This window comes from Danio rerio, chromosome 22 (assembly GCF_052040795.2).
Source record: "Danio rerio strain M-AB ecotype USA chromosome 22, GRCz13ab, whole genome shotgun sequence".
NCBI lineage: Eukaryota > Metazoa > Chordata > Actinopteri > Cypriniformes > Danionidae > Danio > Danio rerio.
In genome coordinates this window covers 33,308,472-33,429,577 of record NC_141042.1, presented here as the reverse complement: position 1 = coordinate 33,429,577, position 121,106 = coordinate 33,308,472, and the positions used below count along the sequence as shown (strand labels likewise).

At 36.3% G+C, this 121,106-nt stretch overlaps 9 protein-coding genes, 2 long non-coding RNA genes and 2 other non-coding genes across 27 annotated transcripts; 4 read left to right on the top strand and 9 right to left on the bottom strand.

Annotated features, from left to right (window-relative positions):
* Window positions 1-2,661: 2,661 nt before the first annotated feature.
* Window positions 2,662-4,239, bottom strand: LOC103909634 (uncharacterized). 2 transcript variants are annotated; one of them, XR_015522273.2, is made up of 4 exons: window positions 4,102-4,239; window positions 3,898-3,950; window positions 3,388-3,422; window positions 2,662-2,755 (listed from the first exon to the last, which is right to left on the bottom strand). It is a non-coding gene; the product is annotated as an uncharacterized LOC103909634 (long non-coding RNA). The 2 variants fall into 2 exon arrangements; XR_015522274.1 differs by lacking the exon at window positions 2,662-2,755 and adding an exon at window positions 3,086-3,216.
* A 10,373-nt stretch (window positions 4,240-14,612) lies between these two features.
* On the top strand, window positions 14,613-46,356 carry LOC101883412 (uncharacterized). The gene is made up of 11 exons (XM_087304632.1): window positions 14,613-14,640; window positions 16,451-16,482; window positions 16,669-16,983; window positions 17,074-17,202; window positions 23,442-23,545; window positions 23,719-23,746; window positions 42,407-42,739; window positions 42,866-43,165; window positions 43,282-43,377; window positions 43,518-43,570; window positions 44,861-46,356. Exons 2-11 carry the CDS (start codon window positions 16,458-16,460, stop codon window positions 44,984-44,986), a joined length of 1,509 nt encoding a protein of 502 aa, XP_087160758.1. The 5' UTR covers window positions 14,613-14,640; window positions 16,451-16,457; the 3' UTR covers window positions 44,987-46,356.
* On the bottom strand, window positions 38,584-42,027 carry LOC141380221 (uncharacterized). Its single transcript, XR_015522277.1, has 3 exons — window positions 41,454-42,027; window positions 39,823-41,246; window positions 38,584-39,751 (listed from the first exon to the last, which is right to left on the bottom strand). It is a non-coding gene; the product is annotated as an uncharacterized LOC141380221 (long non-coding RNA).
* Window positions 46,357-53,640: 7,284 nt separating the features above from the next.
* On the bottom strand, window positions 53,641-58,771 carry LOC147831643 (uncharacterized). The gene is made up of 5 exons (XM_087304663.1): window positions 58,670-58,771; window positions 55,074-55,400; window positions 54,848-54,985; window positions 54,572-54,685; window positions 53,641-54,038 (listed from the first exon to the last, which is right to left on the bottom strand). The coding sequence occupies exons 2-5, from the start codon at window positions 55,129-55,131 to the stop codon at window positions 54,031-54,033; spliced, it is 318 nt and encodes a 105-aa protein (XP_087160789.1). The 5' UTR covers window positions 55,132-55,400; window positions 58,670-58,771; the 3' UTR covers window positions 53,641-54,030.
* Window positions 58,772-59,053: 282 nt separating this feature from the next.
* On the bottom strand, window positions 59,054-71,645 carry LOC108181107 (neoverrucotoxin subunit alpha). Of its 6 annotated transcripts, none has more exons than XM_087304646.1 (6): window positions 70,620-71,645; window positions 67,070-67,396; window positions 66,844-66,975; window positions 66,570-66,683; window positions 66,040-66,084; window positions 59,861-60,831 (listed from the first exon to the last, which is right to left on the bottom strand). In XM_087304646.1, the coding sequence occupies exons 2-5, from the start codon at window positions 67,125-67,127 to the stop codon at window positions 66,077-66,079; spliced, it is 312 nt and encodes a 103-aa protein (XP_087160772.1). In that variant the 5' UTR covers window positions 67,128-67,396; window positions 70,620-71,645; the 3' UTR covers window positions 59,861-60,831; window positions 66,040-66,076. The 6 variants fall into 6 exon arrangements, with proteins under 6 accessions (XP_087160768.1, XP_087160767.1, XP_087160772.1 ...); XM_087304644.1 differs by lacking the exons at window positions 59,861-60,831; window positions 70,620-71,645 and adding exons at window positions 69,117-69,209; window positions 69,329-69,355 and having other exon boundaries at window positions 63,853-66,084; window positions 66,844-66,981; XM_087304642.1 differs by lacking the exons at window positions 66,040-66,084; window positions 70,620-71,645 and adding an exon at window positions 69,534-69,604 and having other exon boundaries at window positions 59,054-60,831; window positions 66,844-66,981.
* Window positions 60,787-64,566, top strand: LOC141380222 (uncharacterized). Its single transcript, XM_087304647.1, has 5 exons — window positions 60,787-61,066; window positions 61,143-61,475; window positions 61,590-61,685; window positions 61,826-61,878; window positions 63,180-64,566. The coding sequence occupies exons 1-5, from the start codon at window positions 61,042-61,044 to the stop codon at window positions 63,303-63,305; spliced, it is 633 nt and encodes a 210-aa protein (XP_087160773.1). The 5' UTR covers window positions 60,787-61,041; the 3' UTR covers window positions 63,306-64,566.
* On the bottom strand, window positions 70,983-85,691 carry si:dkey-103k4.2. 5 transcript variants are annotated; one of them, XM_087304636.1, is made up of 7 exons: window positions 85,154-85,691; window positions 84,945-85,037; window positions 82,912-83,238; window positions 82,685-82,822; window positions 82,410-82,523; window positions 81,834-81,884; window positions 72,753-73,522 (listed from the first exon to the last, which is right to left on the bottom strand). In XM_087304636.1, the coding sequence occupies exons 6-7, from the start codon at window positions 81,868-81,870 to the stop codon at window positions 72,876-72,878; spliced, it is 684 nt and encodes a 227-aa protein (XP_087160762.1). In that variant the 5' UTR covers window positions 81,871-81,884; window positions 82,410-82,523; window positions 82,685-82,822; window positions 82,912-83,238; window positions 84,945-85,037; window positions 85,154-85,691; the 3' UTR covers window positions 72,753-72,875. The 5 variants fall into 5 exon arrangements, with proteins under 5 accessions (XP_087160760.1, XP_087160762.1, XP_087160759.1 ...); XM_087304634.1 differs by lacking the exons at window positions 81,834-81,884; window positions 85,154-85,691 and adding an exon at window positions 70,983-72,244 and having other exon boundaries at window positions 73,011-73,522; window positions 84,945-85,125; XM_087304633.1 differs by lacking the exons at window positions 81,834-81,884; window positions 85,154-85,691 and having other exon boundaries at window positions 84,945-85,125.
* LOC141380219 (uncharacterized) lies at window positions 75,977-80,248 on the top strand. Of its 2 annotated transcripts, none has more exons than XM_087304655.1 (5): window positions 75,977-77,045; window positions 77,123-77,455; window positions 77,557-77,670; window positions 77,811-77,863; window positions 79,056-80,248. In XM_087304655.1, exons 1-5 carry the CDS (start codon window positions 77,021-77,023, stop codon window positions 79,179-79,181), a joined length of 651 nt encoding a protein of 216 aa, XP_087160781.1. In that variant the 5' UTR covers window positions 75,977-77,020; the 3' UTR covers window positions 79,182-80,248. The 2 variants fall into 2 exon arrangements, with proteins under 2 accessions (XP_087160781.1, XP_087160782.1); XM_087304656.1 differs by having other exon boundaries at window positions 76,228-77,045; window positions 77,575-77,670.
* Window positions 85,692-88,459: 2,768 nt separating the features above from the next.
* LOC100126114 (uncharacterized) lies at window positions 88,460-99,703 on the bottom strand. The gene is made up of 3 exons (XR_015522251.1): window positions 99,572-99,703; window positions 99,295-99,408; window positions 88,460-89,239 (listed from the first exon to the last, which is right to left on the bottom strand). It is a non-coding gene; the product is annotated as an uncharacterized LOC100126114 (transcript).
* On the top strand, window positions 91,155-97,172 carry LOC141380218 (uncharacterized). Of its 3 annotated transcripts, XM_087304652.1 has the most exons (6): window positions 91,155-91,514; window positions 93,906-93,968; window positions 94,046-94,378; window positions 94,480-94,593; window positions 94,734-94,786; window positions 95,980-97,172. In XM_087304652.1, exons 2-6 carry the CDS (start codon window positions 93,944-93,946, stop codon window positions 96,103-96,105), a joined length of 651 nt encoding a protein of 216 aa, XP_087160778.1. In that variant the 5' UTR covers window positions 91,155-91,514; window positions 93,906-93,943; the 3' UTR covers window positions 96,106-97,172. The 3 variants fall into 3 exon arrangements, with proteins under 3 accessions (XP_087160778.1, XP_087160779.1, XP_087160780.1); XM_087304653.1 differs by lacking the exon at window positions 91,155-91,514 and having other exon boundaries at window positions 92,900-93,968; XM_087304654.1 differs by lacking the exon at window positions 91,155-91,514 and having other exon boundaries at window positions 94,498-94,593; window positions 95,980-96,824.
* On the bottom strand, window positions 99,572-102,435 carry LOC147831642 (uncharacterized). The gene is made up of 3 exons (XM_087304662.1): window positions 102,273-102,435; window positions 99,799-100,125; window positions 99,572-99,703 (listed from the first exon to the last, which is right to left on the bottom strand). The coding sequence occupies exons 1-3, from the start codon at window positions 102,295-102,297 to the stop codon at window positions 99,681-99,683; spliced, it is 375 nt and encodes a 124-aa protein (XP_087160788.1). The 5' UTR covers window positions 102,298-102,435; the 3' UTR covers window positions 99,572-99,680.
* Window positions 102,436-104,142: 1,707 nt separating this feature from the next.
* Window positions 104,143-114,332, bottom strand: zgc:171679. Of its 2 annotated transcripts, XR_015522252.1 has the most exons (5): window positions 114,245-114,332; window positions 113,422-113,477; window positions 109,559-109,612; window positions 104,865-105,900; window positions 104,143-104,669 (listed from the first exon to the last, which is right to left on the bottom strand). XR_015522252.1 is itself a non-coding variant. In XM_087304650.1 (4 exons), exons 1-4 carry the CDS (start codon window positions 114,256-114,258, stop codon window positions 105,338-105,340), a joined length of 687 nt encoding a protein of 228 aa, XP_087160776.1. In that variant the 5' UTR covers window positions 114,259-114,332; the 3' UTR covers window positions 104,143-105,337. The 2 variants fall into 2 exon arrangements, 1 of the variants encoding a protein (XP_087160776.1); XM_087304650.1 differs by having other exon boundaries at window positions 104,143-105,900.
* A 1,584-nt stretch (window positions 114,333-115,916) lies between these two features.
* LOC101886973 (uncharacterized) lies at window positions 115,917-120,685 on the bottom strand. Its single transcript, XR_015522259.1, has 5 exons — window positions 120,558-120,685; window positions 119,849-120,169; window positions 119,584-119,687; window positions 119,398-119,491; window positions 115,917-117,766 (listed from the first exon to the last, which is right to left on the bottom strand). It is a non-coding gene; the product is annotated as an uncharacterized LOC101886973 (transcript).
* Window positions 120,686-121,106: the final 421 nt, after the last annotated feature.

Genomic DNA, 121,106 nt, shown 5'->3' with positions numbered 1-121,106 from the left:
ACCCCTAAACCCAACCATCACAGGAGACTGTGTGCAGCTTTACTCTCTGATTAAACTCATTCTGTAGGATTCATAAGCATTTTGAGAAACGAGGACGTCACCAATGTCCTCATATTTCACCTCCTTTTTGTAATACCTATGTCATACCTATGTCATTATACAGATTTGTGTCCTGATATGTCACAAAAACACGTACACACACACACACACACAGCCCTCCTCCTCGGACGACAACGTGCGCACACATACACCCATTACCCTCCTCCACGGAGGTCCGTAAACAAAGCAGCACGCGTAGCGTTTTTACCGTGGCTTAACACGTGATATGAGAATATATCTAGTTAACCTGATACATTACACGCGGTTATAAGTAACAAATCACAACTAAATATATTTGCAAGCTAGAGTAAACGAGGCAGCAACTTTAATCGCACGTACTTACACATGAGAAATTGCGGAAGAATCCGTTCCAGGTTCTGATCAGTAGTCTTTACTGATCCTTCCTTTAACAAACGGTCGATGAAGTATTCTTTGTAGCATGTAGTTTCCAGAAGCACTCAAACTGCTCAAGTCTGGGCTATAATGCTGAGGTTTCATCTTTGAGTAGAGACTCCATAATAATATCCATCTGCACATTGCGACTTCATTTGACCGGCGTGTACATGTGCGCGTGTGCGTGCGTGTGACTTTTTCTGTTTTAGAGGGCCGGGCTGCATGTTTCATATCTCCCGGGTTTGCGCGTGCAACTACTTGGTTTCGTCATGGTGAAACACCTAATGACTCGTTATCAAGACGAATTGTTTGAAGCACTATGAGTCGACTCTTTTATAGATGAATCAACAGTTTTAAACACTGTACACTTACAGATTTAAGCCTTAGCTGGATATTTCACTTCACTTAGAGCTGTGTTACACACTACATGGAAGGGCATTTTCAAAAACCATAATATGGGCTCTTTAAAGTAAATGATTTAAATTTGTTTATATGTATTTTTATATTTTGGGTAAGGCATAAAACTAAAAAATATTCATCCAATTAAATAGATTCAGACCGACATCTCCCATAATTCCGATTAGTAGCCCAATCTGTCTGTCAGCAAATGCAGATTTGAACAACTGTGCAGCCGACTGCTGTTTGTGCTGCGCGTTCACGAGATGGCCAAAAACCTGCTGAATCAAAACTTTTTAAAAACCTGAATCAATATTGGAGTTACCTTTGTACGCTGGAGAAAGGATGAAACAATGTCTGAAGGACTTCTCTTAGACAGGTAATGTTCTGTTTTAAAACTGTTTTAGCTTCATGGAAAGCCGATGTAACGTTAGATGCTGTTGTTACAAACGGGTTATATCTTCAAGAAGTGTTGTTCAGCCACTAAAATCTTCCAATGATAGATAATTAAGACTATTTTCAGTTGCATTAGGGACCTTTTACAGCATCGATAATGCAGATTTTAACTAGTTTAACAACAAAACACAAGTAAATAGCGCTATTCCGCCTAGTCTCTCCCTATATTGTTTACCATGCAACTCTAAATATTCACTCTGAAATAACCTGTCAGTTTGGCTTGCATTCCACCAGACAAGCACTAGTCGGTTTTAACACATGAGAGAGGGTTCTTTTGCTGTGCTTGTGTTTAAGGAGGCGTGGCTCAAGACGGCAGGGGAGGGACTGTGATCCAAAGATTTATGCTAAGCTGTTAGTGAAGTGGTACGAATTATTAGAAATTAAAAATCAAAGTTAATTTGTCTTTCTAGTCTGTACACTTTCGTTTTACTAAGTAGAAAATAGAAAATAAATATTTCAAATTAATGCAATGTGATGCTATGATTTACATGTTTCCGATTGGCTACTTCTACTTCATACCTAATAAGGGGGAGGGGCTTGCTGCTCAAACAATACACAGACTCTGACTTGAAGCAGCAGCAGCTCCGTGTTTCCTGTGTTTTTATTAACATTATTGTCCCTCATCAGGTATGAAATATTGAAATCGTTATCAAAATGTGTTGAATATACGTTAGAGATATGAAAGCAACAAGTGTCATCTATTAAATTAACCTGATAGTGTATATTAATATATATAAGAGTTTGTATTAACTGTATATATATACGCTCTGCACTGTAATTCCAACGGTAACATGATGATATGATGATTTAAATGCCAACTGTAGAAACGGTCAAGTGAATGTATATTATATGTATCAACATAACAACTAACAAAGGGAATATTGTTACAAAAGTAATTATAAAGTCTCAAAGTGCTATTATTTCCCATAGTTGGTTACAATGTATATATAAAGAGAGATATATGTGTAGGTCGTTTATAAGCCTTTATGTGTGAGTGTTATAGAATAATTAAACTGTGAATAGTTTATTTAGGAAGAATCATATAATTACTTTATAGTAATTTATAGCAGTAATGTGCAGGGAATATGTATGTGATTATTTTGTGATATGTGTATATAAAATCTGTGAAGATGTTTACATATGTTGTTGTACAATGTGAAAGTATACTTTCAAGTGCATTCATTTAAAAAAACAATACACAGACTCTGACGTGAAGCAGCAGCAGCTCCGTGTTTCCTGTGTTTTTATTAACATTATTGTCCCTCATCAGGCAGTGAGGGCGCTACATTTTGGAGGCACCGCTGGGATGGATGCAGTGTGGGTCGGCTTCGAGTGATGACAGTTGTCCTTCAGTGCCATTCATCTTTTTACTCAGCCTAGGAGATCAGTGAAGTGAAGGTGTCCACGGTCCCTGTTGTGTTCGGACAAAAGTGCATTCAATCTGAGATCAACTTACAATATCAGGATTGCAGCAAGATCCCAGCCAGCTACGGACATTGCACACATACATTACACTGCACATTTCCAAAGACTGAGCAACCTATGGATTCCTTAGAGGACTTGAAGCTTGAGGTTATAGGAGCATTATATGCTATCTCAAAAGGAAACCTTCTTGAATTATGTCACTTTCTGGAAGTTAAGTGTGAAAATGCTGTCAACAAAAGTCGTTCAGCACTCATTTCTTTGATTGTAAAACACATTGAGAGAGAGACATTAGAAGAACTTGAAGATGCTGGTATGTCAGAGCTTTTGTGCTTAAAAGATAAAATTTGTGAAATTCAGTTTGGAAACAGTGATCCAGAAAAACAAACAACTCACACATCAAAAAGAGGGGCCTTAGACCAGGTAGCAGAAAACGTAGAGCAAGAAAGACTGCAAAAAGAAATTGACACGTTACAGTTAGCCCTGCAAAAGCTAATTGAACAAAAACAAGGAGCAGGTGATTACACGTACCATAACACTAGCAATCAACAACGCACAACCAAATCACAAAACCCTCTTGCTTCGCACAGTATGAACACACAACAAGAAACAAGTACCTACCTAAATCAAGTGCCCTCTCAACCAGTTATGTTTCCCTGGAATAGAGAATTTAAAATTTCAGGACAGATCGGTGAGCATGGACAGAAAGACAAACTCACTTTTTCAAGTTTGGCTCATCAAATTGAGCATGGACTGAGCAGAGGGGTTTCGGAACTTGAAATAGTGGATGCTGTAATCAGAGCGATAGCACCAGGCATGCAGCTGCGTAGCTATCTGGAAGGAAAACCAAATTTAACCTTGCCCATTTTGAGACGAATTCTCCGAGCACATTATCAGGAAAGAGGTGCAACAGAACTGTACAAGCAGCTAACATCAGAAGTTCAGAGCAGTAAGGAGAATCCACAAAGTTTTATTGTTCGGTGTCTTGATTTGAGACAAAAGATTCTGTTTGCTTCCCAGGAGGCAGAATCTACTTTGAAATATGACCCAAATCTTGTTCAGAGTATGTTTCTCCACACTGTCCTGACCGGCTTACAAAATGATAGTATTAGAAGTGACCTGCAACCTTACCTCACAAGAAATGAGGTGAGCGATGAACTTCTATTGGACAAGGTCAATGTTGCCTGTGCAAATGAAACAGAGCGTCAAAACAAGAAAAAGTATCTATCCCAACATCATCTCACTAAAGTAAATCCTGTACAAGTTAATGAAGTCGCTATTGAAAAAAAAGGAAAGACACAGTGTCACAGAAACACAGAGAAAGTTGAACCTGACCTTTTGAGTGAGTTAAAAGGAATGCGGTCTGACATGGCAATGTTGAAGGATCTCAGTGTAGAGGTGGCTCAAATTAAAGAATCCATACGACAGCCTCAGGTCATGCCCACACAGTCCTCCACCCATTTAAGGGATCCCATATACATGCAACCTCCCCAGTCTACATACCACACTGCACGTTATCTGCAGCCCTATGACAGGTGAAGGGGAGCATATCAGCGACAACATTGGCTCCCTCCACAACAATACCACTCTCCTCCAGTCCATCTAAGGAAATGTGTGGCATGTCAGCAGAGCGGATTAGATGTGCACTGTACTCACTGTTATAGATGTGGGAGTAGCGACCATTTTCTGGCAGGTTGCAGAGTGCGAAATCCAATGATGTACAGAGACCAGTCGTTAAACGAGACCGGGTCACGACCGCGGGACAGGGAGTGACCAGTGAAACATTGGAGTCCCCACAAAGCTGTGCACACTGTGGTGTAGTAAATCCTGACTTAAATTTGCAACAATGTTCTGCCTGTAAGCAAACACTTTATTACTCCAAAGCCTGTCAATGTTATCACTGGACAAAACATAAGAATCAATGCAAACAAGTTTCCAACCGTGATATGAATTCTGCCATGATTGAAAAGAAAACAAATGCAAAAGAATCTATTTGTGCTGATTTTGTTGGAAAGCAGTGTATTGTACCATGTTACATTCAAGGCCAGCTTGTTGATGCATTATGGGATACGGGATCACAAGTGTGCATAGTGGATGAACTGTGGAAAAATGAGTACTTGCCTAACATGAGGTTGAGGGATGTGACAGAGGTAATCGATGCACCTGAAAGTCTCCGTCTTGTGGCAGCAAATGGACAGGATATTCCTTACATGGGATGGGTGGAAGTGACTTTTGGTTTGACAGTAACTGAAACTGAAACAAAAGAACTTGTCATACCTGTGCTAGTGATGGAGGGCAGGCAGCTTTGTCGTCCTATTATTGGATTTAATGTGATTGAGCGAATTCTAAATGACAATAAATTACCTCAGCCAGTCACAAATGAATTTCTGAGAACAGTTCTCCCAAGTGTGGAAAGAGAGAAAGTACATGCTTTTATTAATCAAATCCATGAAGAAACCCCATGTGAATACCTTGTTAAAACAAAGGAAAATATTCAGGTGCCAAAACACACATCTGTACAAATAAAATGCAGGGTACAATCTCGTCGACAAAAAAAAGACACATTGCTTCTCTTTGAGCCTGATGTTAACCCACAATGGACAGAGGGGTTGGAGTTCTGTGAAACAGTAGTGACCCTACAGAAGCACATGTCCCCACACATTATCATCAGTGTACAAATCCCCACAGATCACGATTTAGTGCTAATGGGCAAGACAGTTATAGGAACAGTACAGCCAGTACAGTCTGTGTATCCAACAGCTGCGTTTGACAATAATGACTTACCATCACTGAGAATAAATGAAATAAAAATTGAAGCTGGCCACACCCCTGACAACACATGGGTTCCACCTGTAAACTTAAGTCATCTTAATGAATCTGAAAAACGAATTGTTCAAAAAATGTTAAAAGAGGAAGCGGCATCATTTTCCAAATCCGAAACTGACATAGGCTGCATTGAAAAGCTGCAACTGTCCATCTCTTTGAAAGACACTACTCCAGTAGCACGTACTTACCAGTCAGTGCCTAAACCGCTCTACCAGGAAATGAAAGACTACCTGCACGATCTTATTGCACAAAAATGGATACAGAAATCAAATTCATCATATGCCTCACCTGTAGTGTGTGTCAGGAAAAAGGATGGCACCTTACGCTTGTGTATTGATTATAGAGAGTTGAACAGAAAAACACATCCTGATAGGCAGCCCATTCCCCGGGTACAAGATATAATGGACAGTCTGGGAGGGAACTCCTGGTTTTCACTCCTTGACCAAGGAAAAGCATACCATCAGGGTTTCATGGCCAAGGAAAGCAGACCACTAACTGCTTTTGTTACACCATGGGGTTTATATGAGTGGATTCGGGTCCCTTTCGGCCTGATGAATGCTCCTTCAGTGTTCCAACGCTGCATGGAGGAATGCCTGGAAGAGCTGAGAGACAATATCTGTGTTCCTTATCTGGATGATACCTTGGTTTTTAGCAAAACCTTTGAAAGTCATGTAGAGGATGTGAGAAAGGTCTTGCAAAGATTAAGACTGTATGGGATAAAGTTAAAACCTATCAAATGTGAGTTGTTTAAGCGTGAAGTGCGGTACCTCGGGAGAATTGTGTCTGAGGAAGGAAGTAAGATGGATCCGGCTGACACAGCTGCCGTGGAAAGCCTGAAAGAGAAAAGACTTACCACAGTTGGACAACTGAGATCTGTCATGGGCCTGCTCAGTTACTATAGGCAATATATAAAGAACTTTTCAAAGATCGCAGAACCTTTGTACGACCTACTGAAACAAACAGAAACTAACAGAGAGGATTACAAAGAGAAAAGTCATCAAAAGTGGAAAGAAAAGAGTAGGGGATTGTCCTCCAAAACACAAATCATATGGACAGACAAACATCAAGAGATACTAGAGAGACTGATTGACTGTCTGGTTGAGCCACCTATCCTTGCATTTCCTGATTTCTCACAGCCATTCATACTGCACACTGATGCATCAAATCAGGGACTTGGGGCTGTTTTGTATCAAAAACAAAATGGAAAATTAAGAGTCATCGCTTATGGGTCTCGAACTTTGACAGCCGCAGAAAAGAAGTACCACCTCCACTCAGGCAAGCTGGAGTTTCTGGCCCTAAAGTGGGCTGTCAGCGAAAAGTTTAAAGATTATTTGTACTATGCGCCCACATTTACAGTGTACAGTGACAACAATCCTCTCACTTATGTCTTGACCAGTGCAAAGTTAAATGCAACAGGATGCAGATGGGTTGCAGAGCTTGCAGACTTCCATTTCACAATAAAATACCGTCCTGGAAAAGAAAACATAGATGCAGACAGTTTATCCCGTATGCCACTAGACATTGAAACTATAATGGAGCAGTGTACAGAGGAACTTACATCTGATTGTGTTGAAGCAACTGTGCAGGCAATAGAAATGCAGGATTGTACAACGTCATGGACAGCCATGACCTCACTTAAAAACCCAGCAGAGTCTGTGGAGTCAAGTGAAAGATATTCAACTGATGAAATACGACAAGCACAAAGGGAAGATGCCCATATTGGGCCAGTATTACAATGCAAGTTGATTGGCGAAAAACCTTCTAGACACCAACTGAAAACATTTAGTATACAAAGTAAAAGTTTGCTACGCCAATGGGACAAACTTACTTACGGAGAGGATGAAATCCTTCGCAGAAAGACAGCTACCCGAACTCAGCTTGTGTTGCCAGAAAAATACAAATATTGTGTCTTGCAAGAGTTGCATAGTAAAATGGGTCATCAGAGAGTGGAAAGGACCATGTCCCTCATTACTGACAGGTTCTTCTGGCCAAAAATGCAGAGCGAGATTGAACATTTTGTGACCAAGTGTTGTAATTGTTTGAAACAGAAGAAGCCAAGTAAAGAAACAAGAGCACCACTCATGAATATTGTTACCACTCACCCATTTGAACTCGTTTCCATAGACTTTTTGCACCTTGACAAATGCAAAGGAGGGTATGAATATGTCTTGGTTATAATGGATCACTTCACAAGGTTTGCTCAAGCTTACGCCACTACATCGAAATCTGCAAAAACTGTTGCTAAAAGGATTTTCAATGATTACGCACTGAAATTCGGATTCCCTAAAAGGATTCATCATGACCAGGGAGCTGAGTTTGAAAACCAGTTACTTTCTCAATTAAAGAAAAATTGTGGAATTGCAGGATCACGAACAACACCATACCACCCACAAGGAAATGGGCAAGTGGAACGTTTCAATCGGACATTGCTCCAGATGTTAAAGACTTTAACAGAAACACAAAAGTCCAACTGGAAGGAATCGTTAAACAAACTTACTTTTGCCTACAACAGTACACGATGTGAGGTAACTGGATTTTCACCATTTTATCTTCTGTTTGGGCGTTCGCCAAGATTACCTGTAGACTTGCTTTTTGGATTAATGCCAGAGGGAGGGACTGAGGACCACAAGAAATATGTAACAAAATGGAGTCATAGAATGCAGGAAGCATATGAGATTGCAAAAGAGAACAGCAAAAAGGTTTCAGAGAGAAACAAAAAGAACTATGATGGATCTCTCTGAGTCAGGAGCTCAGTGTTGCACCCAGGAGATCGTGTGTTGGTGAGAAATCTTACACCTAGGGGAGGCACAGGGAAATTACGAAGCCACTGGGAGGATCTGATACACACAGTTGTTCGACGATTAGGGGAAGAATGCCCAATTTATGAAGTGAGACCTGAGCAGGGTAAAGGAAGATCACGTGTTCTTCACCGAAACTTAGTGATGCCCTGTGATTGCTTACCACTAGAGATTGAACCTGGAAAGAAAGCAAAATCAAAAGGACCATCAAAAAATCTAAAACCACTCAAAAGGAATGAACCTGAGCCAGAAGAGGATGAGGATGAAGAGGATGAGGATGAATGTCCTTATTACTATTACTTACCTGAAATCCAGCCTCAGAGCCTTGGGCAAGAGATTGTTGAACTCAGAGAGCAGAATGTATCTGAAGCTCAGTCTGGAGTACCTAAAGGGGCAAACAGAAAGTTAGTAAATGAACACTTACCTTGTGACTTGTCTGGTGAACCTGAAAAAGAAAAAGAGCAAATCAGTGAACGGACAGAACAGGATCAGATAACAAATGTTTCAATGGACCTTGAGGATATGTCTCAACAAGAAGTTGATGTGTTAGAGGAGGAACAACCTGAAGAGGCACCAGAGAACATGCAAGAAGAATATACTACTTTCAGTGAAAGTAGCACAGAGGCAGAACAAGAAACCAGGTGGCCTCAAAGGGAAAGGAGACAACCAAGAACATTTACCTATGACTATTTGGGCACTCCAGCCTGTTATAATGTTGGACATACTAACACCACAGCGTTTCATCCCATGCCATATGAAATGCAGAATGTAACTCCATGGACTTACCTTGTGCAGCAATATGAGCCAGTATATTCATACATATATTGAAAGATAGAGTTTGTGGAGGAAAAGTGGGATTAGAAGAAGAAACAGACTAGGTAGTCTCAACTCATACCCCTATTCATAATATGCAGAGCACACAAGTAATGTGACATACAACCACTAGACATTAATATCACATGATGACAAGAAATTATTCCGTTTTCGTGGGAGATAAACAGGAAAGTAATGTCGGGACGACATTTATTTTGATGGGGAGAGTGAAGTGGTACGAATTATTAGAAATTAAAAATCAAAGTTAATTTGTCTTTCTAGTCTGTACACTTTCGTTTTACTAAGTAGAAAATAGAAAATAAATATTTTAAATTAATGCAATGTGATGCTATGATTTACATGTTTCCGATTGGCTACTTCTACTTCATACCTAATAAGGGGGAGGGGCTTGCTGCTCAAACAATACACAGACTCTGACGTGAAGCAGCAGCAGCAGCTCCGTGTTTCCTGTGTTTTTATTAACATTATTGTCCCTCATCAGGTATGAAATATTGAAATCGTTATCAAAATGTGTTGAATATACGTTAGAGATATGAAAGCAACAAGTGTCATCTATTAAATTAACCTGATAGTGTATATTAATATAAATAAGTTCGTATTAACTGTATATATATACGCTCTGCACTGTAATTCCAACGGTAACATGATGATATGATGATTTAAATGCCAACTGTAGAAACAGTCAAGTGAATGTATATTATATGTATCAACATAACAACTAACAAAGGGAATATTGTTACAAAAGTAATTATAAAGTCACAAAGTGCTATTATTTCCCATAGTTGGTTACAATGTATATATAAAGAATATGAAATATTATATATAATATTATATGAAATAATTAACGCATGAAAAAAAATTAACGCAATTAACGCAGTTTTTGTTTTTTGTTTTTTTTTCCCTGTTGTGGCCAGGGCAGGCGCCGGGCAGTTTCCCGCTGTTTCGATGTACATTTTGGGCTGGGATGATCATCTTCTTATGATCTGATCGGCCCATAAAACACTTAACAGACTGTCATGTTTTTCTGCCTTAGTGATTGACGGTGCTGTGAGCTGTCACGCTCTGAAAGTAAGAGGTGCGTTCGACATGAAGCTCAGCTGCAGCCGGTGATCAACGAGATTAGCCGAGCGCAGGTGGGGGCGGAGTTGATAACGGAGCCGTCAAGACGGACAGCTGGACACTTCGGGACTCAGTTGCTGCAGTCATGATGACCGATCACATGGGGTCATCATATATATATATATATATATATATATATATATATATATATATATATATATATATATATATATATATATATATGTATATATATATATATTTTTTTGTTTTTTGTTATTTTTATTTATAACAACAAAACATTTACAAATAAAACAGAATACAAACTGTAGTTCCTTTTTAAACAATAAGGGAGAATTACGAATAAAATATTACAAATGCATGAGAGAAATAAGAGGAAATAAGAGGTTAATATAAACATAAAAACGAACAGGTCTATTAAATACAAAGCAATAAGCATAAATTCTAGGAGTTAAACATCAATCTTTAGGCTAATACTTTTTGTTTGAATATGCTAAAAAAAAGGTTTACATATATGTACATTTATAGATATAAACATTTCCAATGTAAAAAGCAAAACAAGGTGCTTTGATTAGGTCTTAATAAATTAGATTATTTTGGATAATGAATGAATTTTCAAAAAAGCATTTTAATCCAAAAAGATTGTGTTGAAAAGAACAAAAGGTAAAATAAGTGAGCTATGTAGAAGTTTCCCAGAAAGAGCAGGTAGCCTTTAAACTGCTAGACAGGAAATAAAATATATATTTATATTATAATAATAAAACCATTTTATAATTATTTAATAAAAAAGTTATTTAGCTTAATTTGTTAAGAGAGCTTTAGGGTGGCAGGATCAATGATGATGATTATTTTATTTCAAGTCTGTAAGACCTATTTGAGTTCATATTTAGGTTATTCACTAAAATATACACTAAAATATATCATTTAAATCGTTCATGGAGATGAATGCAGTAAATAGTCTGTATAAAAAGGTTGAAAATAAACCTGTGCAAACAAGCTAACCTTTATAACCGGATTATTTAACAAAAGATGATACTGCAGTAAAATATTTGTAGTCTTTTAATAAGCAAGATGTGTACAGGATAGAAAGGGTGTGAAAAGTGAATTGTTTGTTTTGAAACTTTTGAATCGGAATTTGTCCAATTAAACCCGAAATACACGTGTTTGTTGTCATGTGGTGAACTCGGCCAATCGTGTAATATCAGTGTCGTCATCAGAGCTCCTGCAGTCGATCTTCAGAAGCTGCACGGTCTGAGTCTGCCGTCTGATCTCGGAGCGCTGTCGCGGTACTTTGATGCCACATGTGACAGTCACATGGCGTCGGCGCAGCATCAATCCGGACAAGATTTCTAACCAGCATGCACCGCTTTAAGACAGATTTCGATCGATCTGCGCAGCGCTGCATGAAGTCGAACGCACCTAAGATGTTTCTTTTCCGGACAGAGCGGCTGTGTGACATAATCTGCAGCCCATTGGTCCTTTTCTTTATTGACATTGGGCTGACCCAATCACAATCTTCCATGTTGGGCTCTATGTAACGTAGGTGTGTATTCGTCAAAATAGCCGAGAGTCACGCCTGTTTCTTTCGCGCGGGTTCGCACCGCGGGAGAGCAGGCTTTTGCGTCTGCACTCTGCAGTGGGGCACAGATCAACATATTCCTGTCTATTCTATCTAGTTACCTATCTGTCCATATACTTATACTTTTTTTAACTTTTAATCTGCACCACTGCCGCGGCATCTTCCTCCTATAATGCTGTTTCCTCAACCTGCAAGTCTTTATTTTACAATTGATAAAGAATGTCCGCTTCTAAAGCTCTGAGGGGTGTCAGTCATGTATTTTAAGATGCACTCGGTCAGAAGACAAGCGCATGAGATATCATGACATTGTGTTTTTGATCGTCAGCATGATGTAGGCTTATAGTGACATTTATATTTATAAAATATAGTTAATATAATGATATTTATACATGACCAAACTAGTGTGAAACTTTTTTACATTTATTTTTGTAGTTCTGCCCAAACAAATATTTGTTGCATTTTTTAATTGTTTAAGTTCATTTGATTGACAATGTAAAAGCTGTTAGCTACGTTTGATGTTTCATTGTTGAGTTAAACATTTTTTTAGGGTCTCTGATACATTGCTTTTATAATTTATCTATATTTTATTAATCAACATTAACTGTGTGCGTCAGCAGGCAGTTTTTATGTTCATTATTTATTAGGCTCCCTCAAAACACACAGGCACCCACATTTCCAGTGTAGATTATAATTTTATTTTAATAATAAATAAAAAAAAATGTAGTTTTTTTTTATTTGTCAACTCTCGTTATTTCCTACAGAATATATGGCTTTTGTGCTTTTATAGAATGGGAGTTAGTAAACCTATCCAAGGGCATGCACAGATTTTCAATACTTTTATTATTATTTTAACTTTTCATATCTGCAATGCCTGTATTTTGCCATTTTTTTGCAGTCCACTTAGAATCCAATATGGAAATCAGTGTTTTCTTTATTGGCATTGATTGTTTTGAAATTCAAATGGCTCTAACATGCCTGTGTTTTTATTTCTGTAATGAATATGGCTGTCACGCCAGGATCTTGATGGTTTATTGTGGGTATGTTGTTTACATGAAGAAATCTGTGTTACAAGTTAAACAAAAATTATAATAATTAATTATATTTTGAATTTAAATAGTATTTGTCTTGCGTTTACATTAATTTTACACTCGAATAGCCAAAATCATAAGTTTCAGTCTTTTAAATGCGATTAATCACGATTAATTTTTTTTAGAAGTGCGATTAATTAGTTAAATTTTTAATCAATTGACAGCACTAATTATTATTAATAGTACCATTAATGGTCATAATAATAAAAGCAAAAATGACTGGAGTAATAATTTAATTTGAAACTACAAAAAGTAAGAAAGCAGATATTTAAAATTGTAATAAATATTAAAACATTTAACTTTTTTCTTTTTACATTTAATAAATGTTGCCTTGATGATCAGAATAATTTTCTTTAAAGAAAAAAACATGAAAAAAACTGACCCCAAACTTTGTTATTTGGGTTTTTTTTTGTGCACACCTTTAAATATTGTATATACTTTTTGCCACTGGACAGTTTATGGTGCACTTTGAATAGAATTTCCCTCTTTTTTACATCTTCAGGTTAAGCAATATTTATTTTATTTTTTTGTGAACCTGGGTGTAACATCCCCCAGTAGATCCGCAAGGATCTATTGCACTACAAGGTTAATATATACTAGTGCAACGCTTTTTAAAAAGTAAAATAATCTGATTTTAGCAAAGATTGTAAATATTTTTCTTTAGGATTTATTTAACCATAAGCATACACTCATGAGCTCAGGATCAGAAAGTCAAAGAAGTCTGAGAAAAGTTGATGATCAGACCAGCAAAGACTGATTGAAGGACTTGGTTTTATCAACTCAATAGCCGCGTTTCCACTGTCACTTCCGGGGCCTAAAGAAGGCCTAAACCAAAGAGGGCCACCCGGGGCTTCGGGACGGAGTGAAAGGAGAGACGGGGACAGTTTTTCTTTTTGCGTATGATCGCTCTTATGTTTCTCTTTTAAATGTAAGGCTGTTGCATAAAACAATAAAGTAGTTTTAATTTCTAAGTGACTTTTCTTTGCTGAAAAGATATCCTTTGGAGGATTAATGAGGTGAGAATAATCATCACTTCCTGTTCTTGTCTTGGTTGAACTTTTGCTCACTACTGAAGTGTAGTGCTGTCTAGAACATTTCATTTCGATGTGCTTTAATTGCAGCTACAACATGATGAGTTTGCTCTTTCATCTCTGTGAGTATTTTATCTTTATTATGCTTTCTGAACTTTTACTTCTTGCACAAATCAAATCAGTCAAAAGTTGGATGCATAAACTTTTTTTTTTTTTTTTGGCTCATTTGTTTGTTTGGTTGTTCGAACCTTTTATTGTACCTTATTGTATTACTGTACATTGTACTACAATAGTACTGACAAAGAATCTTTGATTTTATTTTTTAGATCTGCTTATATGGTGTGAGGCAGCACAGACTTTAACAGATCAACAAACCCATTTGGGGCAAAATGTCAGCATAAACTGTGATCTTGTTGAAACTGAGGTTTATTGGTTTTTACTGAATCTTTCATATTCAGTCCTGATATTACGCTCTTTCCAAACACCATTTTACTACAATGAACGATTCAGACTTAAATATTCAGTGAACTCTAGTCGTCTGTTAATAAATAATGTCACCACTGATGAGTTAGGAGTTTATTACTGCATGAGCACAAATAAACAACCAGAATTCAGCAACGGCACCAGACTGTACATCACCGGTAAGCTCTCTATTGGCACTAAAAACTTTCAGTACACTGATTATGTCAAGACTACTAATGTTCTTTGCTGCATTATCCTAGTTGATTCAATAACGCATAATAATCGTTACACCATATTAAAGACACAGCAGACAGTAAAGGTTTTCGAGAGTTTTTGTCAAGTTTAAAAGGTGTGTTTGTGCGCGTTTAGATGCCTGTATGTGTGTGTGAGACCGAGGAAAAGAGCGCTCCCTTGATAGCTCTGTTGATGCCGTGAGCGACTTTTTTCTTCTATTTTTCATTGTTTTTATTTATTTTGGAGATAATACACTATATGAATACAACAGAAAGACATTAAACTTAACAAATTTCGTGTCCACTTTTGTAGGCTCAAAACAATAGTGTCATATCTAGATAAAATAGCCTAAGGTATATTGAAATCATTTAAAGAATTACAAATATCAGATATAATAAAATCACATTAAATAAATAAACCAATATAAAACTAACAAAAGCTAGCTATAACAATTAGGTACTATATCAAACTGTTTTAAAGCCATATTAAACTTTTATTTGTCAAAAGCCTCTCTGAAAAAAAAAGATTTTAGATATTTTCTAAAAACAATAAACACCGGAGAATGTTTTAAATATTATTTATAAAGTATTTGGATACGATGATATTAATCAAATCATGCAAACAGAGCATTTTCGGGGTGAGTAAAAGCAGAAACTAGGCGACCTTTTTTTCTGTCTTCCAGCTGCGCAGCACTTTACAGACGCATTAGGGAAAACTGCAAGTTCAAATTGTGTTCTGTGTCCTCAAACAAGTGTGTATGTTATTGTATGACGTGATAAAATTAAAAAAGGAAATTTAAATACATAAAGAACTTTATAGTGCATAGCTGATGAGTGCAACAAAATATAGCCTATATTTTATTATGTGCTGCTCTTATGTGCTGAAACACTGAACACTTTCCTTTACTTAAGATATAATAGGCAACATCTTTAAATAAAGGGAATCACCTATTAAGTGTCATGAAGTCTATAGGGAAAAATTCATGTTTCAGTTCACTCCGGAGCATTTGGGATAAATGTTGGATAGCGTCTGTCTGAGGATGTTATAAAATACATTTTATATCGAGTTATTAACAGAGAATTTTATGTATGTGGTTTTATATTATGGATGTGTGTGCTCCCTGCGCTGGGTTCCTCTGTTAGTGGCAAGACCACTGGATTTCGATGCCAACAGTCGGTCGGCGAGTACATGAATATGATGAATGAGAACACACAGGCATGTTCGTATAGACATGCATTGTACTGCAGTACAGTAACATGTCATTTGTTTGTTTTGGTTGTCCTTATTTTAATAGTTTCGTGATGATGTGGTGTGCTTTATCTGCCTGATTCCCACTGAAGTGGGCGGGTTGTGTGACGTTCGATTTGGGGGATGTTCTAGGGGCTGGGTTTGCGTGACGCGCCGCGAGCTACTAGCCTGACAGTGGAAACGCGACATGATTTCGGCCTCACTGCTCAACCTCCCGGGCGATTGGCCCGGCCTGGCCTGATAAAAGCCCTGGCTCGCACTGGCCCGATAGTGGAAATGTGGCTAGTGTGTTCAGCCACCATCATGGTACAAGCCCCCTATCTGTGAAACCAGACCTTAGAATTGTAATCTCAATTGAGTTCTCATAAAATGCAAATGGTGGAGGATAAATGAGGTGAGAATAATCGTCACTTCCTGTTCTTGTCTTGGTTGAACTTTTGCTCACTACTGAAGTGTAGTGCTGTCTAGAACATACACCACTTTCATTTCGATGTGCTTTACTTGCAGCTACAACATGATGAGTTTGCTCTTTCATCTCTGTGAGTATTTTATCTTTATTATGCTCTCTGAACTTTTACTTCTTGCACAAATCAAATCAGTCAATCAGTCAGTTTTTTTGGCTCATTTGTTTGTTTGGTTGTTTGAACCTTTTATTGAACCTTATTGTATTACTGTACATTGTACTACAATAGTACTGACAAAGAATCTTTGATTTTGTTTTTTAGATCTGCTTATATGGTGTGAGGCAGCACAGACTTTAACAGATCAACAAACACAATTGGGGCAAAATGTCAGCATAAACTGTGATCTTGTTGAAACTGAGGTTTATTGGTTTTTACTGAATCTTTCATATTCAGTCCTGATATTACGCTCTTTCCAAACACCATTTTACTACAATGAACGATTCAGACTTAAATATTCAGTGAACTCTAGTCGTCTGTTAATAAATAATGTCACCACAGATGAGTTAGGAGTTTATTACTGCATGAGCACAAATAAACAACCAGAATTCAGCAACGGCACCAGACTGTACATCACCGGTAAGCTCTCTATTGGCACTAAAAACTTTCAGAACACTGATTATGTCAAGACTACTAATGTACTGTGACTTTTTTTATTTTATTTTACAGAAGAAACTCCGCAAACCGAGTGCCAGAATAATACAGTAGTGCAGTTCATCCAGCAGAATCAGACATCATGGCTGACTCTCGCCCTCATGACTGGTCTGTGGATTCTTGTTTTGGTCGTTGTGATCATAGGTGGGTTTTGTTAATTTAAATAAAATGACATGTAAATACACACTGATACTGATTAGCCAATAATTATTTTCATATTATGGTTGATAACTAATGGCATGGTAAAGTGCAGTACAGTACACTTTTATTTCCATTTCCACAGCCAGAAGTACCAAAATAGTAAACATGTATACCACTTTTAGGGACTCTATTGTAAGGCTACCTGGAACAAGATTACGGTACCCAGTGGTGGTAAGAGTACAAAAATATTGTACTCACTTACAAGTACTGTTACATTGCTGAAATTGTACTCAATTACAAGTAAAAGTACTGGTGTTAAAAAGTACTCATGTAAAAGTACAAATTACTCCTCGTAAAAACTACTCAAATTACAAAATTACAAATTACTTTTTAGCTGGCGGAATTGGTGGAATTATCCATGAATGCGGAGTCAGACAAGATCCAGGCAGTAAAACACATTTTACATAACACATTTAAAGATACTATAAACATTTTTAAAACTGTGTAAACAGCATTAATTATAGATTATAATTATGAAGCATCTATAGAGGAAACCCACACCAACATGGGGAGAACATGCAAACTACACACAGAAACACCAACTGACTCAGCCAGGGCTTGAACCAACAAACTTCTTGCTTTGAGGCGATAGCGATACCCACTGCGCACCATGATTATTTTACAAAAACAATGTTTTGCTATTTTGAGTATAAAGACAACAGAAATATGCAAAAATAAAAATCAACTTTTTATCATTTCAAATGATGCCTCTCATCTGTTCGATCAATAGATGATTTAATTAGAAAAAACACTTGCAAATTATGAAGAAACTTTGCTAATTACCTAATTCGCGAACTGAAACATCAGAAACCACAGAACAACACTGCCTAGTGTCTAAACATATAATTAATAAATTAAACATCACACAAATTAAGTTATATGTCTTCTTACCATAATGTGCTTTTTTTTCAGATTATAGACTGAAGTCTTGTAACAGGGTTTCTGCAGATATCATAATGTCAAATTTAAGACTTCTTAAGACCTCTTTAAGACCATAAATTATTACATTTAAGACCTATATCGCAATATCAAAAACACGCAAGAGAAAATGCAAAAACACAAAAGTGTTGGTAAAATAAAATTATTTAAATTGAACAGTACTGAAGACAGGTTAGATGCAACATTGAAGTACAGGAAAAAACAAAGAAACAAACATTTTGAGGCTGATTTTTACTTTCACCTGGCTCCGCATTGTACAGCTCCGCTGACTGTGCGCACTTTACGAAATGCACGAGGCTTTAATACTTGGTGCGTTCATCGTTGTGATATTCTTTAAAACATCAGGAACCAGTCAAAAGAAATCCACCGTAAAAGTCAGACGGATAAACAAAGAAGTACAAAATTTCCGGAATTTTTTATTATTTTTATCATTTATTATGATTACAAAGTTGGGTGACGGGGTGGGGCAGTGGGTAGCACTCTCGACTCAAAACAAAAAGGTCGCTGGTTCGAGCCTTGGCTGGGTCAGTTGGCATTTCTGTGTGGAGTTTGCATGTTCTCCCCGCATTTGCGTGGGTTTGCTCAAGATTCTCCGGTTTTTCCCACAGTCCAAACACATGCATTTTAAGTGAATTAGGTAAGCTAAATTGTCTGTTGTTGTAAATAAGAATGGGTTGCAGCTGGAAAGGCATCTGCTGTGTAAAACATATGCTGGATAAATTGGTGGTTCATTCCACTGTGGCGACCCCAGATTAATAAAGGAACTAAGCCAAAAAGAAAATGAATGAATTATAAAGTTTTATAACTATTGAAGATTTTTTAAATCAAACTTTAATGCATCACTCACTTTTGTTTATATCTCGGACAGTTCTACCTATTAAAGTTAAATATCACTGACAACAGAACATGGGTTGCTCTACAATTATATTTTTTATTCTGGCAAGAATAATAGCAAAAAAAACGTTTAATTATTTTGCCCACTCAACAATTGACACATTATTTTCTGGCTAGTTTCTGTCCTCTACTTATGAGCTGAAAAGGCAATAATGGCCCAACAATCCGGTCCATTATCACCAATAAAGCCTAGAAATTGGGCATCACTATACTGTAAGCCGATATATTCTTTTCCAGTTATCAAAAACATAATTTGTTTCTTAATTTTTGATACATTGTTTTAACTTAAAAAATATACATCTGTGAAAAACCTATAAATGGTGGGAAAACATATTCTGTAATATTAAAACCACCTGGGTCTCCACTTTTGCAATGGCTTCTTTTTTATTGTAACAAACTTATCCCCCAGGTTTTTGCACACTTTTAAACAAAACACTACCTTTCCATGGCTGTTGCAATTTCTAGCCAAGAATTATTGGTCATTTGGTTATCTCTATGGTGATCACGCATGGTCGGATCGTTAAGATGTCTGTACAGCTGTATTGTTTCAGACAAAATCTCTTCAGTGTTTCATATTCAACTCAAATCAAACGCAGCGCAGCGCGAACTGTTCACCCGAAATCATGTCGCGCGAATCCAAAGTGAACCTCCGCAAACACTGCGATGACGTCACATTCGCCGCGCGCACTGAGCTATACATGCTGGTCTTGTTTGTAGTTTTAATACCGCAAATTACATTAGGACTAGTGAAATAAAGAACTACACCACCACGAAACCAAGCAACAACAAAAAATAATTTAGGTGAGCATTAGGAGTAGCGTTACATGGACATCGGAAAAGACCTGTGCAAACATTAAGGACCTAGAACAGCGAATTTAAGACCTTTTAAGGCCTAAAATTTAGATGTTTATATTTTAGACCTTTTAAGACCCCACGGAAACCCTGTGTAAGCCAGATGGCACAGCAGAGGGCAGGTTTCATCCACTTGTTTTATGCGCTTTTTGGATATGCACATAAAAACGGTTGATGGAAACGCTCTAATGCGCAAATGTTTTGAAAACGTTTGTGAATGGAAAAACCAGCAGGCTAAGCACATTGTAAAACATCTAAAGCGTTGTTTTGGTGATTCTAAACCGCCTCAACCATGTCAGTATTATATTATTATATTAATAATGACCTCCAGAATTGTCAAGAGTTTCTGCACTCCGTGTCTCGCGCCTTCAAACGCCAGCGCGCGTTCACTGCGTGTCAGAATTGCCTTCTGATGCGCAAGTCATTTATTAAATGAAGATAATCCCGCAGCTGCTCCTACCGATGCAAATTCAGTTTTTACTTTTGATATTTGTTAATCAGTTAATCAGAAGGTGGCAATCTTGTTCTCTTTGATTTGTTGGATGGAAACGCTGCTTTATTTGCATAGTCTTTTATGCGATATTCCAGTTTTGGGCATACATTTAATTAGCATTTTTAGATGATAACATAGCTCACACTGCATCAGCACAGCTGTCCCCTTCCCTATGTACCTGTAGGTGAACAGCTCCTCCGGGCGTGGCCATGGGCATTCATCCTCTGCTATTTCTTCCTCAGTTCTTCTGTCTTAAATCTCCATATGTCAATTGATAACTTTGTGACTGTATGATGATGACGGTCAGTTCACGTAAATCTGCAGTAGCCTGAACTTGTTTTTAGGTTCAAATATTGTACCAGGCTTTTCATTGGTCCGTTAAGATGAGCTTTTTTTATTGGCTACCGAAATGCTGGTCAGTGCGTGGTTGAAATATTAATTTATTTACAGTACTCTGTAACGAATTGTGATTTTAAAAGTAACGAAGTAGATTACTCGGCTTAATTTGTACTCAAGTACAAGAAAAATTACAGGCTTAAAATTCTACTCATGAAAGTACAATTACCAAAAAAATTTACTTAATTACAGTAAGGTGAGTAGTTGTAATTCGTTACTCCCACCACTGACGGTACCAAAGGAGTAGAGTTAGACTCGCTGCTGGTTTGTTTACAGAGAATTGTTACCAGCATATAGAATTCAGGGAAATGACACCCTAATAATACAATGATGGCCTACAGCTATAAATCATGGTCGACCCAAAATGCAAAGATAACTTGCTGTATTTCCTGTAAAGCGGCTTATGATGCCATTCACATGGCAAATCTAAATGTAAGTAAAATGTGCGGGAAAAGTGGGGAGGGGGTGTTAGTGCAGGGTAACACCTAAGTCAGGGGTTCTCAACTAGTTTGGCCATGGGACCCACATTTTTACATGGTCATCAAGCCGCGATTTTTTCAGGAATTATAATATGATTTTAGGAATTATAATTAATTTGTATTTAAATGTTAACATACACAACTAGTGACAGATAAATTATGAGAAAATCACCAAGACTTACAAATAAACAATATTTTATTGCTGTCATTCAACAAAATGTATCAAATTATAGAAATAATACAGAGTAAAAATGTCAAATACTGTAAACAGTGGTTAGTGTAAGGAAAAGTTAAGTTACCATTAACTAAAATGAACTGTTTATAAAACATTAACACTGATCTGGTTGAACTTAACAGAAACCAGCAAACTGAAGTAAAATTTTTAAAATAATCATAACCATTTTATAATAATCAGCAGTTATTTGCTGTTCTGCTTTTGTGTGGGCTTTCTTGGCCTTTGCTACACGGTGAGCACAGTAAGATGTACTTGTTTTGAACATGAATATGTTAGGCACTTTTGTGATGCCCTCAGCTATTAGAGTTGTCTTAGAAAATAGTCCACAGGTTTTTCCTTGCAACTGGGATGTTTGGTTTCTAAATGTCATTTTAATTTAGGTTTCATTTCTCTCGTTAAAGCACCTCACTACATATGACACTGAGGTTTTAAGCCTTTTTGTGGTCAAAATATGTAAATCCACACTTTACATATTCGGGGTCGTACTTGCGCTGGAATTTCACATGTCAAAAGGCCAAACTGATAAACTTCCGATGACCTGTTATTGTGAACTTTTTTTCCCATTTTATATGGTTCCTTTTACAGCATCGATGTTGTAATGTCATTAAAATACATTCATTTAGTTGCGCAAGCGTAAAACGAGAAAAAAAGCTGTTTACTGGCACGCGCCCCTCAGAATCAGCAGGCTAGCGAAGAAGCTCCATTAAATATACTAGGGTAAAATAAATGCTCATATTATAAAGACATGGCGGGGGGAAATGTAATTTAATGCAGTGCTTCTTGCACAATCTGAGGCCCACTTTATATCGGATATCACTCAGCCAGTGGAGATCGCTGATTTTTAAAGAAAACAGACCTTAAAAGCGCCGGTTTTTGCATTACAGTTCGCCAAAAGCGCTTAACCCAGGTTACTGGCAAATTAAAAGTACCACTAGGATGCTTCGGCACGCGCATTTCAAAATAAAGTCTGATATAAGCAAAATAAGTTAAATATTAAACTTTTGTTGTTGTTTTTTTATCACACACTCTGCGACCCACTGAAAATGTTCCCGCGACCCAACCACCAGTTGAGAAACACTGACCTAAGTTATATGTCATTTGAGAGCATCAGGGGGTCTCTTCGCATATATAGGAGACTCCCAGAACTTCTGGGAGACTTGGGATGTCTGCTGTGCCTAGCATGAAGTACATACTTTCTCACTTAAGGCTGATTTATACTCTGCTTCAAGTGCACACGTATGGTCACGCACAGCCATTGGTCGCATGGTCGCATAGCCCTTGCTGTGGCTGATGCGCACCTTTCAAATAATGTAACTACACATCGCAAAAACGCATAGTGCAAGCTCTGTGATTGGTCTGCTTGGTAGTGTTGACACGCATGGGTGGTGCTGAGAGCCACAAGCCCAATAAAGCGAGTGTTTACAAGTTTGGAGTCCCATGAAGGAGCTCCAGATGGAAACTTTTGTTTTGTGTTTACCTTATGATTAAAGTTGTTGCATGTCCATTGGTTCCCGCCTCTGAATGAGCGAGTTTTATCTACTTGTAGCACTTGGAAAAAACGAAACACCCATAAATACACTCGACACAGAGGAACGTAAAAACATATTGGCAGCTAGCATTTCTGAAGTGTTATTGCAGAGCTACACAAACAGCAATACACAATATGCAGAACTAAACGCAAGGCAGGCGTCGTGGGTCATGCTGTTCTCTCGACGCAGATGTATAAAACAGCCTTTAGGGCTGTCTATGCTAATGAGGGACAGATCATAACTAATAGGGGAAGCTTTCCCACTCTGATGTCATGCACAAAGAAAGAATGTCAATCCAAGTGATTCTGCAGACTGTTTTGTAATAAATTAAATGTGCATTTGTCTTATTGTTATTCAATTCGCAGGATACATGAAGGTTTATGGCTGTAGAAATAGGCTAGCAGAACAAAACACTGGTCTACAGATAACACAAGTTACCCAACATGATCCAGAGCAAAGCCAATTACAGGTACTATCTATCTATCTATCTATCTATCTATCTATCTATCTATCTATCTATCTATCTATCTATCTATCTATCTATCTATCTATCTATCTATCTATCTATCTATCTATCTATCTATCTATCTATCTATCTATCTATCTATCTATCTAATCCTCTTTTCTACATTGGTCTTTCAGGATGTTGAGGTGGACACTTCCATGCTGAGTAATAATCCTCCCGCCCCTGTAAACAGCACCTATGTTGCATTAGAGCTGCCGAAACCACAAACACACGCGTAAAACTGACCTACATGGCATTCTTGCAGAAACTTGTGAAACTGTGGTTTTCAAAGCATTCATGTAGCTGATCGTTGTGTGTTTAGACACATCTGTCTGCACCTCAACCCAGTGAAGTTGTGTTTTGCCAGTTCTAGATGTAGATTTGTTTTTTAGAAGTTTTTAACCAAATGATGACCTGCTAATGTTGACTTCATTAATTTATTTTTGTCAAAGAATATGTTAATATCATTAAAGTTTTTTTTTAAACAATGCATCATGACACAATCCCATTTCTGTGTTAGAATTCTGCAAGGTGCCAAAAAAAAAAAAAAAAACAGGTGTGATTATTTACAGGAAGGGGCCTGTAGAGCTGGTTACAGCCACACAAATGTCTAGATCTATATAAAAAATAGTAACACTAGCTATAGTGCATGCGGAAAGTATTCACAGCGCTTCACTTTTTCCACAATTTTTTGTTACAGCCTTATTCCAAAATGGATTAAATTAATTTATTTCCTCAACATTCTACACACAATACCCCATAGTGACAATGTGAAAAAAAAGATTTTTTGAAACTGTTGCAAATTTATTAAAAATATATATATATATAAAAAAAACTAAAAATTCACATGTATATAAGAACTTTGCCGTGAAGATCTAAATTGAGCTCAGGTACATTCTGTTTCCACTGATCATTCTTGAGATGTTTTAGCAGCTCAACTGGAGTTTACCTGTGGTCAATTCAGTTGATTGGGCATGACTTGAAAAGGCATACACTTGTCTACATAAGGTGCCAGTGTTGACAGTGAATGTCAAAGCAAGGCAAGTCTAGTTTATTTATATAGCTTTTCATACACGGTGGCAATTCAAAGTGCTTTAAATAAACAAGAATAAAAGAGACAAGAGTAAGAAAATAAAAACAAATATTAAAAATGATTAAAAAAAAGCTAAAAAAATACAAATGTGTTAAAACAGGTTCTAAAAGAATGAAAAAGAAGAGAAAAACACAATAGAGTGATCTGTCGGATGTGGCACAGTGCTCATTCAGTAAAGACACTTCTGTCTTGATTTGAATGTGCCTAATGTTGGAGCACATCTCATTATTTCTGGTAGCTGATTCTAGCAGCGAGGGGCATAGTTGCTGAAAGCTGATTCACCCTGCTTTGACTGAACTCTTAGAATTTCTAATTTGTTTGATCCTAAAGATCTGAGTGATCTTTTCAGTTTGTATTCAGTGAGCATATCTGTAATGGATTTAGGTCCTAGGCCATTTAGTGATTTATAGACTAGTAATAATACTTTAAAATCTATTCTGAATGTAAACTGGGTGCCAGTGTAGAGACCTGAGGACCGGTGTGATGAGCTCTGATTTCCAGAATCTTGGCCACAGTATTCTGGATGAGCTGCAACTGTCTGACTGTCTTTTTGGGAAGGCCCTTGAGGAGGCCATTACAGAAATCCACCCTGCTGCTGATGAAAGCATAAACAAGTTTCTGTAAATCCTCAATGGAAACAAAGCATCTGACTCTTGCAATGTTTTTGAGATGATAGTATGCTGATTTACTAACTGCTATGACATGACTATTGAAACTCAGATCTGACTCCAGAGTCACACCAAGATTCTTGACCTTATTTTTTGTTGTTTGACCTTTAGTGCCAAGGTACGCATTCACCTTGAGAACCTCATCTCTGTTTCCAAACGTAATGTTTTCTTTGTTTACCTAAAGGAAGTTTTGGCACATCCAACTGTTCATTTCATCAATGCATTAATTGGCAGGGGTGTCAATGGGGCTGTAGTCATTAGGCATTAAGGCTAAGTAGATCTGAGTGTCATCAGCATAGCTGTGGTAGGAGATTTTTTTTTTTTCATTATTTGGCTCAGAGGGAGCATATAAAGGTTGAACAGGAGAAGTGCCAGAATTGAGCCTTGTGGGACTCCACACGTCAAGAGTGTCCACATCGACCTATGGTCACCTATACTGACAAGGTAACCTCTCCCTTCAAGGCTTACCAGCCTATCCAGAAGTATGTTGTGATCGATAGTGTCAAATGCAGCACTGAGATCGAGCAATACCAGCACTGTTAGTCTGCCTGAATCTGTATTTAGGCGAATATCATTCATTAACTTTATAAGAGTTTAATCTTAAGAGTATACGATTAAATCAATTTTTCAATGATTTTGCCAATGAAAGGATTGAAAGATTTGAGATTGGCCTGTAATTGCTCAATATAGGGTGTTATCCAGGTTGCTCTTTTTTAAGAAGGATTTGACAACTGCAGTTTTAAGTGAGTTTGGAAAAATCCCTGACAGAAGTGAGGCATTTACTACTTTTAGAAGATCCATTTCTAAACAGTTAAACACCGTTTTGAAGAAGATGTGGGGAGCGTGTCAAGACTGCAGGTTGATGTTTTCATAATTTGCACAATCTCAAAGATTTTACCATTAGTTGCCATGAACTCAGACATAAGTTGTGGTTGAGCTTGTTTGACTTTGACAAAACTTGGCTGTTTAGATGAGCTGATTGCCTTTCTGATATTATTGATCTTATCAGTAAAGAAATGAGCAATCTCATTACATTCATAGCTCACTGAGAATCCTACTGGGGGGGTTCGAGAATTATTGTTGCTGTTTAAAAGGTTTGAAAAGAAAGTCTGTCTAGCAGCGTTTAGTTCCACATTAAAAGCATGAAGACTGTCTTTATAGATATTATAACGGACTACTAGTTTCGTCTTCCTTCACATACTGTACGCTCGGCTTTTTCATGATTTGAACTGCTGTTGATTTACTTACTTTTCTTTAAGGTCCTTTTTTCACTTCAGTCCTCTTCCTGAGTTTAACAGAAGCAATGTCATCTATGACATTCTTAACTTGTTCAGCTTTACCACATTTTAATATATTAAAAAGACATAAATTGAGAAATGGACTGTTGTTGTTTGTTAAAAAGGATAGAGCGAAACAATAAAAATGTTCATTTTTAGTTCAGACTGATGAGTATTCCAGGATGAGGGGCGGCATGACTAAAGGCTCGCTTTCCTATTTCAGTTCGAACCTGGGGAACAGTCAAATGATAAGATTCACTTGAACGTAAGGCATACTGGCTTTTAGACTAAGAAGGGAACATAGGTATGAAGGCACCATTCCCAGAAGAGCCTTGTAGACCAGAGTCAACCAGTGGGTGTACCTTCTTACATACAGAGAAGGCCACTCAACTTTAGCATACAATTCCCAATGATGAGTATATTAGAATATTTTTTGCTTTTCAATAAGTTTTGCTTTTCACATTATTATTCATTTAACATGAACACAAACAATGAACTTACTCACATAGCAAAATTTCTCTGGCCCAGCTCTGGCCCACACAATCAGGTTTTGCTTGGCCCACATGACGCAGTGAATTATGCTACATGACTGGACCAAGTCTGTCTTCCAGACAAGGGCCAAACATGGACCATATCTGGGCCAAGTCTCAGCCAAGTTAAAAACTCATAACTGGGCCTAAACTGGGCCAGATAGGTTGGTGTGTCACGATTTTAATAAAATTTATAATCCTATGAATCATTACGCTCACTATGGGCATGCTTTTTTCTCAAAGTGACCTGATTGGTTGAATTTTTTTCTTTTCTCAAAAATTATTTTATGTATTTTTAATGTGTGTCAAGACTCGCCAAACTCACGTGGTCCATTTATACATTTTTAAAATCTGGGCCAATTACTACGTTTTACATTTGGCCCTTAATATTGTGTGCTGCCTTAATGACGGTGCCACTTCTGACAAACCCGGGCCACGTTTGGCCCACACGCTGCATGCCAGTGCCGGATGAATGCCTGCTGTGCCAGCTTTATGCCAAATCTGGGTCAGAATTCTTTGTCACTAGGGTATGGCTCTTTTAAGCTTATTCTCACGTCTGAGCTCCAGGCAGTCAGCAGGAGCTCTGAGTACACCTGCCAGGCAGGGAGCAGCTGAATGTCCTTTCTGAATCTGCCGCTGAATCTCTCTGTAGGTTGTTTTTAATTCTGACAAAATTTATATTAGATAAAGATGTCAATTCGGCACGAACATATCATTTGAAGGGCCTTCTGCTTATTTAACCCTTACAGACGTTGGCAAAGTCTTGTAGATTGTCTTGCAGTATTTTGGCTAAAAATATTAGGGGAACGAAAAAATCAATAGACTAATGTTCTTCATAGCTGAAAACATCATACATGCTCAGAGGAGTCTGTGCTCACCTCTTAGAGCATTCTGATCAGTTGAAGAAAAAATATAAATCTAGTGGGAATACATGATCTTTTATTCAAAATAAACCAGGGCTAAGCATAACATGTTTACACATTTTTATAAAATAAGTTGGTCAACTAGTAATAAGTGTTTTAAGTTTAAAATGTCTAGAAAGCAATAAATTACTATTTTGACAGTGTTTTCTTGAATGCATATTGCACAAAATTGAGATTCTGCTGCCAGAGATGCAATCTTTTCAGTCACAAACTGCTCTCGGCACATCAGCATTTTTAAGCTTATTTGACAGATGTGCTCTTGTTTTACATTGTTGCAATTCTTTAAACGTGCTGTTAATAAAAGAAATGCATCATAACTTTGATGCATTTCCCCCCCTTCATTTATAGAATATATCCAATAATATAATAAATAAACAATTAACAATAAACAATTGAACTTTAATAAAGCAAAATTTGGTGTGATCATTTTCTGGCAGCAAACCAGAAAATAAGTTGTACAGACTTCATGCAAGCATGTCAAGGTGCAACTCCACAGAAGACCACTGGGGGACACTAATAGACCATGATGTCTAAATGAAAATGACCTCATCATTTTCACCCCCTTGCGTGGTTTTGAAGCTTTTTGAGTTTCTTTCTGTTTTCATATTTTGAAGAATGCTGGTGAATGCAACCAACTCACATCCATGGTGGGGAAAATACTATGAAAGTCAATTGGTGCCAACAACCTTCTTTGTGTTCAACAAAAGAAATAAACTCAAAATGTGAGTAAAACCCAATCCTAATTCTATTTTTGTACCCCTACCCCTTGTGTGAAGGGCAAGGGCTTCAAAATTACCCCTAAGAAAAGGGACTATACAGCACCTGCACACTTCATCATATGTCATCACAATCTTATGCTTCAGATGAGATCAGATGATTGTGACTGCTGTAGTTATTCTAGTTGTGTTATTTTATGTAATTTATCTTTATGAAGTCACTGAAGGCAACAGTATCATGTCATCATAACCATATAATGTGGCAATAAGCTCTTAACCGTAGTGTGCATTTACACCATGGCCACATTCATCAATGTAAGCGCAAGAAAACAACATTAACAGTAAAGCAGACTCAAAAAAAAGTCATTCCCTGCCGCTAGACTTTTCTGACAGGGTATTCGAGTGTCAGAACGTTGTGTGACTGCTATACAGGAGTTAATTGATTATAGACAGTGAAATTTTGCTGTTTTTATTTTAGAGTTTTTTTAAGCATGACGGAAATTTTGCTGTTTTTATTTTAGAGTTTTTTTAAGCATGACGGTAAAACACAAACGGGGTTGAAATTGTATTCAAACCATACCTGTCAACTCTCCCATTTTTTCCGGGATTCTCCTGTATTTTACAGTTCTATCGCGCTATCATACCGTAAAGGTATTTTTCTTTATTTCTCCCATATTTTCAGTCTTTCTCTGAAGGGTGGCAAATAAACATTTAAAGGGTCGAACCTCCATATACGCAACATATACCGCCGAACCACCAGGGGCCGCCTCTTGCTCTTAAATATGAGTCTGTTCTGTGCTTTCGCTTTGTTTAGACCTGAAAACACCGTGAAATAAAATAAAAAATTAAAAAAAACACTGCGATTCCCTTTCTTTTCACCCCTTTGAGGATATTGTAGCAGGGTGGAATATCCCTTTATAGCTATTGCCTGGTGTAACACTAACTTGTGGAGCCTATAAGAACCTGGTTGACTATCACTGTAGTTTCTATTGGCTGGGTTATGCTAAGTCATCGAACCTATCAGATCCCAGTTAGGAAGTATAAAAGTTAAGCGCGTTTGGTAACTCTGTATGTGACACCTGTGTTGCCGTCATTTTTTCTGATGGGTGAACCCTTCCGGTTGGAAGTAACGGTTAGTGCGGAAGTTGTGAGTTTTTGTACACTTCAGTATATTTGGGTAGTAACTGTAGTATACGTGTTGCCAGGATTGACTGGTTTGGTCCTCAGCTGCTCTGCATCAGACACTGTTCATTTGGTGTGCTTTCTGCCTGCTCTGGTTCTCGGCGCTTTGATGTGCGTTGGAGACTTCCGATTTAGTGTTTACCAATAACTTCCGATGTTTGAAGAGTGATGCCATGTCCTAACATCTGTGTATGGCGGAGCGTTTGTTTGTTTTGATTTTGTTTTCTTTATTGTAATTTGTGGCTTTGTGCCAAAAGGTGACTGTGCACAAGGGTTTCTATAATTAGTGGTGACCAAGTCTGACAACTGCGGTGGCAGCTCTGTTGTTTGCCGGGGCCTTATTCCGTGATTTTGTTTCTTTATATATTATGATTTTTATAGTTTCCTTGTTTGAATTGTTATATTTGTATTGTAATTTGTGTTTTTGTTATGCATTTGAGAGATTTTTGCTAATTTCCTCTTTCTGTTCAGGTCCATTCTAAATTGTTTACTTATTGGTTGTGATTTTTATATTTTTCTTTAATAGTTTCATACTCCATATGGCCATCTTCAATATCTCATTCATCCTCTTGTGGACTACATTACCCAGCATCCCTCACAATTCTCAGCTTCTTCCACAGAGCCATCAAACACTAAAGTCAGGTCTCTAGTCTTTACTGCTGAAATAGGAAAATAAACTGACTTCTCTGTGTTTGGTTTCAGTGTATAAAATAAAGTGAATTAATTGCATTTCAGAAATTAAGTGTTCTTGGATCCTGCAAATAAACATCAAACTAAGAGAAACAAGGTGAGAATGAAACCACTTCCTCTTGAGTCACATTTCAGTGACTCATGACTTCAGTGACTTCCCTTAAATTAAAAACATTAAAAAGTGTTTTGAAAAAAAGAGCTTTAACTTGGTTGTACTGTATGTACTTGAAGCTGAATTTATCACAGCTGGTAGAAAAAGTGGAGCACTTTAAAGTCATTCGGCCCTATCATACACCTGGCGCAGTGTGGCGCAAGGCGCGGCGCAAAAGTCTTTTGGTAGTTTCAGCTTGGCGCAAGAGTCATTTTGAGGCGTTGCGCTACGCTGTTTAAATAGCAAATGCATTAGCGCTCATTTGTGTGCCCATAGGCGTTCTGGTCTAAAAAGGAAGGCGTTCTGAGGCGGACCGCTGGCGCGTTGCTATTTTGAGAAACTAAAATAGATTTTTCATTAGACCAAAACTAACCCGGTCTAAACTCCGGCGCAGAGTTGCGCCTCTCTTACACACTGCTTAATACGCACAAGAGAGCAATAGGCAAATATCTTTATATATAAAAAAAAATAAATATTAAGGATATATATATATATATATATATATATATATATATATATATATATATATATATATATATATATATATAGGATATAATAAGAATAGATATTGGATATAAATATAAAGGATTAAAATTTTACAAAACATATTATTTTCTAGCCTATATAAATATGAAAAATCACTGCTTTTATGTCTTCTTCATCTCGGGAGGCTTTTTCAGTTCATTCATAACAATTTGCTTTTGTATAATGTTATTATTATTAGCAGTATTATTTATTATATCCATATTTATATTTGTTTTATTAAAAACAAGCTTAGATTTGCCCACCTGTCAGGTTTTAGACCAAATGGGGCACAGCATGTGTTTTAGGATATAACTCAGGTTTTGAGCACATTTTATTATTATTTTTTTTTATTAGTTTGCTGGAAATTAGAACTGAATTTAGAAATAGTTTTGAAACGAATATTTGCGCTTAACAAACAAAACTATTTATTTATAGACTTATTGATGTCTGTGCGTAAAGGTATCCCTATCCAAGAACGAATGTGAAAGTAGAACCATTATCTCTCGTTCTCACGCAGTAGATGCTCTGTTTAACAATTTTCTGTTAAAAACAAACTGTTAACTGTTTGCTAGTAAAATGCTAATTTTTTCCACTTAGACTTACTTTGCGTCCTGTAAATAGCGAATGCACTCTTGGCGCGACGCAGCTGACTCTTAAAGGGAATGGGAGATGAGACTCTAATTCAGGGGTCACCAATCTGGAGGGCCGGTGTCCCTGCTGGGTTTAGCTCCTACTTGCCTCAACACACGTGCCTGGATGTTTCAAGTATACCTAGTAAGACCTTGATTAGCTTGTTCAGGTGTGTTTGATTAGAGTTGGAGCTAAAATCTGTAGGGCACCGGCTCTTCAGGAACAAGTTTGGTGATCTCAAATCTCTAATTGGTTTATTCTCAAAACACACCATAACAACATAACTCATTAAAAAAATAAACTCAACCCTTTTAGATCATGCGCAAGGCAGATTTCCCGTCCTTAAAAAAACGCGTCCTGACACGCCCTGAAAGCGTTTGCGCCCTGCGTTTTGCGCTCTGCGCATGGACCGTCAAAATAGAGCCCGTTATGACTAAATTCCTGCTTCATAAAGCAGCGTCAGTATTTACTGATTAGGCAAATAAACTGCACAGCTAAGCTGAGACAATAATAATAGCTTTTTTTTTTTTTTAATAATAGCTTTTTACATTATCAAGGTTACAAGCAAAAGCAAAATCTAAAAAATATTTTGGGGAAGTGTTGAGTCAGTTTGATAAACTTCAGTGATTAAGGCCCCGTTTACACTAGTGCGATTTAGTTTTAAAACGGCATTTTAGATCAAAAATGATCCGCGTCCATTAGCGTTTCACCTCAGAGCATATCTCCGTCCACACTACGCCACCAAAAACGTATATCACGTGACCATTCGCGCACTCTGGGCAAGCGTGTTCTAGTATAAACAGGAAGCATGTGTCTCGCTCAGCATTTGGTTATTGTTAGTCAACAAACGCCGGTTGAACAATGAATGTGATGGCAAAGAAAGCAAGAGAGGTCTTTTTGTGGACAAATGACGAGGTCGAGTTTTTTACTAAACGTAACAAATGAATAACTGAACAATAGCGCCTAAAACAGTCAATAGTGCAAACAACACTCCAATTTATGTGTCCATGTTGTTGTTTACAGTGAAGCCTGGTCTGCTGTTTTCCGGTAGCGTTAAAGCCATGTGTTATAGTCATGTGATAGGGGCTTGACAAATAAGGGAAGGATACACAATGAAACAAAAGCCCCAATCAGGTAGGGAATCTCAGCAGCCCCGCCTCCATTTTCAGATGTCTCCGTTTTTCCCCATTCACACTGAGACAGAGCAGCAGCGTTTCAGAATGAAAACACCTCTCCACCGTTTGGAAAACGCTCCGATATCGGCGCTCGAAAACTCCGGCGTAGTGTGGACGGATGGCGTAACTGTGGCAAAACTTATGCGTTTTCAAACTAAAACGCATTAGTGTAAACGGGGCCTAAATGTTCATGAACGCATGTTGTGCTTTAGGCCCCGTTTACACTAGTGCGTTTTAGTTTTAAAACGGCGTTTTAGAATGAAAACGATCCGCGTCCACACTCGCGTTTTACCCAGCGTTTCTGAACTGCTCTCCGTCCACACCAAAACGCTGAAAACGCACATCACGTGACCACACAGACACTCTCGGGCAAGCGCTGGAGCCCATCTACCCAGATGAGAGCTCTGCTAGTCGGACTTCTCATCAAGCATCTACCGCTGGATCTAATCTCACTATATTTATTTATTAAACGGGATATTTCATTCATCTTGTTGTCTTTATCTAACGACATATTCCCTGACTTTGGGCATTGGAATCTATTACTTGTTCTCAGGTAACGTGTTTTGGCTAAGCGCAAAGATAAGTTAATGATTAATGTAACCACGTAGCCTATTCTGTATATTGACTGATCGCTTGCCTTTATTTCCTATAATGTATAAACTTATTGTATGTTATACTTTTATAATGGCCATTATCGATTATTAAAACTGATATTCAGCAAAAGAGTGTGTGTGTCGTCGTATTTTCACTGAAATTGAAAGGAGGTAGTGGTTATCGGCTCCGTTTTGTTATAAATATCCACACAGTGAAGATGACGCTCATGCAGCACGACGCCTCAACATTTCTGTCTAAGTTGCTAATATTAAAATGAAAATAGGCAGTTCCTTAAATCATGTTCACATTTTATTGTTGAGAAAGTGAAACAACGTAGCCAGGGTGTTGTGAATAAAGTTATAAAGTACACTGTTCCCTTTGAAGATTTACCCGTGTCCTCGGTATAGTCTGTTGTCCATATTAAACTGAGAAGAAGAGACTGCAGCCCTGATCAAACTTGCGAAGTCTGAACTTACACGGAGAGAATGCAGGACTGAACTGTGTGTGGGCTAATTAATATTCAGGAAAAGCCCCAATCAGAGAGGCAAATGTCTGCAGCCCCGCCTCCATTTTCAGATGTCTCCGTTTTCCATAATCCACACTGAGACGGAGCAGCAGCGTTTTAGAATGAAAATGGCCTCTCCAGCGTTTTCGAAACGCTCCGTTTTCGGCGCTCGAGAACTCCGACGTAGTGTGGACGGTTGACGTAACCGTAGCAAAACTTATGCGTTTTCAAACTAAAACGCATTAGTGTAAAGAAGGTGTGAAATGACACCGTTTGCTGATGTTCATGTCTCACGCAACCCTGTCAAAACCATTGCAGTGTAATGAGTTTGCAATGGTGTTTTGAAATGGAATTATTATTAAGAAACATGTATGTGTGTGTTGAAATATAAAATCTAAAGCCTACAGTAATCATACTTTTTGTCAGGGCTCAGTTATTTAGATTTGTGTCTTTATTTTGTGTCCAGTGTTGTGGTATTTTTAATCCTTTGAGCTGGTTGTTCATTTGTTTGAGTTCTGGTGGCCGTGGCTAGGGTTGCTGTTCTCTTTCAAACATTTGTTCGTTATCTTACTATGAGAACCGCCTTGGGCATGACCGATCCTGGAAGGAACAATTACATCACGTCTGTCGGCTGGCAGACCAATCATGGCAGTGACACGGAGGACCCGGCTCCAGCATATAAGCCACTGTCTGCAATCTATACTCTATTCTTGATCTCTTTCCCATGAAGTTACATTTTGGAAGCTATCCTCAGCAGATTGCAACAAAGTGACTCTTTAAACTGTATTTCCTGCAGTGTGAACCAGCACAATAAGGTGGGCTTTCAACATTACTTTCCTGAGCAGTTACAGTTTGTTTTCAACATATAGAGAAGCACTTTGTGAGTCACTCAAGTATCTACAAAAATTTTAAGTTTGTTCCTGTGCATCGAGGCCAAGGGCCAAGGGCGCAGATGAGGGTAAAAATAAATCCCCCAGAAAATGCACTCCAAAATTTAGAGCTACACTCCCCAGTTCCATCTCTGGATGGCGCTGCTAAGCAAATGAGAGGTTCAGCAGCTCAAGTGTATCTGTCTGCGGACTGCAAGATGGGGCCTAACATTCATTCATTCATTCTATTTTCAGCGTAGTCCCTTTATTAATCTGGGGTCGCCACAGTGGAATGAACCGCCAACTTATCCAGCATATGTTTTTTAGCAGTGGATGCCCTTCCAGCTGCAACCCATCACTGGGAAACACTCATATACTCTCATTTACACCCGACACTATGGACAATTTTCGCTTACCCAATACACCTGTACCGCATGTCTTTGGACTTTTGGGTGAAACCGGAGCACCCAGAGAAAATTGCTGAAATTATCAATTGCTGATGTCATGTTGATCACAATATATTATTTTGGCCACTGTTGAATAGTCTGACTCCCCACAACATTTAATTGTTTGGTCAAGGCGTAAGTCTTTACATGCAAAATGGCTGAAGAAATTGTCTTATATTTTGACATAATATATATTTTATACATTTCCATTAGACTTTTTGTTTTAAATCTGTTTACAATTTGTCAACTTCTTCCAGCTAAATCTGGACTTTTTTAAATGAAGGTCTAAAAGGAAATTGTTCTAGTGTCCCATTTTTACTTAAGATTTTTGTTTGTGCTATGCTGTATTTTCCTATCTGTATTGCAATGACGTGATCTGGCAACCAAGTACAGTACAAACAGCCACAAATATATATATATATATATTGCTATAGTTTAAATCAGAACAGCCCTTTAGTATACACTGATATTGACAACATGACTACAAAGTGATTTGACTGTCTTATCCATACACAATGACAGCAGGACTTGTCATTCTAAAGCCACTGACATGTTCATCAACACATACATTTTGTTTTGAGAGATGAACTAAGGATTTTGAGCAGGTGACTGGCTTTTGCAGGTAATCTGTGGTGTTTTGCTAATGATATGGGGTATTGTGTGTGGAATTTTGAATAACTAAGGCAAGGATATGAATTCTTTCCGGATGCACTGTATATACCCTGGCCTCTCCTGATGGGCAGGGATCTTCTCTCACAAGCGCACGGGGAGATTTTTCACCCAGCCTCGGACAAAGTGACTCTTTGGGTCTGGCCTGTGAGAGGTTAAATCTAAGTGTCACAGGTTTACTGGCAAGGGTTATAGAAACTATTCAGAATGCGAAAGCAGCTTTAACACACCTGCATATGACAAGAAATGGAATGTGTTTGAACTGTGGTGCGAGCAGCGACACATCTTTTTGCTCAGTGTGCTGTGGCAGATGTGTTATGCTTCCTGCAAGAACTTGCAGGGCTGCAAATCTGGCTGCGATATCTGCATGCCATGTGGAGATCAATGGAAAAAATATTGGTCAACACCCGCTGGTGAGCCGGTTTATGAGAGGAATGTGACATATGAACAAAGTTTCAAAGCCGGTGATTCCACCATGTGATTTATCAGTGGTCCTGAACGTTATTCCCAGCCAGCATTTGAACTGATGGAAAACATTGATTTAAATACCCCTTCACTAAAGGTTGCTTTATTACTTGCACTTTCAAGCACAAAGTGCATCAGCAAATTTCATGCGCTATTCATTCATAGCTCTTGCATGATATACGCTGCAGATTTAGCAATCTCTTAAAACTAATCCAGTGTTTGTGCCTAAAGTAGAGTGCGTACAACACTGTTACCTTAACAAAAGTATAGGAGTAAAGAGTAAAAGTGAAGTAAAAAGAAAGTAAAGAGGCCGAATGGAGAAGACTCGTTCTTTATTCTCGCACTGCAAATGGTCTGCTCAACTGTTTTCTCACTCGTGAAGCGTTCAGTTTTTCCACTTACAAAGTCTGCCATGTAAATAACAAATGCGCCATGAAGTTACGCAACCAGGGCTTAATTTGTGCTGGAACAAGCTGGATCCGGATACGGCTGATCCAGGACCTCATTTTACCGATCCCCCTCCTCAATCAATCAATCAATTAAGCCTTTATTTGTCACTACACTTTCGTACAGCGAAATTGGACCCCCCAGACCATACACAAAACATCACACTTTTCAGGGGAGACAGATCATAGGAGGCAGCATTTAGAAACGAAGAAAGATACATTTGGACAGTTAGGCAAAAAAAAAACACCCCCTCAGCTTGCCCTTGATTAGGACAAAGTGAGAAAAGGGAGAAAAACAGCCCTATTTTAGCATAAGCACACCGGCAAGACACAACATAGACACAGGGGATGGGAACAGGGGTAATGGAAAACAGTCCATTGAGTGCGGGCAGCCAACTGGTCCAGCAGCCATTTCAAGGCGCAAGTCACAGTCCCGCCCACGCCCCACGTGGGTAAAAGCACACAAAGGCGTTTGGATGGGGATCGGTGGTGTCCTTGACAGGGGCAGGAATTCAGAGCGTCTGCTTATCTTGCTTATCCCAGGAATTCCTTTTTCGTTTGGAAAGCAGGACAAGGAGAGCCTCAGAGATAGAATAAGATGAGACAAGAGGTGCTAGCAAGGAGAGACATGGGATGGAGCGGGAAGAAGAGTGAGAGCCAAAGAAGAATCCTCACACACACCCCAAGCAACTCCCCAACCCTTTCGTCCACAACACCTCTCTCTCCTCTGGTAAAATGCCAGATACGTTACCCTGATTAGTTCCAGGACCTCACAATTTACAAATTAAGCACTGGGCGCAATTGACTCAGGGAATGGGAAATGAGAGTCTGATTGGTTTAATGCACGTTATTCTCAAAACACTCCCATAACTCATTAAGAGAATAAGTACAACCCTGTCAGACCATGCACCTGGGTTCCCAGCATATTTTTCCGTCCTTAAAATAGCAAAAGTGGATTTGGACACACCCTTAATGCTTTTTAATAATAATAATAATAATAATTCCTTACATTTATATAGCGCTTTTCTGGGCACTCAAAGCGCTTTACAAACAATGGGGGGATCTCCTCATCCACCACCAGTGTGTAGCATCCACCTGGATGGCAGCCATTTTGCGCCAGACCGCACACCACACACCAGCTGATTGGTGGAGAGGAGACAGCGATGAAGCCAATTGGAATATGGGGATGGTTAGGAGGCCATGATGGACAAAGGCCAGTAGGCAGATTTGGCCAAGATGCCGGGGTTAAACCCCTACTCTTTTCGAAGGACATCCTGGGATTTTTAACGACCACAGAGAGTTGGGACTCAGTTTAACGTCTCATCCGAAAGACGGAAGTCCCATGTGCTTTAGACTTTACAATTAGACCATTAAAAAGAGCCCAAGACTGACATCCCAAGTTGGGAAAAGTCATTTCCGGGGGATACAGAGTTGATTTGCGGGAGGTTGCAGGAGAGTGAGTGCCTTACGAGCAAGGGGGTGGGTGAGGACTGGAGGGTTTGTAAGTGGGCGACGTACAGTAGGTGAGAGCTTAATGTGATCATCACCGCTGTACGATCTACCGCCGCCGTTTAAAAAAAAAAAAAGATTGTGTTTTAAGGTATGACCACAGTTTGCGACTATGCCGCCAGGTGGCACAAAGGGACGGGATGCGAACGGACAGAAGTGAAGTTTATTCATTCTTATTCGAGTCAAGCTAATGTACGAACCACCAATCAGACTATTTCTAACCCAGTATAAATAACCAAACATCTTACCTTTAGTCATCTTCGTCTTGAAGAATCCCCCCTTCCACCCCTTCTCCTCCTCTTTTCTACAAGGCAGCATGGCGTTCCCAGTGGCTAGCACTGCGGCCTCACAGCAAAAAATGCCTCCGACTCAGGTATTCACCCAATCGGACACCATTTTCGTGTGGAGTTCATGTTCTCCCTGTGCTTGCTTGGGTTTTCCCCTGGGTCCTCCGGTTTCCTCCCACACTCCCAAAAACATGAGACTTAAGTAAATTGACTAAACCAAATTAGCACCAAATTTACTTCTGTCAGCAACACATCACCTTAGCAATCCTTACGTAGCAGGAGGGTGGGTGTTTTAATTACTCCCCTCTCGCCCTGCAACGGTAGGGAGCTCCAGGCACAAGGATCTTTTGAGCTCGGGGCTCTCTCCCGGGACAGCATGCCAAACTAGCTTATTAACAATCATCAGCTAAGTGTGAACTCTTGAAATAGACTATATACATTGAAGAATGTATTATTACATTAGCTGTAAATACTCTGCTACTTGTAAATAAAGATAAACAATGAAACAAAGCATAAGTCCTTTATTAATCATTAAAAAGACAAGTAGGCTACATTATTTAAAGGAATAAAGAATAACCAATAACCTTCCGGGTGAAGTGCTTAAGTCCGCTATATTCAGCACCAAAACACTAGTTGCCATGAGATTGTGTTGGTTTGTTTAATAAAATAATAATAATCTAGCCTAAATAAAATTAAAGCGAAATATTAACCTTTTTATAGAAGCCTCTTAGTAGGAGCGTGCGAGACGTACCTGAAGAGCGGTGGGGGTGAGTTGCACGCAATATACCTGAAGAGCGGTGGGGGTGAATTGTGCCGTGACCTATAAGAGCAGTGGGGGTGAGTTGCGCCGCGACCTACCTGAAGAGCGGTGGGGGTGAGTTCCGCCGCGACCTACCTGAAGAGCGGTGGGGGTGAGTTGGGCGCAACACCTAATGGTGAAGATTGTATGTTATTACATTATAGAAAGCAGACATACTCCAAACAGTCATCTTCAATATCTCATTCATCGTCTCGTGGACTACATTATCTCATGCATAATGAGCGCGTCGTTGTGAACCAGGAATAGTATTCACAGCGGTTTCCACATTTTGTACAGGATTATTCTAAATTTGATTAAATTCATAATTTCCCCTCAAAATTCTACAAATACTCCATTATGACAACATGAAAGATTTTTAATTAAATTCTTCAGCGTACCCTTCTACATCTACATCTTTTTAAAAATACAGTAACCCATGTTTTTCAGCAATTGATATATTTACAGAAGCAAATTTGTGCAATATTTAATTTTAGGTGAACAATGGAAAAGAGGTTCATAAAAAAGCCACAAACCAACTAAGAGAAAGAAGGTGAAAATGAAACCACTTCCTCTCGTGTCACATTTCAGTGCAGCCCCCATAAAACACAATAAAAAATGTTTTGAAAAAAAAGCTTTACCTTGGTTGTATGTACTTATAGCTGAATTTATTACAGTTGGTGGAAAATGTGCAAGTAACACTATAAAGTCTTGGTGATTATGTTCCTACTTCATAAAATAGTGTCAGTATTCACTGATTAGGCAAACAAACCACACAGTTATTTTAAGTGCATTCGGATGGCTCAGATTTGACAGATTTTCAATAATAGTGTTTTTACATTATCAAGGTTACAAGCAGAAGCAAAATATTATTGGGGGAAAGTGTTGAGTTAGTCTGATAGACTTCAGTAATTAAATGTTCATGAACGTATGTTAAGGTAAATGTGTTTAGATGGAAAAAATTACTCACAAGTGGTTGCATTCAAACATAAAGCAAGTGTGAAATGACACCATTTGCTGACGATCACATCTCGCACTCAACCCTGTCTAAACCGTCACAGTGTAAAGTTCACACTACAATGAGCAAAACACTTAAAACGTGCTTTAAATTGTATTTTAAAGTGGGATTATTCAAGGAACATGTATGTTTGTGTTGAAATGTAAAATCTGAAGCAAATAGTGATCAGACATAGGGCCTATTGTCAAGGCTGAGTTATTTGTATATATTTTTTTCTTTTGTCTTTGTGTCGAGTGTTTTATTTAAGCTGTGATCTGGTTAAATGAATGAGTTCTTGTGAGTGTGGCTATGAAGCTATTTTAGTATGTCAATATCCAGAAGAGAAGAAGTTTTGAAAAATGTGGAAATACAAATGAGCAATTTGGATATTTTATAAATAAAAGACAAAAGCACATTTAAAAAAAGATTTGAAGGTTTTAACTTTTTTTAGTAAACATGAAGCCACTGGAGTTAAACAGAAACCTGATGGGGTCTAAGCTTTCAATACAGCTCGAAAGCCAACTAGATGAATGTGGTTTGTTCTGGAGGCAGGACAAAGCCAACCTCATAATGTGTCTATTAATGGATGTGTGTGATTGGTTTGCATGTGAAGGATAATCTATCCAGCATAAAATTCATTCTGGTGTAAACAAAAACAGCTTTACAGTCAAATATAGGCTTGTTTAATAAAGGATGTTTAATAAAGTTCAAAGGTAAATAAATATATGCCCACGCTTTAAAAATGCAGAGTTGGTTTAATCTGTAATTTTGGGTACCGAAACCAACAGACAAACCAACAGTTGGAATAAAAGCTACAAATATTTTAAAAACAAATATGTTATATTTTATGAAATAATTTCCCATATTTGATAAACCCAGCTTTTTTCGAGTGTATTTGCTCAATCAAGACTATCTAATTTCCCTATTTGAAATGTATGCAAAATTACTATTATATACTCCCAATTTAAACATTTAGTTAGTCAAATAATAAAGAGAATAAAGAAAATAAAAGAATAGTATAAAAAAATACATCTTACATTTCTTACAATAATATAAGACATGCAAGCACAGATCTCAGTTATAGTATATCATCTAAATACGAAAGTGAAAATGCGTACAACTTCAGGAGTTAAATTGTGTTTTATTCAAGTAGAAAGAAGGAAAGAAAGAAAGACTAACCATGCAATAGTTATACAAAGAAAGGAGAAAAAACGGATATGCGCTTGTGCGCGTTCACGTAACAGCATCCTGTCAATGAATCAGAAGCGACGTCTGTCTATACAGAGCTGCTGACGAAAATGAGGTTCGTTTTAATTTTATTGCGTTTACGGCTGTGGTATTTGGATGGTAAGTTATTTTGTTTTATATTCAAATGTATTATTGCACTGCGAGTTAATACTTAGCCTATTCAAAACAGGAATTGCGTAAAACACGAAGATGTAAATTAGGAACGTACAGTTTGCGCGTAAGCAATGTTCTGGGGCTGCCTGATAATAATGAGGAGAAATAACAATATACTATAATACTATTAATACTATATTAGATAGTAGGCTATAAGATATTTATTATTTTAACGAGTTTGTTCAGTTTATTCTTTTTTGTCTGCGTTCATGAACTGTTCTCAGATCACTCCAGCATTTAGAAAACAATCAGAATCAACTTTATGAATGACTGTGTTTTAGGTGTGTTTGGTGCTGATGAAGATGAAATGAAGACTCTGTCTGTAACGGAGGGGGATTCTGTCATTCTACACACTGGTGTTGCTGAAATGAGAAATATTACAGTGTTACAGTGGATGTTTGGACCTGAAAACCCAGAGAGTGTTATTGCTGAACTCAACCATGAGGCGATGATTAATAATGTTTCTGATGAGAGATTTAGAGACAGAGTGCAGATGGACGATCAGACAGGATCTCTGACCTTCACAAACATCAGAAGCACAGACACTGGACTTTATAAAGTAGAAATCAGCACAAATCCAGAAGCAGACAAAATGTTCCGAGTTACTGTCAGTGGTGAGCAGTAAAGTTTGGTGTGCTTTATAAAGAGCTGTGTTTTGACGATACATCTGAAAGCTTATTAATCTCCTAACCCTGTCCCTAAGTGAACCTAAAGTTTGACTGATTTGTCTTCACCCTCAGCTTTTCTATCTGCTCCTGTCATCATCAGAAACACTTCTAAATGCTCTTCATCTGAAGGTCCGTCAGTCTCTCACTGTGCGCTGCTGTGTTCAGTGGTGAATGTGAGTGCTGTGAGTCTCTCCTGGTACAAAGGAAACAGTTTAATCTCCAGCATCAGTGTGTTTAATGTCAGCACCCGTCTCTCTTTACCTCTGGAGCTGCAATATGAGGATAACAACACCTACAGCTGTGTGATCAACAACACTATCAGCAACAAGACTGAACACCTGGACATCAGACAACATTGTCAGCCATGTGCAGGTACTTTTGTTTTTAATTACTGAGCTACATTGTTAGTTGTGTTCATACTACGATGTTGTGATTGTTTTGTTTTAGATTTAATATTTAAATATTTACAGACATGTCTTTGACTTCAGAATCAGACGATGCTTCACAAAACCAGAAATCATGGAGAAATTTGATCATCATCACATCTGTCCTGTTTGGCGCTTTAGCCGTCATTGCAGCTATTGGTGTGTATTGGATATTGGATAATAATTAACTTTTTACCTTATTTTTACTGTAAATCTATAAACATTTAATAATCTGTTCCTGTTTAAACTTACATTTGTTTAATAAGTCTTAGTGATTTTTATTTTGATCCTATTTAAAGGTTTGGTCATAAGATGTGCTGATAAAAAATGTAATGAAGTGAAAGAGCAACAGGTGAGAGTTACATTTAATGCATAGAAACCTTTCAAACATCATCTCACAACTTCAGTGCTGTTTTTATTATATTAGAAGTACTTGAGTTGCAGATATTCTGTGATGCATTTCGGGATTTAAAATTATCTGTTGTTTGAAAAAACATCATTTACAGTTGAGGTCAGAATTATTAGCCCCCCTGAACTATTACCTTCGTTTATTTTTTTTTCCACGTTTCTGTTTAATAGAGATAAGATTTTTTCAACACATTTCTAAACATAATACTTTTAATAACTAATTTATTTTGATTTATTTTATCTTTGCCATGGTGACAGTACTCAATATTTGACTAGATATTTTTCAAGACACTTCTTTACAACTTAAAGTGACATTTAAAGGATTAACTTAGGGTAATTAGGCAAGTAATTGTGTAACATTGGTTTGTCCTGTAGATTATCAAGAACAAATATAGCTTATTGGGTCTAATAATTTTGTCTTTAAAAGGGTGTTTTTTAAAAAATTAAAAACTGCTTTTATTCTAGCCAAAATTAAACAAATACGTTTTTTTTTTTTCAGAAGAAAAAATATTATCAGACACACTGTGAAAATGTCCTTGCTCTGATAAACATAATTTGGGAAATATAAAAAAATAAATAAATAAATTCGAAGGGGGCTAATAATTCTGACTTCAACTGTATATATAGCTTAAAGGGGCTTATAATTTTGACTTTAAAATTTTTTTTTTTTTAATTAAAACTGCTTTTCTTCTAGTTGAAATAACAAATCAGACTTTCTCCAGAAGAAAATATATTATCAGACCAACTGTGAAACATTCCTTGCTCTGTTAAACATCATTTGGGAAAAATTTAAAAAAGAAAAAAATTAAAGGGGGGCTAATAATTCTGACTCCAACTGTATATAAAACTGCACATCATTATTTTGCCAAATACGATGCGATCCTGGGTTAACATCTACGTTGATCCTGGAACATAATTTTTGTTCAAAAATGTGATCAATACCTATTCTCTACCCCTAAGCCCAACTATAAATGTAAATTATTTCCAAAATTGGAAGGGAATAATAGTTGGCAAACAATCGTGTATGTAGAAGTGCATAACTGTAAGCCTAAACTAGACAATAAACGTATCCCTCAACTCTGATTGGCTGATTGGAATGTTGTTCCAGGATCAACATAGATGTTATTCTAAGTTCTATGGTGAAATCAGGTTGGTGTGTAAAATTACAGTTGAACATGAACATATGTTGTCTTTTATGGTCATTAAATCTGATCCACATAATTTGTTCTTTCAGTTTGTTGAAACTGTTTTGTTGAAGCATCTCAGTGGAAGCAGATCTTGTCAGAGCGAGTGCATCTTCACTCTTCTGCAGTCAAATACAGATGCGGAAACAGAACACAAGAGAGTCAGAGAAGTTTAAAGACAAGCTCTTGTAAAGAAATAATTTCAGTTGTGCATTTAAAACACGGTGCCTTGTATAAAATGTTTGAATTTGAGTAGAAAAAAATAAAAGAGATGAACTTATACAAATGCCAAAGCTGAATTGTTTAATTTAATGTTTTGGTAATATTTTAAGCTTAAGTAACAATTCTCACTACTACAAGCTTATTATACATATATTATACATATTAAACAATTAATGTAAATACAGGAGTTCCACAAAAAAACATTTTATCACCTTAACTTTTTTTTCTTTACACAAATGAACTTAAGTTATTAAAATATAACTTAAATTATTTAAATATGCAGATGATATGGCACTTGTTGGCCGGTTGACTAAAACAGGAACAAAGGGAGATACCCTGTACTATAGTTATAAAAAAATGCATCAAAACTGGTGTAAAATGAGTTTACTGGAGATACATTTGAATAAAACCAAGGAGATGGTATTTACCAGAAATAAAGTAGTTCTTACGTAAGGTTTGATACCTTTGGTCCTTGAAGGACATGAAATACAGACAGTTCAACAATATTTTAAATATTTAGGAATTTTATTGATGGTAATTTGACATTTGCTGGAAATGTAGAATGTATAAAAAAGCTTGTTAGGAGATTACAACAATTTGACATGAGTCAAGATATTCTGGAGATTAATAAGGTTGAATTTGGTTGAAGGAGTTGTGAGTTTTAACATGATTGCATGGCATAGACTGTTGCCAATTAAAGTAAAGCAAAAACTGTCAAGTAGTAAAAATTCCCAGTGCAATTGTAGGCAAAGCATAAAGAAAACTAAATGAACTGTGAAAAAGTAATGACAATTAAACAGAAAGCACACATCATTATTGAATCATTATTGAATCTTTTGCCTTCAAAAAGACATTTTAGGCAACCTCAATTAATTTTTTTTATGTCATTAGTGCCGACTGCTATTAGAATTTTAAATACTGAGTTTTAAGTATGAATAGGGTTTTAACTGAGTTTTTAATGTGATATTTGTGATGATATTGAATGCATTTGTGTTGCCTGTTTTTCTGTGATATTTGAATAATATGAACGCTGATGTGGTTGCGTGGTGAAGCAAAGATAAATTTCTAATTGTGGACAATAAAGAAAGTATTAAATATTGGCAGTTTATTAGTATTTATAAAGTACAATATTAATCTACATAACTAATCCTACCCAATACCTAAACCCAACTACCTTACTATTAATAAGCAGCAAATTAGCAGTTCCCCTTCGGTTGGGGAACTTCAGTGCCATGAATGGGAGGATTCGGATCAGAAGCCGCTTATCTGGAGAGTATTGAACGGGCCAATGAATGAAATTAATTGGCAGCGTAAGCTTGCGCAGGTGTGCGACATCTGCAATTATCTCAGCATATAAGCACACCTGAGCCAGCAGACGCCATCCTTTTCGCTTCAGATCCTTTCTGAGTGAGTCGATGAGGGTTCCTCTTGCTGATCAGCACTTCAGAGCGAACGAGTGTGTCTCCCGGTCCAGAGTGGGTCTTCGCGGTGGCAGACGGTCGAGCTGGGTTACTCCCTTGCCTGCGGTTCTTTGGGTCCGGTCCTCCAGAGCGGTGCGTATAGTTGCAACTTTCCTAAAAGAGCAACACAGTCGTGCAGCACGTCCTTTTCAGGATGGCGCTCCGACTGTGCGTTTCTGGATGCGGGGGTTTCCTGTCTCCGGATGATGGACACGATCACTGCATTGCATGTTTGGGGGTCCAGCATGTTAATGCGGTGCTCGCGGGCGGTTCATGTCGTCATTGCGATGCCATGACCGTTGCACAGCTAAGATCGCGGCTAACTTTCGCAAGAGAGCGAGCCACCCCAGTTGCCTCCTGTTCTAAAAAAGCAGCGGGCGCTCGGGCAGATCTGAGGGTTTCAGCGGGAGCTAATCCGCCGCCCACAGGCTCGCGGACCTCTCGCTCCTCACGGCGCTCCATCCAAGCTTCGGGTGGTGAGAGTGATCCGTCTAACCAGATGGTAGCTCTCACACTCGCTGACACCGGAGATCAGATGTCCTCCGCGGCATCGGAGGGTGGGCTTTCACTGTCCGACGAAGATCCGGACCCGCTCGCCCCCTCCGGGCAGGTGAGCGCTGTCAAATCGGATCCTGAAGCGGACATGTTAGCCGTGCTTTCCCGGGCTGCTTCGGCCGTGGGGTTGGAGATGGTTTATCCCCCAGCTCCGCGGCCGGACCGACTAGATGGGTGCTACGTAGAGGACCAGAAGGCGAAGCCTTCGAAGCCTCTCGTCCCCTTCTTCCCGGAAGTGCACAGTAGGCTCACGCAGTCCTGGAGGGCACCTTTCTCTGCCCGTGCTGCGAGTGCCTCCGCCCTCACCGCCCTTGACGGCGGAGCTGCCAGGGGGTATGAGGCGATCCCGTCAGTGGAGCGCGCTATCGCGGTCAATCTTTGTCCGCGCGGCGCCTCTACGTGGCGGGGTTTGCCCCGCCTCCCGTCCAAAGCCTGTAGGTTGTCTGCCTCCCTCGGAGCCAGAGCTTATAAGGCTGCGGGCCAGGCTGCTTCTGCTTTGCACGCGATGGCCACCTACCAGCGCTACCAAGTGCAGGCGCTGGCCGAGCTGCACGAGGGCGGGTCCAACCCAAGCTTATTACATGAGCTGCGCACCGCGACCGACTATGCTCTTCGGACTACTAAGTCCGCCGCGTGTGCGCTGGGGAGGACGATGTCCACACTTGTGGTTCAGGAACGCCACCTCTGGCTAAACCTGGCCGATATGCGCGACGTTGACAAAGTTCGCTTTCTTGACTCGCCCATATCCCAGGCTGGCCTGTTCGGCGACACCGTCGGTGAATTCACCCAGGAATTCAAGGCGGTGAAAGAGCAGTCGGATGCGATGGGCAATGTCATCTATCGGCGTGGCCGTAAGCCCGCTCCGCCCGCCGAGCCATCCACCTCCGCTGTTCCTCGCCGAGGGCGCCCGCCAACGAGTGCTGCCCCGCCCCCGCCTGCGCCTCCGGCCAAGCGGGCGCGGCGTTCACCTCGAAAGCAGGCAGCCCCTCCTGCCCAGGGCGCCGTTAAGTCCGGTAAACGGACCGCGAAGCGTCCCTGAGACAGGCCATCCGGAGAAGAGGAAACTTGCTCTTTCCCCGCTGGAGGGCGGGGCCCCGATAACAACGGTACCTTTCAGTGCCACCAAAACATCAGTAAAAGAGCACTTTTTCCCTTCCCCGGATGTGACTGCACGAGTTCTGCCAGTCCGGGACGCGCTGCCTTCCGGCTCGCAGACTCTACGTGCTTCGCCAGTGGCTCACGAGCGCTGGGGGGACGGTCTCCCTTCCCTCAGCCCTCCAGCCCCCTCTCCGGAGTCAGGGTGCGGAGCCAGAGCGAATCGCTCTCCTCCAGCTTTTCCGCGGGACCCTCGTGCTTCCCGGATCAGCACACCCACTCCGCGCTGCCCCACCGCTGGTACGTCAGCGATTGTAGCGATGACTCCATTAGCGAGGGCTCTGCCTGCCTGGTTAGCGCGGGCCAGCCCCTCGCGGTGGCTCATACGCACAATCAGACTCGGTTACGCGATTCAGTTCGCGAAACGGCCCCCCAAGTTTACGGGCGTGTATTTCTCCAGGGTCAACCCCCTGTCCGCCCCTGTCTTGCGAGAGGAGATTGCTGCCCTCCTGGCGAAGGGTGCAATCGAGCCGGTTCCTCCAGCCGAGATGGAGAGTGGGTTTTACAGCCCATACTTCATCGTACCCAAAAAGAGCGGTGGGTCACGGCCAATCCTAGATCTGCGCGTTTTGAACCGTTGTCTGCACAAGCTGCCGTTCAGAATGCTCACGCAGAGGCGCATTCTCCAATGCGTTCGTCCTCGGGATTGGTTTGCAGCCATAGACCTGAAGGACGCGTATTTCCATGTCTCCATTCTTCCACGCCACCGCCAATTTCTGCGGTTTGCGTTCGAGGGTCGAGCGTGGCAGTACAAGGTCCTCCCCTTCGGGCTCTCTCTGTCTCCGCGGGTCTTCACCAAACTCGCGGAGGGTGCCCTAGCGCCCCTTCGGCTCGCGGGCATTCGCATACTCAGTTATCTCGACGACTGGCTGATTTTAGCCCACTCGCGGGAGCAATTGATTATGCACAGGGACGAGGTGCTTCGGCATCTCCGCCTACTGGGGCTTCAGGTCAACCGAGAAAAGAGCAAACTCGCCCCCGTGCAGAGGATTTCTTTTCTCGGGATGGAGCTGGACTCGATCACCATGGTAGCGCACCTCTCCGAGGAACGCGCTCGCCTGTTGCTGAACTGTCTGAGGGAGCTCGACAGCAAACTAGTGGTCCCACTGAAGTTCTTTCAGAGGCTCCTGGGGCTTATGGCATCCGCAGCCGCCGTCACGCCGCTCGGGTTGCTCCATATGAGACCACTTCAGCACTGGCTTCACGATCGGGTCCCCAGACGCGCATGGCACGCGGGCACACACCGGGTCTCGGTTACTGCGCTGTGTCGCCGCGCCCTCAGCCCTTGGAACGACCCCTCGTTCCTACAGGCCGGTGTGCCTCTAGGACAGGCGTCCAGCCATGTCGTTGTTTCAACAGACGCTTCCAACACGGGTTGGGGGGCCGTGTGTCGCGGGCATGCGGCTGCGGGCCTCTGGAAGGGTGCCCAGCTGCATTGGCATATCAATCGCCTAGAGCTGTTGGCAGTGTTCCTCGCTCTCCACCGCTTTTTACCGGTGCTGGAGCGGCAACACGTGCTGGTCAGGACGGACAGTACGGCGGCGGCGGCGTAAATCAACCGCATGGGGGGTATGCGCTCTCGCCGCATGTCTCAGCTCGCCCGCCGTCTGCTCCTCTGGAGTCACCCGCGACTGAAATCGCTGCGCGCCATTCACGTCCCAGGCACGCTCAATCGTGCAGCCGATGCGCTCTCACGACAGCTGTTACGCCCTGGAGAATGGAGACTCCACCCCGAGTCTGTTCAGCTGATATGGGCGCGATTCGGGGAGGCCCAGATCGATCTGTTTGCTTCCCCCGAGAACGCTCACTGCCAGTTGTTTTTTTCCCTGACCGAGGGCTCTCTCGGCACGGATGCACTGGCCTACAGCTGGCCTCGGGGCATGCGCAAGTATGCGTTTCCCCCAGTGAGCCTGCTCGCGCAGTTTCTGTGCAAGGTCAGGGAGGACGAGGAACAGGTTCTGCTAGTTGCGCCCCTTTGGCCCAACCGGACCTGGATATCAGAGCTCTCACTCCTCGCGACGGCCCTCCCCTGGCGGATCCCTTTGAGAGAGGACCTACTCTCTCAGGGACAGGGCACCATCTGGCACCCTCGCCCCGATCTTTGGAACCTCCACGTGTGGTCCCTAGACGCGAGGAAGACTTAGGTAACCTACCGACTGCGGTGGTTAATACCATCACTCAGGCTAGAGCCCCCTCCACGAGGCGCGCCTACGCCCTGAAGTGGAGTCTATTCACTGAATGGTGCGTCTCTCGCAGAGAAGACCCCCGAAATTGCCAGATTAGTGTTGTGCTCTCTTTCCTTCAAGAGAAGTTGGACAGCAGGCTGTCGCCCTCCACTCTCAAGGTTTACGTGGCCGCCATCTCCGCTTATCATAGCGCGGTGGCTGGCGGCACCGTGGGAAAGCATAACCTGGTCATCCAGTTCCTTAGGGGTGCTAGGCAAATTAATCCATCTCGCCCCCCTCTCATGCCCTCTTGGGATCTCGCCCTCGTTCTCACGAGTCTGCGATCCGATCCCTTTGAGCCACTCGAATCAGTATCTCTAAGATTTCTGTCCCTGAAGACAGCTCTGCTGGTTGCGTTGGCCTCCATCAAGAGGGTTGGGGACCTGGAGGCATTTTCGGTCAGTGACTCTTGCCTGGAATTCGGGCCGGATTACTCTCACGTTATCCTGAGACCCCGCCCCGGTTATGTGCCCAAGGTTCCTACCACCCCCTTTAGAGATCAGGTAGTGAACCTGCAAGCGCTGCCCCCGGAGGAGGCAGACCCAGCCCTTTCTTTACTTTGTCCAGTTCGCGCTCTGCGCATTTATGTGGACCGTACTCAGAATTTTAGATCATCTGAGCAGCTCTTTGTCTGTTATGGCGGTCGGCAGCAGGGAAGTGCCGTATCGAAACAAAGATTATCCCACTGGATTGTGGATGCCATTTCACTCGCTTATTCGAGTCGAGGTCAGCCGTGTCCCCCGGGAGTACGTGCACACTCCACTCGGAGCGTTGCATCCTCTTGGGCGCGTGCACGCGGCGCCTCTCTAACAGACATCTGTAGAGCTGCGGGCTGGGCGACACCCAACACATTTGCAAGGTTTTACAATCTGCGAGTGGAGCCGGTTTCCTCAAGGGTATTAGGTAACCCTTTGGTGATTGAGGAGACAACTCGGTAGGGTGTTGAAACACGCTTGCTGCGCCATTCTCCCTAACACGGAGGTACGTGCGCCTTTTTTATCTGTCAGTAAAGTTCCCCGTCAGGTGAGCCCTGCAGATTCCTCCGTGGCCCCCAGCACTGACTCAGCGGAGGAGTCACTTGCTGGCCCACTACGTTGTAGGTCTGCCCGCTGGTCAGCCCGCGTTTTGGGTATAGGTGCCTGCTATGCGTGATCCCCACTAGGCGATCCCATATGCTTATTCCGCCACGGTTAAGTCCCCCCCCTGGGCGGACCCGTGTCTTCCCTCTCCGCTAACCACTCTTTGCTATGCGTACTCCCCCTTTTTAGGGCTAGTCCATAGATAAATTCTGCCATCTATCCCCCCCTTGGGTAACGGATGGCCTCCGCAGCGTCCTCCCTATCGGGATTGCACGCTTCCCAACGTACTGTCGTATTTTCTAGAATTATCTAGATGCTCACGACTTCCAAAAAAAATATATCTAAATCCGTAAAACTTCTGTTGAAGTAGGATAAATTAGGGCCAGGGACACGTTGGAGGACCGCGCCCCCCATGATGTGGGTGCGTCACGCTTGCTTGACTATCTCCTCATCGGGGGTGTTGGTAAGGTGCAGTCATTATGGCGCTTTCCATATTCTCCCATTCATGGCACTGAAGTTCCCCAACCGAAGGGGAACGTTCGAGGTTACAGAAGTAACCCTTCGTTCCCCGAGGAGGGGAACGGAAGTGCCATATTCCGTCGCCATAATGACTGTCCCTTAGCTGTTTGAAAGTCTCTTCAGCTTAAAAGGATGGCGTCTGCTGGCTCAGGTGTGCTTATATGCTGAGATAATTGCAGATGTCGCACACCTGCGCAAGCTTACGCTGCCAATTAATTTCATTCATTGGCCCGTTCAATACTCTCCAGATAAGCGGCTTCTGATCCGAATCCTCCCATTCATGGCACTTCCGTTCCCCTCCTCGGGGAACGAAGGGTTACTTCTGTAACCTCGAACGTTCATTGAACTAATAATCATAAATAATAATTTCATATTGGTTTGTTTATAGTGTGAATTGTACATTTAAGTGACCAAATTTTTCAATTGAATTCAAATAAATAAAACTAAACTCAATTCATGTTTAATCCATTTCTTTTGAAAATGTATCTATCTATACCCGTTTTAGTTTTCAATCCACTTTTATTTTGATTTTATTTATGGATTCAGATTAATTTATTCTATCACTACTTCTATAGGTACAAAATCATTTATTTCTTTGCTTAAAGCCTCTAAACACCCTTCATTGATGTTGCGGTTTATTAACAGACACCCTGCAGTGCTGCTATTTCCATCTGAGGTTTAGACGACGAACTGCAAGACATAACGTATGAAGGGTGCACTGGGTTTATGGTCAAACCTTTACTCTAGACAAAGGTGAACATATTTTTCTTTGCTTTAGTGCTTCAGTTGAGTTTAACCACATGGTCTTGGTGTTTTTTTTCCTTTGTCTTTTATAAGTCAATATTTTTTTATAGTTAATGTATTTACTGACATGAACTAAGAATGATTGATAATTGTGCAACATTTATTAATCATAGTTCAAAATTTTCCAAAGTTGTGCTTGTTAAAGTCAGATATTATGCGGCTGTCTTGAATACTATATATTCTGAAATAACAACTGCTGAAACTGACAACACAGTACTTAGAATAATCTCGACCATCAGTGAATATGTGCACATCCATATTTATATGATCATCATACTGCTGTTTTTTTAATGTTTGTCACCATAATGTGAATTAATAATTCACAGGTTAGTGTATATGCTCCATTCAGCCTTTTTTATTTCTGTCAGCATTGCATTTAATTAAAGAGTTAATTAACTATTATGGCTCATAACAATGTTTTGTGTCTATTTTTTATGTTTTGTGTCAAGTAGCCTTTTAAAAAGTGGTATAAAATACATCCAGGTGATTATGTCCACAGAATAAAATGTTTCATTCTTATTCAACAGCAGCCAATAAGCTTGTATTGCTTTATTCTGCGATAACTATCCACCTGGACATATTTTATCCCTTACCCTTTTGCACTGCAAATTAACACAGACTAAATATGAATGGCTTTATGTGTTGCCTTACATCAACAAATATACTGTGATAATACTGTAAAACATACTGTGATAAATGGATTCTTCATTGTTGGTTCATATTTATAAATCATCATAAGACATTAATGAAATAAATATGAAATCTTAATAAAAACTTAGTTTTCAAGCAAGAAATGTACTTTATCCAATTAATGTTCATTACCATCACATATTTTATGCTGTGTGCAATTACTAACTCAATTAACAACTGCAGCTCAATATGAATAAAATAAAACATATCAGTGTAGTTAGGTTTGAGTAGTCAAAATCTTCCTAACTGTGTCTTTCTTGCAGTTAATAATGATGGAACTGTTTGAGCCATAAAGAGCTAGTAATGAAACCTACTTTCTAATCAATTCATTGGTGTAAAAAGAGACTTTTTTTACTCCAACATTAATTTTACACTGTCAAACAATACATTCTTCCAATAACACACAATTTAAACTGATTGATATCGTGAGAAAGTTCTATATAGCCATACATCAATGCTGTTCACTTACTGTACCAAATATTTTTCAAAAGTTCAAAGCTCAACATGTCTGTCAGCACACTACAAGAAAAGATGAGGAAAACAATTCAAATGTCAGTGCACTTGAACTAAAAGGCACTTAAATTAATCAAAACAATGCTTTAAAAAAATAAAGGATATTCAAGCCAAGAATAATATACAGGTATATAAACATAAAAAAAATAAATACATTTTTACCAATCCACAAAACCTTGTTTATTAAAAGTGCTCTACAATTGTTAAACCAAATTTCAAGCTCTTTAATTCTAGTAATGTTGACATTTTATATTTGTTCAAATATGTTATATTTAATTAGATGCTTTTATCCAAAAGCGACTAACAAATGAGGATAAAAACGCAGCATAATTGACTTAATACTGTAACTTACATGTAAACGCACTATATAAACTATACGTTGTGTTTATAAGAAGATTTCTGGTGCATATGGAGCAGAAAAGAGGGTTTTATTTAATTGTTAATAATTTTATCATAATTTTATCATTATAATTGCCATATGAACAGGCTTTGGTGTATATAAACAGAAATTAAATGAATTGTGATTTCAAATCATTTACCGGATTTGTTTAAATCTTGAGGCTGATATGTAACTTGAGTCAGCAGTATATCAGCAGCATGAATGTGTTTTTCCAGCCCCTCTGTTTTTCCAGCAGCAAAAACTAAAGATGAAACTGTAAATTCATATAAGAATTATTAATATGCATAAAAAAAATCAATGACATATTTAATGACAAAATCTTGCCTTTTGTAAAAGATTATCACATATACTACTACTTGGATATTTCTATGCTGACTCCTAATATCCTAATTAAATATTTATATAAATTACTCACCAATCAGCACAATGAGCAGACTGCCACACATCAGAGCAGATATGAAGCCAATAATCTGCCATTGCGTTTGATTCTGATCCATAAACACCTCTGCTGTATGATTGAGACACTCATCTAATTCAGTTAGTTGACCTGGTTCTGTGAATAAAGTGTTTAAAAAGTGAAATCAGTACCAATTTTAACAGTAAACATTAGCTTTCATCACTGAAGAACTGAATGGACTCACCGGTTTTGATATATATTCTGATGCTGCTGCTGAATTGTGGAGGTGTGCGTGTGCTCATACAGTAATAAAGTCCTAATTCATCAGCAGTAAGGTTATTAATAACCAGACGATGTTTAAACTGCACTGAATATTTGATTCTGAATGATTTATTCAAGTATAAAGACGATGCTGTTGTTGAGAATGATCGCAGAATCACTGTTGGAGGATCTGGAGTTTTCTGTAAGATCCAATAAACGTCATTTTCATCAAGATCACAGTTTATGGTCACATTTGATCCCAGAGCAGTTAGTAGATCTGCCACTCCTGCTTGACAACAGATCAATACATCTATCAAAAAAAAAAAAACAAAGAGAAGCAAAATGAGCATCATAATTAAGATTAGAGATAAGAGTATAGTTTAAACATTTCCACAGATCCCATAAGCAAAACTCAATTTTATTATGTTTTCATACATGTTTGATGATAATTTCCATAATAAATTAGAATTTTGACACAAAATTTTTGAAATATATTGTTTATAATAATACATTTTATTTAAATGCTTCATAATTTCATACATTTAGTGTTTGTTTAAAATGGGACAAATCTGTAATTACTTTAATATTTAGTTTATTTAAGAGTTTAGACAGTTCTTTCATGCTTCGCTGAGAAGAAGATAACAAGTTGTAATTTTCAGTGGTGCGAACTGCAAACATTGTAAAACTGTGACCCGCTACTACATCTATTTTGCAGAGCTGGGCCAATAAACGATATTATATTGAATTGCACTAAAATATATGTCAATAACAATGATGTCAATAACAAAAGCTCTGGACTTTTTTACTCTACTTTTTGGCCACCGAAAATGTATCCGTCAAAAACATTTTATCCTCTAATTTTTGTGGCTTCAGTCACTGTTGGGATACTCTTTGAAATCTGGAAGCATTTCCAACTTATATCGAAATATATTTTTATTGTTAAATATGGAAAATAATTATCAGGATTGCATTTATTGCCAAATCGCCCATGTGACATTCGATATTTTCTTCTGTGTGCCTATATGTAATTTCGGTCACACTTTACAATAACAGTACATGAATAATGATATGTTAACTAAACATTACTTTATTATGAATTAATGATGAGTTAAGGTATGCACTAATCATGAATTAACTTTACAACATGAGTCACATGAGTTCATATGTAAATAACGACTACCTTAATTACTTGTTAGTACATGTTGTTCATAAATGTATTAATTAACATGTAAGTTTAAGCTTAATGTAACCAACATGAACTCATGAGCTGTTAATGTATAGTTATGTCATGACTACTTGGAGGGGCACATCACTATTAACTCATTCTTAACTACTCATAAACTCCTGTTCATGTTGATGTTGACAGAACACTTTTCTATTGTTCTTCAGTGTAAACTCACTAGTTGGACATGCATAAGGAGTTCATGAGTAAGAATGGGTTAATGATGATGTGCCCCTCCAAGTAAAGTCACAACATAATTATACATTAACATATCATGAGTTCATCATGGTTAAATTAAGCTTAAACTAATGCGGTAATTAATACATTAATTAACAAACAATCATGTACTAACAAGTAGGTAGCTGTTATTCACACATGAACTCATGTGACATATGTTGTAGTTTATTCATGATTAGTGCATACCTTAACTCATGATGAATTCATAATAAACTAATGTTTAGGTTACATATCAATACATCACTATTCATGTACTGTTATTGTAAAGTGTTACTGTAATTTCTTCATTCATTCATGTTGTTTTGAACTGTGCTGCGTGCTGTCAAAAGCCCTCATGAAAATGAATTCACTGTCAAACTGTCAAAATATTTTTCAAAATGCAATTTAATGTAATATATTATTAATTTTACTTTGAACATTTTAATTTTATTGGCAGATTATTTTCATTTGGGTAAACCATCTTATTTTTTGTCATTACATTTTAAGATGATACAGCTGTCACATTTTTAGATTTAAATAAATGTAAACTAAAATAAATATATTGTACACAATCACGTACAACATGTGGATTACAGTCAAATATTACAATATATTGATAATGTAATTTAACTTATAGAGCTGAAGCTGAAAACTCCTCATGTCGCATAGAGTAAAAAGCTACACAAAGTCAATTCCCGCCAGAAGTTCAGATTAGATTGACTGAAGCACTAAAGCAAAATAATATGAATCTTAGACTCACAACACTCACTATGAATACTAAAAGCGTCAACTCCGAATTTGATCCTGATATGTGATGAACTCAATACAAAATCGATTATTTACTTACTCGGTCATTGCGCCGCCATCTTGTGGTGAAGCAAACTTACAGCATTTTGGTAGCAATTTAAATAATACGTTATTTTGATCTCACTCACATTGGCAATAATTTTTTTCAAGAAAATTTTGATTATTTCCATTTTCAAGACACAATAATCAAAAAACAAACTCGCCTGTAGCGAGTGATTTCAGATCTACTCTTGTGTTTCCACTCACAGATGTTTAAATGATCTCAGTGTTCAAGACATTCATCAGGTTCAGACCATAAAGATCTCAAAGCTTCTAATCTGTGAGTTTCTTATAAACATTTGATTATATGGGTTTTGTTTTAATTTCATACCTCAATAAATGTGTTTCTCTCGCAGGTCTGTTGTGGTTTAAAGCCACTGAGTCTACAAACTTAGCAGTAACATTAGGAGCTGATGTTATTATAATGTGATCTTGATATAAAGGAGATTTACTGGTGAAGAAAGAAATCTCCAGATCCTCCAGTGTTGATCTTGTGCACTTTTGACAGCATATATGGAGGAGGACATATTATTGTGTCAAAACTAGTGAACCACAAAAAGTGCATTTTCACTCTTCTGCGGTCAAAAACATAGCTGACTGATGCTGTTTATCATTAGTTTTCAAGAGACCATATAAAAGGAAATTGTTTCTGGTTTTTGTTTTTTCGCTTCAGCTGAGTTTAACCACACAATATAGCATGTGACTTTCTAGACAAAAACAAGTTGCACAATTGCAAAAATACTATTAAATTGTTTTATATTCCTCTCTGAAAACTTTAAAATATTAAATCAGTTCTGGTTATGACCTTGGCATTAAATCTGAAATAATTGTGTATGTTTTGTTGCTTATACACTGCTGTAAATTATCCGTATTTGAGGAGCTACATAGGCCAATAAAACCTTCAGTTTACTACAGTATTTATTAGTTTATCAGTTGACGAGTACATAATACTACAGCATGCTGTAGCATCTATTATTGAAGTGTTGCAAATAACATATAGTATAATATAATTTACTATAGCATGGTTTTAAAAACACCATCACCATCATTTTTATGATAAATTACTATAGTATTTATTTGTGTGTAAACACAGAAACAAAAAAGAGAGACTGTCACAATGCCAAATGCAAAAATCTAGCTTGTAGTTGATTATTTTCACTATATTTTATCAAAGCAAAACAGTTTTGGACAAAATGAAGACATTTTTTACTTGTAAAGCTATAGGCTTAGATAATCATTATATTTTTAACATAAATGGCAGCTTGTTCTTGATTAACAGATGCAAAACTACTCACTGAAAGCTGTGAGTTTGTGGCAAGATGATGAAACAAAGGGCCACTTTTTGAGTGGTGTTGTTGGTCAATATTGCAGAGTGATATTGCTTGACTTCTGGATTGCTGAGAATGGGCAAAAACATATTTACAATAAAATTAGAAATGTAAGTTCTTTAGTATTAATGTGTCAATATGGCACAAGTTCTAGTTACCAGCATAAAACTATAGGTAGCAGTAATAGATTCTTTTTACTCAATTGCATGTTTGAGGCCGTACTTCTTTACTTTACCATCACATGGTTTAAGTGCATTTGTAAAATATAAATCATTTTATTAAAATGCATACTTTCAGAAATATTTTGGATCACTTGCACTACACCTAACCACTTAAATAAGCAGCACGAAAAAAAGTCATAAGTATTTATTGCAAAACCATATAAAAAACGATACAATCAAGTCGTGTTGCATTTCAAGTCCTGCAAGGTTACAGATACCATCCCATCTCTAATCTCAACTGTCCAAATACTTTTGAGAGTCACTCTATATTTTGTAGTGTACAGAAATTATTCACTCTGTTGTTTAGCCCTTTCACAAGTTCTAAATACTCCCGCTGCCCCTCCTGGGTGAGCTTTTTTTATTGTGACTGTTATTTAGAAAGTTATTTAAGCTTATCAGGTGACACACCACAGCCCCAATGGGTTACGTCTATATGGTGTTTTGCTTCCCCTTACTGTAAGCACTGACAAACATGCGAACTATATTGTGAATTATCTGATATTTCAATTACCATATATATTATCATATTATTTGATATATGAAGGATTATGAGTGTTTAAATCAGGGGTGCCCAAACTCGGTTCTGGAAAGCTGGTGTCCTGCCAAGTTTAGCCCCAGCCCCATCGAATACACCTGGGCTAGTTTATCAAGCTGTAAAGCTGTGGTCACACCGTTTAAGCTTGCGAAATTCTGTAGTACGGCGCTGCGAAAAGGAGTGAGATTAAACAAGATGATTAGATATTAAAAAAGGTCAGAGCTCACGAAGCTTAAACTTTTCAATGCAGAGAACTGCAAAACTTGCGTTTCCGCTCTGATGCATTTGCGTGCATATGAATGGAAGTCTATGGGGAGAAAAGTGCAGTGTGACCACAGCTTTACACAGCTTTCTAGAAACATCCTTGCAGGTGTGTTGAGGCAAGTTGGCGCTAAAATCTGCAGGACATCGGCCCTCCAGGATCAATTTTGGACACTCCTGGTTTAGACTATGCTGCAGGGGAGATTAGAGCTGCTGGATTTACAACACGTTTATTCATCATTTTCCTCCGAAACAAATAAAAGTGGCTGTTTAACTGGGAGAGAAATAGAGTAAATGTTGGAGTAATATAAACAGTGTGTCTCTAATGTGAATAAAGCACATTGTGCAGTTATATTTAAAAATAATGATTATTGTCACCTCTTTAGTCACCAGCATGTATTTGCTAGTAGTCATGTGTATTTGAATGTCTGAAACCTAAAAACCTGAAAACACTGATAAATTGTGATTTATGACCAGCACCGCACATCTTTTTCTATGCCTCAGCTTAAATGAGATTTAAATTTTAGCAGGTTATGATGTACGTTTTAATCACATGGGTGTGATTGTACATGTGAAAGAGTTAAGATCACACAGAGTCACTGACTCTGTATAAAGCACAAATCCAGCATAGAGGGGTTCAGTAAATTTGGTTTTGAACGTGTACAAGTGATTAAGTGTGTTTTCATCAGGGACGCTGAAGAAGGACAAAATGCCAGCCGGCTCGTCTAGAAACACCCCACATCTGTTATAGGGAATTGTTGGGAGAGGAATATAAACCCCCATGTTATCATGCCAGGCAATCAGTTTCTCTCCAATAAAGCAGCTCAGAATCCAGGACTTGTCATTGGCTCCGAAACGACAATCAAGACTTTCTCCTTTCCTGCCGATTCCTCCATAGGACACCACCATGTCACCCAGTCCTTTCCACTCGGCCTCCCAGTAGCAGCGTCCAGACAGACGCTCTTTACACAGAATCTGTGGGAGGCCGGTAAATCTGTCTGGGTGATCAGGATAAATCATCGGCTCTGAGTTACGCACCAATGTTTTGTTGTCCTCTGCAACTGAGAGCATTTCAAGTGCAGTATTTGGATCAAGAGTGATATTAAACGCATCTACGAACAAGAATGAGGAACATTAATAGGAGCACAAATACACAGTTAAATAAAAAAAGCATGTCTGATGAACGGAAGTTATTTCAGTGCAGTGAGTTGAGCTCTAATGTTGACCGCTCTCTTGAGGTTTCATTTGAAACTCTTGTGTTTCCGTTCACAATAAGTGATTTGCATGATCTCAGTGTTCAAGACATTCATCAAGATTAGACGATGAGGATCACACAGCTCCACGTCTGTGAGTTTATGACTTTATATTTGATTAAATGGGTCTAGTTTAGATGTTTAATAAATGTGTTTTATTTCTCTCACAGGCCTGTTCATGTGGTTTGATGCCACAAAGAGTTTAACAAATATAGCAGTAACTTTAGGAGCTGATGTGAATATAAGCTGTGATCTTGATATAAAGGAGATTTATTGGTACAGACAGAAATGTCCAGATCCTCCAGTGTGGATTTTACGCACTTATGATAGAACATATAAAGAAGCACAATATGAAAACAGCATCTTAAAACACAAATACTCAGTGAAAACTAACAGCATTCTGTTCATCAGAAATATCAGCACTGATGAATTAGCAGTTTATTATTGTGTCAAAACTAGTGAACCACAAAAATTCAGCAACGGCACCAGAATCGACTTAACCGGTGAGTTATTTTCATGTGTTCAGTGTTGTCATTTAACAACATTTACCATACTACGATGTTGTGATTGTTTTGTTTAAGATTTAATATTTGGATATTTACAGACTTTGACTTCAGAATCAGACGACGCTTCACAAAACCAGAAATCATGGAGAAATTTGATCATCATCACATCTGTCCTGGTTTGCGCTTTAGCCGTCATTGCAGCTATTGGTGTGTATTGGATATTGGATAATAATTAACTTTTTACCTTATTTTTACTGTAAATCTATAAACATTTAATAATCTGTTCCTGTTTAAACTTACATTTGTTTAATAAGTCTTAGTGATTTTTATTTTGATCCTATTTAAAGGTTTGGTCATAAGATGTGCTGATAAAAAATGTAATGAAGTGAAAGAGCAACAGGTGAGAATTACATTTGATACACAGAAACCTTTCAAACATCATCTCACACCTTCAGTGCTGTTTTTATTATATTAGAAGTACTTGAGTTGCAGATATTCTGTGATGCATTTCGGGATTTAAAATTATCTGTTGTTTGAAAAAACATCATTTACAGTTGAGGTCAGAATTATTAGCCCCCCTGAACTATTACCTTCGTTTATTTTTTTCCACGTTTCTGTTTAATAGAGATCAGATTTTTTCAACACATTTCTAAACATAATAGTTTTATTAACTAATTTATTTTGATTTATTTTATCTTTGCCATGGTGACAGTACATAATATTTGACTAGATATTTTTCAAGACACTTCTATACAACTTAAAGTGACATTTAAAGGCTTAACTTAGGGTAATTAGGCAAGTAATTGTATAACATTGGTTTGTCCTGTAGATTATCAAGAACAAATATAGCTTATGTGGTCTAATAATTTTGTCCCTAAAAGGGTGTTTAAAAAAATGTAAAACTGGTTTTATTCTAGCCAAAATTAAACAAATAAGATTTTTTTTCCAGAAGAAAAAATATTATCAGACACACTGTGAAAATGTCCTTGCTCTGATAAACATAATTTGGGAAATATAAAAAAAAAATAATAATAAATTTGAAGGGGGCTAATAATTCTGACTTCAACTGTATATATAGCTTAAAGGGGCTAATAATTTTGACTTAAAAATGTTTTTTTTTATTTTTATTTATTTAAACTGCTTTTCTTCTAGTCGAAATAACAAATCAACCTTTCTCCAAAATCTGAAAATATATTATCAGACCAACTGTGAAACATTCCTTGCTCTGTTAAACATCATTTGGGAAAAATTTAAAAAAGAAAAAAATTAAAGGGGGGCTAATAATTCTGACTCCAACTGTATATAAAACTGCACATCATTATTTTGCCAAATACGATGCGATCCTGGGTTAACATCTACGTTGATCCTGGAACATAATTTTTGTTCAAAAATGTGATCAATACCTATTCTCTACCCCTAAGCCCAACTATAAATGTAAATTATTTCCAAAATTGGAAGGGAATAATAGTTGGCAAACAATCGTGTATGTAGAAGTGCATAACTGTAAGCCTAAACTTAAACTAGACAACAAACGTATCCCTTAACTCTGATTGGCTGATTGGAATGTTGTTCCAGGATCAACATAGATGTTATTCTAAGTTCTATGGTGAAATCAGGTTGGTGTGTAAAATTACAGTTGAACATGAACATATGTTGTCTTTTATGGTCATTAAATCTGATCCACATAATTTGTTCTTTCAGTTTGTTGAAACTGTTTTGTTGAAGCATCTCAGCGGAAGCAGATCTTGTCAGAGCGAGTGCATCTTCACTCTTCTGCAGTCAAATACAGATGCAGAAACAGAACACGAGAGAGTCAGAGAAGTTTAAAGCACGCTCTTGTAAAGAAATAATTTCACTTGTGCATTTAAAACACGGTGCCTTGTATAAAATGTTTGAATTTAAGTAGAAAAAAATAACAGAGATGAACCTATACAAATGCCAAAGCTGAATTGTTTAATGTAATGTTTTGGTAACATTTTAAGCTTAAGTAACAATTCTCACTACTACAAGCTTATTATACATATATTATACATATTAAACAATTAATGTAAATACAGGAGTTCCACAAGAAAGCATTTTATCACCTTAACTTTTTTTTCTTTACCCAAATGAACTTAAGTTATTGAAATATAACTTAAATTATTTAAATATGCAGATGATATGGCACTTGTTGGCCGGTTGACTAAAACAGGAACAAAGGGAGATACCCTGTACTATAGTTATAAAAAAAATTGCATCAAAACTGGTGTAAAATAAGTTCAGTGGAGATACATTTAAATAAAACCAAGGAGATGGTGTTTACCAGAAATAAAGTAGTTCTTCCTTGAGGATTGAAACCTTTTGTCCTTGAAGGACATGAAATAGAGACAGTTTAACAATATTTTAAATATTTAGGAATTTTATTGATGGTAATTTGACATTTGCTGGAAATGTAGAATGTATAAAAAAAAGCTTATTAGGAGATTACAACAATTTGACATGAGTCAAGATATTCTGGAGATTAATAGGGTTGAATTTGGTTGAAGGAGTTGTAAGTTTTAACATGATTGCATGGTAAGGACTGTTGCCAATTAAAGTAAAGCAAAAACTGTCAAGTAGTAAAAAATTCCCAGTGCAATTGTCGGCAAAGCATAAAGACAACTAAATGAACTGTAAAAAAAAAATAATGAGAATTAAACAGAAAGCACACATCATTACTGAATCATTATTGAATCTTTTGCCTTCAAAAAGACATTTTAGGCAACCTCACTTAATTTTTTTTTTATGTCATTAGTGCCGACTGCTATTAGAATTTTAAATACTGTGTTTTAAGTATGAATAGGGTTTTAACTGAGTTTTTAATGTGATATATGTGATGATATTGAATGCATTTGTGTTGCCTGTTTTTCTGTGATATTTGAATAATATGAACGCTGATGTGGTTGCGTGGTGAAGCAAAGATAAATTTCAAATTGTGGACAATAAAGAAAGTATTAAATATTGGCAGTTTATTAGTATTTATAAAGTACAATATTAATCTACATAACTAATCCTACCCAATACCTAAACCCAACTACCTTATTATTAATAAGCAGCAAATTAGCAGTTCCTGTTTTAGTTTTCAATCCACTTTTATTTTGATTTTATTTATGGATTCAGATTAATTTATTCTATCACTACTTCTATATGTACAAAATCATTTATTTCTTTGCTTAAAGCCTCTAAACACCCTTCATTGATGTTGCGGTTTATTAACAGACACCCTGCAGTGCTGCTATTTCCATCTGAGGTTTAGATGAATGTGAGAACTGCAAGACATAAACGTATGAAGGGTGCACTGGTTTACGGTCAAACCTTTACTCTAGACAAAGGCAAACATATTTTGCTTTTGCTTTAGTGCTTCAGTTGAGTTTAACCACATGGTCTTGGTGTTTTTTTTTTCCTTGTCTTTTATAAGTCAAGATTTTTTTATAGTTAATGTATTTACTGACATGAACTAAAAATGATTGATAATTGTGCAACATTTATTAATCATAGTTCAAAAGTTTTCCAAAGTTGTGCTTTTTAAAGTCAGATATTATGCGGCTGTCTTGAATACTATATATTCTGAAATAACAACTGCTGAAACTGATAAACACAGTACTTAGAATAATCTCGAGCATCAGTGAATATGGGCACATCCATATTTATATGATCATCATACTGCTGTTTTTTTAATGTTTGTCACCATAATGTGAATTAATAATTCACAGGTTAGTGTATATGCTCCATTCAGCCTTTTTTATTTCTGTCAGCATTGTCAGAATTAATTAACTATTATGGCTCATAACAATGTTTTGTCTATTTTTTATGTTTTGTGTCAAGTAGCTTTTTAAAAAGTGGTATGAAATACATCCAGGTGATTATGTCCACAGAATAAAATGTTTTATTCTTATTCAACAGCAGCCGATAAGCCTGTATTGCTTTATTCTGCGATAACTATCCACCTGGACATATTTTATCCCTTACCCTTTTGCGCGGCAAGTTAACACAGACTAAATATGAATGGCTTTATGTGTTGCCTTACATCAACAAATATACTGTGATAATACTGTAAAACATACTGTGATAAATGGATTCTTCATTGTTGGTTCATATTTGTAAATCATCATAAGACATTAATGAAATAAATATGAAATCTTAATAAAAGCTTAGTTTTTAAACAAGAAATGTACTTTATCCAATTAATGTTCATTACCATCACATATTTTATGCTGTGTGCAATTACTAACTCAATTAACAACTGCAGCTCAATATGAATAAAATAAAACATATCAGTGTAGTTAGGTTTGAGTAGTCAAAATATTCTTAACTGTGTCTTTCTTGCAGTTAATAATGATGGAAATGTTTGAGCCATAAAGAGCTAGTAATGAAACCTACTTTCTAATCAATTCATTGGTGTAAAAAGAGAGACTTTTTTTTCCTCCAACATTAATTTTACACTGTCAAACAATACATTCTTCCAATAACACACAATTTAAACTGATTGATATCGTGAGAAAGTTCTATATAGCCATACATCAATGCTGTTCACTTACTGTACCAAATATTTTTTAAAAGTTCAAAGCTCAACATGTCTGTCAGCACACTACAAGAAAAGATGAGGAAAACAATTCAAATGTCAGTGCACTTGAACTCAAAGGCACTTAATTTAATCAAAACAATGCTTTAAAAAAATAAAGGATATTCAAGCCAAGAATAATATATATAAACATAAAACAATAAATACATTTCTACCAATCCACAAAACCTTGCTTATTAAAAGTGCTCTACAATTGTTTAACCAAATATTTGTTCATTTATATTTATTTAGATGCTTTTATCCAAAAGCGACTAACAAATGAAGATAAAAACGCAGCATAATTGACTTAATACTGTAACGTACATGTAAACGCACTATATAAACAATACGTTTTGTTTATAAGAAGATTTCTGGTGCATATGGAGCAAAAAAGAGGGTTTTTTTTAATTGTTAATAATTTTATCATAATTTTTATCATTATAATTGCCATATGAACAGGCTTTGGTGTATATAAACAGAAATTAAATGAATTGTGATTTCAAATCATTTACCGGATTTGTTTAAATCTTGAGGCTGATATGTAACTTGAGTCAGCAGTATATCAGCAGCATGAATGTGTTTTTCCAGCCCCTCTGTTTTTCCAGCAGCAAAAACTAAAGATGAAACTGTAAATTCATATAAGAATTATTAATATGCATAAAAAATCAATGACATATTTAATGACAAAATCTTGCCTTTTGTAAAAGATTATCACATATACTACTACTTGGATATTTCTATGCTGACTCCTAATATCCTAATTAAATATTTATATAAATTACTCACCAATCAGCACAATGAGCAGACAGCCACACATCAGAGCAGATATAAAGCCAATAATCTGCCATTGTGCTTGATTCTGATCCATAAACACCTCTGCTGTATGATTGAGACACTCATCTAATTCAGTTAGTTGACCTGGTTCTGTGAATAAAGTGTTTAAAAAGTGAAATCAGTACCAATTTTAACAGTAAACATTAGCTTTCATCACTGAAGAACTGAATGGACTCACCGGTTGTGATGTATAATCTGGTGCTGCTGCTGAATTGTGGAGGTGTGCGTGTGCTCATACAGTAATAAAGTCCTAATTCATCAGCAGTAAGGTTGTTAATAACCAGACGATGTTTAAACTGCACTGAATATTTGATTCTGAATGATTTATTCAAGTATAAAGACGATGCTGGTGTTGAGAATGATCGCAGAATCACTGTTGGAGGATCTGGAGTTTTCTGTAAGATCCAATAAACGTCATTTTCATCAAGATCACAGTTTATGGTCACATTTGATCCCAGAGCAGTTAGTAGATCTGCCACTCCTGCTTGACAACAGATCAATACATCTATCAAAAAAGGAGAAGCAAAATGAGCATCATAATTAAGATTAGAGATGAGAGAATAGTTTAAACATTTCCACAGATCCCATAAGCAAAACTCAGTTTTATTATGTTTTCATACGTTTGATGATCATTTCCATTATAAATTAGAATTTTGACAAAACTTTTGAAATATATTGTTTATAATAATACATTTCATTTAAATGCTTCATAATTTCATACATTTAGTGTTTGTTTAAAATGGGACAAATCTGTAATTACTTTAATCTTTAGTTTATTTAATAGTTTAGACAGTTCTTTCATGCTTCGCTAAGAAGAAGATAACTTCAGTGGTGCGAACTGAAAACATTGTAAAACTGTGACCCGCTACTTCATCTATTTTGCAGAGCTGGGCCAATAAATGATATTATATTGAATTGCACTAAAATATATGTCAATAACAATGATGTCAATAACAAAAGCTCTGGACTTTTTTACTCTACTTTTTGGCCACAGAAAATGTATCCGTCAAAAACATTTTATCCTCTAATTTTTGTGGCTTCAGTCACTGTTGGGATACTCTTTGAAATCTGGAAGAGTTTCCAACTTATATCGAAATATATTTTTATTGTTAAATATGGAAAATAATTATCAGGATTGCATTTATTGCCAAATCGCCTATGTGACATTAGATATTTTCTTCTGTGTGCCTATATGTAATTTTGGCAACACTTTACAATAACAGTACATGAATAATGATATGTTAACTAAACATTACTTTATTATGAATTAATGATGAGTTAAGGTATGCACTAATCATGAATTAACTTTAACTACAACATGAGTCACATGAGTTCATATGTAAATAACAACTACCTTAATTACTTGTTAGTACATGTTGTTAATAAATGTATTTAAGTTTAAGCTAAATGTAACCAACATGAACTCATGAGCTGTTAATGTATAGTTATGTAATGACTACTTGGAGGGGCACATCACTATTAACTCATTTTTAACTACTCATAAACTCCTGTTCATGTTGATGTTGACAGAACACTTTTCTATTGTTCTTCAGTGTAAACTCACTAGTTGGACGTGCATAAGGAGTGTATGAGTAGTTAAGAATGGGTTAATGATGATGTGCCCCTCCAAGTAAAGTCACAATATAATTATACATTAACATATCATGAGTTTATCATGGTTAAATTAAGCATAAAGTAATGCGGTAATTAATACATTAATTAACAAACAATCCTAAGACGTAGGTAGCTGTCATTCACACATGAACTCATGTGACATGTTGTAGTTAATTCATGATTAGTGCATACCTTAACTCATCATGAATTCATAATAAACTAATGTTTAGTTTACATATTAATACATCACTATTCATGTACTGTTATTGTAAAGTGTTACTGTAATTTCTTCATTCATTCATGTTGTTTTGAACTGTGCTGCGTGCTGTCAAAAGCCCTCATGAAAATCACTGTCAAACTGTCAAAATTATTTTTTAAATGCAATCAAATGTAATATATAATTAATTTTACTTTGAACATTTTAATTTTATTGACAGATTATTTTCATTTGGGTAAACCTTTTTATTTTTTGTCATTACATTTTAAGATGATACGTCACATATTGAGATTTAAATAAATGTAAACTAAAATAAATATATTGTACACAATCACGTACAACATGTGGATTACAGTCAAATATTACAATATATTGATAATGTAATTTAACTTACAGAGCTGAAGCTGAAAACTCCTCATGTCGCATAGAGTAAAAAGCTACACAAAGTCAATTCCCGCCAAAAGTTCAGATTAGATTGACTGAAGCACTAAAGCAAAATAATATGAATCTTAGACTCACAACACTCACTATGAATACTAAAAACGTCAACTCCGAATTTGATCCTGATATGTGATGAACTCAATACAAAATTTATTATTTACTTACTCGGTCATTCCGCCGCCATCTTGTGGTGAAGCAAACTTACAGCATTTTGGTAACCATTTAAATAATACGGTAATTTGATCTCACTCACATTGGCAATAATTTTTTTCAAGAAAATTTTGATTATTTACATTTTCAAGACACAATAATCAAAAAACAAACTCGCCTGTAGCGAGTGATGCAGATCTACTGTTGTGTTTCCACTCACAGATGTTTAAATGATCTCAGTGTTCCAGATTCATCAGGTTCAGACCATAAAGATCTCAAAGCTTCTAATCTGTGAGTTTCTTATAAACATTTGATTATATGGGTTTTGTTTTAATTTCATACCTCAATAAATGTGTTTCTCTCGCAGGTCTGTTGTGGTTTAAAGCCACTGAGTCTACAAACTTAGCAGTAACATTAGGAGCTGATGTTATTATAATGTGATCTTGATATAAAGGAGATTTACTGGTAAAGAAAGAAATCTCCAGATCCTTCAGTGTTGATCTTGTGCACTTTTAACAGCATATATGAAGGAGGACATATTATTGTGTCAAAACTAGTGAACCACAAAAAGTGCATTTTCACTCTTCTGCGGTCAAAAACATAGCTGACTGATGCTGTTTATCATTAGTTTTCAAGAGACCATATAAAAGGAAATTGTTTCTGGTTTTGGTTTTTTCGCTTCAGCTGAGTTTAACCACACAATGTAGCATGTGACTTTCTAGACAAAAACAAGTTGCACAATTGCAAAAATACTATTCAATTGTTTTATATTCCTCTCTGAAAACTTTAAAATATTAAATCAGTTCTAGTTATGACCTTGGCATTAAATCTGAAATAATTGTGTATGTTTTGTTACTTATACACTGCTGTAAATTATCCGTATTTGAGGAGCAACATAGGCCAATAAAACCTTCAGTTTACTACAGTATTTATTAGTTTATCAGTTGACGAGTACTTAATACTACAACACGCTGTAGCATCTATTATTGAAGTGTTGCAAATAACATATAGTATAATATAATTTACTATAGCATGGTTTTAAAAACACCATCACCATCATTTTTATGATAAATTACTATAGTATTTATTTGTGTGTAAACACAGAAACAAAAAAGAGAGACTGTCACAATGCCAAATGCAAAAATCTAGCTTGTAGTTGATTATTTTCACTATATTTTATCAAAGCAAAACAGTTTTGGACAAAATGAAGACATTTTTTACTTGTAGAGCTATAGGCTTAGATAATCATTATATTTTTAACATAAATGGCAGCTTGTTCTTGATTAACAGATGCAAAACTGCTTGCTGAAAGCTGTGAGTTTGTGGCAAGATGATGAAACAAAAGGCGACTTTTTGAGTGGTGTTGTTGACTTCTGGATTGCTGAGAATGGGCAAAAACATATTTAAAATAAAATTAGAAATGTAAGTTCTTTAGTAATTATTGTGTCAATATGGTGCAAGTTCTAGTTACCAGCATAAAACTATAGGTGGTAGTAATAGATTCTTTTTACTCAAATGCATGTTTGAGGCCGTACTTCTTTACTTTACCATCACATGGTTTAAGTGTATTCGTAAAATATAAATTATTTTATAAAAATGCATACTTTCAGAAAAATTTTGGGTCACTTGCACTACACCTAACCACTTAAATAAGCAGCAGGCAAAAAAGTGGAGTCATGAGTATTTATTGCAAAACCATATAAAAAACGATACAATCAAGTCATGTTGCATTTCAAGTCCTGTGAGGTTACAGGTACCATCCCATCTCTAATCTCAACTATCCAAATACTTTTGAGAGTCACTCTATATTTTGTAGTGTACAGAAATTATTCACTCTGTTGTTTAGCCCTTTCACAAATTCTAAATACTCCCGCTGCCCCTCCTGGGTGAGCTTTTTTTATTGTGACTGTTATTTAGAAAGTTATTTTAAGCTTATCAGGTGACACACCACAGCCCCAATGGGTTACGTCTATATGGTGTTTTGCTTCCCCTTACTGTAAGCACTGACAAACATGCAAACTATATTGTGAATTATCTGATATTCCAATTATCATATATATTATCATATTATTTGATATATGAAGGATTATGAGTGTTTAAATCAGGGGTGACAAGCTCGGTTCTGGAAAGCTGGTGTCCTGCCAAGTTTAGCCCCAGCCCCAATCGAACACACCTGGCTTATCAAGCTGTAAAGCTGTGGTCACACAGTTTAAGCTTGCGAAATTCTGTAGTACGGCGCTGCGAAAAGGGGTGAGATTAAACAAGATGATTAGACATTAAAAAAGGTCAGAGTTCACCAAGCTTAAACTTTTCAATGCACCAACTTGGGTTTCCAGTCTGATGCATTTGCGTGCATATGAATGGAAGTCTATGGGGAGAAAAGTGCAGTGTGACCACAGCTTTACACAGCTTTCTAGAAACATCCTTGCAGGTGTGTTGAGACAAGCTGGCGCTAAAATCTGCAGGACATCGGCCCTCCAGGATCAATTTTGGACACTCCTGGTTTAGACTATGCTGCAGGGGAGATTAGAGCTGCTGGATTTACAACACGTTTATTCATCATTTTCCTCCAAAACATATAAAAGTGTCTGTTTAACTGGGAGAGAAATAGAGTAAATGTTGGAGTAATATAAACAGTGTGTCTCTAATGTGAATAAAGCACATCGTGCAGTTATTTAAAAATAATGATTATTGTCACCTCTATAGTCACCAGCGTGTATTTGCTAGTAGTCATGTGTATTTGAATGTCTGAAACCTAAAATAAATGTTGTTTGTTTGAAAACACTGATAAATTGTGATTTATGACCAGCACTGCACATCTTTTTCTATGCCTCAGCTTAAATGAGATTTAAATTTTAGCAGGTTATGATGACCGTTTTAATCACATGGGTGTGATTGTACATGTGAAAGAGTTAAGATCACACAGAGTCACTAGCCCCTTTCACACAGTGATACCGGTAAATTTCTGGAAAATTTCCGCAACGACTTTACCGGTATATTCAAAAAAGCGCTGTTCACACAGGCGAGGACGTTACGGAAATTTTCCGGAAAAGAGCATTCACACATCCATTCCAAAATACCGGTAAATTCTGACATCATTCACCACAAATGAGCTTTAAACGGCTACGCTTGAATTTGTAAACATTTGACTAAATTACAAACTCTGTGGATGATCAATATTGTGAACAACTTTCGCAGGATCACTTTCTCATGTCGAGATGTTCATAATATGTGCGTGTGCAGGCGCTCATAGGCGCACGCAAAGCTTGAAGGTAAACAATTAACGGCTTATCATGAGCATCTCATCAATGTTTATTTACACAGTTGGCATCAAGAAGAACATATAAACGTGATCTGACTAACTTCTAGCAGCTAAATGGGTCTGGAAAAATATTCAAAGGCTTTTATCCTCACAAACCGCGCGGACGTAAATGCGTCTGACTGTTGTGATTGGCTAAAGCAGACGTCTCACGTCAGCACGTTCTAGACGTGCACGCGCTTATTACGGGAATCTTCCTTCTGCATTCACACAGCGCAGCATTCCGGCAAATTGCCGGTAATGTTACAACTTCTCTTTCCAGAAAATAGCCAGAACGAAATTACCGGTATTTTCAAAAAGGACCTGTTCACACATACAACCTTTCCAGAAAATTGCCGGCAATTTTCCGGAAAGGTCTGTATGTGTGAAAGGGGCTACTGACTCTGTATAAAGCACAAATCCAGCATAGAGGGGTTCAGTAAATTTGGTTTTGAACGTGTACAAGTGATTAAGTGTGTTTTCATCAGGGACACTGAAGACGGACAAAATGCCGGCCGGCTCATCCAGAAACACTCCAATTCTGTTATAGGGAGTTGTTGGGAGAGGAATATAAACCCCCATGTTATCATGCCAGGCAATCAGTTTCTCTCCAATAAAGCAGCTCAGAATCCAGGACTTGTCATTGGCTCCGAAACGACAATCAAGACTTTCTCCTTTCCTGCCGATTCCTCCATAAGACACCACCATGTCACCCAGTCCTTTCCACTCGGCCTCCCAGTAGCAGCGTCCAGACAGACGCTCTTTACACAGAATCTGTGGGAGGCCAGTAAATCTGTCTGGGTGATCAGGATAAATCATTGGCTCTGAGTTACGCACCAATGTTTTGTTGTCCTCTGCAACTGAGAGCATTTCATGTGCAGTATTTGGATCAAGAGTGATATTACACGCATCTACGAACAAGAATAAGGAACATTAATAGGAGCACAAATACACAGTTAAATATAAACACAACACTTTCATTTTTGCTCCCATTTTCAAGAGGTCAATTCAAAGATTTTTTTCTATGTACGCAAAAAGCCCTATTTCTCTCAAATATAGTTCACACATTTATATAAATCAGTAGTCCATTGTTAGTTCATGTTAACTCATGGTGCATTAACTAATGTTATCAAGCATGGACTTGGATGTTAATAATGCATTAGTAAATGTTCAATTATGATTAATAAATGCTGTACATGTGTTCTTCATGATTGGTTCATGTTAGTAAATGCATTAACTAATGAACCTTATTGTAAAGTGTTACCAAACTTTTAATTACAGATACATGTTGAGCCCTGGATCTTTTGGTTCAGTAAAGTATCCTAAGAAATAATACTAACAATTGTTAATAAATATTGATGATAACAACAATTAGAAGAATATTAATAATAATAATAATAATAATAATAATTCATCATTATTATCATTAATGTTTTAGAATAGCAAACCCGTACATTCAAACGATTTCTGAAGGATCATGTGACTGGAGTGATGATTTTTAAACTTCAGCTTTTGATATCACAGGTATAAATTACATTTTAAAATTCATCCAAATATACGATTATTTTAATTTAAATAAAAAATACTGATTTTAAATTAAATTAACGCAGGCTCGGTGAGCAGAAGTGACTTTTTAAAAACGTTAAAGGTCTTACTTTTGATTGGCAAAAATATTAAGTGGAATAATTGAAAACCCATATTAATTCGTACAATAATGAATACTGTGTGTTGATTAATACGATTGACACTGACTAAGAGTTGTTTCTCTACAAAAGACCTTCTTCACACTTTATTTTGATGGGTCGTTTGTTGAATATAAGTTACATTGCATCTACATGCCAACTAATTCTCATTAGATTATAAGTAGACTGTTAGGTTTAGGGTAAGGGTTAGTGTAGGTCAAGAACTCCTTTTCATCCCTGGAGTTTCAAGCCTCAGACCGACCCACCTCAGTTCACGACTGACTATATTAAAATAAGGTAATTTCCAAATCAGTTTCTAATGACACCGTCACGTCTTTTTTTTTTTTTTTTTTTTTGTGAAAACAGCTGCTTTAGAACTTCAAATGTTCAACAACCCAAACAGTATAATATGTCTTAACAATAAATATGAAAAAAAAAAAAATTACTTAGATGAGGATCGAACCCGGTTCAGCGACTTCATAATCTAGTGTGCTACCCACTTGACCACAACAGCAATACATTGAATAGTTACTCATCTGAATTATATCATCATTAACCTGCAGGCTGTGAGAAAATATAGATAAAAAGAGCAGAGCTGCGGTAAAATAATGAATAAAAAGGCTGTGGTCAAGTAAATAAATAAAAAAATTTTAAAAGTGTGACTGCTGAGAGCAACAGATTCTGGAGCTAGGGGACACCGGCCCTCGCGGCCAAAAAACAGACCGGCCCACCGGGAATTCTCCCAGTCCCCTATCCGGGCCTGGTGTAGGTTGACATGTATTTACAAAGTTTCTTATAGCCAGTTAAATGTCTGTTGAAGGAGCAGTATCAACACATACTAAGCAGATGGGGTACTAAGTGGGAATAGAGCACAGCCAGGAACTATGTTTCTAACTACAGCTCCAGAGCTGTTGTTGCGAGTCCTCAAGTTTGCGATGCAGTTTGCGAATGTTCATTGGAGCGACGGATTTGGGAAACAGCAAATCAACAAACTATGTTTGTAATGAAGTAACTTGCGACCTTAGTTGGCTAACGATTTTGGGAAACGCACCCCAGGTTGGGTAGGTGGAGCATTCCTATTATGCAGAGCTACAGAAATGTCTATAGATGCTGTATTCTGCATGCCAGGCCAGTAGGTAGACTTTGAACAGAAACATCACAGGTACACACACAGCCCAACATGTAGCTACTGCATTTCATTGCCTTGTACTTGTACATGTAAAATGACAATAAAGTTGAATGTAACCTAATCTAATGAAGCCTAATCTAATGATCGGTCAATCAATCAGTCAGTCAGAGGCCTTTGGAGAACAGCAGTTGCGAATGGTACTCGCAAGAAATTTTGAGATATGAGAAAGCCTATATTGCGACCTCTGGTGGATTCGCAAAATCAAAAACTTAAAAAAAAACTTTCCTCCTGGGATGTATTTCATGCTGTCCAGAAATGTATGCAGGGGCATGTATCAATAATGAGCCTGGTTTGTTTATTTCCCTGTCAGTCATCATCAATCTATTGATCTACAAAATGTATTCACACTGTCAAATTAGAAAATTTCTAGTATTAAATATTTCTTTAAACAATGACAATTTAATAAAAAAATAAATAAATGTATTTTATTTCTAAAATATTATGTTTTATTGTGTGTAGCTTAATTGCAGCAAAATAATCTTTATATCGTTTTCAGACAACACTCAATATAGGGCCTACTAACACTATGCCATTTGTACCGTGCCCAGGCCCGTTTCCCGGATCGTTTAAGAAATGTGAGTGCGCTGAATTGGGCTCAAGCACGGTTCACTTGGCCGGCCCTAGCCCGGTTGGAAAAGGTGTGCCTGAGCGTGGTTCACTTGGGCTTTGGCACGGTACGCTTGTGTGTGAGTGCAAAACGCGCCAAAGCCCGAAACTGAAAGCGAGACGAGACTTTTAAGGGATTGTTTCATATGTATTTATTAATTATTCTTACTGTTCAGTGAACACAAACTGCCGTAGTTTATTAAAGACGAGAACTCCTCACAGCACGACAGCTGCGCGGCTTCAGCAGACCTCATTCCTACAGCACGAGAGCTTAATGATTATGATTGCCAAAAGTGGCGGATCTGTTCGGCGAAATATCTGACTGCGTGTCACTGCATCCCTAAGGACTGTTTGGCAAAATATTTGACTGCATGTCACACGACTGAAACGATATAACTAGAGAAATCTCCATTGTGCTGCTGAGTGAGAGAGCGCTTCTCACTGAACAGCGCAGCAGCGATGACGTAAGCGTGCCCAGGCCCATTTGTGGTGTGAGTGCGGGCCGTCGGGGGAGACGGGAGGGGGGACAATCGTGCTTTGGCCCGGTTCGAAGCAACTGTACCTAGTGTGAGTACAGCCATAGACAGTATAAATGTCAACTACACGTTTAATCCAGAGTATGCGATGAACTGTCCACATAGTGTGTTCAAGTCAGACTCTTGGTGAAATTTAATTTCCAGCCACTGGAGGGTGCAATACTTTAACTGCATGTTACAATGTTTTGACTCCACTGACACTTGCATTTATTTTTCATTTCTAAAAAATTTAAAATCAGGTCATTAAAAAAAACATGTCTGATGAACGGAAGTTATTTCAGTGCAGTGAGTTGAGCTCTAATGTTGACCGCTCTCTTGAGGTTTCATTTGAAACTCTTGTGTTTCCGTTCACAATAAGGGATTTGCATGATCTCAGTGTTTCATCAAGATTAGACGATGAGGATCACACAGCTCCACATCTGTGAGTTTATGACTTCATATTTGATTAAATGGGTCTAGTTTAGATGTTTTAATAAATGTGTTTTATTTCTCTCACAGGTCTGTTCATGTGGTTTGATGCCACAAAAAGTTTAACAAATATAGCAGTAACTTTAGGAGCTGATGTTATTATAACCTGTGCTCTTGATATAAAGGAAATTTACTGGTACAGACAGAAATTTCCAGATCCTCCAGTGTGGATTTTACGCACTTATGATAGAACATATGAAAAAGTACAATATGAAAACAGCATCTTAAAACACAAATACTCAGTGAAAACTAACAGCATTCTGTTCATCGGAAATGTCAGCACTGATGAATTAGCAGTTTATTATTGTGTCAAAACTAGTGAACCACAAAAATTCAGCAACGGCACCAGAATCAACTTAACCGGTGAGTTATTTTCATGTGTTCAGTGTTGTCATTTAACAACATTTACCATACTACGATGTTGTGATTGTTTTGTTTAAGATTTAATATTTGGATATTTATAGACATGTCTTTGACTTCAGAATCAGACGATGCTTCACAAAACCAGAAATCATGGAGAAATATGATCATCATCCCATCTGTCCTGGTTGGCGCTTTATCCGTCATTGCAGCTATTGGTGTGTATTGGATATTGGATAATAAATTAACTTTTTACCTTATTTTTACTGTAAATCTATAAACATTTACTAATCTGTTCCTGTTTGAACTTAATTTGTTTAATAAGTCTTAGTGATTTTTATTTTGATCCTGTTTTAAGGTTTGGTCATAAGATGTGCTGATAAAACATGTAATGAAGTGAAAGAGCAACAGGTGAGAATTACATTTGATACATAGAAACCTTTTAAACATCATCTCACACCTTCAGTGCTGTTTTTATTATATTAGTAGTACTTGAGTTGCAGCTATTCTGTGATGCATTTTGGGATTTAAAAAGATCTGGAACCCCCCACCCTCTAAATATAGGGGTTATTTATAAATATAGTTATTTATAATTTATAAATAAATAAATAAATAATTTATTCAGATTTATTTTATCTTTGCCATGGTGACAGTACATTATATTTGACTAGATATTTTTCAAGACACTTCTATACAACTTAAAGTGACATTTAAAGGATTAACTTAGGGTAATTAGGCAAGTAATTGTGTAACATTGGTTTGTCCTGTAGATTATCAAGAACAAATATAGCTTATGGGGGCTAATAATTTTGTCCCTAAAAGGGTGTTTAAAAAAATTTTAAAACTGCTTTTATTCTAGCCAAAATTAAACAAATTAGATTTTTTTCCAGAAGAAAAAATATTATCAGACACACTGTGAAAATGTCCTTGCTCTGATAAACATAATTTGGGAAATATTAAAAAAAAAAATTTTTTTTAATAAATAAATAAATAATTCGAAGGGGGCTAATTATTCTGACTTCAATTGTATATATAGCTTAAAGGGGCTAATAATTTTGAATTTAAAATGTTTTTTTTTTTTTTTATTAAAACTGCTTTTCTTCTAGTCGAAATAACAAATCAGACTTTCTCCAGAAGAAAATATATTATCAGACCAACTGTGAAACATTCCTTGCTCTGTTAAACATCATTTGGGAAAAATTTAAAAAAGAAAAAAAAATTTAAAAATACGATGCAATTCTGGGTTAACATCTACGTTGATCCTGGAACATAATTTTTGTTCAAAAATGTGATCAATATCTATTCTCTACCCCTAAACCCAACTATAAATGTAAATTATTTCTAAAATTGGAAGGGAATAATAGTTGGCTAACAATCGTGTATGTAGAAGTGCATAAACATAACTGTAAGCCTAAACTTAAACTAGACAATAAACGTATCCCTTAACTCTGATTGGCTGATTGGAATGTTGTTCCAGGATCAACATAGATGTTATTCTAAGTTCTATGGTGAAATCAGGTTGGTGTGTAAAATTACAGTTGAACATGAACATATGTTGTCTTTTATGGTCATTAAATCTGATCCATGTAATTTGTTCTTTCAGTTTGTTGAAACTGTTTTGTTGAAGCATCTCAGTGGAAGCAGATCTTGTCAAAGCGAGTGCATCTTCACTCTTCTGCAGTCAAATACAAATGCGGAAACAGAACACGAGAGAGTCAGAGAAGTTTAAAGACACGCTCTTGTAAATAAATCATTTCACTTGTGCATTTAAAACACGGTGCCTTGTATAAAATGTTTGAATTTGAGTAGAAAAAAATAAAAGAGATGAACTTATACAAATGCCAAATTTAATGTTTTGGTAACATTTTAAGCTTAAGTAATAATTCTCACTACTACAAGCTTATTATACGTATATTATACATATTAAACAATTATTGTAAATACAGGAGTTCCACAAAAAAAAACATTTTATCACCTTAACTTTTTTCTTTACACAAATGAACTTAAGTTATTAAAATATAACTTAAATTATTGAAATATGCAGATGATATGGCACTTGTTGGCCGGTTGACTAAAACAGGAACAAAGGGAGATACCCTGTACTATAGTTATAAAAAAATTGCATCAAAACTGGTGTAAAATGAGTTCAGTGGAGATACATTTGAATAAAACCAAGGAGATGGTATTTACCAGAAATAAAGTAGTTCTTACTTGAGGATTGAAACCTTTTGTCCTTGAAGGACATTAAATAGAGACAGTTTAACAATATTTTAAATATTTAGGAATTTTATTGATGGTAATTTGACATTTGCTGGAAATGTAGAATGTATAAAAAAGCTTATTAGGAGATTACAACAATTTGACATGAGTCAAGATATTCTGGAGATTAATTAGGTTGAATTTGGTTGAAGAAGTTGTGAGTTTTAACATGATTGCATGGTAAGGACTGTTGCCAATTAAAGAAAAACAAAAACTGTCAAGTAGTAAAAAATTCCCAGTGCAATTGTAGGCAAAGCATAAAGAAAACTAAATGAACTGTAAAAAAATAATGAGAATTAAACAGAAAGCACACATTATTATTGAATCATTATTGAATGACTGCCATTAGAATTTTAAATACTGAGTTTTAAGTATGAATAGGGTTTTAATTGAGTTTTTAATGTGATATATGTGATGATATTGAATGCATTTGTGTTGCCTGTTTTTCTGTGATATTTGAATAATATGAACGCTGATGTGGTTGTGTGGTGAAGCAAAGATAAATTTCAAATTGTGGACAATAAAGAAAGTATTAAATATTGGCAGTTTATTAGTATTTATAAAGTACAATATTAATCTACATAACTAATCCCACCCAATACCTAAACCCAACTACCTTACTATTAATAAGCAGCAAATTAGCAGTTCCTGTTTTAGTTTTCAATCCACTTTTATTTTGATTTTATTTATGGATTCAGATTAATTTATTCTATCACTACTTCTATATGTACAAAATCATTTATTTCTTTGCTTAAAGCCTCTAAACACCCTTCATTGATGTTGCGGTTTATTAACAGACACCCTGCAGTGCTGCTATTTCCATCTGAGGTTTAGATGAATGTGAGAACTGCGAGACATAAACGTATGAAGGGTGCACTGGTTTACGGTCAAACCTTTACTCTAGACAAAGGTGAACTTATTTTGCTTTTGCTTTAGTGCTTCAGTTGAGTTTAACCACATAGTCTTGGTGTTTTTTTTTTTCCTTTGTCTTTTATAAGTCAAGATTTTTTTATAGTTAATGTATTTACTGACATGAACTAAATATGATTGATAATTGTGCAACATTTATTAATCATAGTTCAAAAGTTTTCCAAAGTTGTGCTTTTTAAAGTCAGATATTATGCGGCTGTCTTGAATACGATATATTCTGAAATAACAACTGCTGAAACTGACAACACAGTACTTAGAATATTCTCGACCATCAGTGAATATGGGCACATCCATATTTATATGATTGTCATACTGCTGTTTTTAATGTTTGGCACCATTATGTGAATTAATAATTCACAGGTTAGTGTATATGCTTCATTCAGCCTTTTTTATTTCTGTCAGCATTGCATTTAATTAAAGAATTAATTAACTATTATGGCTCATAACAATGTTTTGTGTCTATATTTTATGTTTTGTGTCAAGTAGCCTTTTAAAAAGTGGTATGAAATACATCCAGGTGATTATGTCCACAGAATAAAATGTTTCATTCTTATTCAACAGCAGCCGATAAGCATGTATTGCTTTATTCTGCGATAACTATCCACCTGGACATATTTTATCCCTTACCCTTTTGCACTGCAAGTTAACACAGACTAAATATGAATGGCTTTATGTGTTGCCTTACATCAACAAATATACTGTGATAATACTGTAAAACATACTGTGATAAATGGATTCTTCATTGTTGGTTCATATTTATAAATCATCATAAGACATTAATGAAATAAATATGAAATCTTAATAAAAGCTTAATTTCAAACAAGAAATGTACTTTATCCAATTCATGTTCATTACCATCACATATTTTATGCTGTGTGCAATTACTGACTCAATTAACAACTGCAGCTCAATATGAATAAAATAAAACATATCAGTGTAGTTAGGTTTGAGTAGTCAAAATCTTCTTAACAGTGTCTTTCTTGCAGTTAATAATGATGGAAATGTTTGAGCCATAAAGAGCAAGTAATAAAACCTACTTTCTAATCAATTTATTGTTGTAAAAAGAGAGACTTTTTACTCCAACATTAATTTTACACTATCAAACAATACGTTCTTCCAATAACACACAATTTAAACTGATTGATATCGTGAGAAAGTTCTATATAGCCATACATCAATGCTGTTCACTTACTGTACCAAATATTTTTCAAAAGTTCAAAGCTCAACATGTCTTGTCAGCACACTACAAGAAAAGATGAGGAAAACAATTCAAATGTCAGTGCACTTGAACTAAAAGGACCTTAAGTTAATCAAAACAATGCTTTAAAAAAATAAAGGATATTCAAGCCAAGAATAATATATGTAACATAAATAAAACAATAAATACATTTCTACCAATCCACAAAACCTTGCTTATTAAAAGCGCTCTACAATTGTTTAACCAAATTTTAAGCTCTTTAATTCTAGTAATGTTGACATTTTATATTTGTTCATTTATATTTATTTAGATGCTTTTATCCAAAAGCGACTAACAAATGAGGATAAAAACGCAGCATAATTGACTTAATACTGTAACGTACATGTAAACGCACTATATAAACAATACGTTTTGTTTATAAGAAGATTTCTGGTGCATATGGAGCAGAAAAGAGGGTTTTATTTAATTGTGAATTATTATATCATAATTTTTGTCATTATAATTGCCATATGAACAGGCTTTGGTGTATATAAACAGAAATTAAATGAATTGTGATTTCAAATCATTTACCGGATTTGTTTAAATCTTGAGGCTGATATGTAACTTGAGTCCGCAGTATATCAGCAGCATGAATGTGTTTTTCCAGCCCCTCTGTTTTTCCAGCAGCAAAAACTAAAGATGAAACTGTAAATTCATATAAGAATTATTAATATGCATAAAAAAATCTATGACATATTTAATGACAAAATCTTGTTTTTTGTAAAAGATTATCACATATACTACTACTTGGATATTTCTATGCTGACTCCTAATATCCTAATTAAATATTTATATAAATTACTCACCAATCAGCACAATGAGCAGACAGCCACACATCAGAGCAGATATGAAGCCAATAATCTGCCATTGTGTTTGATTCTGATCCATAAACACCTCTGCTGTACGATTGAGACACTCATCTAATTCAGTTAGTTGACCTGGTTCTGTGAATAAAGTGTTTAAAAAGTGAAACCAGTACCAATGTTAACAGTAAACATTAGCTTTTCATCACTGAAGAACTGAATGGACTCACCGGTTGTGATGTATAATCTGGTGCTGCTGCTGAATTGTGGAGGTGTGCGTGTGCTCATACAGTAATAAAGTCCTAATTCATCAGCAGTAAGGTTATTAATAACCAGACGATGTTTAAACTGCACTGAATATTTGATTCTGAATGATTTATTCAAGTATAAAGACGATGCTGGTGTTGAGAATGATCGCAGAATCACTGTTGGAGGATCTGGAGTTTTCTGTAAGATCCAATAAACGTCATTTTCATCAAGATCACAGTTTATGGTTACATTTGATCCCAGAGCAGTTAGTAGATCTGCCACTCCTGCTTGACAACAGATCAATACATCTATCAAAAAAAAAAAAGAGAAGCAAAATGAGCATCATAATTAAGATTAGAGATGAGAGTATAGTTTAAACATTTCCACAGATCCCATAAGCAAAACTCAGTTTTATTATGTTTTCATACATGTTTGATGATAATTTCCATAATAAATTAGAATTTTGACAAATTTTTTGAAATATGTGGTTTATAATAATATATTTCATTTAAATGCTTCATAACTTCATACATTTAGTGTTTGTTTAAAATGGGACAAATCTGTAATTACTTTAATCTTTAGTTTATTTAAGAGTTTAGACAGTTCTTTCATGCTTCGCTAAGAAGAAGATAACCAGTTGCAATTTTCAGTTGTGCGGACTAGAAACATTGTAAAACTGTGACCCGCTACTACACCTATTTTGTAGAGCTGGGCCAATAAACGATATTATATTGAATTGAACTAAAATATATGTCAATAAAAATGATGTCAATAACAAAAGCTCTGGACTTTTTAACTCTTTTTGGCCACCGAAAATGTATCCGTCAAAAACATTTTATCCTCTAACATGGCTTCAGTCACTGTTGGGATACTCTTTGAAATCTGGAAGCATTTCCAACTTATATCGAAATATATTTTTATTGTTAAATATGGAAAATAATTATCAGGATTGCATTTATTGCTAAATCGCCCATGTGACATTAGATATTTTCTTCTGTGTGCATATATGTAATTTCGGTAACACTTTACAATAACAGTACATGAATAATGATATGTTAACTAAACATTACTTTATTATGAATTAATGATGAGTTAAGGTATGCACTAATCATGAATTAACTTTAACTACAACAGGAGTCACATGTAAATAACAACTACCTTAATTACTTGTTAGTACATGTTGTTCATAAATGTATTAATTAACATTTAAGTTTAAGCTAAATGTAACCAACATGAACTCATGAGCTGTTAATGTAGTTATGTCATGACTACTTGGAGGGGCACATCACTATTAACTCATTCTTAACTACTCATAAACTCCTGTTCATGTTGATGTTGACAGAACACTTTTCTATTGTTCTTCAGTGTAAACTCACTAGTTGGACATGCATAAGGAGTTCATGAGTAAGAATGGGTTAATGATGATGTGCCCCTCCAAGTAAAGTCACAACATAATTATACATTAACATATCATGAGTTCATCATGGTTAAATTAAGCTTAAGCTAATGCGGTAATTAATACATTAATTAACAAACAATCATGTACTAACAAGTAGGTATCTGTTATTCACACATGAACTCATGTGACATATGTTGTAGTTTATTCATGATTAGTGCATACCTTAACTCATCATGAATTCATAATAAACTAATGTTTAGTTTACATATCAATACATCATTATTCATGTACTGTTATTGTAAAGTGTTACTGTAATTTCTTCATTCATTCATGTTGTTTTGAACTGTGCTGCGTGCTGCAATTAATTTAATTAATTCAAAATGCAATTAAATGTAATATATTATTAATTTTACTTTGAACATTTTAATTTTATTGACAGATTATTTTCATTTGGGTAAACCTTTTTATTTTTGTCATTACATTTTAAGATGATACACTGTCACATTTTTAGATTTAAATAAATGTAAACTAAAATAAATATATTGTACACAATCACGTACAACATGTGGATGACAGTCAAATATTACAATATATTGATAATGCAATTTAACTTACAGAGCTGAAGCTGAAAACTCCTCATGTCGCATAGAGTAAAAAACTACACAAAGTCAATTCCCGCCAGAAGTTCAGATTAGATTGACTGAAGCACTAAAGCAAAATAATATGAATCTTAGACTCACAACACTCACTATGAATACTAAAAGCGTCAACTCCGAATTTGATCCTGATATGTGATGAAAATACAAAATTTATTATTTACTTACTCGGTCATTCCGCCGCCATCTTGTGGTGAAGCAAACTTACAGCATTTTGGTAACAATTTAAATAATACGTTAATTTGATCTCACTCACATTGGCAATAATTTTTTTCAAGAAAATTTTGATTATTTACATTTTCAAGACACAATAATCAAAAAACAAACTCGCCTGTAGCGCGTGATGCAGATCTACTGTTGTGTTTCCACTCACAGAGAGATGTTTAAATCTCATTGTTCCAGACATTCATCAGGTTCAGACCATAAAGATCTCAAAGCTTCTAATCTGTGAGTTTCCTATAAACATTTGATTATATGGGTTTTGTTTTAATTTCATACCTCAATAAATGTGTTTCTCTCGCAGGTCTGAAAGAAAGAAATCTCCAGATCCTTCAGTGTTGATCTTGTGCACTTTTGACAGCATTTATGAAGGAGGACATATTATTGTGTCAAAACTAGTGAACCACAAAAAGTGCATTTTCACTCTTCTGCGGTCAAAAACATAGCTGACTGATGCTGTTTGTCATTAGTTTTCAAGAGACCATATAAAAGGAAATTGTTTCTGGTTTTGGTTTTATCGCTTCAGCTGAGTTTAACCACACAATATAGCATGTGACTTTCTAGACAAAAACAAGTTGCACAATTGCAAAAATACTATTAAATTGTTTTATATTCCTCTCTGAAAACTTTAAAATAGTAAAATCAGTTCTGGTTATCCTTGGCATTAAATCTGAAATAATTGTGTATGTTTTGTTGCTTATACACTGCTGTAAATTATCCGTATTTGATGAGCTACATAGGCCAATAAAACCTTCAGTTTACTACAGTATTTATTAGTTTATCAGTTGACGAGTACTTAATACTCCAGCATGCTGTAGCATCTATTATTGAAGTGTTGCAAATAACATATATATAATATAATTTATAGTTTTAAAAACACCATCACCATAAATTTAATGATAAATTACTATAGTATTTATTTGTGTGTAAACACAGAAACAAAAAAGAGAGACTGTCACAATGCCAAATGCTAAAATCTAGCTTGTAGTTGATTATTTTAACTATACTTTATCAAAGCAAAACAGTTTTGGACAAAATGAAGACATTTTTTACTTGTAGAGCTATAGGCTTAGATAGTCATTATATTTTTAACATAAATGGCAGCTTGTTCTTGATTAACAGATGCAAAACTACTTGCTGAAAGCTGTGAGTTTGTGGCAAGATGATGAAACAAAGGGCCACTTTTTGAGTGGTGTTGTTGGTCAATATTGCAGAGTGATATTGCTTGACTTCTGGATTGCTGAGAATGGGCAAAAACATATTTACAATAAAATTAGAAATGTAAGTTCTTTAGTATTAATGTGTCAATATGGTGCAAGTTCTAGTTACCAGCATAAAACTATAGGTAGCAGTAATAGATTCTGTTTACTCAAATGCATGTTTGAGGCCATACTTCTTTACTTTACCATCACATGGTTTAAGTGCATTTGTAAAATATAAATCATTTTATTAAAATGCATACTTTCAGAAATATTTTGGATCACTTGCACTACACCTAACCACTTAAATAAGCAGCACGCAAAAAAAAGTCATGAGTATTTATTGCAAAACCATCTAAAAAAAAACGATACAATCAAGTCGTGTTGCATTTCAAGTCCTGCAAGGTTACAGATACCATCCCATCTCTAATCTCAACTGTCCAAATACTTTTGAGAGTCACTCTATATTTTGTAGTGTACAGAAATTATTCACTCTGTTGTTTAGCCCTTTCACAAGTTCTAAATACTCCCGCTGCCCTTCCTGGGTGAGCTTTTTTTTATTGTGACTGTTATTTAGAAAGTTATTTAAGCTTATCAGGTGACACACCACAGCCCCAATGGGTTACGTCTATATGGTGTTTTGCTTCCCTTTACTGTAAGCACTGACAAACATGCAAACTATATTGTGAATTATCTGATATTCCAATTATCATATTATATATATTATCATATTATTTGATATATGAAGGATTATGAGTGTTTAAATCAGGGGTGCCCAAACTCGGTTCTGGAAAGCTGGTGTCCTGCCAAGTTTAGCCCCAGCCCCAATCGAACACACCTGTGCTAGCTAATCAAGCTGTAAAGCTGTGGTCACACAGTTTAAGCTTCCGAAATTCTGTAGTACAGCGCTGCGAAAAGGGGTGAGATTAAACAAGATGATTAGACATTAAAAAAGGTCAGAGCTCACCACACCAAGCTTAAACTTTTCAACGCAGAGAACTGCAAAACTTGACGCACCAACTTGGGTTTCCGGTCTGATAGATTTGCATGCATTTGAATGGAAGTATATGTGGAGAAAAGTGCAGTGTGACCACAGCTTTCTAGAAACATCCTTGCAGGTGAGTTGAGGCAAGTTGGCGCTAAAATCTGCAGGACATCGGCCCTCCAGGATCAATTTTGGACACTCCTGGTTTAGACTATGCTGCAGGAGAGATTAGAGCTGCTGGATTTACAACACGTTTATTCATCATTTTCCTCCAAAACATATAAAAGTGTCTGTTTAACTGGGTGAGAAATAGAGTAAATGTTGGAGTAATATAAACAGTGTGTCTCTAATGTGAATAAAGCACATCATGCAGTTATTTAAAAATAATGATTATTGTCACCTCTATAGTCACCAGCGTGTATTTGCTAGTAGTCATGTGTATTTGAATGTCTGAAACCTAAAATAAATGTTGTTTGTTTGAAAACACTGATAAATTGTGATTTATGACCAGCACTGCACATCTTTTTCTATGCCTCAACTTAAATGAGATTTAAATTTTAGCAGGTTATGATGACTAGCCCCTTTCACACAGTGATACCGGTAAATTTCTGGAAAATTTCCGGAACGACTTTACCGGTATATTCAAAAAAGCGCTGTTCACACAGGCGAGGACGTTACGGAAATTTTCCGGAAAAGAGCATTCACACATCCATTCCAAAATACCGGTAAATTCTGACATCATTCACCACAAATGAGCTTTAAACGGCTACGCTTGTATTTGTAAACATTTGACTAAATTACAAACTCTGTGGATGATCAATATTGTGAACAACTTTCACAGGATCACTTTCGCATGTCGAGATGTTCATAATATGTGCGTGTGCAGGCGCTCATAGGCGCACGCAAAGCTTGAAGGTAAACAATTAACGGCTTATCATGAGCATCTCATCAATGTTTATTTACACAGTTGGCATCAAGAAGAACATATAAACGTGATCTGACTAACTTCTAGCAGCTAAATGTGTCTGGAAAAATATTCAAAGGCTTTTATCCTCACAAACCGCGCGGACGTAAATGCGTCTGACTGTTGTGATTGGCTAAAGCAGACGTCTCACGTCAGCACGTTCTAGACGTGCACGCGCTTATTACGGGAATCTTCCTTCTGCATTCACACAGCGCAGCATTCCGGCAAATTGCCGGTAATGTTACAACTTCTCTTTCCAGAAAATAGCCAGAATGAATTTACCGGTATTTTCAAAAAGGACCTGTTCACACATACAACCTTTCCAGAAAATTGCCGGCAATTTTCCGGAAAGGTCTGTATGTGTGAAAGGGGCTACTGACTCTGTATAAAGCACAAATCCAGCATAGAGGGGTTCAGTAAATTTGGTTTTGACATGTACAAGTGATTAAGTGTGTTTTCATCAGGGACACTGAAGACGGACAAAATGCCGGCCGGCTCATCCAGAAACACTCCAATTCTGTTATAGGGAGTTGTTGGGAGAGGAATATAAACCCCCCTGTTATCATGCCAGGCAATCAGTTTCTCTCCAATAAAGCAGCTCAGAATCCAGGACTTGTCATTGGCTCCGAATCGACAATCAAGACTTTCTCCTTTCCTGCCGATTCCTCCATAAGACACCACCATGTCACCCAGTCCTTTCCACTCGGCCTCTCAGTAGCAGCGTCCAGACAGACGCTCTTTACACAGAATCTGTGGGAGGCCAGTGAATCTGTCTGGTTGATCAGGATAAATCATCGGCTCTGAGTTACGCACCAATGTTTTGTTGTCCTCTGCAACTGAGAGCATTTCATGTGCAGTATTTGGATCAAGAGTGATATTACACGCATCTACGAACAAGAATAAGGAACATTAATAGGAGCACAAATACACAGTTAAATATAAACACAACACTTTCATTTTTGCTCCCATTTTCAAGAGGTCAATTCAAAGATTTTTTTCTATGTACGCAAAAAGCCTATTTCTCTCAAATATAGTTCACACATTTATATAAATCAGTAGTCCATTGTTAGTTCATGTTAACTCATGGTGCATTAACTAATGTTATCAAGCATGGACTTGGATGTTAAAGGGCCATGAAACCCCCTCGTTTCAGCAGGGTGTTTTCACACCTCTTCTTTGGAAAAAGTCAGAAAAGTGGGGGTGTCCAGCTCTGTTTAGGGGGGAGTGTCGGAGAAACTAAAGTGGGAGGGTGTGGGAGTGTCTATTTGGGCACGCGCGAGTTTCAGTCAAAATACACAGGAGAAAGGGATGGTGTTTAACCTACATGGACATCTGTAGTCGAATTATTAGCCAAATTATTAAATGTCGGACTTTAACTGCAGTTCGGCTCTTTCATTCAGGGAATTCATTCATGCCCCTCGCGACAAATGAGATATTTGATTCGAGATACTGCTCTAAGCGTGTATTTTTCATGCAATGTTTGATACCGCACGGCGAATGACAGAAAAAAAACTCCGCATTTCCCGGAAACTTAGATGCACACGGCAGGTAGCGTCCGAAAGCCGCGTGTGTTATTCCGGTCACAAAATGCGGTGCTAACATGTTTGCACTCAATGCAATAGTTAACTTATTTGATACGAACAAACTGAATATACAAAGAGCACTGGTCGCTCACTTACCAAATCTGTAGAGACAGGACAATCACCAGCAACTAGAGCCGCGTCTTTATGAAGAGAAGACTACATCCGGAATCCGGATTTCAGCGTTTGCAGATGAGAACAGCTCTCAGGTAAACAATAATCCCCCTTAGACACGTAAATTATTGTTGTCGAGCGTCGCGTACACTGTAATCCACACGTGATCCAGATAAGCTCTCACAGAGAGAAAATGAAAACGAAACTTAATGGCAGCAAACTGTAAAAGCAACACTTCACGCTTGTTTTGCCAACACAACGTGGCGTCTCTGTGGTGTAAAGACGGTGACACTAATGAATATTAATGAAGTTGCACAATAGAGCGCGCTGATTGGTTTGAACCAAGCCTAACTCATGCATTAATGCATCACACTGTAAGACGTAATAAGGCACACTCTGGCACAGACGTCCAGTCTGCACGCTGGAATACACGCTATTATGTCATGACCGTGACGCAGCTTCAAAAATTCGTTTCAAACAGGAAGTACGAATTTGCTTGAAATAACGCAAAAACAACCAATTTACACTTTTTAGTGAAATATAGGTGTCTTAATAGTGTTTTTAGCAGTGTGGGACACATATACGACTGTCAACAGCTCAAAAAATGTGTTTTGGTGTTTCGTGACCCTTTAATAATGCATTAGTAAATGTTCAATTATGATTAATAAATGCTGTACATGTGTTCTTCATGATTGGTTCATGTTAGTAAATGCATTAACTAATGAACCTTATTGTAAAGTGTTACCAAACTTTTAATTACAGATACATGTTGAGCCCTGGATCTTTTGGTTCAGTAAAGTATCCTAAGAAATAATACTAACAATTGTTAATAAATATTGATGATAACAACAATTAGAAGAATATTAATAATAATAATAATAATAATAATAATAATAATTCATCATTATTATCATTAATGTTTTAGAATAGCAAACCCGTACATTCAAACGATTTCTGAAGGATCATGTGACTGGAGTGATGATTTTTAAACTTCAGCTTTTGATATCACAGGTATAAATTACATTTTAAAATTCATCCAAATATACGATTATTTTAATTTAAATAAAAAATACTGATTTTAAATTAAATTAACGCAGGCTTGGTGAGCAGAAGTGACTTTTTAAAAACGTTAAAGGTCTTACTTTTGATTGGCAGTAAAATATTAAGTGGAATAATTGGAAACCCATATTAATTCGTACAATAATGAATACTGTGTGTTGATTAATACGATTAACACTGACTAAGAGTTGTTTCTCTACAAAAGACCTTCTTCACACTTTATTTTGATGGGTCGTTTGTTGAATATAAGTTACATTGCATCTACATGCCAACTAATTCTCATTAGATTATAAGTAGACTGTTAGGTTTAGGGTAGGGGTTAGTGTAGGTCAGGAACTCCTTTTCATCCCTGGAGTTTCAAGCCTCAGACCGGCCCACCTCAGTTCACTACTGACTATATTAAAATAAGGTAATTTCCAAATCAGTTTCTAATGACACCGTCACGTCTTTTTTTTTTTTTTTTTTTTGTGAAAACAGCTGCTTTAGAACTTCAAATGTTCAACAACCCTAACAGTATAATATGTCTTAACAATAAATATGAAAAAGAAAATAATTACTCAGACAAGGATGGAACCCGGTTCAGCAACGTCATAATCTAGTGTGCTACCCACTTGACCACAACAGCAATTCATTGAATAGTTACTCATCTGAGTTATATCATCATTAACCTGCAGGCTGTGAGAAAATATAGATAAAAAGAGCAGAGCTGCGGTAAAATAATGAATAAAAAGGCTGTGGTCAAGTAAATAAATAAAAAAATTTAAAAAGTGTGACTGCTGAGAGCAACAGATTCTGGAGCTAGGGGACACCGGCCCTCGCGGCCAAAAAACAGAACGGCCCACCGGGAATTCTCCCAGTCCCCAATCCGGGCCTGGTGTAGGTTGACATGTATTTACAAAGTTTCTTATAGCCAGTTAAATGTCTGTTGAAGGAGCAGTATCAACACATACTAAGCAGATGGGGTACTAAGTGGGAATAGAGCACAGCCAGGAACTATGTTTCTAACTACAGCTCCAGAGCTGTTGTTGCGAGTCCTCAAGTTTGCGATGCAGTTTGCGAATGTTCATTGGAGCGACGGATTTGGGAAACAGCAAATCAACAAACTATGTTTGTAATTAAGTAACTTGCGACCTTGGTTGGCTAACGATTTTGGGAAACGCACCCCAGGTTGGGTAGGTGGAGCATTCCTATTATGCAGAGCTACAGAAATGTCTATAGATGCTGTATTCTGCATGCCAGGCCAGTAGGTAGACTTTGAACAGAAACATCACAGGTACACACACAGCCCAACATGTAGCTACTGCATTTCATTGCCTTGTACTTGTACATGTAAAATGACAATAAAGTTGAATGTAACCTAATCTAATGAAGCCTAATCTAATGATCGGTCGATCAATCAGTCAGTCAGAGACCTTTGGAGAACAGCAGTTGCGAATGGTACTCGCAAGAAATTTTGAGATATGAGAAAGCCTATATTGCGACCTCTGGTGGATTCGCAAAAACAAAAACTTAAAAAAAAACTTTCCTCCTGGGATGTATTTCATGCTGTCCAGAAATGTATGCAGGGGCATGTATCAATAATGAGCCTGGTTTGTTTATTTCCCTGTCAGTCATCATCAATCTATTGACCTACAAAATGTATTCACACTGTCAAATTAGAAAATTTCTAGTATTAAATATTTCTTTAAACAATGACAATTTAATAAAAAATAAAAAAAATGTATTTTATTTCTAAAATATTATGTTTTATTGTGTGTAGCTTAATTGCAGCAAAATAATCTTTATATCATTTTCAGACAACACTCAATATAGGGCCTACTAACACTATGCCATTTGTACCGTGCCCAGGCCCGTTTCCCGGATCGTTTAAGAAATGTGAGTGCGCTGAATTGGGCTCAAGCACGGTTCACTTGGCCGGCCCTAGCCCGGTTGGAAAAGGTGTGCCTGAGCGTGGTTCACTTGGGCTTTGGCACGGTACGCTTGTGTGTGAGTGCAAAACGCGCCAAAGCCCGTAACTGAAAGCGAGACGTGACTTTTAAGGGATTGTTTCATATGTATTTATTAATTATTCTTACTGTTCAGTGAACACAAACTGCCGTAGTTTATTAAAGACGAGAACTCCTCACAGCACGACAGCTGCGCGGCTTCAGCAGACCTCATTCCTACAGCACGCGAGCTTAATGATTATGATTGCCAAAAGTGGCGGATCTGTTCGGCGAAATATCTGACTGCGTGTCACTGCATCCCTAAGGACTGTTTGGCAAAATATTTGACTGCATGTCACACGACTGAAACGATATAACTAGAGAAATCTCCATTGTGCTGCTGAGTGAGAGAGCGCTTCTCACTGAACAGCGCAGCAGCGATGACGTAAGCGTGCCCAGGCCCATTTGTGGTGTGAGTGCGGGCCGTCGGGGGAGACGGGAGGGGGGACAATCGTGCTTTGGCCCGGTTCGAAGCAACTGTACCTAGTGTGAGTACAGCCATAGACAGTATAAATGTCAACTACACGTTTAATCCAGAGTGTGCGATGAACTGTCCACATAGTGTGTTCAAGTCAGACTCTTGGTGAAATTTAATTTCCAGCCACTGGAGGGTGCAATACTTTAACTGCATGTTACAATGTTTTGACTCCACTGACACTTGCATTTATTTTTCATTTCTAAAAAATTTAAAATCAGGTCATTAAAAAAAACATGTCTGATGAACGGAAGTTATTTCAGTGCAGTGAGTTGAGCTCTAATGTTGACCGCTCTCTTGAGGTTTCATTTGAAACTCTTGTGTTTCCGTTCACAATAAGGGATTTGCATGATCTCAGTGTTTCATCAAGATTAGACGATGAGGATCACACAGCTCCACATCTGTGAGTTTATGACTTCATATTTGATTAAATGGGTCTAGTTTAGATGTTTTAATAAATGTGTTTTATTTCTCTCACAGGTCTGTTCATGTGGTTTGATGCCACAAAAAGTTTAACAAATATAGCAGTAACTTTAGGAGCTGATGTTATTATAACCTGTGCTCTTGATATAAAGGAAATTTACTGGTACAGACAGAAATTTCCAGATCCTCCAGTGTGGATTTTACGCACTTATGATAGAACATATGAAAAAGTACAATATGAAAACAGCATCTTAAAACACAAATACTCAGTGAAAACTAACAGCATTCTGTTCATCGGAAATGTCAGCACTGATGAATTAGCAGTTTATTATTGTGTCAAAACTAGTGAACCACAAAAATTCAGCAACGGCACCAGAATCAACTTAACCGGTGAGTTATTTTCATGTGTTCAGTGTTGTCATTTAACAACATTTACCATACTACGATGTTGTGATTGTTTTGTTTAAGATTTAATATTTGGATATTTATAGACATGTCTTTGACTTCAGAATCAGACGATGCTTCACAAAACCAGAAATCATGGAGAAATATGATCATCATCCCATCTGTCCTGGTTGGCGCTTTATCCGTCATTGCAGCTATTGGTGTGTATTGGATATTGGATAATAAATTAACTTTTTACCTTATTTTTACTGTAAATCTATAAACATTTACTAATCTGTTCCTGTTTGAACTTAATTTGTTTAATAAGTCTTAGTGATTTTTATTTTGATCCTGTTTTAAGGTTTGGTCATAAGATGTGCTGATAAAACATGTAATGAAGTGAAAGAGCAACAGGTGAGAATTACATTTGATACATAGAAACCTTTTAAACATCATCTCACACCTTCAGTGCTGTTTTTATTATATTAGTAGTACTTGAGTTGCAGCTATTCTGTGATGCATTTTGGGATTTAAAAAGATCTGGAACCCCCCCACCCTCTAAATATAGGGGTTATTTATAAATATAGTTATTTATAATTTATAAATAAATAAATAAATAATTTATTCAGATTTATTTTATCTTTGCCATGGTGACAGTACATTATATTTGACTAGATATTTTTCAAGACACTTCTATACAACTTAAAGTGACATTTAAAGGATTAACTTAGGGTAATTAGGCAAGTAATTGTGTAACATTGGTTTGTCCTGTAGATTATCAAGAACAAATATAGCTTATGGGGGCTAATAATTTTGTCCCTAAAAGGGTGTTTAAAAAAATTTTAAAACTGCTTTTATTCTAGCCAAAATTAAACAAATTAGATTTTTTTCCAGAAGAAAAAATATTATCAGACACACTGTGAAAATGTCCTTGCTCTGATAAACATAATTTGGGAAATATTAAAAAAAAAAATTTTTTTTAATAAATAAATAAATAATTCGAAGGGGGCTAATTATTCTGACTTCAATTGTATATATAGCTTAAAGGGGCTAATAATTTTGAATTTAAAATGTTTTTTTTTTTTTTTATTAAAACTGCTTTTCTTCTAGTCGAAATAACAAATCAGACTTTCTCCAGAAGAAAATATATTATCAGACCAACTGTGAAACATTCCTTGCTCTGTTAAACATCATTTGGGAAAAATTTAAAAAAGAAAAAAAAATTTAAAAATACGATGCAATTCTGGGTTAACATCTACGTTGATCCTGGAACATAATTTTTGTTCAAAAATGTGATCAATACCTATTCTCTACCCCTAAACCCAACTATAAATGTAAATTATTTCTAAAATTGGAAGGGAATAATAGTTGGCTAATGATCGTGTATGTAGAAGTGCATAAACATAACTGTAAGCCTAAACTTAAACTAGACAATAAACGTATCCCTTAACTCTGATTGGCTGATTGGAATGTTGTTCCAGGATCAACATAGATGTTATTCTAAGTTCTATGGTGAAATCAGGTTGGTGTGTAAAATTACAGTTGAACATGAACATATGTTGTCTTTTATGGTCATTAAATCTGATCCATGTAATTTGTTCTTTCAGTTTGTTGAAACTGTTTTGTTGAAGCATCTCAGTGGAAGCAGATCTTGTCAGAGCGAGTGCATCTTCACTCTTCTGCAGTCAAATACAAATGCGGAAACAGAACACGAGAGAGTCAGAGAAGTTTAAAGACACGCTCTTGTAAATAAATCATTTCACTTGTGCATTTAAAACACGGTGCCTTGTATAAAATGTTTGAATTTGAGTAGAAAAAAATAAAAGAGATGAACTTATACAAATGCCAAATTTAATGTTTTGGTAACATTTTAAGCTTAAGTAATAATTCTCACTACTACAAGCTTATTATACGTATATTATACATATTAAACAATTATTGTAAATACAGGAGTTCCACAAAAAAAAACATTTTATCACCTTAACTTTTTTCTTTACACAAATGAACTTAAGTTATTAAAATATAACTTAAATTATTGAAATATGCAGATGATATGGCACTTGTTGGCCGGTTGACTAAAACAGGAACAAAGGGAGATACCCTGTACTATAGTTATAAAAAAATTGCATCAAAACTGGTGTAAAATGAGTTCAGTGGAGATACATTTGAATAAAACCAAGGAGATGGTATTTACCAGAAATAAAGTAGTTCTTACTTGAGGATTGAAACCTTTTGTCCTTGAAGGACATGAAATAGAGACAGTTTAACAATATTTTAAATATTTAGGAATTTTATTGATGGTAATTTGACATTTGCTGGAAATGTAGAATGTATAAAAAAGCTTATTAGGAGATTACAACAATTTGACATGAGTCAAGATATTCTGGAGATTAATTAGGTTGAATTTGGTTGAAGAAGTTGTGAGTTTTAACATGATTGCATGGTAAGGACTGTTGCCAATTAAAGAAAAACAAAAACTGTCAAGTAGTAAAAAATTCCCAGTGCAATTGTAGGCAAAGCATAAAGAAAACTAAATGAACTGTAAAAAAATAATGAGAATTAAACAGAAAGCACACATTATTATTGAATCATTATTGAATGACTGCCATTAGAATTTTAAATACTGAGTTTTAAGTATGAATAGGGTTTTAATTGAGTTTTTAATGTGATATATGTGATGATATTGAATGCATTTGTGTTGCCTGTTTTTCTGTGATATTTGAATAATATGAACGCTGATGTGGTTGTGTGGTGAAGCAAAGATAAATTTCAAATTGTGGACAATAAAGAAAGTATTAAATATTGGCAGTTTATTAGTATTTATAAAGTACAATATTAATCTACATAACTAATCCCACCCAATACCTAAACCCAACTACCTTACTATTAATAAGCAGCAAATTAGCAGTTCCTGTTTTAGTTTTCAATCCACTTTTATTTTGATTTTATTTATGGATTCAGATTAATTTATTCTATCACTACTTCTATATGTACAAAATCATTTATTTCTTTGCTTAAAGCCTCTAAACACCCTTCATTGATGTTGCGGTTTATTAACAGACACCCTGCAGTGCTGCTATTTCCATCTGAGGTTTAGATGAATGTGAGAACTGCGAGACATAAACGTATGAAGGGTGCACTGGTTTACGGTCAAACCTTTACTCTAGACAAAGGTGAACTTATTTTGCTTTTGCTTTAGTGCTTCAGTTGAGTTTAACCACATAGTCTTGGTGTTTTTTTTTTTCCTTTGTCTTTTATAAGTCAAGATTTTTTTATAGTTAATGTATTTACTGACATGAACTAAATATGATTGATAATTGTGCAACATTTATTAATCATAGTTCAAAAGTTTTCCAAAGTTGTGCTTTTTAAAGTCAGATATTATGCGGCTGTCTTGAATACGATATATTCTGAAATAACAACTGCTGAAACTGACAACACAGTACTTAGAATATTCTCGACCATCAGTGAATATGGGCACATCCATATTTATATGATTGTCATACTGCTGTTTTTAATGTTTGGCACCATTATGTGAATTAATAATTCACAGGTTAGTGTATATGCTCCATTCAGCCTTTTTTTATTTCTGTCAGCATTGCATTTAATTAAAGAATTAATTAACTATTATGGCTCTAAACAATGTTTTGTCTATTTTTTTTGTTTTGTATCAAGTAGCCTTTTAAAAAGTGGTATGAAATACATCCAGGTGATTATGTCCACAGAATAAAATGTTTCATTCTTATTCAACAGCAGCCGATAAGCATGTATTGCTTTATTCTGCGATAACTATCCACCTGGACATATTTTATCCCTTACCCTTTTGCACTGCAAGTTAACACAGACTAAATATGAATGGCTTTATGTGTTGCCTTACATCAACAAATATACTGTAATAATACTGTAAAACATAATGTGATAAATGGATTCTTCATTGTTGGTTCATATTTGTAAATCATCATAAGACATTAATGAAATAAATATGAAATCTTAATAAAAGCTTAGTTTTTAAACAAGAAATGTACTTTATCCAATTCATGTTCATTACCATCACATATGTTATGCTGTGTGCAATTACTAACTCAATTAACAACTGCAGCTCAATATGAATAAAATAAAACATATCAGTGTAGTTAGGTTTGAGTAGTCAAAATCTTCTTAACAGTGTCTTTCTTGCAGTTAATAATGATGGAAATGTTTGAGCCATAAAGAGCAAGTAATAAAACCTACTTTCTAATCAATTTATTGGTGTCAAAAGAGACTTTTTTTACTCCAACATTAATTTTACACTGTCAAACAATACGCTCTTCCAATAACATACAATTTAAACTGATTGATATTGTGAGAAAGTTCTATATAGCCATACATCAATGCTGTTCACTTACTGTACCAAATATTTTTCAAAAGTTCAAAGCTCAACATGTCTGTCAGCACACTACAGGAAAAGATGAGGAAAACAGTTCAAATGTCAGTGCACTTGAACTAAAAGGACCTTAAGTTAATCAAAACAATGCTTTAAAAAATAAAAGATATTCAAGCCAAGATTAATAAATGTAACATAAATAAAACAATAAATACATTTCTACCAATCCACAAAACCTTGTTTATTAAAAGTGCTCTACAATTGTTTAACCAAATATTTGTTCATTTATATTTATTTAGATGCTTTTATCCAAAAGCGACTAACAAATGAAGATAAAAACGCAGCATAATTGACTTAATACTGTAACGTACATGTAAACGCACTATATAAACAATACGTTTTGTTTATAAGAAGATTTCTGGTGCATATGGAGCAGAAAAGAGGGTTTTATTTAATTGTAAATAATTTTATCATAATTTTTATCATTATAATTGCCATATGAACAGGCTTTGGTGTATATAAACAGAAATTAAATTAATTGTGATTTCAAATCTTTTACCTGATTTGTTTGAGTCTTGAGGTTGATATGTAACTTGAGTCCGCAGTATATCAGCAGCATGAATGTGTTTTTCCAGCCCCTCTGTTTTTCCAGCAGCAAAAACTAAAGATGAAACTGTAAATTCATATAAGAATTATTAATATGCATAAAAAAAAATCAATGACATATTTAATGACAAAATCTTGCCTTTTGTAAAAGATTATCACATATACTACTACTTGGATATTTCTATGCTGACTCCTAATATCCTAATTAAATATTTATATAAATTACTCACCAATCAGCACAATGAGCAGACAGCCACACATCAGAGCAGATATGAAGCCAATAATCTGCCATTGTGTTTGATTCTGATCCATAAACACCTCTGCTGTATGATTAAGACACTAATCTAATTCCGTTAGTTGACCTGGTTCCGTGAATAAAGTGTTAAAAAAGTGAAATCAGTACCAATTTTAACAGCAAACATTAGCTTTTCATCACTGAAGAACTGAATGGACTCACCGGTTGTGATGTATAATCTGGTGCTGCTGCTGAATTGTGGAGGTGTGCGTGTGCTCATACAGTAATAAAGTCCTAATTCATCAGCAGTAAGGTTGTTAATAACCAGACGATGTTTAAACTGCACTGAATATTTGATCCTGAATGATTTATTCAAGTATAAAGATGATGCTGGTGTTGAGAATGATCGCAGAATCACTGTTGGAGGATCTGGAGTTTTCTGTAAGATCCAATAAACGTCATTTTCATCAAGATCACAGTTTATGGTTACATTTGATCCCAGAGCAGTTAGTAGATCTGCCACTCCTGCTTGACAACAGATCAATACATCTATCAAAAAAGGAGAAGCAAAATGAGCATCATAATTAAGATTAGAGATGAGAGAATAGTTTAAACATTTCCACAGATCCCATAAGCAAAACTCAGTTTTATTATGTTTTCATACGTTTGATGATCATTTCCATTATAAATTAGAATTTTGACAAAACTTTTGAAATATATTGTTTATAATAATACATTTTATTTAAATGCTTCATAACTTCATACATTTAGTGTTTGTTTAAAATGGGACAAATCTGTAATTACTTTAATATTTAGTTTATTTAAGAGTTTAGACAGTTCTTTCATGCTTCGCTAAGAAGAAGATAACCAGTTGTAATTTTCAGTTGTGCGTACTGGAAACATTGTAAAACTGTGACCCGCTACTACACCTATTTTACAGAGCTGGGCCAATAAACGATATTATATTGAATTGAACTAAAATATATGTCAATAAAAATGATGTCAATAACAAAAGCTCTGGACTTTTTTACTCTACTTTTTGGCCACTGAAAATGTATCCGTCAAAAACATTTTATCCTCTAATTTTTGTGGCTTCAGTCACTGTTGGGATACTCTTTGAAATCTGGAAGCATTTCCAACTTATATCGAAATATATTTTTATTGTTAAATATGGAAAATAATTATCAGGATTGCATTTATTGCCAAATCGCCCATGTGACATTAGATATCTTCTTCTGTGTGCCTATATGTAATTTCGGTAACACTGTACAATAACAGTACATGAATAATGATGTATTAATATGTAAAATAAACATTACTTTATTATGAATTAATGATGAGTTAAGTTATGCACTAATCATGAATTAACTTTAACTACAACATGAGTCACATGAGTTCATATGTAAATAACGACTACCTTAATTACTTGTTAGTATGTTGTTAATAAATGTATTAATTAACATTTAAGTTTAAGCTAAATGTAACCAGCATGAACTCATGAGCTGTTAATGTAGTTATGTCATGACTACTTGGAGGGGCACATCACTATTAACTCATTCTTAACCAGGGGTGGACTGGCCATCTGGCAATTCTGGCAAATGCCAGAAGGGCCGGACCATTTTTTTAAATGTGGGCTGGTTAGTTTTTTATTTTTATTTTTATTTTGTATTTTATTATAATTTTTTATATGTATTGTTTTTACATGCAGGCAGCTTTTATCTCGTGTATGTGAATATTATGATGACGTTGATGATGGTAATAATAGTAATAATAATAGTAAATGTTAAGCATTTGGCCCAATCGGTGATAGTTTCGAGAGGGGCCGACTCAATCAAAGATTACGCGGACATAATCAAAATCTGGCAAGAATGTCAAACAAACAGTACGTATGGTAATGTGGGCTGGTGTGGCTATAGTGCCAGGGCTGAATTTTTGTCCCAGTCCGTCCCTGTTCTTAACTACTCATAAACTCCTGTTCATGTTGATGTTGACAGAACACTTTTCTATTGTTCTTCAGTGTAAACTCACTAGTTGGACGTGCATAAGGAGTGTTTGAGTAGTTAAGAATGGGTTAATGATGATGTGCCCCTCCAAGTAAAGTCACAATATAATTATACATTAACATATCATGAGTTCATCATGGTTAAATTAAGCATAAAGTAATGCGGTAATTAATACATTAATTAACAAACAATCCTAACACGTAGGTAGCTGTCATTCACACATGAACTCATGTGACTTATGTTGTAGTTAATTCATGATTAGTGCATACCTTAACTCATCATGAATTCATAATAAAGTAATGTTTAGGTTACATATCAATACATCATTATTCCTGTACTGTTATTGTAAAGTGTTACTGTAATTTCTTCATTCATCTATGTTGTTTTGAACTGTGCTGCGTGCTGTCAAAAGCCCTCATGAAAATGAATTCACTGTCTAACTGTTAAAATATTTTTCAAAATACAATTAAATGTAATATATTATTAATTTTACTTTGAACATTTTAATTTTATTGAAAGATTATTTTCATTTGGGTAAACCTTTTTATTTTTTGTCATTACATTTTAAGATGATACGTCACATTTTTAGATTTAAATAAATGTAAACTAAAATAAATATATTGCACACAATCACGTACAACATGTGGATTACAGTCAAATATTACAATATATTGATAATGTAATTTAACTTACAGAGCTGAAGCTGAAAACTCCTCATGTCGCATAGAGTAAAAAGCTACACGGAGTCAATTCCCCCCAGAAGTTCAGATTAGATTGACTGAAGCACTAAAGCAAAATAATATGAATCTTAGACTCACAACACTCACTATGAACACTAAAAACGTCAACTCCGAATTTGATCCTGATATGTGATGAACTCAAAACAAAATCGATTATTTACTTACTCGGTCATTCCGCCGCCATCTTGTGGTGAAGCAAACTTACAGCATTTTGGTAACAATTTAAATAATACGCTATTTTGATCTCACTCACATTGGCAATAAATTTTTCAAGAAAATTTTGATTATTTACATTTTCAAGACACAATAATCAAAAAACAAACTCGCCTGTAGCGAGTGATGCAGATCTACTGTTGTGTTTCCACTCACAGATGTTTAAATGATCTCAGTGTTCCAGATTCATCAGGTTCAGACCATAAAGATCTCAAAGCTTCTAATCTGTGAGTTTCCTCTAAACATTTGGTTATATGGGTTTTGTTTTAATTTCATACCTCAATAAATGTGTTTCTCTCGCAGGTCTGTTGTGGTTTAAAGCCACTGAGTCTACAAACTTAGCAGTAACATTAGGAGCTGATGTTATTATAATGTGATCTTGATATAAAGGAGATTTACTGGTAAAGAAAGAAATCTCCAGATCCTTCAGTGTTAATCTTGTGCACTTTTAACAGCATATATGAAGGAGGACATATTATTGTGTCAAAACTAGTGAACCACAAAAAGTGCATTTTCACTCTTCTGCGGTCAAAAACATAGCTGACTGATGCTGTTTGTCATTAGTTTTCAAGAGACCATATAAAAGGACATTGTTTCTGGTTTTGTTTTTTTCGCTTCAGCTGAGTTTAACCACACAATATAGCATGTGACTTTCTAGACAAAAACAAGTTGCACAATTGCAAAAATACTATTAAATTGTTTTATATTTCTCTCTGAAAACTTTAAAATAGTAAAATCAGTTCTGGTTATGACCTTGGCATTAAATCTGAAATATTTGTGTATGTTTTGTTGCTTATACACTGCTGTAAATTATCCGTATTTGAGGAGCTACATAGGCCAATAAAACCTTCAGTTTACTACAGTATTTATTAGTTTATCAGTTGACGAGTACATAATACTACAGCATGCTGTAGCATCTATTATTGAAGTGTTGCAAATAACATATAGTATAATATAATTTACTATAGCGTGGTTTTAAAAACACCATCACCATCATTTTTAGGATAAATTACTATAGTATTTATTTGTGTGTAAACACAGAAACAAAAAAGAGAGACTGTCACAATGCCAAATGCTAAAATCTAGCTTGTAGTTGATTATTTTCACTATATTTTATCAAAGCAAAACAGTTTTGGACAAAATGAAGACATTTTTTACTTATAGAGCTATAGGCTTAGATAATCATTATATTTTTAACATAAATGGCAGCTTGTTCTTGATTAACAGATGCAAAACTACTTGCTGAAAGCTGTGAGTTTGTGGCAAGATAATGAAATAAAGGGCGACTTTTTGAGTGGTGTTGTTGGTCAATATTGCAGAGGGATATTGCTTGACTTCTGGATTGCTGAGAATGGGCAAAAACATATTTACAATAAAATTAGAAATGTAAATTCTTTAGTATTAATGTGTCAATATGGTTCAAGTTCTAGTTACCAGCATAAAACTATAGGTAGTAGTAATAGATTCTATTTACTCAAATGCATGTTTGAGGCCGTACTTCTTTACTTTACCATCACATAGTTTAAGTGCATTTGTAAAATATAAATCATTTTATTAAAATGCATACTTTCAGAAATATTTTGGATCACTTAAATAAGCAGCATGCAAAAAAATGTCATGAGTATTTATTGCAAAACCATATAAAAAACGATACAATCAAGTCGTGTTGCATTTCAAGTCCTGCGAGGTTACAGATACCATCCCATCTCTAATCTCAACTGTCCAAATACTTTTGAGAGTCACTCTATATTTTGTAGTGTACAGAAATTATTCAGTCTGTTGTTTAGCCCTTTCACAAGTTCTAAATACTCCCGCTGCCCCTCCTGGGTGAGCTTTTTTTAATTGTGACTGTTATTTAGAAAATTATTTTAAGTTTATCAGGTGACACACCACAGCCCCAATGGGTTACGTCTATATGGTGTTTTGCTTCCCTTTACTGTAAGCACTGACAAACATGCAAACTATATTGTGAATTATCTGATATTCTAATTACCATATATATTATCATATTATTTGATATATGAAGGATTATGAGTGTTTAAATCAGGGGTGCCCAAACTCGGTTCTGGAAAGCTGGTGTCCTGCCAAGTTTAGCCCTAGCCCCAATCGAACACAGCTAGCTTATCAAGCTGTAAAGCTGTGGTCACACAGTTTAAGCTTCCGAAATTCTGTAGTACGGCGCTGCGAAAAGGGGTGAGATTAAACAAGATGATTAGACATAAAAAAGGTCAGAGCTCACCACACCAAGCTTAAACTTTTCAATGCAGAGAACTGCAAAACTTGTGTTTCTGGTCTGATGCATTAAAAGTGCAGTGTGACCACAGCTTTACACAGCTTTCTAGAAACATCCTTGCAGGTGTGTTGAGGCAAGTTGGCGCTAAAATCTGCAGGACATCGGCCCTCCAGGATCAATTTTGGACACTCCTGGTTTAGACTATGCTGCAGGGGAGATTAGAGCTGCTGGATTTACAACACGTTTATTCATCATTTTCCTCCGAAACATATAAAAGTGGCTGTTTAACTGCGAGAGAAATAGAGTAAATGTTGGAGTAATATAAACAGTGTCTCTAATGTGAATAAAGCACATCGTGCAGTTATTTAAAAAATAATGATTATTGTCACCTCTATAGTCACCAGCGTGTATTTGCTAGTAGTCATGTGTATTTGAATGTCTGAAACCTAAAATAAATGTTGTTTGTTTGAAAACACTGATAAATTGTGATTTATGACCAGCACTGCACATCTTTTTCTATGCCTCAGCTTAAATGAGATTTTAATTTTAGCAGGTTATGATGTACGTTTTAATCACATGGGTGTGATTGTACATGTGAAAGAGTTAAGATCACACAGAGTCACTGACTCTGTATAAAGCACAAATCCAGCATAGAGGGGTTCAGTAAATTTGGTTTTGAACGTGTACAAGTGATTAAGTGTGTTTTCATCAGGGACACTGAAGAAGGACAAAATGCCAGCCGGCTCGTCTAGAAACACCCCAATTCTGTTATAGGGAGTTGTTGGGAGAGGAATATAAACCCCCATGTTATCATGCCAGACAATCAGTTTCTCTCCAATAAAGCAGCTCAGAATCCAGGACTTGTCATTGGCTCCGAATCGACAATCAAGACTTTCTCCTTTCCTGCCGATTCCTCCATAGGACACCACCATGTCACCCAGTCCTTTCCACTCGGCCTCCCAGTAGCAGCGTCCAGACAGACGCTCTTTACACAGAATCTGTGGGAGGCCGGTAAATCTGTCTGGGTGATCAGGATAAATCATTGGCTCTGAGTTACGCACCAATGTTTTGTTGTCCTCTGCAACTGAGAGCATTTCATGTGCAGTATTTGGATCAAGAGTGATATTACACGCATCTACGAACAAGAATAAGGAACATTAATAGGAGCACAAATACACAGTTAAATATAAACACAACACTTTCATTTTTGCTCCCATTCTCAAGAGGTCAATTCAAAGTTTTTTTTCTATGTACGCAAAAGGCCTATTTCTCTCAAATATAGTTCACACATTTGTCTAAATCTGTTAGTGAGCAACGGGCTGTAAGCACACAGACTTTTAATTTTCAGCTAGGCAGTCCAAGAGCTTCGGGTGGACTATCTTTCCATAACAAAATTCTCACGTCAAAAATCTGATTTCTTTAACCCTCTACCACTCGAATTATGGTAAACCTGTAAAAAAATATATTTTACTTTTTTTTTCTTTTGTTAAAATGGCTTAACTTGAAGTGATGTAAAAAAAGATTTGGAATTTTTTTTTTTTTAAAGTACTTTGTGAAATGTCGCCATTTGGCAATTGGCAACAACGTCCAACAGTGGACCTACCTGAGAAATTTCTAATTTAAAACTTTCCCTATAGTTAATCATTTATTTGTTTGAAATAATTTAATTGGTGTTGCAGCATTATGAGCTTAAACACAGAACTTATAAATTACACCTTATACATACTTTACCACAACTCATATTCCGACAGCTTTCATTTATTCTATTTTTTTTTTTTTGCTGAATATTATTAAAACAATCATAATATTGTATTATTATATATACAACATACAGTAAATATAAATATTTTAACCAGCAAATATTACAACAAATAAATAACAAGTCTAGTATATCCAGGTGCATCAGAAAAATGTAGCTACTAGCCAACAATATTTATATATTATACTATATACTATACTCTGCCTGTCTTATCTGCATCTGAACTTACTTATCTGAACCGTCTCAATCAAATGTCCAGTCTGCATCATTCTCATGGTCACTAAAACCCATCTCATTCTCACTTTCATCTGCAGGAAGAGCCAGTTCGGTCCTTTTTTTCTTTAAATTCCCATAGAACATAGTGGTGCTCGCTAATACACTGTTCCCTGTATTGATATCTATTCAAAACTATATTGCCATTAAAACTAGATTTTATCCTTGATGTAAATGCCATTAACACATGACTAAAATCTGGCCAAATCTGCCCACTGGCCTCTGTCCATCATGGCCTCCTAACCCTCCCCATATCATGATTGGCATATTATCACTCTGTCTCCTCTCCACCAATCTGCTGGTGTGTGGTGTGCGGTCTGGCGCAAAATGGCTGCCGTTGCGTCATCCAGGTGGATGCTGCACAGTGGTGGTGGATGAGGAGATTCCCCCCCATTGTGTAAAGCGCTTTGAGTGCCCAGTAAAGCGCTATATAAATGTAACAAATTATTATTAACTATTATTATTATTATGACTAATCAACATTATATTATTAGCATTCATATTGTTATTGTTACAACTTAAAAGTTCACAGCTGACCTAGCTAGCTAGCTAACCCATTGCAATATTGCATGTTCCACTATTGCACAGTTTTGCCATTTGTTAACACACACATTTGATCGATTTACAAAAATTAATTTCTTTATTTTTTTTTTAATTGAGTTGTGAATATGTCATCATGACTTACTAGAGGTGATGTTTCAGATTTTTTTTGTTGATCTGACATAATTTGATCCTTTGTTTTTATTGACGTTTACATTTGCATTTAACAACTACTCACAATAATTCTGTCAGAAATCGCGCTACAGAAAAACACTAGATGTCATGTGACTTAAGGCTGATTTATACTTCTGCGTCAAACGTCGGCGTATGCTAGGGCGCTGACGCATAACCCTTCGCCGTTGCCATCGCCGTCACTGATGTGCACCTCTCAAAAAATGTAACTACACGTCGCAACGACGCATAGCGTAAGCTCTGTGATTGGTCGGTTTGGTAGCACTGACGAGTCTGGGCGGGACCGAGAGCCGCATGAATGGCGCGAGCGATTGTTTACAAGTGTGGAGTCCCGTGAAGGAGCTCCGGATGAAAAGTTTTGTTTTGTGTTTACCTCATAGTTAAAGTTGTTGCACGTCCGCCGGTTCCTGCCTCAAAATGAGCGAGTTTGAGCCACTTGTACATCCCGGAAGTGTTCAGGAAAAGCAAAAAAGCAGAGAAGAAACTCGACACAGAGGAACATTAACACCTCACTGCCCACTAGCGTTTCGGAAGTGTTAATGCAGACCGACAGAGACAGCGCGCAGAAGTATAAATGCACAGCCACGCGCGTTGCCTGCGCCGTGGGTTACGCCGGTCACTTGACGCAGAAGTATAAATCAGGCTTTAACCAAAGCACATCATTGGCTACTCTAAGGTCTTCTCTTTCCAACAAAAAAATTTATATGTTGGTCTTAAAGAAACAGTGGCAGTGAAATGAACATAGGTATCATGTTACCATATGGTTACGGCGTGCAGTAGAGGGTTAAAAAGCAGTGATCTTCACTGCCTGTTAGATATTCAATATGAAGTGGGTATAGATCAGACAAGAAGCACTGCAATAAATTCCATTTCCTCCCACCATGTGTTTAAAATGACAGTTTATTTTACCCCAGTATTTTCAAAAGAACTTCTGCGCTACTGTTGCTACTGACGGTGCTAGTGGTTACAATGGCCTTTTATCTCACTTTATGCTTGAACAACTAAATTAATGCTTAAGTCTATTTAACTGAATGTATTGTAATGATATTACAACATTAATGCTGTAAAAACAACCTTGTGCAATTAAAAATAGTCACATTAAGCTTTCACCGAGAGTTTATCGTTGGCTTTAAAACTCTAGCTATACATAGAGCCTATTCTCCTGTCGAGATCCATCCAGCTCAAGCAGGTTTGGCAGTACATCTAACCGGCCTCACAACCACAGCTGCTGCAACAATCGGTTTGCATTACCAAAGAATTTCTGCACAAACAGTCAGAAACCGTCTAAGGGAAGCTCGTCTGCATGCTCATCATCCCCAGTGGGTTCTTGACTGCAGTTAGTCGTTGTAAACAACATTTGATGGTATCTGGCACTTTGGAGAGTGACCTCCTATTGAATGAATCCCGGTATTCACTCTACGGGGCAGATGACAGACAGTTTTTATGCTGTTGTGTGGGTGAGCGATTTGCTGAAGACGGCGTTGTGGCATTGAAGTTACGGCACATTTGGCATGCTATTAACTTTGAATGCAATGCATAGAGATACCATGAAGTCCATAGTTGTGCCATCTATTCACAAACATATGTCTGTCTGTCAATTCCTAGAAGCTGAAAACATCCCAGTTTCTCCATCCTGACCTGATATGTCACTCAATGAGCATGTTTGAGATGCTCTGGATTGGTGTGTATGACAGCTTGTTCCAGTTCCTGCCAATATACAGCAATTTCACACAACCACTGAAGAAGTGGACCAACAGTCCACAATCAACAACCTGATCCAAGTATGTGAAGGAGATGTGTGGCAATTTACTGCATGAGTGGTCACACAAGATAATGACAAGTTTTCTGACAATATATGAGAGAAATAGGCCTTTTGTAAACATAGGTAGTCTCAGATCTTTGAGTTCAGCTCATTAAAAAATAGAACAAAAACAAAAGTGTTAAATTTATATTGTTGTTGATTGTAAGTTGCATAGAAATATTTACTGGTTCTGATGTTTGATGAAGAAAAATAGGTGTGTTGACCTACATTTTAGTAGTTCTTCTCTAGCCAGGGTCTCTCCATTATGATCCTTGGTACAGACTGTGAAAGAAAAAGGGACAATTGTTCACTGAAATTGTGTGGAAGTGAATGTTGGAAAATTAATGAAATGGGAAGATGAAAATCAAGTTATGTTAAAAGAGGGATTTTTTTTCCAAAATAAAAGATTTTTGTTAAACTGTAACAACTCCAGGAAAATACGTTCATTTTAAAATATTTTTGTGGTATTGTTTTATGTCATTTACATCATATATTTGATTGTTAATAGTACATTTTTGGATTCTGAATGGTAGAAAAATCTGTTTTTAACCTCAAAATGCAGCCCTTTCCTTCTGTCCACCAACGAGCAGTTTTGTGGTGTTTGAAAATTTACAGAGAAATTAAAACACAATTATTACAACACTGATGACTCAAAAGGGTGTAATTGTTCATTTAACCTATTGTTTCAGTGTAATATATAAAGACGTTATTTCAAAGAGTTTTATTTCAAGTATAATATTACTTTTAAATCTAGGGATAGAAAAATGCACTTTGGGAAATTCTCCCAGGAACTTACATTTGCATAAAAAAAAATGTGACAGGGCCTGAGCTTGTTGTCCTCAAAAAAAAAAAAAAAAAAAAAATTCATACAAAAACAAGCATAAAATCATTCAATTCAATGATACAAGCATACTTAATCAAAGCTTCTCCATTAAATTATGTCACTTCCAAGTCATTGGGCCTTATCGTACACCTGGCAATAAGGCACAAGATGTGTTTGCTCCGACATGTTGCTATTTTCAGACCAACGCAACCTTAATTTTTACTATTTTCCGTCATGTTGTTTAAATAGCAAACTCATTTGCGCCGCTTTGTTGACTCATGGGTGTTCCGGTCAAGAAAAGAGGTGTGTTAAGCCGCATTGTTGGCGAGTTGCTATTTTGAGGAACTAAAATAAACTGCGCAATAGACCAGCTGAAAACAGGTCTAAAGTCCAGCGTAGAGCGGGTTAGTTGGTTTTGGACCATATTGGGCATAGCATACGAGTTTGGATAAAACTCAGTTTTTGACCACGCTTCATTATCATTGTTAAATTATATGTTGCTGGAAATTAGAACTGAACTTAAAAAAAGTTTTGAAACAAATCTTTGCACTTAATAAACAAAATTAAATATATAGGCTAAAGGGTGCTTTAGTGAAGTAAGTTTCTATTGTTTCCTTATCCACGAAAGAGATAAAGAGAAGATAAAAGTAAAGTCCGATTGGAGGACGCTTATTCTTTATCCTGGCGCTGCAGGGCTCGGTTTTTCAAAAGTAATCCACTAGGATTTTGGATAATAAATTGGATCAAATTAATAATAATAATAATAATAAATTGGATCAAAAAACGGATTACAAAATTGGATTAGATCACATAATCCAATCTTGGTTTTGATCTGGATCAAACCTTTAGTTTGGGTTTTTCAGACCTTTTTGTAGGATTTGGATCACTTTGATCCAAAAAATCTGGATTAAACTGATCCCATCAGAAGGGTGGATTCAGCCTGGATTTCATGCCCAAAATGTAAAAAAATTTATCAAATAATAATAATATTTTGGATCCTCCAGTATCTTACAAGATATCTTATTTATTCATAAGGTTTTAATTGTATTTGTTCATCCATCAGGCTACAGTGATTAGGTAGGCTTTAACGTATTCAGCCTTTCAGTATAGGCCTACAGCAAAGTAGGAAGAGTTTGGCCTCGAAAAATATTCTCCCAAACAGCTGTCAAATTTGATCAAAAACAATACATTTTATTCTGTCACTAATGGATAAATATATATATATTATCTTATATATATATTGTCTTCAGAATATTTATTAGTGATGCATGCAATGATTAAAGAATAACCGAAAAAATGCAAAGAATGGCAATTACTTATTTTTGAAATCACTTTCAACAATTGCAAAAAGAGACTGAAAGGGCAGAAGCACAGCTTTGTCTGGCAGAGAAACAACTGACTCTCAATCAATTCGGTGGGCTGGGGGACCGCACTTCTATGTACAGTTGCGGTCGGTCTGAAAACCGCTCTAATTGGTCCACAGTTTTTAAGTTATTAAATTGAAAAACAAGGACTGGGTGTGTTTATATCACCCCAATATGATGGTCTATACACTATATATACACATATGTTTGTCCAAATAGCTTGAAAAGTAGAATTTTCACCATAGGTGCCCTTTCATGAGTTATGGGTGTGTTTTGAGAATAAACCAATCAGAGTCTCATCTCCCATTCCCTTTAAGAGTCAGTTGCGTCGCACCATGGTGTATTTGCTATTTACATGGCAGACTTTGTAAGTGGAAAAACTGAATGCTTCACTAGTGAGAAAACAGATAAACAGCATCTGCAACAAGAGGAAAAAGAACAAGCCTGCTCCATTAGGTCTTTACGTTCACTTTCTCTATTTCGTTGGTAAGGAACCGTGTTGTACGCACAGACATTAACCTACATAATTAATTTTTTGTTAAGTGCAATTGTGCAAACATTTGTTTCAAAACTATTTCTAAATTCAGTTCTAATTTCCAGCAAAGAATAAATGAACAGTAATAACGGAAATGTGCTCAAAAAACGGAGTTATATCCAAACACACATGCTATCCCCCATATGGTCCAAAACCTGACAGGTGAACAAATCCAAGCTTGTTTTTAATAAAACAAATATAAATATGCATATAATAAATACTACTACTACTAATAATAATAACATTATACAAAAGCAAATTGTCATGAATAAACTAAAAAGAAGCCCCTCGAGATGAAGAAGGCATTAAGGTACTGGTTTTTATATTTATGTAGAAAATAATAATTTTTAAAATATTTTAATTCTTTTACATTTGTAAATATATTTGCTTATTGCTGTACAGGCTTTACCTGCATGTTTTAAGCAATGAGTATGCGAGGCGCACAACTAACGCACTCTGTGCTGGATTTTAGACCTGCTTTCAGCTGGTCTATTGTGCAGTCTATTTTAGTTCCTCAAAATAGCAATGCGCCAACAATGTGCCTAAACACACCTCTTTTCTAGATTGTACATGAATCCACAAAGTGGCCCAAATGAATTTGCTATTTAAACAATGTGGCGGAAAATGGGAAAATTAAGATTGCGCTGGTCTGAAAACAGCAACATGTCGAGGCAAACAGGTCTTGCACCTTATTGCGGCAGGTGTATGATATGGCTGCCATTTATTTTTCCCACTTACAATGTCCGTAATGTATACTATAACTCATTAAGAGAATAGGTTCAACCCTGTTAGACCAGAGTGTATTATTCCATCCTTAAAATAGCAAAAGTGGATTCTGAAACGTGGGGACAATTGTAAATTTATTTGTTTTATATATTTGTAGTAATTATTTGTAGAATTTATTTTAATTTCATATTTATTATTATGAAATTATATTATTTTTATTCAATTTAATATTTTTCATAAATTGATGTGAAAGATAACAACTTGAACTTGTTATTTCTGAAGCTTTTTTTTTTCTAAATAACAGTTTTTTACAAAACAAAACTATTAAAGCTGTAGATTTAATTGTGCTGAGGACAATTACAATGACAGGGTTTGTAGATTTGTAAAGTGTTTTTTATTAAAATAAAACATGTGAGAACCAAATAAATGACATATTCCTTTACAGAACAACTCACAGAAATAAACCGTCAGCCCATTTTAGACATTTTTGGGATGAAACAGTTTTTATTCACTGCATTTGTTTTTATTTCAGTGACATATAATGTACGTTTCTGGTAGAATGTCCCCTTTATTATTACACTGTATGCCCATTGTCTGTATATGACCATCAAACATAGTTTGACAACTGTTAACTTGTGCTCACCTTTGATTGAGTAATAATCAGCAAATATCAGCAGAAACAAGCCAAATATCCTTAGTCTGTAACAAAAAATAATAAAGTTGAATTTACCTTCGGTAACACTATCATTTCTTTACATTGAAACAAATCATGGTATTTGGATAATCACATCACAAAATAAACAAATCGCAAAAGTTGAAGTAATAAAATATTTACAGCTCTCTCTTAATCGACATATTTCGTGTCATCTCTACATCCTTTCAACCTAAAAGCATGAATACATTCGCTTTTTCAAGCAGGTTTGTTTCAATAAAACTATTGAGTGGTGGACACAAACCGTAAAGTACGTTTAACAACAACAACCGCTGCAGTCCTCTTGTCCAAGTTATAGTATGAATATGTGCCACAGCTTTATTCAGTGTTTGGTGATATTTGATTTTGCCAAGAAATGTTATTTATGTTAAACTTCGTTATCGCAAATAATCGACGGCATTAAACTATCACGTAAAAATGTAACGGTACACTAGCTTATAGAGTTGGTTTTATATTCGCACATTCGGCCTTCTCCCCTAATAATTTCATAAACGTATTATTTGCAAACTCTCAAAATAGCGAAATTATATTAGCAGCCAATGACTATCAAAGTACAAAGTTCACAGTCAAATAAACAGTGTTAATGTTGTTTATAAGTCACATTTGCATGCTAATTCTGATCGAATATTCAAAGTAACATGGTAAACTGCTAAATGAACCAACTTTATCACTAAGTTAACGTTAGCTTGGTAAAAGTGGGCTTCCTGAAAAACATATAACGTTAGAAATATTCAAGCAAAAATGAGTGACAAACCTGGAATTCTCCATCTCTTAACTGGTTAAACGAACTTTAAGGCGACACGCTGTTAAATAGTTGCGATTAAATGTGTATTAAAAGCAGTAGCCTACGCCCTAATTCAACCGCTTGTTTATCACTTTTGCTTGTCAGTGTTGCCAGCTCCTCTCGAAATGCGCAACCTTCTATCTTTTGCAGTCAAAAACAGATGTGGGAGAAAAACACGTAAGAGTGAGACAAAATAATAAATTATCGTATTTTCAGAAACTGCACTCAAACGTTAAACATATTAAAAGTAAAGCCAAGCTTTTTCCTATCTGGTAATATATATATATATATATATATATATATATATATATATATATATATATATATATATATATATATATATATATATATATATATTTTTTTTTTTTTTTTTTTTTTTTTTAACGGTAAATTATCCATATTTGAAGAGCTTTAATTACTGGTTAATGCTATTTTTTATATATACATTTACATTGGCTACTCTTTTATCTTGATTTCAGTAGACAGTAAAATTGTGGTTTTAATTTGGTGCTTATTTTTTATAAGTTTTATAAGTTGTTTTTATTTATACTTCAGCAAAAGAAAAAAAAGGTTTTATTGTCCTATTACATAAGGCACTGATATTTGACTCTGTGAAATAGTAATAATGTTTGTCAGATCCTTTTTTGTGTGGAAACTTTAGACTCTAGACCTACAAATCAGTTAATATTTGCTTTGTTTGCTTCAATAAGTAAAGAAATGAGGCATAATTTAACCAACTATAGTAAAAAAGCATTTAACCTGTATGTAAACTATTCACATGCATATAAGCTAAATATACTTACCATGCCATAGTAACAAGATAATTGTTTAATGCAATTCAATTCATGTTTATTTATATAGCACTTTTTTACAATGCAGATTGTGTGACAGCAGTTTAACATTATAGTGAATATTATAGTGAATTGTAATATTATTAAGTTTAACAAGATTTTACATTGCAACTTCTAAAAACATTTAATACAGGAGACATCGGACAATCCCATTTCATAACAGTTTTACTCTCAGCTTTTAAACTCTAGACAGCTAAACATGAATTCAAAACTTGAATAATCTTATCACAGAAATTATATATGCAAATATATAATGAAGTGTCCATTGATTGATATATATATATATATATATATATATATATATATATATATATATATATATATATATATATATATATATATATATATATATTTCGGCTAGAATAAAAGCAGTTATTAATTTATAAAAAAAATAATTTTTTGACAATATTATTAGCCCCTTTAAGCATTTTTTTCCCGATAATGTACAGAACAAACCATCATTATACAATAACTTGCCTAATTACCCTAACCTGCCTAGTTTACCTAATCATCCTAGTTAAGCCTTTAAATGTCACTTTAAGCTGTATAGAAGTGTCTTAAAAAATATCAAGTAAAATATTTTTTACTGTCATCATGGCAAAGATGAAATAAATCGGTTATTGGAAATAAGATTTTAAAACTATTATGCTTAGAAATGTGCTGAAACAATCTTTCCTCCATTAAACAGAAAATAGGGAAAAAATAAACAGGCGCTAATAATTCTGACTTCAACTGTGTATATAATGTGTATACTATGTTAGTAAACAAAGGACGAATGTGTCAAAGTCATTGATATATAATGGCATTTATAAGTTTATAAATGTTTAATGTTTATAATTTTTTTTTTCAGAGCTTAATGACATAAAAAAATGACGCTGCTGTCAAACATGGGATTGATTGCGTTGTGAGTTTGTTTATATGATGGGCTGCAATTTTTTATTTATTTGTAATGACACTTCTGGTTTTTGCTGGAAAATCAAGATTCAGTATTACACAGTTCTACATATTTAAATTATAATAAGGCAGTAAAAGTTAACTGTACTTAATGCATTAGTTTATTTAAAATTAACAGTAAGCAACATATTTGTTAAGCATAACATATTCTTTACCTCATTTTTCGCATAATATTTGAAATAAAAATAAAAATTGTGTCGACCACATCAATGCGTGTTTAAATACATTTTTTAAAGTAGATTAGAAGACCTTAATATTATCAATAATCCATGATAAACAGTGACATTTTGTACCAATGAAGATCGGAAGTGTCATGACGAATAAATAAAAAATTGGAATTATATATTTTTTTAAATCATATGAAACCCAACAAATAAATGAACTCATGTCGCAATAAATCCTGATTGACAGCAGCATGACTAAACTGTTTTGTGCATGTTTATAAAAGTCATTAAGCTCTGCAATATAGTCACTGCAGCAACATGCACCGCAACACTGTAAGTGACACAGATCACAAATGCATTGACACATGCCAATGAAAACCAGACATGCCACCAGACGTGCCACTACACATAGTGGTATGTGACTGTGGCATCTCTACATCAGATGTCTTGCTGCTGACATAATATTTTCTGTCACCAGCAAGTGGGACATTTACTGTAACAAAAAATTACCATGTAGATGTGATCAAGACTTTAAATAAACATCTAAAGCAGAAAACAGAAAAAACATATGAATAAGGAATAAAGTGCTACTGAGACTACCATATCATGTGACAAGTTTGTGATTGCATGCGTTACTCTTAAAAAAACAGAGTTTAGCAAGAATATAATACCCGAGTGTGGTCAAACTTGCATCAGCTGACAGTCAAGCGGTTCACGACATTTACCAGTATGGTTCAGACATCTATCATGGCGATCTCTAATCCACAAAACCTCCACCATCCCCAACTCCTCCTAGATCATTTCTGTACATGGCCAAGTATGAAGTACACGGTAATAAGTTTCATATTTCTGGCATTTTAACTAAATTGCTTCGTACTGTTTTTATTTTTAATTTTTCTTACATTTTACACACTGAGGAAGGCTTTGTGCCGAAACGTCTGTTTGTCTGTTATCACCCGTAAAATATAAAAAAAATTAAAAATAAAAACAGTACGAAGCAATTGAGTGCGAATCATTACCTTCTTTTGAATAATAGTAACGATAAGATTAACGCACCAAACCAAAGAAGTAACTAAAAAAACCGCAAGCGCGCAGGACAAACTTCAGTAACTCTGCATACGTGGCATTTTAACTAACTCATAAATGTTTAAATCTTAACCCATAATTGTTAATAAATTAACTCATTGACATGATTTGGGGTTCTGTTCTGTTACCCCATGAGGGCTGAATTGTCGCTGCTCTCCTTCGCTCTGGGGGTGTGTAAGGCTTGACCTAGAACCATCTTGCCAACAATAACTGCGTGCTTAATACATCTATATATTTGATAATTATTGTGTGTAAGGGTTAAGCTGATCAGAATCTGATCAATGTTATCCTGCAAATAACATTAAAAAGCTGTATCAAGGGTCAGCAGGCCAGATGCAGATGTTCTTTTAGTGGGTAAGCGAGGATGTGGAGACCCAGAAAGAAAATGTTTTTCAGGAAGTCACTCAGTTCTTGGCTGTGCACGGCCACCATCTGACCTACAAATAGTGTAAGGACAAGTTTCAGAAAACTAAAAAGTACTTACATACTATAGATAATACCATGTGCAATAGATGTGGTGAAACTGTGAACATATTTATATAATCCTACTCACTTTGAAATTACCTTAAAATACAGCAGATAGATAAGAAGTTCAGTAGACACAGAGTACTGAGTACTATTTCCATTAGTATGCTTGATCACAAATGGAAATGTACTTTCCCAAAAAATGTTTCAATCGCCTGAGACATTCATTCATCTTCTGAACATAAATGTTCAAAGTATAGAAGAGAAACCAAAAACATTGTCAAAACTTTCCATGTGACTTCACTATAATCATGAGAAGCTCCAGGAACTATTTTGTTTTCAAATGCACCAAAAAAGATAAAGGTGTGCTTTACTGCAGGCAGTAAAATGTATTAGAATCAATAGTGCAACTTGCAAGTGCTGTACTGGCTGTAATAAATGTGTGCACCCTGACCTGATGAGGAAAACATTGTCATATTTAGGCCCAAGCCCAAATCTATTTATTTTTATTTTTTTTACCTCTACCCATTTCCCTTGGCCCTTGAAACGGAGTGTGAGGGTCTTCAAATTTTACCCCTATGAAATGGGACAGCACTACAACACCTGCACATGTCATCATATGTCATCTTACTTCATATGAGATTGATGATCGCAACTGCTGTAGTTATACCAGTCGCATCATTTTTTGGTATTTATCTTCAGGAAATCCCTGAAGGCATATATCATGTTATCATAATGATCTAATAAGGCAATAAGCTCGTAACTATACTGTGTAAATACACCATGGCCATCTAACATAAACACACAAAAACAACATTAGCATTAACAATATGCAGACACTATAAAAAGGTCATTCCCAGCCACTAGAGTTTTCTGACAACGTATTCAAGTGTCATCGAGTGACAGAAAGTTGTGGGACTATACAGGAGTTATTATTATGAATTATAGAAAGCAAAATTTAGAGGTTTTATTTTAGCGTTTTTTTTAAAGCATGACAGTAAAACATGAACACGGTTATGACTGTATTAAAACGTGTTTGTTTGTTGAAAGAATTTGTAATAATGACTAAAAATACTCATTGTGCATCTCCTTACTTCCAAGTGCAGCCATAATGCCGTTGTAGATGGTGTACCCTGGGAAATTTTTATACTTCTTGGTTTCAAGTGTGGTCCTGAAAAATCTGGACTTTGATTGAGTCGCAAATATTGCTGTCTATGGGGGATGAGGGAGCTCTCAGATGAGGGTAATTCAAAACGGTATTTATTTTTTGGGTGAACTTAACCTTTAAGGAGACTTGCAAAATAGTGTTGGAGAGGCTCCAGGAACAGTTGGGACCCTAAGATTAATCTAAATCAAGTTGTATGTCCAACCGTCACGATGTGCGTTATGTTTAAAGCTAGGATTAGTTCACTAGTTAGCTTTAAATGATCCCTGCCAAGGAATAAGTGCCTTACATAGAAGGGAATAATAGGTAATTTTCTTCTTTGTGGTTAAAAATCATATTATTATTATTATTTAGATTTATTTTTTTAAGGAAACGACCAATTATTTCTCTCAGCAAGTCTCTTGTTCCTCTTTTTTAACATTAAAAGCATTTATTTACTTAAAATGTACCGCCATCCTTCTCTAGACCCTCCTCATTTATCCGGGCTTGGGACCGACACAAGGTGGTGTATAAAAATCCCTGTGGCCGAGTTCTGAAACATATATTATTGCAGTGTTTAATTAAAGACAGTCACCAACTTTAAAATTTAACCTAATGTTGATTATGGATGCTGAATGTACTTACAGCTAAAGAAAATGCAAAGCCACCACACAGAATTGAAAAAATCATTACAGGTATGTCTGGACTTGGTTTTGTTCCTTGGTTGCCTATCTGTCTTGATGTCCTTGCTGTTAACAAAAAAAAAAAAGAAAACAGCATTAAAAACATGATTGCATTGTTTACTGTTTCTAGAGTAAACTGAAACATAAAGAGTCTGCACATTCATGACATATAAATCATTTTACTCAAAAAAAAAAAACACAAGAAAAAAAACACTGTATTAACTTACCTTCGATGTTAAGCTTGACATTCCTAATTATTGAGTCCTGTATGATATAGCATGTGTACTTTCCGCTATCTCTGTCTTGCAGATCTCTGAGTTTGATGGAGAAGTTTCCGTTCTTGTACTGCTCAGGGATGCTTTGAGCTCTATTTCTGTATGCTGGATCCTGTGCTTTGGCAACTGTACCATCAATAATCTCTAGGACATCCAAGCCATTGTGTCTCCAGCGCACAGTGATGTCTTGAACTGTAAGCTGCCGCTGTTCAGAAGAACAAGGTAAAACAGCAGTGCCTCCAATAAAACCCTCAACAGAGGCCTGTGAACAGACTGAAACAGAAAATACTATTTTTCTGATCAAGTGGCAGCGCCAAGTTGATCGAGGCCTGTGAAGAGATGATGCCAACCATCCGAGGACAACACATACAGTTAATACACTTCATTAAGCATGTACACATAGACATCAAATCATACTGCAGGTTAATTATGTTTATATATAACAACTGTAACTGATAAAGTTATTAGTAATTAGTTATTAGATAAAGTCATTAGTAACTAATAAAGTTAAAGTAATAAATTTACGTTTTCTGATTTTGATTGTAATGTAATAATGTGCACCTTTCTGTAAAGCTGCTTTGAAATAATAATTATTTTGAAAATCGCTTTACAAATAAACTTGAATTAAGCATTTTTAATGACAGTAAACTTTGATTCCTACCTTGACGCATCAACAGCAGATGGCAATAAATAGACAATAACCTGGACAAAAACAAAAGGTTCATTTACTTTTATAACACAATGCTCACACAATAAAACTGTTGATCAAGGTAAAGCCCCATTCAGATTAAAGGATTTTGTCCTATATTTTGGCATGATTTGCTGTGATGTAGGGTGTCCTGGAAATGTTTTAATGATTACTGGATGCAAGATTTAATTATTTCTTCTCCTGGAGTGTGCCATAGTGCAAGACAACCTGTCTATATGTCTGTGATGCTTCACAACGTCCTTGCAAAAAGTCTTACTTACTCCCGGGGCCATTTTGATCAAAGTAGTTGATATTTATGAAGGTAAATCGGTTGCGAAACTCGAGAGCTTGCAAATGTGCGCACTTGTGATAATAATATTTGTATGTGTAGGTTGAAATGTACACTTACAGCTCTGATGTGAACAGCTGAAATCCTCGATTTGCACACACACACAACAATCCACACACTTGTGTTTTGAATTGGAAGTTGCAGATTAATAGTTGTGTATTTGTAAAATGTCA

What these genes read in the sequence shown, in the direction of transcription:
- LOC141380222 (XM_087304647.1), top strand. Translation starts at nt 61,042, where the DNA reads ATGAGGATCACACAGCTCCACGTCT. An exon ending in CACCAGAATCGACTTAACCG is followed by an intron (nt 61,476 to 61,589) that starts GTGAGTTATTTT and finishes CTTTGACTTCAG; the next exon opens with AATCAGACGACGCTTCACAA. An exon ending in AGCCGTCATTGCAGCTATTG is followed by an intron (nt 61,686 to 61,825) that starts GTGTGTATTGGA and finishes TCCTATTTAAAG; the next exon opens with GTTTGGTCATAAGATGTGCT.
- si:dkey-103k4.2 (XM_087304633.1), bottom strand. Translation starts at nt 84,969, where the DNA reads ATGAGGAGTTTTCAGCTTCAGCTCT. An exon ending in GAGTTTTCAGCTTCAGCTCT is followed by an intron (nt 83,239 to 84,944) that starts GTAAGTTAAATT and finishes TTTTTTTGATAG; the next exon opens with ATGTATTGATCTGTTGTCAA. An exon ending in TCTGCTCATTGTGCTGATTG is followed by an intron (nt 82,524 to 82,684) that starts GTGAGTAATTTA and finishes ATGAATTTACAG; the next exon opens with TTTCATCTTTAGTTTTTGCT.
- LOC101883412 (XM_087304632.1), top strand. Translation starts at nt 16,458, where the DNA reads ATGATGAGTTTGCTCTTTCATCTCT. An exon ending in TTTGGTCGTTGTGATCATAG is followed by an intron (nt 17,203 to 23,441) that starts GTGGGTTTTGTT and finishes TTCAATTCGCAG; the next exon opens with GATACATGAAGGTTTATGGC. An exon ending in ATGAAGTGAAAGAGCAACAG is followed by an intron (nt 43,571 to 44,860) that starts GTGAGAGTTACA and finishes TTGTTCTTTCAG; the next exon opens with TTTGTTGAAACTGTTTTGTT.
- LOC147831642 (XM_087304662.1), bottom strand. Translation starts at nt 102,297, where the DNA reads ATGAGGAGTTTTCAGCTTCAGCTCT. An exon ending in GAGTTTTCAGCTTCAGCTCT is followed by an intron (nt 100,126 to 102,272) that starts GTAAGTTAAATT and finishes CTTTTTTGATAG; the next exon opens with ATGTATTGATCTGTTGTCAA. An exon ending in CAGATTATACATCACAACCG is followed by an intron (nt 99,704 to 99,798) that starts GTGAGTCCATTC and finishes TCACGGAACCAG; the next exon opens with GTCAACTAACGGAATTAGAT.
- LOC141380218 (XM_087304652.1), top strand. Translation starts at nt 93,944, where the DNA reads ATGAGGATCACACAGCTCCACATCT. An exon ending in GATCACACAGCTCCACATCT is followed by an intron (nt 93,969 to 94,045) that starts GTGAGTTTATGA and finishes TTTCTCTCACAG; the next exon opens with GTCTGTTCATGTGGTTTGAT. An exon ending in CACCAGAATCAACTTAACCG is followed by an intron (nt 94,379 to 94,479) that starts GTGAGTTATTTT and finishes GGATATTTATAG; the next exon opens with ACATGTCTTTGACTTCAGAA.
- zgc:171679 (XM_087304650.1), bottom strand. An exon ending in TGATTATTACTCAATCAAAG is followed by an intron (nt 109,613 to 113,421) that starts GTGAGCACAAGT and finishes TTTCTTTCACAG; the next exon opens with TCTGTACCAAGGATCATAAT. An exon ending in TAGAGAAGAACTACTAAAAT is followed by an intron (nt 105,901 to 109,558) that starts GTAGGTCAACAC and finishes TCTTGTTCGTAG; the next exon opens with ATGCGTGTAATATCACTCTT.
- LOC141380219 (XM_087304655.1), top strand. Translation starts at nt 77,021, where the DNA reads ATGAGGATCACACAGCTCCACATCT. An exon ending in CACCAGAATCAACTTAACCG is followed by an intron (nt 77,456 to 77,556) that starts GTGAGTTATTTT and finishes GGATATTTATAG; the next exon opens with ACATGTCTTTGACTTCAGAA. An exon ending in ATCCGTCATTGCAGCTATTG is followed by an intron (nt 77,671 to 77,810) that starts GTGTGTATTGGA and finishes TCCTGTTTTAAG; the next exon opens with GTTTGGTCATAAGATGTGCT.
- LOC108181107 (XM_087304642.1), bottom strand. Translation starts at nt 67,127, where the DNA reads ATGAGCACACGCACACCTCCACAATTCAGCAGCAGCACCAGATTATAC. An exon ending in TCTGCTCATTGTGCTGATTG is followed by an intron (nt 66,684 to 66,843) that starts GTGAGTAATTTA and finishes ATGAATTTACAG; the next exon opens with TTTCATCTTTAGTTTTTGCT. An exon ending in TCAAGATTTAAACAAATCCG is followed by an intron (nt 60,832 to 66,569) that starts GTAAATGATTTG and finishes TCTTGTTCGTAG; the next exon opens with ATGCGTTTAATATCACTCTT.
- LOC147831643 (XM_087304663.1), bottom strand. Translation starts at nt 55,131, where the DNA reads ATGAGCACACGCACACCTCCACAATTCAGCAGCAGCATCAGAATATAT. An exon ending in CAGAATATATATCAAAACCG is followed by an intron (nt 54,986 to 55,073) that starts GTGAGTCCATTC and finishes CTTTATTCACAG; the next exon opens with AACCAGGTCAACTAACTGAA. An exon ending in TCTGCTCATTGTGCTGATTG is followed by an intron (nt 54,686 to 54,847) that starts GTGAGTAATTTA and finishes ATGAATTTACAG; the next exon opens with TTTCATCTTTAGTTTTTGCT.